Here is a 144,179-nt window from a genome sequence, read left to right as displayed (position 1 = left end):
CTTAGTGTAGAATGAAGCGAAACTGGCATTTGTGCCGTTCCTTTCTTCATTTAATTAGAGATTCGTAACGGGATGGTTTTTGCTGACCCATTTATATAAAATCTCTCCATCATATTTTCTTCATCCGAAGAAACGTTCCGTATTGCATTTTCCCCTCTTTCTTTTCCTTTTTCTAAAAACCCATTTTATCTCCAGCTAAGGTAACGATCAATATCATAACTTTCATTCCAAGCTTTGCTTCAAGGAACCATTTATTTTTCGCTATTTCTGGTATAAACTAAGTAGACGCGACTCTGATTTGACCACTAGTATCCGAAATATTGCAAAGAGCAGCAGGAAGGTCTCAAAAGTTCCTAGAAAACGTAATCTCGTGTAAGACAGGAGGGTGACAAAATGACAGTAATTACTAATTGTCAGATCAGTGGACGGTCAAGGGCTTATTTCTCAACGTCTGTTCATGTATTTGTATTTTAGTTGTTGACATGTCTGAAGTTATTGATCTGGGACTTTCAATCTGTATTTGACTACACGCCACTGAAGAAGTATCAATGACGTGTAGTCAAATACAAACTGAAAGTCCCAGATCAATACCGTCAAACATGTCAACAACTAAAATACATATACAAGAACAGATGCTGAGAAGTAAGCCCTTGACCGTTCCACTGACCTGACAATTAGTAATTACTGTCCTTTTGTCAGCCTCCTGTATCACACGAAAGTACGGTTCCTAGGAACTTTTGAGACCTTCCTGCTACTCTTTGCAATATTTCGGATACTAGTGGTCAAAGCAGAGTCGCGTCTACTTCAACTTACATCAGAAATAGCGAAAAATAAATGGCTCCTGGAATCAAAGCCAGATGGTAAGAAGCTAAAAGATGTCAGAAAACGGGATCCTGTTACACCACACTGAGCCTTCTTACATTTGTTTGGACACTAATATCACCTTACATCCCTCAGTTATACATATGATTCATATTTTTTCTTATATATTGCATTTCTTTCGTTATACACTAACTCGTGTTTAATGATGTTTGTTCTCCTGAGAGGGAGAGAAAGACGCATTATACTGCACTGCCATACACAAGAAACCTTGAAATTTAGAGGAACAAGGATCAGAATATTTTTGATTGACTGACTGATCTGATAAAAGAGAGAGAGAGAGAGAGAGAGAGAGAGAGAGAGAGAGAGAGAGAGAGAGAGAGAGAGAGAGTGGGATAGATCGTCATTTTTAGGACAAAGCAAGGAACCAGCTCCCGCCCAGCCAATTTGCCAGCTATTAGTATTCCCTTCATTTGGTTTGAATGAGAGAGAAGGCCTGGTCGGGAAGCAAAGTTTCCCCCAAGTCTAAATATGTCAGGTTACTACAAAGGGGGGAGTTTAGTCACACAAAAGGCAGCTCAACTCTATTGAGAGCCTTCCCTCCCCCCTCCCACCCCGTCTCTGCTTTTTTTCTTCTACAACCTACCCCCCTCCCCCCTATGCCCTCCACCCCTCCTGCCTCTCTGCCTTTCCCTCCAAGAGAACGACGGTAAGAGGATGGGGTTGGGGGAGGTAGGGAGTCCCATATTGGGGGCACCATGGTGTCCTAGGGGGGTCACGCCTTTTGTCCTTTCGAGAGAGCGTTCGATCCCGATCGGTGGCACTGGGTATGGGGCACAGCCTTCGGTTACGGATAACAACGTTTGAAGGAATCTTAAAAGTAAGATTTGCTGGCAAATCATTTGTACAATAATATTAGAACGATATTATAACAAACTGGTGTCTCATTCCTTCTCAAAAATCGCAGGAAATCAACAACAGAGGCAGGGAAACGTTTCAAGCGTCCGAAACCGAGCGAGTCAGTGTTGTCCCGAGCTTGTTGTTGACAGCTCTCTCTCTCTCTCTCTCTCTCTCTCCCAAAGTCTGCTTCTGCTGCTCAACACACTGGAAGATGTTATCAATCAGTGGGTTTAGGAGGAGATGTAAGGCGGCAGCAGAGGAGGAGGAGGAGGAGGAGGAGGCCATCATCATCATGCTCTCTGTCAGGTGGCCGTTCCTCACCCCTCTCCTCCCTCCCTACCCCAAGTCAACCATGGATTCCCCGGCCCGCCCTATGGAGTGTAGCCCCTACTCCCTCCATTCCCTCCTCCCTCCAACACCACAACGATGGCAAGTAAAATGAGTGAGTACCTTTCACCTCCACCTCTTAATGCACTGCTCCCTTTCATGGCGTCTCTATTGGGCTGGCTTTGGAATCAGGATTTACGAGTCCCTCTTGGAGATGCGGGGCGCAGTTGGCGTGAAGACAGACGCTGATTATGTCTTTTATCATATTCATAATGAAGTTATTTCGGAGCTATTTTGTTTGTTGCCGAACTTGCTGATAGTTTGTAAATTCATGATTATCATCCGTTTGAGACTGATATAAGAAATAATGATGGCTGAACTATGAGACGTCATTTACATGACTGAATATTGTATATTATCAACAAGCATACATCACACTATCAGAAAGCACTATGTTCAAAATTCACCAATAAAAAAAATAAGAATTAAAGGCGAAATCTATTAACGTGAAAACTGTCAATAATAATTAGGCTGCCCTACCGAACACCCAAATTCATAGCCAACTGATAAAACCGAAATTACGATTTATGCATCTCTGCTGTTTAAGTACCTTCATCAGTCTTCTTTCATTTCTATTATTATAGTTAACTTGCCCTGTAATTAGAACACAAAATTACAGTACAGCAGTTTATATGAAGAAAACGGAGTAACAGCATACACACGGACTTACCCACACGAAAGTCAGGTTTCTAGTGGTGAAACTGCTCCGTCTTAAAAAAGGCGAAAGAAATGATGAATACGCAAATAATAGAGGCAGAAGCAGCAGTATGAAACGGTCACGTGTTTTTCTCTTTTGTGGGGGCTGGAGTGTCTACCTAGGTACTGCCACTGGAGGATGCTCGCGGAAGCAACTGTTCTTTTGTATTTCTCTGTACCTAAACTTTCTGCAATGGAATTGTTAATCAATGCAATTAAAAATGAACTGATGTTCAGAGGATACAGTCGTAACTGACTGAGAAAAGGAATACTATGTTCTTTAGCAACAATACATAAAAATTGTGGAAAATTAACTGATACTGCATCGCAGGAAGCCTGGACGGGATATATCATGCCCTAATTACCTAAGACAGGACAGAGAGAGAGAGAGAGAGTCAAGGAAGGAATTCCAAAGCATTGAGGTGGGGGGGAAAAAACGGTGACCTTGAAACAGAATGAAAAAATATGTAAAAACAGGGAAGAGAACGCCGTGCCTAACTTCGATGAAAGCAAGACTCGTCTTCAAAAGAAATGTTACAAGTACTGGTACACCAAGTGTTCACCTTCCAAAGTTAGTGGTGGAGGGAATGAAACATCCACCAGAAAGATCAACATGAGAATTATGGGTCTCTCCACTGAACATGTGTGGGAAGTGGCAGCCTCGCCAGTGTTACGATGTCGCTTGAAAAGAGGAAGGCTTGAACCTCTTCTGAAAGGCCAGTTTTTGTCTCTCTACGCACCATATTCTATTTAATGAGGTTTGCAGACCACCTTTCACCTTCCTTGCTTGGCTTAGTCTGTAATTTTACCCACGTTCATTTTTTTTTATTAGATGCACGCACTCTTATACATCAGGCCTTGTGGGCCACTAACTTGCATAATAACCTTCGTATGATACGAATGCTCGTGCATGCCAAGAGAGAGAAGAATGCAGCTTAAAAATACAAAAAATAAATAATCAAACAAATATGTAAATGAACAGCAGTTGAGAAATTGATAAAAAAAAAAAGCCACCAGTGACTGACTTTTAAAGAAGCATTTAACTGATTCTGAAGTTACCTTCCAATCCAAGCTTTCTTGCTTTGCAGCTCTTTCATACCCACTTGTTGCTGCTGCCTGTATCTACATTAATTTTGGTGTCAATCCCACATGTTTCACACCTTTAGTTCTAAATAAATGGATTATTGATGTCCTTTCTGGAAGTTAGCTCCCTCCCTGAATCCTCATCTTCCAGGTCGCGGATAGTATTCGAAATTTAGAAGCCCGTCGAATGGGATCCAGCAAGACCATCTTGAAAGGCTTTATTTTAACTGAGAACTACCACTACTCCCATAATTATGTGTTGGAGCGATTAGGGGGCGCCATCACTCAAATTAGTGGGTACTACTCGTTTCATAGATTCAGCATCCACGTTCTGTCGAGATACCACAATGTACCACTGTCCAGCACCATCCAGAGGTCTTTCATTTTCTTTACGTTACAAGAGGCCAGCCCTGTGAGAGCTGATAATCAGCTCAGAGGTCTGGGAAAACTATTTTAATAATAATAATAATAATAATAATAATAATAATAATAATAATAATAATAATAATAATAATAATAATAATAATAATAATAATAATAATAAACAGTTTTGTTGCTACTAAGTTAGGAGGAACAGCTTTAATATAACTCCACATTCTACTAGATATTATATTGTTATTGGCGATGTTATCCTTCCTTTTTTTTCTTATATTTAAGGCTTTGACCTTGAATAAATTAGGCAGATTCGAAGAGAGAACACTGAAATTTGAAACCAAATAGGACAGTGATGAGAGAATAAAATTCCAATGTAACTCCAGCATCACTACAACAACTCCTACGGAAGAGGAATCACTCGGTCCCCTCCCACCCCCGCTTCTTTACATGGTTCAGAACAGAAATCCATTAATTTGGTCGTTTTAACACTTTTGTCAGTGTAACTCGATTTGTTTCCTAGCCCCGTTTAGCCTAGGTCTTATTTTATTTTATCAGGATTATTATCGTTATTAACATTAGAATTATGGTTTTGATGATGATGAATATTATGATTATTCTAAATGAAGCACAGAATATGCTTTAATTAATTAGGCTGAGTTCCTATCCAAGTGAAAATCTATTGAAGGTGTCACCGTAGTATCAGAATTGCTCCTAGAAACTTTGGAATTGCCAGGTAGTTTCCTTATTAGGACTCCAATCATTATAAAAACATTATTTTCAAAAGCACAATGAAAACAGACTTCAACATCACAGCAAGTTTCATCGACAGTTCATACTTCTCCAAGCATACATTACTCATTGCCCTCTTAAGTCGCAGGTGTCATGACTTATAAATTACCATGACTTATTGACACCCTGATTCACAGATGGAATGGCTTGCGAAAAGCAATTCTTACATACAATAACTCACGGATGTCCCACAAATCATTTCTTACAAATACCTCGGCTAAAAGATGCCTCGACTTGCATTCTTACTTGCAGACACCATCATTGTTTGCAAACATTACACTTCATATTGTCCATCGACCCCAGATACTATACCACAAAGGTAACTCTAATCTCAGATACCATGACTAATGTATGCCACGCTTTACATATGCAATGATCCCAGATCCCGCGATTGGTATTATTATGACTAGCGTATAAAACTACTTATAGATACCAAGACATGAAAATACTTTGCCAAGTAGACCATTAACCCAGAAGCTTCCATGAATCACAGATAGCGTGCCTATGTATCACCGTACTCAAGGATTCCATGACTTACAGACTCGCATATACCATGAATCACAAATGACGTGTATCGATTAAAAGAAGGAATCTATCTTGTATCTACACAAAAAGTATTCAACAGCTCTCGCGCCAGACCAAGAGAGAATTCTGCTACACACCCAGTTTTTTTTTTTTTTTATATATTCAGTTTCGATTCTCTACGGCTACGACGGCTATCTCCTCCTCGAAGGACGTTATCCACGTCTCGTTACGATTTCATGCGGCTATCACAACTATCTCTTCTTTGGGCGATCGTTGTTATGCACGCCTCTTTGGAGAGGGAAATCTGGTGGGCCGGCATAAAGGCATAGTGATGTGGGGGCGGAAGGCTAGACAGAGGAGGCTACGTAGATCGACTAAGCTACACACAGACAAGGCAGAGGAACCGCTTTGTACATTGGGAAGAAGAGGGTTAAAATCTCGATGACGAGAGAGAGAGAGAGAGAGAGAGAGAGAGAGAGAGAGAGAGGCCCGAAATGTTTATTCAAGAGGGAGCTTTTGTTTCGCTTTCGAGGGCTCAACGAGAACACTGGACATCACTCCAAAGAGATACAAAAAGAGAAAGAGTCCGAAAGTGCCTCTTCGACTAAAGGACGACATTCAGCGGGAGAGGTTTTTCATCATAATAATACTTCCAAAGTTTCATTCTTCGTTGAGAGAATAAATAGTCGTCCCCCCCTAGTCATCGTCAGTGATAGAGGATAAAGAGAGAGAGAGAGAGAGAGAGAGAGAGAGAGAGAGAGAGAGAGAGAGAGGTCTTTCCATTACAACTCCTTTTCATAATACCGGTCGAGATCCTCATTTTTCACTTCATTGTATCACCGCCTCCAGCAGATAAAACTCATCTGCAGAGGTCGACTTCCTTTTGGCCTTTATGTCCCGCGCGTAGGGGCAAATTTCTGAGGCCAAGGGTACTCTCGCATACGTCCCGTGGACGTCCCTGTCCCACTTGAAACAACACGAAACATATTTAAGATGTATTATCTTTGTTTTTGTTCTCATTGCTGTATTGTTTATCGTCCGTGTGATCTGTCGGAGGCAACGACTATAAACATCTGCCGAGTTACTTCCTATTATGCATTCGCCCCTCCCTGGCTGAGAAGCAGTATCCTGTTCTAACTGACAATGAATTTATTTGCCGAGTTTGACACGCGGCTGCAAATGGAATAACTTCAAAATCTTTCAAATAGCGACAAGAAGAGTTAATGATGATGCATAAACAACATTCTGCCAGGAGACTTGGGACAAAATAGTGGTTGCCGTAATAACTGAATCCTGTGTTTTCCTAACAATAACATTGCACCTCTTCGTTCTAAAATTATTATTCTATATATCACTTTGTCTATAAAGAAATCGGAATTATTTAAGATGTTTTGCTCTTCCCATTCTGACGTCTAGCATTTAGTGACGACACTCGTTGGATTTCGTCTTCAACAAATTTTTATCATTAACAATTCATAACGTCACTTCACTTCTCAACCTCATCTGGAGATAGATAGCCAGATAGACTGATAGAGACGCCGATGGATAAATCTCTTGTGTGGGTGTCAGCAGCCTCCCGAGATATCCCTTCAAGACAAAAGTGCTCTGAGTGGTAGCTTCCTTTTTCCCAACAAAGGCAATATGGTTTCAGCCCAGCGCAGGATAATTCCCTGTCTGGCCATCTTCCGTATGTTTTATTTCTTACTCCGAACGTCTGCGCCTCTAAAGTTAGTGCGTCCTGCTCTCTGCGCACAGCATCTGCAACCCCATAGTGCCGAGGTGACATAGAGTCACACCTGCCCAGTCCTAAAGGGCGTTCTTATTAAATTGTGGAACAATCTCTCTGGTGGTGCTGCTTCTGTGGAGGTTGATATTCTGGCGATGTCATACTACCTTGAAGATCAATGCTCTTCGATCTGATTTAGCCGAGTTATTTATTTCCAAACTGACTTTTCTTTTTTCTGTTTACCATTCAGTGGTAAATAGATAAAGAAAAGTCATCTTTTTCTTAATTGGACAATTCCATAGTATCGGAGTTTATTAAACAAGATAATTCCATCTTCAGCTTGTCCCGCTGAATATAACAATAATGATGCTGATAATAATAATAATAATAATAATAATAATAATAATAATAATAATAATAATAATAATAATAATAATAAGAGAGAGAGAGAGAGAGAGAGAGAGAGAGGTAATTCTCCAAACTCTCCACTGTCATAAAATTACTATCGTAAAATGACATCATGGTGGTATACATGAGCGCTGAAATAGAAACTATACACAACTGAACCTTGATATGCATTTAAACGTATAATCCATGGAAACGTTGCTGATGCATACACACCGCCAGGGGAATTATCGTCAGCAAAACCTCCCGGTCTTCAGAATGGACACGGCTAAGGGCACCAGGAGGAAGATTTAATAACTTTATTATTACTCAAAATAACCATACCGGCGTATACGATAAACCACCTCACTACTACTACTACTACTACTACTACTACTAAATAATAATAATAATAATAATAATAATAATAATAATAATAATAATAATAATAATAATAATATTATTATTATTATTATTATTATTATTATTATTATTATTATTATTGTTGTTGTTGTGCTAAAAGATTTTACTTACGTGTGCGCAGTAGTTTCAACGAATTACTGCATAAAACAAGATATTTTTATATCCTTAGAATTTCATTCGAAACCAGGTAAGCTAATCCTATCTATGTTTGTCTCTTTTGGCTCATAATTAAAACTATCAGAAATCAATTCATGAAACAGCGGATATACATGTACTTCCATATAAACAAACTTACAACTTTTAAAAGCATACACAAATGTATGCATACAATATTATTTTGCAGTCATATATAATATATATATATATATATATATATATATATATATATATATATATATATATATATATATATATATATATATATATATATATATATATATATATATATATATATATATATATATTATTGTTACACATATATATATACACTGTATATATATATATATATATATATATATATATATATATATATATATATATATATATATATATATATATATATATATATATATATATATTGTTACATATATATACACTGTATATATATATATACATATATATTGTTATATATATACAGTATGTATAAAATATTATTATTCAAGGATGCGGCTGCTAACTGCATGCCATTCTCCCAGATGGAGACAACCCAACAAGGTCGATAAATTATCAAGTAAACAACCCACTGCTTACCCTACCATAGGCATACCGGTTTTTCTGGAACATAGTAAAACCATTCTGGCTCTCCAGAACAAATCAATAACCGCCATGTTAATCCTGTTACTGTTCAATCAATGATAATTCCCGTGTAAAAAAAAAAAAATAAGGGTCTGCAACATCAGCCACTTCATCTACCTACACATAGGCTTTCCTAGCAGCTCGTCGACCCTCCTGCAAACATTACGCCACTCACCTTTACTTTACAGTAGGCACCCCACTAGCCGCCACTTTCTGTCCCCCTGACTTCCTCCCTCATGAACATCGACATGACCGAACCACCTCAAAACGCACTGATCTACGTTACTTATGTTAACCTACCAACCAAGTATCCGTATCTCTGCATTTCTCACCTTATCAACCTTTCCGATTCTATACACACATTAATGCCAAAAAATTCATCCTTAAAGTTTCTACCCTTTTCTCTTATACGTACTCAGTGTTCACACCACACCTCACTTCTGTATGGGTAAGTTAGTTCAACAATCCCTTCATACAATCCAACTTCTGTTTTCGTAAAAACGTCACTTTCAAGCCTTTTGCAGAAACTCTGCCTCCTGTGTTTTTCCTTATCTTTGACTCACCTCTTCTTCCATCTTACAAGCCTGTTATATTTACTCTAGGACGCCTTTATGTTTCACCCAGCTCTTCTGTTTTTCCTCATTCCTCTTCGTGCTTACCATTTATCAGAATCTTGCAAACATCACTTCTAACTTTCTTCTCCAGCAAAACGTTTCAAACTCTTTAACCAATGTCTGCAGCTTTTCCTCACTCGTCAGTAACCGTTGTGTATCTTTAATGCTGAAAACACACATTAATATATATATATATATATATATATATATATATATATATATATATATATATATATATATATATATATATATATATATTTATAATATATGTATATATATATAACATATAGTATATATATATATATATATATATATATATATATATATATATATATATATATATATATATATATTCCTTTGTTCTACATAACATCATTTTTCCCGGAGAAAATATGACACAACGGTCACTGCCATATTAATAGTTTAATTGCCAAACACTGGATGAACCCCCTGAGCACAACACTTCCACAACATCAGCTGCTTCACACATTTACACAAAGGGCTCAACAGCATGGTACAGAAGCCCCCTACACACACTGAGTCAGTCGCCTTCATCTTGCACATGCTTTTGTGCTTTCTGGATATTATGGCCCTTCCATTCCAATGACGCTTTCATCCTAACCTATTTCCTCAGCCTGTCATCCACCATTCTCCCCACGTAACCTAACCATGTAAAAACACTCTGGTCTATCACTTCACCCACTCTCAGCTTTTTGCCCCGTGAATGTATCCTACGTTTCTCACCCTTTTAATTCCTCCTACGCCACTCATCTACCTCAGACAATTCATCTCAACGGCTTCAACCTTTTTTCCTTTCATTGTCTTTCAACATCCACACGTCACTTTCATACGAATAAATAAATAAAAAAATAAATAAATATATATAATTAAATAAATATATATACATACGTATTTTTAATATAATATATATATATATATATATATATATATATATATATATATATATATATATATATATATATAATGTAGAATCTACTGGTCACTTTTACCAGATACATATGTACTTGTAATAGCCACAATGCCCTCTTAACTTCTCGAATTCTTCGCGCTTTTTTGGATATGCTTGTCACTACAAAGCCGTAAGATCCAAGCGCAAGAAGTTGAAGAGACCGTGATGCCCGGTCGCGGGAAACGAACCCGCGTCACCATAATCACAAGGAGGTCACGTTGCCGACCTGACCACGCAAAGAATTCGAGAAGTTAAGAGGGCATTGTGGCTATTGCAAAGTACATATATATATATATATATATATATATATATATATATATATATATATATATATATATATATATATATATATTTCTGATGTGCTATTTCATACGAAGAAAACAGGTTTCTCTGGCATTGAATTTACTTTATAATGTGCACCAGCAGAAGTGGCAGGCTGATGGTTTCACCCATATCAGTTTGTCCATGCCTCTGTTACTAGATGCGCCACTGATGTAGGGGATGTTTTGAGGACAGGGTGTCATAAACACACGTCGACAACATATCACATACATATCACAAACAGGTTGAAAGCTTACCAGCGACTGTAAGTGGATAACGCATTTTTGGCGAATGCTGGGTAATCGTTTAAAGTACTTGTTAGGACCACCAGTGAGTCTTTGATTGCATTTAACCTGTTCGTAATATGTGTGGGCGGTAAGTGTGTTTTAGTGTTGTTTCTGCAGTGTGGACTTGCCCTTTCGTGCCGAAAAGTGGATTTGGAAAAATTCTGGAATTTCTCAACAGGCCGAATAAGTTTTGCATCTGTAATCGGCGTATATTTAAGGACGCAAGATGTCATGAATGAAGCGTCTGACGCACAATTTTCCCGGCGTATATTTTTAGCAAATATTCCGCGACACTTTAAACAATTTAACAAAATTACGTGACAAAATTAAAGTAACACATGTTCGTCCTATCAAGACAACCCTAACAAATAAGTGAGAATTAGATACATTTAGCAATGTAACACATTTTTACCGAATCAATTAGGAACTGGATGAAAGAAATCTAGTCCGAACATAGACTATATGCCACACTGCATCTTCATCGACAAAAACAAAACTCATCATACATTCATGCAGCCAAGGACGACAAATGAATCGAATGAACTATGGCGACATCTCCGGAAAAAATTGGAATGAAAAGGGTAAGAGAAAGGGGCTGCGGATGTTGGCATATGGGCGAAGAATGGGCAGAATCCAGAGGGATGTAAGTGATGGGTGCCTCCGTGAGAAGGGAAGTTCTACCACACAGGCTCTGCACAGTAAAAGAAAAAATAATCGTGCGACAACTGGGAGTCTTCAGAAACCTTTTCACGATTTGTTTAAACGCCACTCTCCCCCCACCATACCCACCCATCTCTCTCTCTCTCTCTCTCTCTCTCTCTCTCTCTCTCTCTCTCGTTTATACAGCCTGACCCAAAAATTCACTTTATAAAAACTCTAATATTGTTGACAAAGGAACTGGGCCAATGACTCATCCAGCACAAAAATTAATTTAACTTCCATGCATAAATTAAGACTGGAATGATAACTGAAACTGTCAATTTTGCAAACACTTATTTACAAAAGGTCTAAACACTATACATAAAGCGTGCCTTAATACTAATGGTCGGCATTATTTGAAGGTTCCTGTTGAGTCAATCCCAAAGGTAAGTCTTTTAAACAACCCTTCAGTACTTATTATTCCACAGTTGAATCATAAAAGGTTAATTTGTCTAAAGTCAATCAAATACATTACCCTCAGTAACGTACAGCGGTCCTTTCACTCTAGAAAAGAAATAAGTATATACATAAATATATTAGGAACGACTTCCTCAACCCTGGAAATACAAGGGAAAAAGAAATCTCAAAATGGCTAAACAAAGGGTAATAATAATCAGAAAGTCTCTTAAAACTTGAAAATGAATTCTGATAAGTCAGCATTCCTATTTTTATTGACCCTTTAGATGTGATGGTCCGACCTATTGCATTTAAATAACTAATAAATACCTCATCCACAGCTTAGGTTAACGTAAGTGTTATAGGTTTTAAATGAACATAGCTCCCCTCGTCCTTGATGCGAGCTTTATAACCACTAGACTACGAAGCCCAAAATTGTATAAACATACATACACAATATTTGTGTATATATATATATATATATATATATATATATATATATATATATATATATATATATATATATATATATATATATATATATATATATAAAGTAGACAGACAGATGAAAAACTCCTGTGTGCACCTTTGTATCTAAAAACATCTCTTCAAAGGAATAGGGAACCAACCGTTGGTCCACCACAAACATCATTAAGTTTCTCAGCTAAATGTCGATCAATCTCGAACTGTTCGCGGGAAACAAATGTGACTCCTGCTGATTCCAGAACAACGATTTTATCATGATTCCATAATGAAGAGACGAGGGGATGACCTCTTGACCGACGTCTGCGCGGGTCAGTTCGACCGCAACCACGTGACTCACCGTCGCTTCGCGGCTTTGGATGCACCGTTCCCCTGAGAACCGGCCCTGCCCGCCGGAAATGAAAGCGGAAGATGAAAGAAGCAGAGAGAGTGGGAGAATGATAAAACACACGCCGGGGTGTGTGTGAGAGAGAGAGAGAGAGAGAGAGAGAGAGATCGTATTCAGTACTTAGAGAGAGAGAGAGAGAGAGAGAGAGAGAGATCGTATTCAGTACTTAACATTAATCATCTCAACGTTACTGAATTGTCTACGTAGACCACTGATTGCCTTTATAAAGAGGGCACACGACTTCGTTACATAACTTCGACCTTTAAATCCAGTCGAAATCAAGGGCCTACTAATTGATTTTCGTGTAGGCGAACAGTCACTGCTGGGTCCCCGCATGTTTGGTGGGACCGTTCGATGAGCAACGCTCGTAACATTTAACGCTTTTAACCTTTTAGACTTGGATGCGTTCGTTGACGACATAAATTGGTCGGGTGTAACCTTCAGACTAAGGGGTCACGTTTTATTTCCGTTTTATCTTCTCGTCTTGTATTGGTTTTCTTTTGTGTCCATGTTCCAGGCTTATGCTTTATTTTGTTTTGAATGTCTTAAATCAGTTCTTATTTTTTTATAGTCGAATCGAAAGTTACTTTTCCATTTTTAGCTTTTTCTCAACACATGTTTCATGCTTTTGTCACATACAGTTCTACTCCATAAACAAATAATTTCTGTATTCGTCCATTCTTTATTGCCAATGTATAAATTACTTTTTTTTTGCTACTGACATGATTTTTTGTTTGTTATTTCTTCTCATTCTCTTGCAGGGAATAAATAATGATCGTTTATGTTCTACTTAATACTTAGCGTTTACAGTCATACCAATAATCAAAATGAGTGTTTGTCATTCCTGCCATTGATCAATCACTTCGCAAGGGGAAGCAATGTACCCTGACTATCCTCAAACGTATGTCGCTATTCATTCCGTGTTAAAAAGTACGTATGGGTGCATGGAGTTACACATGCACTACTTTCAACATAAATAATACCATGAGAAGTATTTTCCGAAATAACAAACGAGCAAAGAGCGTACACATTCACAATCGCTAAAACAATGAATTTCATATCCAACTGAAGTTATCCTGTCCGTGATAATACTATTAGCGAACATAATACAAAATGAATCTCCATCCTATTCCGGATCTACATTAACATCTACCAAAGTCCTCCTCAACCTAACGTAGCCACCAAGTTCCAAAGAAACTTTCTTTGGACTTTGGTAGCCCTCTCTAGACCTTGTTGATAGCCAAGTCCAATGAAAATGTCACCGTAAACCATCGGTCCTTGTGGATTAATCTCTAAAACAAACAGACTGACAGAAAGACACAAACAAACAGATGGAAAACATTCTATCAGTCCGACTTTGTTAACAGAAGTAATAAAAATGAGTAGCCAGACCATTAAAATTCAAATCTAGATTTAATGCCTCAAAAACTACATCCACTCAACTAACGATTAGAATTTAAGGTTAATTTTTTCTCCACCTTTGACAATCTTCATACTGTAGCAGTGACGACGACTTCCCCTCTCTCCTCTCCGCCTATCCACCCCCCCCCCCACCCCAACAATCCTAACCTTTCTTCAATCTGTTTTCAACCATGGCGTAGTCACAGCAATCACGTCACTAATTTTCTATCAGTGCCATATTGTTTATTACCAGCCTCTACATTTGTCGTCAAAGTTATATTATCATCCCTAAAGTATTCACAATTGGTAATAGCAATTAGCCATCCTAGTCAGAGTAACTACTTTGTAATCATCTTTTCACTTATGCGGGATGCTGGGAAAAGAAACTGAATAGCATCCTTGCCCACTCTGCATGGTGAGTCATCAAACGGCCGAGGGCGTGAGGTTTGCACCCCATACCCTGTATATACATTGCAAAAAAAAAAAATATACATTTCTAAGTCTTAGGGTCTTGAATGTGCCTGGATGATATGTTAAAGAGTAAAGAAATGTATGGTAGCCGATTTCTTTAAGAAGAGTGTTCTAACACTTAGTGAGACAAAGGTGAAGGAGCAGTATGTGTAGGAATGGGAAGGTCACAGACTGACTGTGTCAAAGGTAGCTGAAAAGAGCTTAGCTGAAAAGAGCTAAGCTGAAAAGGGGTGGAAATTATAACGTTATGAAGACTGCTTGGCAAGCGAAAATTTGCAAAGTAATGAAAGGGAAAGAATGAGAGTGAAAGAAAATCTGTTTGCAAAGTTTAAATCTAGTGCTTGGTTGGGTCTGTAGAACATGAAAGGATGGCTGTGTTAGGTGATTTAAATGCATGTGTAGGTGACAAAGATATGAAAATGCTGGTAGGTGTGAAGTTCTTGTAGTAGTGAGAGAAAAGTCTGTATTTGGCATACATGGCCAATAAAGCTTCTGAAAGAATCAACAGGGGCAATGTAAAATGTTAATGAAAATCTTGGGTAGAATGGAAACTACTGAGAGCTATTAAAAGTTTTTATGGCGGAAGCAAAGCACGTGGTAGAATAATATTTAGACGAGAGCATGACTGGTTTGCTGTGAAAATGGGTCTGAGATACAAGTGTGTTATGTCTCCTTGGTGTTTAATTTCTTTATGGATGAACTGACGAGAACTGTCAGAGTAAGAGCATTATACATAATACAAAGTCGTAACAACATTTAATCGGCAATCGAATATTGAATGTGGGGAAGAAGCGAGTGCTGATACGGAGTCGTTATGTTTGATGAAGTTAATTTGGAGACCACTGCAAGAGGAGTCCACCGAAACAACTCTAAAGATGATCAGGGACCTGAAAATCCCTGTAATAAAGAGAACCTTCATGAGTTTTGTGTTCGTTCCTCGACCAATTAAGTTTTTTGTTTTAAAGACATTTGTAAGGATTGCTTATAACTGATTACTTTTGTCTAATAAACATCAAAACTATCTGAGCAGTTCTTAAGATGGCCGTACGGTGGCGCTCCCATCTCACTATTACCCTGTAGTGGGTAATTTAAACCCGGCCAATCGTATGCCCAGTTGACCCTGGTCACGCCCTTAGCCTACAGATGTTTTTCACACCCAACTAATCAGAACGAATCAGAACGGTATGATTCACATGCCAACACATCCGCGCTCTGATCCAGATGTTAACAACAGATTACATAATGACAGGGCGTTATTACTACATATATATATATATATATATATATATATATATATATATATATATATATATATATATATATATATATATATATATATATATATTATATTATTATATATATATATATATATATATATATATATATATATATATATATATATATATATATATATATATATATATATATATATATATATATATATATATGTATGTATGAGTGTATGTGCGCGCGAGCGCTGGTTTACGTTTTTGTGGATATGCATACAGGTGTGAACATAAACTTATAATTACATAATAAGGCAAGAAACTTAAGCCATATCAAATCTCAATTCGAATGCAGGTTTAGAACCTTTAAATTTCCAGCTCCCAGCCTGCACAATGAGCTTCCACTTGAAATCATGAACACTGAAAATATCGAGTTTTTTCAAGAATAAATTAAGGTTTCTTCTGTACGTGTTATGACAGTACGTATTTGACAGTTTATAATCTCAGAAAGTCTCTGCATTAGCGTGTATATTACGAGTAAGTTTGCGGATTTTGTAGAGCGCCTTAGGTGGAGTGGGACCGGAGAAGACGAAAACCGTAAAACGTGAAAGCAGAACGTCAAACAGAGCTGTGCTACCAATGTAATAACAATAAACAACCTCTCCTACGCCGATGATGTGGTTCTAATTCCCCCACAGCGGAGGGTCTTCACCTGCTGCAGGGATTGCAGACCACGTTTGCATCATTTACAACCAAACCTAGACCCAAAGCACGCCACTGCTCCCGAGATCGCTCAAACAAGTTGAAGAGCCACAAATATTCATCGGGAATCACTGCTTGAGATTTGCACATTAAAACTCGTAGGCTATATGGACATATAGAACAAAGGACCTGCGACTGTTTTAAACTTTTTTTTAGCAGCGACCCTGAACACGCAATATTTTGGCCAGGCGATCCTCAGGACAAAAACACAATTTCAATGTTTCTTCATCTATTTTTATCCTTTAAATTATGCTGAATTTTTATTTAATCGTCAATTTTCTAATTAAATAATCATTCAATTTCGATAGTTCTTTTGTTCAGGAAAGAAAATGAAAGGCAAAACTTGGTGGGAGTCTAATCAATTGAAAACGAGGTCAAGAAAGATAAATTTCTGACTGGTAATTAGGATGCTCATTCACCAGTGATGCCTTCTGACCACTGATTCTTTGCTGACCAGTTTGGTAGGCAAAGCTATGATAATCACGATGACGCTTTTCTGTGATCACACATAGTTCAGAAATTGCATAATTTTCTCCTCAAACGGACTTCTTCATTGCAAAATTTTGAACATAAAACATTTGGTATTTGATCAGCTTGGAAACGTGAATATCATCCTCAGACGAGTTTTGTCTAGTAAGGTCTCCAGACCACGAGATAGTTACACCCAGTTACAGCAAAACATGGCAAAAGATTAGTTACGGGAAAGATGGGACAACGGGACATGTGCATCTTAATGAAGGGTCTCTTTTGGTGTTTTTATCTTCACACCATGCATATGGTCATTATATTGTATGGTTTTAGGTGATATCCCACCCGCCAATTTATTCATTTCCACTGAGGGTCTGCGGCTGACGAACCTACCTATCTCCTGATGTGAAAGACCCTGTTTTGTTTCCATAATTATATTTTTACTGTATTATTAATTTTATTTCTTCCAGCGTTTTTTGTTATTTTTAACATTAGTATCGTCATTATTCATCCATTAACTTTCTCATCATTACCATTCTTTTATTTAATTCTCTTGCACAAGCTGCTATCATTAGCGATTTACCGATGTTACTGTCTGGCCTACCGTGACTACCATTCACTTGTGCTAGCTAAACCAATCGCTGACATTGTCATTTCATTTTAATTACGCTCAGAAATGTTACAAGTGTAGCTGTTTGTTTTATACAACTATATTCTGTAGTACCTTCATTTCATCCGCATTCACGCAGGTCATGAAAAGAAGTAGAGTCTATTATCATTGTTGTTTTTAATTAAAGGTCGTTTCTCCCTAAACAGAGCAACGCCAAAACACAACAATTCCGTACTTTACCCTTCTTATCGATACTGATTCCAACAAAACACAAAATAGTGTGGGTACTGCGAAAACGATGTCTCGTTCATAAGAACATTTTTCCCCTCTTGATACTTATCTGACGTCTTCAACCTCCCGACTCTTTAATGCCTTTGCGGACTCCGTAGTCCAACTCCACTTCAGACCTATGATATCAGTGCTTACGAGGCGCCTCTGTCATCGCCTTAAAGCTCGCCTTTCCTCTCGTGTAAAGTCAAGGAAGAGTTGGTCTATTGTTCACCCATGTCTGTTCTCTCCCATTATAAGAGAGAGAGAGAGAGAGAGAGAGAGAGAGAGAGAGAGTAGCTTGGTATCTTGGCATCTGTTAAACATCACATAACTATTTTTGCAAATAAGTTTTTTTCTCAATAATATATCATCCTACCACATGTTTAAAACCTTGGTTTCAGATATCATGGACCAACCAGGCAAGTGTCCCTCCGAAAACGAAAAAGAAGAAGACGAGGGAGAAGTAGACGAAAGAAGTCGTTAGAGCTTTTAGCGGGTTCTCTCTCGCACTCGGTGGCTGTCAGGGGTTGTTTGTATTGGCGGAGGGGAAGACGAAGGGGCGGAGCCATGGGGTTGCTGCTGAGCTGTCAATGGGCGTTAAAGGAAGAGGATCCTTTTGTGTCGTGAAACTCGGAGTCCTTTAGTCATTTCTGGTGGTAACGTCTGACAACCATGTAAGGAAGGATGCCCTCTCTCTCTCTCTCTCTCTCTCTCTCTCTCTCTCTGATGCTACCTGCCGGTACAGGGAGCATCTGCATGAAAAAAAATTTCAATAGCTAAGATGACGTCTTTATCTCACTTGTTGAAAATGAACGTGTATAATCTGTCTGGATATGTTAACGCTAGAACGCATACACTGCCTTACATACACTCGTATATGTTATGTACATTCTGTCTGGATTTTTGCCAGCGCTGATAAAAACTGTAGACGTTGCATCGCAATTTAAATTTGCACGGTTCCTTGAGCTATTTTAGCTATTTTTTTCCTTTTTATAAATTCAAACTTAATAGTTTATGTGCAGATATATGTGCATACATTAATAAATAAATGCATCCATACTTAAATATGCGAAAGAGAGTAACAAAACTATAGCAAAGATCAACACTAACACAAATCAAGCTTCGCTCGATGAATAAGGTCATTTCCCTTAACACCATTACCATAGGTATTATAAATAGCTACCCACACAGAACTGAGTAAACAAGTGACGCTCTGGCCAGATGCCTAGCTCAGGACATGAAGAATACTTCGGCTTTGCTCTACGGCTGGAATGATAGGCTTAATGAAAACCTGAATTCAGAAGCCTTGACAAGGAAGAGGAGGAGGAGCCACCTAGAAATTGCTGTGCATGAAGGCCTGCAAAAGCTGAGACCTAGTCCGATGGTATTGCCAGGCGTTACCTTTCTTATTTTCTGAAAGTATTTACGAGGAAAAGATTTCTATATCCATGCCCTACCTAATGGATGTTCAAGGAACTAAGTGCCCACAACATTTGACTTTTCTTCGAGATCACCTACCGAAATACTGACCAGACCGCTATATTTCAGAGACCAACTCTCTCTCTCTCTCTCTCTCTCTCTCTCTCTCTCTCTCTCTCTCTCTCATCAGGCAAGTAATGAATGAGAGAGTTACAGAAAAGTGGTATTTATACCTGAAGGTCCATATGTCAGCCGTTACGTCACTCCAGTTGACGATTTCTCTATCTTCTTAATCGCTGGTTGGAGCAAGATTTTATCAATAATATGAGTCCCAGGCTCCTTTTGAAACGTTCATCGTATTTCTTTGTTTAATCAAAGCTGATTCCACCATTTGGCTTTTGAACCGACAACTGCTGCTATAAATTATATGTAACAAAAGCCAGATGGTGGAATCAGCTTTCATTAAACAAAGAAATACGATGAACCTTTCAGAAGGAGCCTCCAACCAGCAATTAAGAAGTTTAAAGAGAAATTGTCAACTGGAGTGACGTAATGGCTGACCTATGGACCTTCTGGTGTAAATGCTGCTTTTCTGTAACACTTTCTCATTCATTACTTGCCTGATGAGAGAGACAGTTGGTCTCTGAAATAAGCATTTACTTTATACATTTTGGCCTTCTTAAGGGCTCCTTATATTTGAAGGAATTTTGTTTTAACAGAAAATAGTTCACAGTCATATATATACACACACACACACACACACACACACACACATATATATATATATATATATGTGTGTGTGTGTATATATATATATATATATATATATATATATATATATATATAATATATATATTATATATATATATAAATGTTTTTTCCCTATGATGTTGTTAGTCCAAAGACTTCACCTACCCCAATTATGACCCATCATTAATAAATGAGCTGAATAACAACGTTATAACATTCGTTAAAACGTGCTGCTTCCGATTAGAGGAGATACATAACGTTTGGTCCAGGGATAAGTGACATCCAATGGATGGCATAGAGCCTTGTCAAAACAACCCCTTGCTCTCTCACAAGGGCACGAATTAGGGAGCCTCATCTGTTGTGTACCATCTGCTTAAAAAACAAAAGAGTACCAACTGCTTCGCCTCACTGACAAGGATCTAGAGATTGATTATAGACAGGAGGAAAACGACTTAAGCCTCTTTCCAGAGAAATATGAAAATCCAGAAGCTGCGAAAGGGGTGGAAGATATGGGAAAAGGGTGAATAGAAGCGCTGAAAACATTGCTGATGAGGCTCTGTGCAGAGTACGAAGTGACTGAACTTGTTCAAGTTTTCTGAAGGCAATGTTTAAATGTGACAGAGATAGTTGTGTCATGTTTCCCATAAGCCACCCAATTTTTATAGGAAAAGACAGTATATATAATGTTGAAAAATATACAATATATATATTATATATATATATATATATATATATATATATATATATATATATATATATATATATATATATATATATATATATATATATATATATATATATATACGAATCGTGCATCAACAATAATAAAAGTTGTGTGTAACTATATAGTGTAACTATATATATATATATATATATATATATATATATATATATATATATATATATATATATATATATATATATATATATATATATATATGTATATATCACATATGAGGAACACCGTTCAGGTGTTCGAAAGTCTTTGGTTCTTCTTACATAGTAATATATTTACTATATAATTGTGGATTTTTATTACTCAGATTGTTTTTCACGAAATTGTGAATCTATTATCTATTAGCTATACATATACAGTTACACTCTCACAGTTTTTTTATTGTTGATGCACGATTCGTATATGTATATGTATGTATATATATATATATATATATATATATATATATATATATATATATATATATATATATATATATATATATATATATATATATATATATATATATATATATATATATATATATATATATATATATATATATATATATATATACACACACCAAGGTTCACAGTACTAAACCAACTACGTGATCCCCGTAGCTATAGAGTATGATCCCTACCCCATGACCTACCCTATTCGAACCCAGAATAAAATTTGATATGATGTTATTGATAATGTTCAAACGTTCTTGTGGATTAAGTCGCAGTGGCCATCAACTTGGTAAAGTAGCGTATATGAGCAACCGTCAAGCAAAGGGATCGAACGCCATACTGTGTACGACATTGTCGGTGAGTATCAGGCTGTCCAAACATTCTTTAGATTCAATACACTTTAAAATATAAGAGGGAATGAAGGAGGACGAAAACAATATCAAGAGGTGGGGATGTAATTTACATTCAGATGCAAACAAATTAAGATTTCCACACGCAATTCAATAAGTCTGGTGAACGTCTGATTTACCTGTGCTAGCCTTGAAATTTTCTCGGTTCTGCTATCCGTTTCCTATAACCTTCCTTCACAGAGGCGGATCTGTCACTGCCACTTGTCGAGTAATACTAACAAGTTTGTGCTTCATTTCCGTGGCAGTCCATTTCGTAGAGATTTAGATCTGTTTGTAATGAGCATTGAAATCTCCAAAGCTGAGTATACTGTATTATTTGCTCTTTATTTTTATAACTAGCCTACAGAAGTTAAAAGAACGCACAACCAAATGCCCTTATCTATCAAGGCCCAAGGAGAGCAAATAAATAAAAATAAAAAGAAGTGGGTAGTGGGTTTTAACACATATGGAAGCTTTCTTCGGGAAGGATATTATATTACAATAATAATACAAAACCGTAACAACCCTAATTCTCTGATAAAGAACGCTATATAATGCTGACTTCAAGAAAAACATTCGGTGTTTTTTCGTATCATAAGTAAAGCAGCAATGCAATGAGAATAAGTACAATAGTTTTGTATGCCATTTGTTTTAATACTACTTCTCACTGAGCATGCTTCCAAAACAGGATTTACAAGACCCATAATTTTTCCCGTCATACACATCTTTGAAAAGTGATTACAATTTTTATATATATATATATATATATATATATATATATATATATATATATATATATATATATATATATATATATATTTCGATATTCTTGTCACTACAATGCATTAAGATCCAAATGCAAGAAATATGAAGATATTATGATGTCCAGTAGAGGAAAACGAACCCGGGTCCCATAATCACAACAGGGTCACGCTACCGACCAGACCACGAGAGGGATAAAAGTCTATTGTCTCTAATACATAACTGTGCCTGTCGTTTTCAGATATATTTATTAGAGCTGGAATAGACCCATCCTCACCATAGTAGCCAATTGGGCAATCATTTTTACTGCTTTTTCGGCTGAAATATATATGTAGAATCTACCAGATACATGTGTAATTGTACTAGCCACAATGCCCTCTTTAAGAGGGCATTGTGGCTCTTCTAATAACATATGTATCTCTAGTTCAGTAGATTCTACGTGTATATGTATATATATATATATATATATATATATATATATATATATATATATATATATATATATATATATATATATATATATATATATATATATATATACATACATACACACACACGTAGAATCTACTGGTCACAACAGGCACAATGACCTCTTACCTTCTCAAGTTCTTCACGCTTTTTTTTATGAGCTTTTCACCATAAAGCCTAAGACCTTTATTTGGGTCTCAGACTTTGTAGTGACAAGGTTATCCTAAAAACTGTGAATAAATCGAGAAGAGGTCAATGTGACTTTTTTACAAATATATATATATATATATATATATATATATATATATATATATATATATATATATATATATATATATATATATATATATATATATATATATATATATTTATACACACACACACACACACACACATATATATATATATATATATATATATATATATATATATATATATATATATATATATATATATATATATAATAAAACATGGAATCATGGGGAAATATGTCTGGAAAAAATTCTCCATGGAGCTGACTGCAAAATATGCCAGCTTCAAACAAAAGGGCCTTTTAAACTGATCACTGAGAGATTATTTTTAATAAGTATGACTCCTCAACTTATATTTTGCATTTGGCACTTATATGAAACTTTGCAGTTCGTTGGACTCATGGAATTATGATACGGCTGTATGTAAATAATAAAAAATAATAATAATAATAATAATAATAATAATAATAATAATAATAATAATAATAATAATAATAATAATATAATAATAATAATAATAATAATAATAATAATAAATTGCAACAACCGTGATTACACACCCAATCATTACGTCGCTACAAAAGCGCATAAAACAAAACTGGTCTGCAAATACCTCGTAATACAATGATAGAGGAGACTTCAACTTAATGTCCTTATTTTGCATAAAAAAAGAACGAATAAGGGAAATGGGAGAGGTTTAACAATAAAAGAAGTGACAGAGGGGGTCCTTGAGGCGGATAGCCGTCGAACGGAGAGAGAACAGTTTCGGACAGCCATCAAGGCGTTTCTGCATATTACTACGGATTCAAATTCTGTGTGGTCACACAATTACTGCTCATATTCTTATCCTTATTCTTTTGATCATGAACACATTCGGAAATTTCGAAGACAGAGCTTTGAAATTGGAAGCAAGAGCACTATGATGTAGGAACAAAATTACAAACCATCGCCTATGCCATTTCAGAGCACAGTACTTTACACCTGACCTAAAGTAATTTGTTCTGTTGAATGGACTGCCTTACTTGTTTTAAATATGACTTTTGCTTCCTTGTTAACCTGGATCGGGAGATTTCCTTCGACCCAGTAGCTGAATTATATAAATTTTATTTATAATACCAATGACGCCATCAACATTACCGTTGATTTTACTTCGTTCACGGATAATTTTAAATATCTCTACATATTGAACGGGAGTGCCATACAGACCCAAGTCCTTCCATAATATTGGTTTGCTGACGCCGTCAAATGCCTTCTTCCAATGAACAAAAGCCATCAGAAGAGTCTTAACTCAAAAATCTGATCTGTGGAACGCTGGCCTTTGTAAACCCAGCTTGTTCATCCTACAAGGATATGTTATCTCACCTTTGGTGTTCATTCTCATAGATTTCTTAATGGGAAATAGTAGTCACCGAAACTCCAAAGGTCTTATAATGTTTGCCCAACAGAATACATCCTACATTTTGAGGAAAGGGATTAAAGATAAATCTACAAAAAATATTAGTAATAAGGGCAGGGTGAGCCAAGACGTGCGAAATAACATTGGATAGAGAAAGGCTTAGCCTAATAAGGAAGAACCATTCGCATTTTTAGAAACAATTACATCCAATATGTCTTTTTAGTTGGAAATTATTGAAAAATTAAATAAGCCAAATCCAACCATGGGTAAGGCGAATAAAAACTGTAAATGAAATAGGCTAAAGTTGCATACAAAAGATTATTCATAAGTCTAAGTACGATCTGCATTCCTATAAAAGATTTTCTCGATTTGAAAATACAATTTGTAGAAGAATATTAAGTCAGATGGCAGGAGAGTTAGAAATACCACAAGAGAACCTATGGAAGTACCATTTGTAAAGATAATTATGGAAGGAGATAAAGACGACTTGGACATGCCCTTCGAACATGTGGGGATTTATGACGGATAAAGCATAAGCAGAACATGGGTAGCGAATACTTACAGAGGCCTTATGCGTCAATATGAGCTTAACACGAAGATATATTATATACATAGATACGTACACACAGACACATATACACATATATATATATACAGTATATATATATATATATATATATATATATATATATATATATATATATATATATATATATATATATATATATATATATATATATATATATATATTGTAAGTAAAAAAACTTGAGGCAAATCAGTATGTTATCTTAGAGACGGATGACATTTCCATCTCTGTAGCTTCTGGGTGCACTGTCCCACTTTTTCAGTAAAGACAATGCAGGGCCTCTGGTACAGGAAGCGTAATACGCTGAAATATTAACCCAAGACCTAACAGAAACAAAGTTCCCCAGAGATTACGACAAACAAGTCAGATTCTGCCGTACAGGGTCATTAAAAAATCAGTAAACTTGAGACCTAGAATGTTTATATTATCTAATATTAGTTTAAATCTAGAAACTACGTCTGTCTGAGTTCCCTCCTCTAATCTCCCAGGCGGAACGAAAGCCCCGGCAACAGGTCCCTGAAGGGCCTCTTAGCTTCTGCAGGGAAGGAGAAACTAAGGAGGAGAGGAGGAGGAGAAGAGGGAGGGCGGTTAGAAGAAGAAGAATGGAAAGTAATGGTCGTTTTGTAGGTAAGGGCTACATGGTAGGGAGAGGTAAGGTGTCTGGAACAGGGGAGCTGGAGGGGAAGGAAAGGGACTTGGGAAGGGAGAGAGACCAGTTGGGGAGAAAAATGCCTAAAAGAGCCGTTGTTGAAGGTCGAGACTCGAGAGCCACTTGATGAGACTGAAGGAGTCGCGATATTGTGGCACGGCATTCAAGTCACTTGCAGGTGGGGCGTCGCCTATTACCTCCCCTAGACCTACAACAACGGCTCCCCGCTCTCTCTGTAGCCCCAACACTGAAACCCTCCTTACAAGTACAAGTCTCTCTCTCTCTCTCTCTCTCTCTCTCTCTCTCTCTCTCTCTCTCTCTCTCTCTCTCTCTCATAAGTATTTCCCCTCTTAAACTCTCCCATTTACTTTCAGCTTTTCATAGCTTTTTGCGTTTTCGCATTTCTATCTCGTTGTTGCTTCAGTTATTCTCTCTCTCTCTCTCTCTCTCTCTCTCTCTCTCTCTCTCTCTCTCTCTCTCTCTCTCTTTCCTCCTCCTCCTCCAAACAGGTCCCTCCTTCCCTCTCTCAACAGCCAAAACCAACTTCTCGATCCCTCCAAAACGAGAAGAAGGCTTTTTCACAAGACCGAACCACCTCTTATTTATGATCATTGTTGCCTTTCTTATGATCTTGCTCCCCTTCGCTTTCAGATGCTTTATTTGCGGCTGAGAAAAATCAGTGCGGTGTTTGTAGAAAGCGTATGAGTGTTGATCCGTACGAGTATGTATGTAGGTTAACTGACTGAGAACAAGTGTTTTTGTGTAGCCTATACTAGTATGTGTGTGTGTGTGTGTGTGTGTGTGTGTGTTTAGTTACACTGCTTACTGTTTGTGCTTTCTAATTTACACTTGTAATTGCAGACGTCAACAATATTTGTGTGTGCACCAAGATACATTGCAGAAAATGAGTATATACAAGTGTATAAACGTAATCAAACTGCGTATCAAAATGGTTAACGGCAACATTTATGTAAATTACTCTACTACATTGCGTTCAAAGCTCTTCCATTTGCTTATTCTGGTATTCAGTCGTTACTCTGCGTTAAGGCTCACAACATCGTACTTTTTAAAAAATCTGCATATTTAAAAGAAGACCACATTTACAACATTATATATAATCTATACTCTTTTTGCAATTATAAAACATCACGCCGACTCGAAGAGCATGAAATACCTTGATTTATTCAACTATTTTTCCTACCTAGCCGAAGACAGGACTCTTTGGACTGCACTGCCCAGTGTCTTTCTGTACTTTACTTCAAGGCTTTTAAATTCTATGTTTTGATTCCGTTCTCCCTGACCCCCTAACAGACTGCCATCCTTCCTCTTCTTGTTCCTTGCGGCCTCTGTTTACATAAAGGCTTTAGGATGTCGGTACGACTGACCTCTGAATTCTAAGAAATTGGATAACAAATCTGTGAGAGCTAAACTGACGACTCTTGCATCTGAAGGATTTTTCGCAGTAATGTCAATCTGATTTATCAACGTGAACAGTGATCCTTATCGAAACATCAATAAAATATGTTCCGTACTGGTAAACAACAAAGGGTTACATAAATGAACATCCAAGCTTTGCTACAATACTGAAATTAGACAGTTAAGAAGTTGCATTTTCTCCTGGAAATGTATCGAATGAACGACTGTAATTAGGGCGATGAATTATTCAACATCCCTTACATTTTCAAATTAATTCGGTGAAAACTGACGCTCCATGAATTGGGAAGATGAGAACACCCCTCCTATGGTAAACAAAATGAAAGTAAAACCATGCTTTCAGAAAAGGAATGAGAGCATTTTAGCTAAGAAATATCGGGATTAAGGGAGTAACTATACTCCTGTTTTTCTATTTCAAATGGCAGCCTAAAATACTTTCGGAAAAGGTCAGGGAGCATTATCATTTTAACAAAGGTGGATAACGCGGACTAACCGTATTCGGTGATTCAAATGACAATCTTTGCTATATAACAGCCGAACAATCACAACAGCCACACAATACACTCCCTAGGATAACACTACAAAGCTTATTTCGGATAATTAATGACAGTACTTTGTATGTGAAAAAGGTAGAGTTTCACGGTCAGCTGTGCTTACTTACTGAATGGCATCTCCTAATGTGAAGGGAACAGATTATGCCTATGAATATCATCAGTAATATGCTGTACTTAAACAAAAAGCTAACCTTACAACGCAAACGACAGAATTACACTAACAGTAAAGAAAATATATATAAAAATCAAAACAAAAGGATCAGAGGTACAAATAGTAATGAGCTATGACAAAAATAATGGAATAGAGGCAGTTTGAGCGTTTAATGAGGGGACCCGTAGTTTGATATTTAAAGACTCAAGTATCTGAAGTTTTTGTTGGTTCTGTGCATGGCCAATAACTTTAAAATCATCGTAATTTATATGCGTTTTGCACTTGGGGGCATGATTTCTTATACAGGATAGTTCTGGATTGGATTGTAAGATTAGCGTCTTCTGCTTTTTGTATAAGGTTATTACTGTCTTAGTTTGTTTCTCCATGCTCTGAAAAATTTTTTGTAGTAATAAATTTTTTTATGTAATTTATTTGGAGCGTTTTGTGAGTTTTCTATTTTTAATGTACTCTTGTGTAACCATGTGTGTCCGTATGTGAGGTGATTTTATGATGTGTGTGTGTACTTAACTGTGCTCTAGTGTGTGTAATTTTGAACTGCCTTTATAGATTTTTAATGATTGGTACTTTAGCGTAATTCAGTTTTAGCCGTTCAGTACTTTTATTAAGTTATTCAACTTTCCACAGAATTCCCTGATAATGTTATGTCACGAAACGTAGGAAGCAATAAAGGAGGGAAGTGTGAATCTCTAGCGTATTCCTGCCCTTGATCACAATTTATGTATGTGCACCGAATCTGCCAGATTTGTGTGATGTTTGCCGATTAGGAATTCTATTACTATGGTGCAGAACTTCGTATCCTTCTCCCTTCTCTTCCTTTTTCGACTACGGATCAGAGGTCACAACAACTTTTAACAGTTTGAGAGGACACGTTACGGGCCAGCCCTTCTTCACAAATGTCGCAAGCTCGAGAAATTGTTTCATAAGAAAGAAAAAGTAAGCCTAGATTTAGATTTCCTACAATACTGTCGAATTAATATTATTTCTAATTTCATCAAATTCAAGGTGTATAAGAAGTCTATCATTCACAGTTTTGCATTGATACCACTAATATGTGTGTGTGTATATATATATATATATATATATATATATATATATATATATATATATATATATATATATATATATATATATATATATTATATATTTATATTTATATGTGTGTGTGTGTGTGTGTGTCGGGATCTGTGTACAAAGGGTACGGAACAGGAGTAGAGTTATTTAATCAAAAACTTAGGGACAATATCGAAAGTGTGTAAGACAAACTGATGGAGGCATCTTTATAACAGAGTTGAAGTGTATTCAAGTCGGAAATAAGAGATGGGGCCCTTTCTTGGACAGTTTGCTTTTGACTCTACATTGCCAAGAACAACAGTGCCCAAAGAGCCTTAAAAAAAATCTATAAGTAATATATGCCCTACATAAATCTGAAGGAGTTGCTCAAAGTAGTAAAGGAGCACCTTACACCCAGACCCAAAGTGTGATCCTTCCAAAACACAGAGCTAAAAATTATGAGGCCAATAGGAACAACACTAGTTACAGCAGCTTCAAAATTAATCAAATCTTGTATGTCTCCTCTGAGATACTGCTTATCCACAAAGGATATCACAACTAAATTAATCAACACTGTGAGCAAAGCTTCTGAAAAAGGCAGAGGAAAAATACCACACTATGCTAGGATTACAGCTAGATGCTAATGAAGGAATAAGGGAAGGATATTGAAAGGGGACCATTTATAAAGAAAATATGAAGTGCATGGAATACGACAGGTCCCAGAAAGCCACCATTAAAGATAAAGGAAGGGACGCAAGTGGTATCACTAACGCCAAACAGATATAGGCCAGTCTGAAAAACCTGAATATACAGTAACGCCATAACCAAAAGCCTTCGAAATACACAAACATATATACATACATATACATACATACATGCATACATAATACATGTGTGTGTGTAAAAATAGAAATACATGTTCCCGTTATGGATGTAGTAAAAAAAAAATATAACCATATGCCAATAAATAAGGGCATAATGAATGAAAAGAAACCTATTTTATTTAAATTTCGATGATGTCACAAAGCGCAACTGAAGATGAAACAATCAGCAATAACATTCAGAAAAACACTTGTGGTTCAGTTACCAGCAATATCGAGCTAAACTTCCTCTACCATCACTGTCAGCGTTTTTTGGTCATATGTAGGCTAATACTGTCTTGATAGGTTCCTAAGGACACGAGTGACATTAAGCAGATAAAAAAAAAAAGCTCCCCTGGTCATCAACAATGTCGAGCAGCTGGAAAAGTTGTTTGTTTACTCTACATATCGGCTAGCTGAAACCGTGCTCCTAAGGTTTCAACAACCACCTTGCATTAGAAAAACTCGGATCACATATAATGTCGAGCAAGTGAATAGTTCTGCAGGTCAAGAGCAATACAAAGCTTCTATATAATAATAATCATCTCTGAAAACGCGTCTAAGGCCTCAAACAACAACGGTCACCATTACAGGTGAATCTGGTCTAGAGCAATATCGAGTAGCTGGAGAAGTTTTTACTATCACAAGAAATATCGAGCACCCGATAAAAAATCTAAGACATCAATTAGTGTGAAGCAGCTGAAAAATTCCTCTGGTTACCAGTATGGAAAAGCCGGAAAAGTTTCTCTAGTCCCGAGCATCATTGTATGGCCGAAAAAGTTCCTCGAGTTACAAATATTACTCTAAACAAGCTTCAAAGGTCTCAAGCAACAACTGTCAACAAGAGATTCCTCAGGTCACGAGTGATACTGATCAGCTAGAAAAAATTCTGGTTACAAACAGTACCAGACAGCTGGGAAAGTTTTCAGGTCACAAACAAGAATAATAACTGAGGGGTTCTTAAATACTGGTCTTGTGTTATCAGGTTTTGTCTCGACTCAAGCATTCTCCTTTTTTTTTTTAACTTCGAATGGGGACAATTATTTCTCTGATACAGCACGGAATCCTTTGCAGTTATAATCGTTTCTTGCTTTTGTTTAAATTAAAACCGAATTGACATAAATATGCTTATTAACAATATTCAAACTTTTCCTGAAAAAACACACAAGGCAGTCACCTAAAGACATTAAAATGTCTGAGAAGTCAGTATATTAACAGGGTTAAATAACCTGACAGGATATATACGTACGCTACTTGTAAAATTTTAGGAGTTTTGGCCAGCCCTATGGGAGCTGAAAGTCAGCTCAGTAGTCTGGTAATAATAATAATAATAATAATAATAATAATAATAATAATAATAATAATAATAATAATAATAATAATAATAATAATAATAATAATGAGTTTTGAGACAAAACTTTTTATTTAAGAATCCCTCAAACTACAAAGGAACGTCACATCATGAATCCATATATATATATATATATATATATATATATATATATATATATATATATATATATATATATATATAAATATATATATATAAACAGTGTATATGTGTATCACTTTGTAAGTAATAGCAATAATAATTGTGACATTAAAAAAACTCTAAAGATATTTGCAGCACATATTCTACTTTTTTCCTGAGGCGGATGGGACAGGCAACCAAACGCCTATATTTAGCTCAGAGCCAAAAGGTAACAAGAAGCAGAAAGCAGGAATAAGGGCGGGGATTAACCACGAAGGAACGACAGAATCTCAGTTCCCTGAACAGAAGAAACGCCAGGGAAAGCGAAGCCAAACAATCCGTATGAATGAAAGCTTTTCCAACGTCATCGCGAAAAAGCTCAATTTCGTTATAAGCTTTTTCACGATGACGTCGGAAAAGCTTTCATTCATACGGATCGCAGAAAGAGGTCACGATCCTACAAGGGCACATCTCATAACTTTGGCAAATATGACATGAGGGAAACTGAGTCACTGTGGGGAAAATGGTTCGACTCCAAGGCGCTCTCTTTCAAAATCTTAACGGTTGTTAAGTATGCATAACTTGAGCGGTTAATTATTCACTTTTACATTTATTAATCATAAATCTATTAAAGTTCAAGTCTAAATTGGGTTTGTCCCTTAAGAAGCTTGTATAATAATAATAATAATAATAATAATAATAATAATAATAATAATAATAATAATAATAATACTATTATTATTATTATTATTATTATTATTATTATTATTATTATTATTATTATTATTATTATATTCAGAAGTTTGAGTATTTACAGACACATTCAAGTAGTAACTTGCACACTCAAAACACTTATTCGAGAAGTATTAATTCAAGTAATAATTCGAATACAAGACGAACCACAACCCTACCCCGCTTCTTTGGATCCTACTAACCCGTTTCCTCATTACAAAAAGCCTTTCGGTAAACAGACCCCCTCCTGACCACATCTTGAATGGAGTGGAGTCCCTGGTAGCCTAAAGGTTACAAAATACTGTACTTCTAAAATATTTCTGCAAGTCGAAAATTAAATATGGTCATTATTATTTATGGCCCCAATTTTAATATCAAATTAACTAGTAATACTACTGTTATTTTTTTCATTTCTAGGGTCGAATATGACGGTAACATCTAAAAAGTAAACTCTCAACTATAGAGACGTTACGTACCGTCCCAAGACTTAAACCAAGGTACCTTTCAATGTGCACACCTAAGTCAGCGTGAGAGAGGCTGGCCACACCACAGGAGACGGCAAGTCTATACGTGGGATTCACAACAAGTAGACTTAACTGACATCTTTATTTACCAGCTACATTATTATGATTACTTTTCGCTTGCTATCATACTTTTGTAAATACATTTTTAAAATAATCTCTTAACTTGAATGTTAAGTGTAAAGTACAGGCTAATTTCTGGTGTAGGCATGATGGAGTGTCTTTGTTACTTGACAAACTTTGTTACTTTATCAGACAGCCAGACCTCCTAGGGGTCTGATAAGTTCATGTGTTACTGTATATAGATACACGTGGCGTTTTGTCGCATAGTGATTATCAAATCGTGGTGCTCTTGTAATAATAGCAAAGGCACAATTAAGCCAGTGGCAATATTTAATTATGTTAATACATGAGCACTGAACTGTCGATCAAGCCCTCATTCGTATCAGCTAATATGCTTGGTATATTAACTTTCGATACAACGAGCCACCTTTCTGCCAAAAGATCAAAGCAATTCTAAATTCAATTATATATATATATATATATATATATATATATATATATATATATATATATATATATACATATACACACACACACACACACATACATATATATATATAAAATATATATATATATATATATATATATATATATATATATATATATATATATAAAAAAATTATATATATATATATAAATGATATATTTATATAGTCATCAGTACTTTACTATACTTTCCTCTACTGCTTCCTCCTTTTTCACACTTCGTCAACCGGCTCGGTGGGAGCCTTCTTAGCTAGTTAATGTCCTTCTTGCTTGTTCTAAATGAATAGTTCAGTAGCATAACTCAGTGGACTGACCTTTTTGCCATAATAATAACTATAATGATAAACAGGTCAACAGCCTAACTTAATGGCCTGACCTTGAAACACCACGGAGTAAATCGTGCATAGCTTTAAAGAAAAAAAAAAAACTAAAACTAATACACACTCGGCAAATACTCTCCAACTTCTTCTGTTTTACTCTTCACCTCCTACTCAGTCTTTTTAGAAGACAGCAAGACAGTATATCGAAAATTTGAATAATCCCGAAAACAAACAAAATAAGCCAGAGAGGAACGCTACCTCCCTGCGTGAGAAACGAGAGAACCTGCTTAAGCAAATAAGACCTAGACTTAATCCAACCGCAAATGAGTGTGTGTTTTAATCGTAAAAAGGGTCAAAGCAGTAATTTTCCGGTGTTGGTCCCGCGAAAAGCAACGGGGCCTTTAAACTTCCGTCAAAGAGTGCGGGGAAACTTACATCCAATGGGCACTGACGCTTAAGAAGTTGCAGGAAAGTTTGACATAGGCTACTCGTAGGACTTCGGCCAACTTTACCTAGAATTTCACTATTATTTAGAATAAATTCACTATTAATCCTCCACCAAAAATCATATAATAAAGTAAAAGGCAGATCTCCCCTTCAAAATGATAATATCGACCGCGTATTCGGAGACGCGGCGAAGCCGTATTGTTATAAATACGATCGAAGTCAACAACGGCGTCATGGGGCCTGTGGCGGTTTCAAATCGTCTTAGTGTTGGATTCCGCCATATGGGATCACGGCTTGGGATCGGCCCAAGGGGAAGGTGATTCCACAAGTCGCCATTTGTATGAGGATTAACCCAAGGAAATGCGTAGATTTCCATACGCTGAGCTAACACAAACAGAACTGAGAGAGAGAGAGAGAGAGAGAGAGAGAGAGAGAGAGAGAGAGAGAGAGAGAGAGAGAGAGAGAGAGAATGTGCGTCCAAAAATAAATAATAGAATAAAAGATATGGCCAATATCAATTTAAAAGTACATATAATTAAAAGGCCAATACAAATTTAAAATCACATAAAAGTACAAGAAGAATCACACACACACACACACACACAGAGAGAGAGAGAGAGAGAGAGAGAGAGAGAGAGAGAGAGAGAGAGAGAGAGGTGACGGCAGGGGATAAAGGGACAAATGGTGAGATTATTACCATTGTCCCGAGTTGCTTCGAAAGATAATAACTCCTTTATCCTCCCTTTATAATCTCTCGCTTATCTCGTATTTTTGACCTAGACTCATCCTGTCTCTAAATGAACCACTGCGCACGCCTGGACGCCGTCAAACAGACACAGACAGAAGTTTCTGGAACGGTGGCTTGAATTCAGCATGAAAATTACTATTAGAAATGCAAACTTCTAACAAGCAGTAGTGCGTCTAGGCCTAGGCGATTTATCGTATTTTCTCCTAGATAATGTATCTTGGTCTAGGGACTATGACAAACTATTCACAAGTGAAAGAGCGATGGTCTAATCCCTAGAATGCACAATGATTGAGCCATGTTCCGTTAAATACCATTGGTCGGCTCTCTTGTTTAATTAGGACATTATTACACCTGATAGTTAGAAAATTGTGGTATTCACTGCCTGGGTTGACAGGAACATGGACTAGCAACCTAATTCCAAAATGATTTATTAGCATAATAATGGTAACACCTAATAGAACAACGCCTCTACAGGAAAATGGCGAATATATATACAAAAAATATATTTATATAATATATATATATATATATACACATATATATACATATATATATATATATATATATATATATATATATATATATATATATATATATATATATATATATATATATATATATATATATATATATATATGGCACTCTATTTTTTTAAAAATGTGTAAATAACTTGAAGAGCTTCATCTTTATTACTTTTGCGAAAAATGGTTTCACACCAGTGTGTCTGTAAAGTGTTAACCGTAATCCAGAGGTATAAAATAATTTCGTAATGGGGTTGGCTATTCTCGTGCGATTTTTGGGTTGGATGTGGTTTGCCAGCATTTCTTTCTCTCCGATTATACGTACATGTGTCTGCTTGTGGGAATAAATGCATAAGTATCGATGGATTTTCAAAATAAAATTACTTGAAGGGTTTGCAGTTAATCAAGGATCTTCCCTTTTGATTTTTGTCCTTTTTGTTTTTTATTTGTCTGTTTTCCCAAGAGTGCTTTGGAGAAAATTCACAGATTTTAATGGGAAAAATGGAATGGTAACGTTAAGGATTTTGTCGGAATCCAAAGCCCGTGTTCGGAAATATCTGCTGTTCGAAAGTTTGGCGTCTACATATGCAACAGCCGTCTTTGTACGAGTTACCACCACATCTGTCACACTGTCAACATCTACAGTAGATATATAAGCACAAAATCATTTACTTGTTATTTTCAACTTTAATTTATTATAAATTTTTTTGGTTTGTTCCCTTGTGTTATCTACGTGCTGGCATTTTATTCTATCGATGCTGGAGCAGTAAGTTAAAAGTAATTAGCTTTATTTTACATTAACGAGGGAAAATAACGAGCAATTATAAGTGATAAATTATGTATTCATTGATAAAAATGCACAGTTTGTGTGAAAGCCAACTTCATAACCTCCTTGCCTAAACGATCTGATTCATCATCTCTAAGGTCCTGCGACTCAGGAGTCACTGAGAATGGAATGGAATTAAATGTTATATAAAATTTTGACCGAAGGCCAAGCACCGGGACCTATGAGGTCATACAGAGCCTAAAGGGAGACTAAGAGTAAAAAGGTTTTAAAGGTTTAACAGGAGGAAAACCTCGCACTCGCACTATTAAGAAACTGTATGAATATAATAGAATAGAATACAGAGTTCTGGTCAAGCGCTGGGGCCTATGAGATCATTCAGTGCTGAAAGGGAAATTGATAGAAAGGTTTGAAAGGTGTAACAGGAGAAAAATCTCTCAGTTGCACTATGAGACAATTATTGTTAGGAGAGGGTGGAAAGTAAGATGGGACAAAGAGAATATGAACGGAGGTACAGCAAAAGGAAATAAAAGGTAAGCTGCAAAGTACTTTAAGTAATGCCTACTGTACACCTCGTGAGATGCCACTGACGGCACTACCCCACTACGGTGGGGTGTCACTGTGAAATTCTGCCCCTCGTGTCTTTCCTGTGCTGTCACTTCCATATACCTCCTCTAATATCCAGCCTCCCGTGTCACAGTTCTCTTCCAAGTATGTCTCAGTCTTCCAACATTTATGCCCAGCTGACACTATCATGCACTATTCTCCTAGGGGCCACGTCCAAGCAACCAACATCTTCCCTCCATCATTATCCCGTCTGCATATGGAGCTTTTGTATCATTTCCTGCTCTATCCTGTCATCTTGCTCATAAAATTATTCTTCACGCCTTATCTTTATTTCGGCACACACTTGTATAAATTTACTGTCATGCCATGGTTCATGTTCGCACAGCAATACAAAATCGTACGGTAAAAGTTAATAAGTTGCCCATAAGACTCCAGCCAGCCACTTTTGCAAGAAAAACCTTTTCGGGTTTTTCATGCAAAAATGGCTAGGAATTGTAGAGCACTAAAAGAATCTAAAAAATACCAACCTAACGTAACCTAGGGGTGTTTACTGGATATAATTTTTCCGTATTAGCTATGGAGGGGGGGGGGCGGTATTGTCTTCCTTACAGGCTGTAATTTGATTATTTTTTTATTTATTATTTGCGCACTGTGTTTATGGCGTTCAAAATAACGAGAATGAAAAGCTCTCTTAAAAATGTAAGTTACAATTTCATATGGTGTACTGGGAACTTTTAAAATAATACCGATTGTACTAGGTTAGTAAACTAACGTATAGGCTAATCCACGATTTCCTGTTTAGCCCTACATCTAAACTACAAGAATGAGTCATGCAGAACAGGGTTACTATGTGCAGGTATGGAAGGGAGCGGCAACTTTAAATCATGATCGAATTGGCTGTAGGTAACAGTAAGCATGCGTCCTAACCTAGTGTCCTACATAACAGTTAAGGGGCAATGGCACCCTCTCCCACCCATGACTATCATCACTGAACCTTTAAAATGCTTGTATATTTACTAGAAAACCGATGGTCCTATTCGTGCGACCCGCTAAAACAATTATTATTGATTGATCGTGAAAACAAACACTTAACACTCACCATTCCGGACCCACATTTCAACCAGTGGAATAATTTCCCAGTTTGTTTTCACTTCAAAACAGAGATGCTGCAGCTGTCTTTGTTTGATAAAGTAAGCTACCGACATGGCTATTTTTTGCGCTCAATGAGGCGTCTAGGTCAGTTGAAGGAGGATTTCATAGTCACGGATCATTCTTGGGTTGACTCATCTCTCGACGGATATATTTCAGGTACCGTGAACAACGATCAACTAAATTTCTCACCCTTGTAGCACCTTCATAGCATAGCCTACTGTAGATTCAGCGGCCTAGGCCCCATTGCAATGAGTTCCTCAGCAGTACCGTCGTAGTGTGTTGTAACATCGTATTTTGACTTTCAGTACTTTGCATTATGAAGCAGTCAGTAATAACTAGAATAACCAGCAGCATAGCCTGCATTATGAAGCAGTAATTACTAGAATAACCTGCAACATAGCCTACGGAAAATCGTTTTGCTGGTTTGGTTTTGGCGTAGCCTAATGTAGTTTGGTTAACACAGCTATGACTACGTCCCCCGTCTTAAAAAACGCTGTCGTAAATTAGACTTAACACTATTCACGAACGCAAGCAAGCTTGTTTTAAGAATATAAATTGAGCCATTGTCAAAAACTTCTACCCAAAGTTGTCACAGAGCACACTCCACACAAATCCTATAGGCATACGTGCGGGACGGTTGGCAATTCTGAACACTAAAACATTTAACTGTTTCCCCATACAAACTTTTTTGGTGTGATTTAAAACTTCTTTTAACGTGCTTTTTTCCCATTTGTATATGGTAAGCACGATGCCTTCTTTTGAAGGATTCTTGTCTCTTAAAATGAATTTTATTGCAGTATTTATCATAAAATGGAATTTTGCTCAAAATTCTACCTGAAGGAGTGCCAACTCGTGCACAGATGATGTCAAATTGTATGCAATAATTGCAATTCTTGGAGTAGTATGAATGAACTAAATTTTTGTCGCTCAACCTATGTTATAAATAGAATAGGAACTTCTTGTATGTACCGATAAGTCTGTTTGATAATTTCATATTTATTAAATAGAGGAAAAGTTCCAGAGGACAATGATGAAGTTCGGTGCCACTCGAGTCGTAACATTGTGTCATTCTACGTGCTACCGTGAGCAAAATCCAGTGTTGGCTCACCTATTTAACTTGAAGATCTTTATTACTCTTGGAGAAAGGTTTGGCAATCATCCGTAAAGGAAAAAGTTATGTGAAATTTTACAGTTATTTGCATTAGCATCCCAAAAGTTTAATCCATATTCCATCTCTTCTAAAACCATATCTAACATTTATAATATTTAGGTAATAATTACAGAAAAGCTCCGCGCCGCCATGTTTAATACCAGTCTCTCGGGGATAACGTAAAAATAAACAGGTGACAAATTTCTCAAATTACCTAGGGAAATTTCTCAAATTAACTCACCTCTTCCTTATTATATACACGATTCTCTATATTTTTCAGTCAAGGAATTTTATTAATAAATGATGTCTGCGTGCGGAGCCCTTCTGTATAATTATCGTTGCTCATACCCAGTAAGGCAGTGACCAATCTCTCAACTTGATCTCGAATTATGTGAACAGGTCCATTTCAGAAAATGAGTAGCAAGTCACCAGGAATGCCGCATTTTCTTCTTTTTTTACGTTGCATTTTATTCCGTCCGTCATGAGGCTGTTCTGTCGTGCCTTTTCCTCTCTCTCTCTCTCTCTCTCTCTCTCTCTACACTAGCCAAAGTTGTGATGATATTAGATTTTGCGTTACTTCAGTATTAAAATAAGTAATCATAATTAAAGGTAAATACAAAATTGTCGTCTCCAACCCAGTCATCAAAGTTTGCCTGTTTCCTAGTAATAATAAATTAATGATAAACGACTGATGACGAGCGCCAGGTCACACCATAGTCTCAATAAGGTGCCGATTCCTGATTTGCTCACGGATTAATAGGAAATTAACAACTGCCTCTTAGCCTTAAATGCACTTGAAATGCAAAATTATTTAGTAATTTAGTAGATGCGTTCTAGGAAAAAAGTTACAAATTTTCAATATGGCCGTCCAGTCATGTGATAATGATTATCACATGTGTTGCATAAAGTGCTACCAACTGCTACCATCCTCCAAAGGAGCACTGATTACGTTTATATTATATTTATATATATATATATATATATATATATATATATATATATATATATATATATATATATATATATATATATATATAAACGTAGTTCAGTTTTTTTTTTTTTTTTGAGGAGATAGTAGACCTTATGAAACATAGAAAATCTTAAGAATGCCATATTGGATAGTTTAAATTATTCAATGAGGTGAAGATTGCCTATGGGTTTAAATTCAACGGGATGAGGATTGCCTCGTCGAGGTAATCCTCTCTTTCTCCCTTTTCATCCAAGATGTGACCCAAACAATCATCTAACAGAATATACTTCGTTCACTGCTCAGGTCAATAGAGAAAAAGAGAGAGAGAGGAGTGCGGGGGTGCTCACATGACCAAGTCACGTGATTTGTGCAGATTAATTTAATATTTTTCTACGCGATCTGATTTGTCTCTGCTACGGTAGCCTTATTTGCTCAGACCTTACATCGAAGTATTAGTTTTATCTCCAGAATATGGAGCTGATATATACAAGTTATGAAGTTTTCTGTTAGCAGTTCCAGAGATGATGATTTGTTAGGCTTTCCAGAAATGCAGTATGGCCGGCATGTCACATGACCTACATTATAAAAATGCTCGAAGTGTGAATTTCAGGTATCTATAAATTAAAGAGGGAAATTTCATGAAATTCCATCGAGTCGTCTGCTTCCCTATTTTATTGATAATTAATATAATCTCAAATAATGTACTTATGTTATTTACTTCACAATTAGGTGTTAAACCATTGGCACTATTGCGTGAATCATCGTTTGGTGTTATACAGTGCTTCTTTTGTGATGAGAGACTTCTTATATAAAATTAGCCAAGGAATAAGTGGCAGGTCTGTTGGGTGTACCTTAGCAGCATAGCTCCCTTTTTCTCCTCATTGGATAGTTCAGAAAATACTAAGTACCTAGTGTGAGAGTTTCATCTTTACATCATATTCTCTCTCTCTCTCTCTCTCTCTCTCTCTCTCTCTCTCTCTCTCTCTCTCAGACAGAAAGACGTCGTCCGTCGTCATCTCCTCACGCCCAATTACCCTGGAAGAGATTACGATAAGGCAGAAGATATTAAGCATGGGACTGGACATCCTGGAAGTTCAACCTGTCCTCTTTTCCCTCCCCGAGATTACTTACGGCTTCTGGCGATGTGCGCCGCCTTTCAGACATGATTCCTTTCTGGGCCACATTTGCCCTATTGGAGTTTATCATTCACGGTCCTTCTGGTATCAATCTCTTTATATCATTATCCTTGATGATTTTTTGGATGTCTTCCTATAGGCCAGCATTCCGATTATCAGGCCAGCTTAACCCGCAACCCGCTTCCCCCCCCCCCCCCAACACCTCATTTTTTGTCAGTTAAAGCTTGTGATTTTCTAAAATAGCTCTTCAGGATTATAACTATTTTCGAATACATGTTTTTTTTTATTTCTACGTAAATGTCTCGAAGTTTTCGCTGCTCTTTCATTTTAGCAGTAATCAATTTAATGAATAACCCGGGTATCACGTACACCTCAGAAGTCCGTACACTATACTTAAATAGATATTTTCATCGGAGAGGTCTTAAATATATGTTTTGTGATATTCATTATCACGAATTACGACAAACATATTTTAATTTATTTGATTGTTTTATGTCAACATAAGTTCTTTTCCATATATATATATATATATATATATATATATATATATATATATATATATATATATATATATATATAGATGTATTATTTTTATATATAATTTCATCATTTTAAATTGATTATTATATATCTCCATATGTGTGATAGATATATTATCTTGGATAGCAGCTTTCAAGATTTTAAATTGATTATTTTTCATCTCCTTCTTCTTCTTCTTCTTGGATAGCTTCTTCTTCTTTTTTTCTTCTTCTTCTTAATAGTCTGGCATACTTAACACATTCTGGTTTCAGTAGCCTCTCATAAGTGACGAATCATCCTTGCCGTTCTTCTTAGCATCTATAGGTCATTTTAGGCACCACACTACGCCAGGTCAGACTTGTATAATTAGTGTCCTCGAACTCTGGGGTTGTCATGAACTTCCACAGTCATTATGAGTTCCCTTTGTTCTGTATCCGCCATTTCTTAAGTATTTATATACTTGACTATTTTAACTCTTTGCACTTGAGAGTTTTCCCACATTCGTAAACTGGTTGCCTACTGAGGTGAGAAACTGAGTATTGCCATTCTTCACCATTAAGTTAAGGTAAAGGAAATGTTTTTCTACGCTTGACTCAATGGACAGATTTGCATTGCAATTCCGGCGTGCGATCTTGTACTTCCTGTCGTTTCATAGTGTTACCAAACACGTGATCTAGATCCCTGTCATTGATGAAAGTGGGACGGTGCAACCATGGGACCTCTCTTGATTGTCCTGTGTGTTAATGATGCACGTGGGAATTGTGGCGAAAGAGTATTTCCGAACACGGTATATATGAGTAAGTAATTTGCAGTCTCTGTAATCCATCACACCATCATATTAGTATCCAATAATTTGCCCTGTACTTCTACCTTTATTTTCCGAACTTTTACTTATTTATTAATCTGTTTATTTACTTATTTATTTATTTCTTTTTACAGCAGCCGTAGCTTCTTACGATCGTTTAGCAACGATCTGTCATTTACAAGTATGAAATATACAACCATTCATACTTTCCTCTCTCTCTCTCTCTCTCTCTCTCTCTCTCTCTCTCTCTCTCTCTCTCTCTCTCTCTCTCTCTCTCTCTGTCGATGCTTTACACTACTTAATTAGTCGCAGCTTGTGCCCGGTTAGTCTTCCCATAAACTATCGGGAAAAAGATACAGAGACATTGGTGTCATGAGACAACGATGAAGAACTGCTCTCACATTTGCCAGATGTCGTTCTTCTGTAAACAAATAATAAGAGGGATTCATGTGCGCCCTATCAAGGCCACCTTAGTCCATGCATTCAGCCATCTTATACGTAATCCAACTGTTTCCATCGCTGCAGACAATAATGCGCTCATAGCCCGAAACACAATGGAAAAAACGCTAATAATTGCTGGAAGCAGAAAATCTAATAAGCATAAGTTTCTAGCAATGAACCTGAAGCCTCATAATCATAATAATAATAATCTGTAGAGATTATTTCCAGAATTTTGCAAATCTGTTTGTTCCCTTTTTTGCTTTTCTAATGTAGCACTTTTCCACTTTATCTTGCATTTGTATTTGGTCTAATATCCTCCTTTCTCGTGCTGAAGTCAAATTGACACTGATGCACACACACACACACACACACACACACACACACACACACACATATATATATATATATATATATATATATATATATATATATATATATATGCATGAATGTATGTATATATGAATATCACATATGTATCACTCCTTCGATAATGGTTCAGAAATAAAGCTGAAATTGGTCAGGAATTACACCCAGTCTTTGATTATCCTTGTGGTGATTATGTATATACATACATACATACATACATACATATATATATATATATATATATATATATATACATATATTTATATATACATATACACAGTATACATATATATATATATATATATATATATATATATATATATATATATATATATATATATATATATATATATATATATACATATATATATATATATATATATATATATATATATATATATATATATATATATATATACTGTAAATACATAAAACATATTAGAAATAACACCTACCATCCATTCATAAAAATCACAGATAGCTTTACTAAGATTAATTGCATCCATTTTCCTTCAGGTCGAGGTAATTTAACCTGTGGAGCGGACGAAGCAGATTCTTCGGCGAAAGGGATGGCGAAGAGATACTGAAGGCTTGACTGCATTCCCGCTCAGCGGCGGAGGAAGAAGATACGGAATGATGTTAATCCTCCTCTTCGGCAGATGATCTCTGTGGGAAGGACCGACTTAATACCAAGGTAAATATCTTTAAGCTCAAAGGCTCCGCCGAATGCCTTCTCTATTGTTGGTATTGGTGGACACTGACCAAAAGAAATGAGAGGTTTGTGTGCTTTAACTCTCTCGCTCTAATGAGGCTGGTCGTGGTAAGCGATTTTAGACGTAGTCACAACGTGGTTGATAAAACAGTGCGCATTAAATCCCGCTTGATTATGTTTGAAAAGTTATGCAGATGTCACGGCAAATTAAAGAAAAACCCATTTAGTTTTTAGTAAACATCTACAGGAAAGAAAACCCACTTTTAAAAAAATAAGAAAAATGAGCCATCAAAAGTAAGGCAAAGTACTAGTTTCTATTATCTGTTGGGATTAAGCCAGCCTTCTCTTGCTCCTTAGCAGCCTGTAAAAAGTGTTTGTTAGAGTAAGAGTTAAAAATACTAGAGACATTCACTGATTAGATCAAAATTGTATATCTTGGCTCTGACTGACTGGTGTCCCCTTTTGCATCCAGCGGAACACGTGGAATGACTCAGAATGTCTCGTCCAGGGATCTGATCCCTTACACACAACTGGTTTCGTAAACTCTAGGGCAATATCTCTCCTCTTTTCACTTGTCGAAGGTTGGGATGGTTGATAGCCTCTTGAAAGTACTCTTGCCAAAGGTCCTTCAGATATACTCAGAGTATATTTGAAGGGTCTTGCTCTTGCCCAAAGCCAGTCCGTCAGTGTGGCAAGGTGTTGAAATGAATAAGAGGACTGATTTCCAGCTATGGACCGTCCAACAAACAGAGACGATGTGCAAAACTATAATCCGCATCTGGACCTGTGGTGTTACATGCAATTTTACTTAGAATTCTTAAAAATACAGATTTGATTTGATATCTGAAAGTTTGGGCTGATGACCTGGCACTAATACCCAAAAGATACAGTAAATCAGCCAAGTAATAAGAAAGATTTTATTTTCACCAGCCATTCTCTGTCTATAACTTCTTTCTCGTTATGTTTCAAGGAGACCATCTGCTACATATACTGTATATACTGTATGTATATATACTGTATATGTGTGTGTGTCTATAATATATATATATATATATATATATATATATATATATATATATATATATATATATATATATATATATATATATATATATATATATTTATATATATATATATATATATATATATATATATATATTTTATATATATATATATACATATATATTATATATAAATATATATATATATATATATATATATATATATATATATATATATATATATATATATATATATATATATATATATATAAACATGGAACACCAAAAGTAATAAGTGGAACCCATTTTTCATATCATCGATTTAATTATCATTTTCCTTACAGCTGTTGATGTCATTATCAACAGTAATATTGAAAGAATAATAATAATAAATCAATAATATAATAAGTGTGTTCCAGTTATAACTTTTGGTGTTCCATGTTTGATATATATAGTATATATATATATATATATATATATATATATATATATATATATATATATATATATATATATATATATATATCATTTGTTCGCCTGTTACAGATTATACTTTTCTCGATTAACTCCCATATCATATCTGTTTTTGAAATGATGAGTCTTTAGACTATCGGACATATCTCTAAGTTTTTACGACCCTTTAGTTCTTAGGGCAACATACTGAATAGCTTGGGTGCGTGTATGCGAAAATTCTGTTTTCCTACCTCTTCGTTGCAGCTCAGCTTCATTAATTTGTATTTGTTCTTAATGAAACGCGTAGGAGTTATCCTTTCGGGGGTTTAATTCAGTAGGAGGTTTTTTACATATTTCGCTTTTATTCTTTATTTTAAACTCGATTCTTGCTCTAATAGATATCCAAGGAACTCGGGAAGAATGGTTGTGACTCTACCCCGTGGATATTTATTCTTTATTAGTGTCGCAGCTTCCGTAGAGAATCATTTGGTGGGCGATTATAGAGACTATCACAGTGGTCTCATCTTGTGATTGCTAAGATATTAAAGCCATTCTAAGGTAATCATATGTAGCCGTTTCTTGATATACAGTGAAGTACATTTCCTAGATGGTAGCGTTCCATTTTCACGACATTGAGTATTGGATCTTTTATAATTAAATCTTCATCACCTGGTAACCTTAAGTGCCTTTGTTACCTGTACTTGCGTATTATTAATGTTTTATGTTTTAATATCCAGAATTTTTCGTGTTCTTTTTTAAACCTATCAATAGACATTCTGTTTTATGTTATTTTAGTTTCAGTGTTCTTCTGGTCATCCCACTCTTTGTGTCGTCCTGTATGTTCCCTTTTCTGGTCATAATATTTTCAGTTATCCAAAACCAAATAAATTGGTCTGCGAAAACCGTACAGTTGACTCCGTATTTTTTTCACAACCCATGATTATTTAATATTGCATGTATTAAATAATGCCGGTCTTTGAAATCTACCTTGTGATACATTTCAAGGCAGGTTTTTCGAGGCATGTTTACTGTCAGTTTCGTTTGGCTTGAATTTATATAGTCATATATACATACATACATACACACACATATATATTATATATATATGTGTATATAATTTTCAAATAAACGAAATGATAGTATGTGTATATATATATATATATATATATATATATATATATATATATATATATATATATATATATATATATATATATATAAGTTTTCAACCAAACGAAACTTCCTCGAAAACCTTGCCCTCAGGTATATCACAAGGTAGACTTCAAGGACCGACTTCATTTAGTACATGCAACAACTTGAGTTATGTCCATTCTTATTCAGGCCATCGCCTTAATATTAAAATATAGATTTTTTTCTTCTGTTTTTACGAGCTTTGCGCATTGTCGTCCCCAGTATTTGGATCAATAAATCGAATACATAAGAAAAATAGGGGCGGATTTATTTTATCCTTCACATATACTAGATATTTGTTATAATAAAGCTCACAAAAAGTTTTATAGTGAAAGCAACATGGACTGATTGATTGCTTGATCTATAGGTTTTAGGCATACATGCCAAGCACTGGGGCAACTAAGGCCATGCAGCACTGAAACGGAAATTGACAGTGAAAAGGTTTGAAAGGTGTAACAGGAGGAAACCCTCGCAGTTGCACTATGAATCAATTGTTAGGAGAGGCTGGACAGTAAGATGGAAGAAAGAGAATGTGAACGGAGGTAGAGTAAAGGGAATGAAAGCAGTTACAGCTAGGGGCCAAAGATATACTGCAAAGAACCTTAAGTAATGCCTACATTGCACTGCATGAGGTGCACTGACAGCGATAACCCCCTACGGGGAGGAGAAAGAAACTCCTAAGAACATTCTAGCTTGCATTATTTTAGGGTTTTGAAAACATATGAAAAGCTTATAGGTCGCAAGTATTTTATGGATTACAATACACAGTAGATGTTTGATTAATAAGTGTGGCTAAAGCCCACCCTTTCCAGAGAAGAAGAAGGCTGGGTGTTCCCACTGGATCCCTTCAAAGTCTGGGACTTATGGGCTGAGGAAGTGCTAGCCTGACCTGAAGGCCAGGCTGCAGCGGAACGCGAAGACCCGCAGGTCTTGGCCACTGCCTGGTGAACAAGGTGGTCACTGTCATCGGCCTGACACTTCTCCACTGCAGCATCCACCAACTCTCTAGGGAGGAGAGAGGTAGAACCCAAGCAATGGTCCGTTCCACAGTGTCATTGCCGACTTGGGCTCCACAGACCTGGCGAAGCGAGAAAGAACAGTGTCTCTTCACATAAGGACCAGGTTGGCCCACAAGTTTGCCGCCTGGTGGGCGAGGTAGGAGATGGCTCTACCTCCAGACTGGCACAGTCTCCCGAAAGCAGAGTCCTCCCCTGGTATGATAGCACCCGAGGAAGCGGCCACTTTGGATACTGTGAATGACCACAGATGCAACCAGGAGACTGCCTGGAAAGCTGCCATAGCAGTGGCTTCCAGGGTTGCTGCGAGAGAGAAATACTCTCTGCAGTAAGTTGCTACAACGAGAGACCCAGACCTAGACATAGATCTGGGCCAACCTCTTAGGCGGCAGTGCCCCTTCCGAGGGTGTGTTGAAACGCTTCTGTCAAGGCAGAGGTGGGGGAAGCAGCCTGCCCGAGCGGTTCGATCACAGAGAATTGTCTTGCCCAGACACAAGACCATTCACTTGATCGAGGACCCCCTCGGCAGCCCCAATGAAACCTTGGGTTCCTTTTTTGGTCCCCGAAGGATTCGAGGCGTGAAGGACGATCCACAGACGAGGCCGTGGTCCCTTCCCCCGTCATTGCGCTGACGAACCAGCGCAATTACCTCTGCAAAAGTCCTCTCTCGGGGTGTCCACGTCCTGGGGAAGAGGACCCCCGATTCCTTCCAGGTTGCAGTCCTCCCGATTTACTCTCCCCACAAATGGGAGAACCTCGGCAGACCCCTAAGATCCTTTCTGCACCACGAGTGTACGATCTGATCAATCCAAGAACCGAGCCAGGAACGTAAGCCCCCAAGGTTGAACTCTTGGGAGACGGCTCACCAGAGTTCTTCCTATCCGACTTGCACCTCCTAGGGGGAGCCCAAGAGGTTGAGGGGACAGGCGAGGAGGATCGGGACCCCCCGCCAGTCTTACTGGGGGAACCAGCAGAAGCAGCGGGCCAGAAGCGGTCACCAACCCGCAGTGATGACGGCAACCTGGGTTGAGGAGAACACTTTTGCCTTGGCGAAGCGTTGTCCCGAGGAGAGCAGAGCGGTTCATGCGAGTTGAGCCAGGCTGGCCACGCAAACTGGGTGGAGTCAACACGCGGCTGGCTGGCGAGAACTTGCGATGTCCTCTAGACGGGCCCGACTTCGAGGCTGAAACCTCGCGAGAAAACTGAGCAGGGGACCTCTTCTCCATCACGCCAGATGTCCGGACTCGAGAGACTGGCACACCTTCCCAGGAACCTTGCTTGACACACGTAGAAGTGCTAGCAGGAAGAGTCAGAGCACCTGCTTGTCCAGACTCTTTCTCCCGTCCTGTGACCGAGTCAGTACGGAGAGAGGTCTCTCTGGTATCAGACAGGGGTACCCGGATCTCCTTAGAAACCCGGGTGCTCGGCACAACTTGCAAATGTGTGTCTGACACAGCATTGGCCTTAGAAGCGGACTTCTTCGGCACAGCAGCAGGAGTGCAAACCATGGTCTGCACACCCTCGGCTCCTGAGATGACTAACCTGGGGGTCAATGAATCAGTTCCCTGGCCTGCGGGCCAGGAAGAGCCAATGAGAGATCCCACTGCCTTCCTAAGGGGGGGAGAGGCAGGCTTCTTCTTCTTCAGCTGGCGAGCCTCAGCAGAAGAAGAAGAAGAGGTAGCTGATGATGAAGACGATGACACCTTCCTAGACCTCTTCTTCGACTTCTTTGGATGGCAGTCAGGTTCCCCATCCAATCCAGGAGGGAGCAGCCAGGGGAACCAGGGAAGCGGGCGCAACCTGGGCAGCGGGGACGTCGATGATCTGGCCAGCAACTACCGGGGCAGGTGAAGCAGCGCGGGAGCCAGGGAAGCCAGGAGCCAGTGCATAGGTAGAGGGCATGAGTGGAGCAAGAGCTGGAGCCAGGAAATCCAGGAGCTGGAACCAGGGTCAGAAACAAGTGTGGGTCAGCAACAGCTGGAGCAGGTACCAAGATATAGGGCATCGATGATGTGACCATACTGGAGGGGCCAGGCAGAGATAATGGGGCCAAGAAGCCAGGGGGCAGCAGCATGGCATGGAGCACAGCAGGAGCTGCTGATACCTGGGTGCCCAGGTGCAAGGCCACCTTGATGTGATGGAAGTGGCAGCTGTGTGGGTCATCACAGGAGTGCCAGACAGATAAAGAGATCAGGCCCTCCAATGATGGAAAGCCAGGTATATGTAAGGTCAGAAACCTGCCCACCGAGAGACGCCTCCACTGCCAAACCTGAAGGCAAAGTCAGGTCAAAAGAGGAAGCCTCTACTCACTCTGGGGGAAAAAATTCCCCCCCAGAGCAGGGAGAGGCCCCAGAGAAGATGTCCTGATCGTCTGCTCCCCACAGCCTTCCACACCCAATGAAGCGAGTGAAGAAGGTGAGGGGGAGTCCTCACCCGAAGGAGAGGCAGCAAGAAGGGGAAGCTTGCCGGGTGGGAGAAACAGTCCCAACAGGTTAGCCACCAAGGGAGTCATCTCCTCCCCTCAAAATTCGCCCATTGCTCAGCAGACCAGGAACAACACTCCAAGCAAGGAGAGTTACGAGAACACACATGCCCTCTGCGGGTGGAGCAAAGGGCGTGTGGGTCCATATCAATATGGGAGCAGAAGCTATTGCACTTCTTCCCTCCCACCCCAGGACATATACGCTGGGAAAAGGAGGTCTTACGGGGTTTATCAACATTCATAAGCAATCAAAACAAGAAAGATCCCAACGGGAAAACAGCTCAACATCAGTTAGGCAGAGAACGAGATACACGTCTGCAGTGTGCGATGGCCGAAAGCAAATTGGAATGTTTACATCCGGGCAGGCAGTTCGAAAGTTCAACGGCCGTTTCCAGCTACGCTGGAAGTAATTCCTAATGTAAAGGACCAACGGTTTGTATATTGTGTCAGAACAATTTCTGTTTAAAGTACACTCACATGATATCTTATTAGGTACATACAGCTTTGTTCTTTCTTATATGTAGTGAGCATTTTATCACAGTAATATAATGTTTTATTCCTCTGGTTTTACATTTCATTTTGTATTAGATGTTATAACCATGGGGCTTAGTGTTTTAAGTACTTTAACAGTATCCCATTTGTCAGCCTCTGGAATATTTATTATCATAATCTCTGGGATCTTTTTGCCTTTACCATCAACTGTAAAGTTTATTTCTTCACTTTTTCCCAATACCTTGTTATTTGTATCTTGTAACTTGCATTGTCAGAAAACTCCACCAATAGGTGTTCACTTTTGCTGGCTTCTTACATTTCATTAGAATCTCCTGAATAACTTGCAGTCTTTTTTGTCTGTTTAGCCCTTTTTTTTGAGCATGGTTGGTTGACTTTAACCTAAAATATTCTTTGATTGCGGTGCTAAACTGTCTGCAAAACTCGTTCCTCTGATTTTCGAGTCATATTTCCTGTTTTCATTCATCTTGATAATTTTCTCAGCGAGTCTCAGTCTTGTTGATTTTAGCTGTCATTCTCAAGGGAGATTCTGCAATCACATCACATTCCTCATATGTCATAGGCATGTGGGCCCCTTCTCCTAAATTCATCATGTGCAGATGTTTTTCTTTATTCATTTTAAAAACTATTCCTGCTTATGCCACAGTGCTTGTGGTACCACTGGTTATCAGTTCTGAAGTATTAAAAAATACTGATTGAGAGCAGTTGAGTACTCCATGCATTAATATGAACAGGGATATAAATAAAACACCAAATAACACCATAAAAAATTAAATAATCCAATGTGATTAGGTACAATAATTTTCTAGTCTCAAACGTGGCACGATATTCATGGACTGAAGCTCCTGGAACAAAAGTTTGCAAGCATACGGGATTCGGATGGAAGACACATTTGCAGAGGACCTGCAGTAATGGCACCATCCAGAGTAGCCAAGCAAGCCACATGAGTTACACACATCCACATCAAAAGCATCAGAGGAAATCATCAGACGTTCCAGAAGGAGCATACTATGGGGATAGAGGAAAAAATACATTACACATCATGGAAAGGATAGCAGTTTGTTGTAATGCTTTAAAATACTACTTTCCTGATATAAATCTGATAAACATGGGTTGATGAAGATGTCAAATGAATACAAAACACTTGTTTGCCAATGATTTTCTTTCCAGAATTATTTTTAGATCTTGCACAAGAAATATGCATATTCATGTATGTACCTTGTCTCTTATTATAATGATAAAGTATGGAATATAATCTTCATGCAAATTCTAATGAAATTAAACATGAACTTGTTGTCATGAAAATTAAATCTTTAAGCTACATACAACAGTGAAATATAAATATGTTGTACATACAATTCCATTGTACTGCAAGAGGTGCTTTCACTAAAAAAGCAAATCACATCCCATACATAGGCTGAGTAAACCCCAAAAACAAAACAATTTTGTGTAAGAGGGCACTATCTCATGTCTGTCTGATAAGGATCAGTAATAAAAAAAAATCATTCCTACATGGAAAATTACCGCTATACAAAAGGAAACTCACCTCTCTTCTGATCTGAAAAATGTTACAAAACTACTTCAACAAAAGCAGCTGTACACCAAATTTTCAAGTGGTGACAGATACTGTACAAGAAAAATGATGCTATCAATCTTTCCTTTCCCAGTTACCTTAAACAGTAATTACTCATATCTATCACATATGCATCAGAAATCACAACTTTTTAAAGTAAATAGTATTTTTCCTAACTATACAAACCTGAGGTCCTTTACATTAGGAATTACTTTCAGCATAGCTGGAAACGGCTGTTGAACTTTCGAACAAGGTGGTTAGGCAGTTAACTACCGTCTGGGAGGTGGGGGTACCACCTGCCCGGATGTAAACATTCCAATTTGCCTTTCGACCCAGGTTTCAGACTGAGGGGTGTCATGAGGTGGGGATGAAATATAATGTAAAGGACCTTGGGTTTGTATAGTTAGGAAAAATACTATTTAATTTTAAAAGCTGTGATTTGTTCCGACACTATATATAAATCATCGGTCCTTTACATTAGGAAGACTCACTGGTTGGAAGGAGGAATCTGAGTGAGTTTCTATGAACTGACTGGAGGTCACCATACCTTGTCTTCCCTTCCTGGTCGATAGAGCGAGGAAAGGAAAACTGCCTCTGACAAAATGATCAGGTTGTAAGAAATGTGGGATCAATTGTCAGACTTCTGGGTCCCTTTGCATGAAAGAGGAAGCGTCAGTTAATTCAAAGTAGGCTAGGAAGAACTTGGAGTCGGTGACATTAAGGCAATCACAAGCATTGAATTTGTCTTATTGTCATGGTCTCCTTCCCCCCCTTGCAAGGGGAAGGAGTGGGGTTGCTTCTATAAACCTGAACGGAAATAGAATGGAAGCTCCTATTGAGTGCTTACCTGCATCAACTGCCAGATCCAGCAAGTAACGGAATGTCACCTCCCTGCCCATGGGAAAAGAGCCGAGATGAGGAGAAAGAAGAGAGGCCAGTCATTCCACATTCATTCTTCCAATCACAACCATACATCTTAGGCGAAACGCAACCTGACCTGTCAGAGGAACTGGGTAAGCTACACAACTTGTTGAGCAGCGACCACAAGACCCAAGGAAAAAGGTTCAGGGACTTGTGTGCAACATCCCGAGGGTAGAAGGAAGTGAAGGTGGTCTGTTGGGACCACACACCTGCCTTCGACACCTGAAGAACCGACATGTTCTTCCAGAATGCGAGGGACGGGCCAATGCTACAGACTTCGTGGACTCTCAGACGAAGTGTGCAGTGTCGTCTTCTCTAGCAGCAGAATATGCTCCTTATCGTCCCACGAAGCCAGAATGAGAGCGTCCGACACAGTCCCACTGGCCGCAGAAGCAAGCTTCTTCAGCACAGCACGCCCTCAGCTCCCCATACGATTGACCCAGGGTCAACGCATCAGTTCCCTGGTCCATGGACCGGAAAGAGCCAACGAGAGATCCCACTGCCTTCCCTGTGGAAGGAGGCAGTCCCTTACAAGTCTCGGTGCGAGACTTCTTGGGGGGAGAGGCAGGCTTCTTGTTCTTCGGCTGGCGAGCCTCAGAAGAAGAGGTAGCACACAACAACGACAGCTTCCTCGATCTCTTCTTCAACTTCTTCGTCATTTTCCTCAGGATGGCAATCAGGTCCCCTATTCACGAAGGAGCAGCAGAAGGCACAGGCGCAGCCAGAGGGGCCAGGGAAGCAGGTGCAACCTGGGTAGCGGAGACAGTGCTCGGGCCAGCAGCTATCAAGGCAGGCGCAGTAGCACGGGAGCCAGGAAAGCCAGTAGACGAAGCCTGGGTTGGAGGCACAGGTGGCGCATGGGAAGCCAGGTTAGGCCGAGAGTCAGGGTAGCCAGGAGCCAGAACCGTGGTCAGGAACAAACGTGGGTCAGCAACAGGAGCAGGCATGGAAATGAATGGTACAGAAGTCACCATCTGCAAGGGGCCAGGCAGGGATAATGGGGCCAGGAAACTAGGGGGCAGCGGCACGGAATGGAACGTGGCAGGAGCAGCCGACACCTGGGTGTCCAGGTGCGAGGCCACCGTCACAGGAAGCTTTCTAAACGATGACATGGTGACGGTCATGATGGTGGACGTGGTGGCTGCATGGGTCATCACCGGAGTGCTGGACAAATGGGATACCAGGCCCTCCAGTGACGGAACTCCAGGAAGACCCAGGTGCAGCCAGGCAGAGGCGAGATCTGGTACCTGGCTATCAACAGACGCTTCCAAACCCAAGCCTGGGGTAAAAAACAGAAGCCTCTACTTGCTCTGGGGGAAAAAATTTGCCCCCCGGAGCGAGGAGAAGCCCCAGAGAGAATGTCCTGAACATCCGCTCCCCCACGGCCTTCAACACCCGATGAAACGAATGAGGAAGGGGAGGGGGAATCCTCACCTGAGGGAGAGGCAGCAAGAAGGGGAAGCTTGCCGGGAGGGAGAAACAATCCCAACGGGTCAGCCACCAAGGGAGTCGTCGGGGTGTATAACCCTTGGACGACACCTTGGCGGGCTTCCTACGGTACTGTCTCCTCCCCTTAAACTTCGCCCACTGCTCAGCAGACCAGGAACAACACTGCACAAGGAGAAGTGCATGAACACACACGGCCTCTGCAGGTGGGGCAGAGGGCGTGTGTGTCCATATCCACACTAGAGTGAAAAGTGTTACATTTCTTTCCTCCCACCCCAGGACACACAAGCTGGGGGAGGGAGGGCTTATGAGGTTTATCCACATTCATGATTAGGAACAAAACAAGAAAGATCCCACCAGGAAAAACAGCTCAAAGGCAGTCAGGGCAGAGAGCGAAAGAAAACACATCTGCAGCGCACAACAGCTGAAAGCAAATTGGAAAGTTTACATCCGGGCAGGCGGTAACCCTGCCTCCCGGACGGTACTCAACTGCCTAACCACCTTGTTCGAAAGTTCAACAGCCATTTCCAGCTTTGCTGAAGGTAATTCCTAATGTGAAGGACCGATGGTTTGTATATCGTGTTGGAACAAATAAAAAAAAATGCCATAACTTCCTAGGGAGACTTATCTATTAAATTACAAGACCTCTTACAGAGATAGAGTTCATTTCTGAAGGAAATCCCAGGTCCCCCTTCTTTCTTCAAGAATACTGAAAATACAACTAATTAAATATCTTGACTTTAGATTCACTCAACCACTCGTGTCATGCTAGTCACACTGTTTTCTAAATTTATTCATTTCTAGTCTCAATAATTTCAGGAACCTGATCCCTATTCATACAAACTAGTTTCAAACAACAAAGCTTGTAACTGCTGAAAAGTAAAATGAGAGCCACAATTTTATTTATTTTCAGTTTTTTACTGGAGAAAAACCTGAAATTACAGCTCAAAGGTAAAAATTTATTATTCAATAGCTATAACACTTCCCTAGTTATTTGTGTGCTAGTACTCTTGATTTACTTTGACTGAAAAGAAACTCCTGCAGATTTAAAAGCCATCACAGTAATTCACAAATATTCAAGTTGCATGCTTTAAAAGCAAATAATATTTTCGAATAAAATAATGTTAAAAAGGAATCAGTGAGAAGATTACCAAGTAAAATTACAAAAACAAACGTAGTCATACCTTGCACCATGTCCTATCAAACAATCTCTTTCCATTTCTCCCAGTCGAAGTCCTCCATCACGAGCACGCCCCTCTGTGGGCTGACGGGTTAAAACTGCTCGTGGGCCTCGTGACCGAGCATGCATTTTATCCATGACCATATGTTTCAGTTTCTGGTAATATACAGGTCCAAAGAAAATGTAACCCTGAAGAGCTTCACCAGTAGTTCCACTGTAGAGAATGTCCTTTCCCTACAGGTGATAAATGGATAATAATCATACAAGAAATGTCTTCTCAATATTTGCAATCTTTCAGTATTACTCATACATCTTACATTTTCTGCACTAAAAATAGGTGGAATGAAAAATAGGAGACTATTATCTACATATACCAGTAAATGTATTACAAATTTGGAATTTTTACTGCCACGGTTTATGCTGAAATATTTTACATAAACTATGCAGCACTCTCTTAAGGTGAACTCAAATTATTTACAACAGAAATACACTTATCCCAGCAAAAATTTATTGCTTGACATTTATTACTGTACATTACGAAACTGTGATAACAAATGAAACAAGGAAAAATTCCAATACTCAACAGAATTCAACTTAAGCCTTCCATACACTGTACCAATCTGCAATAACTTCCATAAAACATCTTTGCTTTCAATGATCACAGTAAAGGCAGTTATAAAATAAGAAAAAAAATAATACCTTACCTGATAATTAAAGCCATATCTAACTAGCTCTTCCATAATATCTTTCACTGAAGTTCCACCAAAGGCTGTTCCATACTTAAGATTGCCTCCTAGTGCAGCAGCTTTACTACCCAAAAGTTCCATAAGTTTTCCAACAGTCATCCTAGAAGGAAAACCATGGGGGTTCATGATCATGTCAGGATATATCCCTTGGTCTGAGAAAGGGAGGTCCTCCTGCTGCACAATCAGTCCAGTTACACCTTTCTGACCATGACGGGAAGAAAATTTGTCGCCAATTTCAGGACGACGGGTCTGTCTCAGGAGAATCTTGATCAGATTGAAAGCATCTGGATCTGTTGAAAGCATGACTTTCTCTACATAAACAGTTCCTGGTCCTTTGTGCACAACAGGTGTGTCCCTAAATTCTACTTTTCTTGAGGGCTGTTCATCAGTATAACTCAACTGTGTAACTGTTGGCATCTGTTTGTTGATGAGAACCTGCCGAGGCAAAACAGGGGTGCCAACAGCTGCTATTCCATCACTATCCAGAGTTTCATGTTTCCAAACTGCTTTTTGTTTTCCATTATCCAACACTTGCATAAGAGGCCCTTGCACTCTATCAGATGTCTGATTAGCATACCGTTTGACTGAACATTTTGCATTTCTATATACTATGCAGCGGCCATAGCCTCTATCTAGAGATGCTTTATTTATAACGATGGCATCTTCAATATCATAGCCTGAATAGCTCATAACTGCAACCATTGCATTGTGTCCTGCTGGGAGATGTTCAAAATTGATAAGTTCAATTGTTCTAGTTTTAACTAATGGGCGATGTGGATAAACAAGATTGTATAAAAGAGTATCAATTCTATTTCTCTGGTTGTAACCTATGGTTCCCATAGCTTGCTTACCCATAGCACACTGATAAGTGTTACGAGGACTTTGATTATGGTGGGGGTATGGGATAAGACCTGCACAAACACCTAAAATTGTAAATGGCTCTATCTCCATATGTGTTGTCTTGGCTATGATTTCGTGCTCATACATGGCAATGTTAGAATCATTTTCTTCATTTACATCCAAATATTCCACAAGTCCTTCATGAAGAAAATCATCAAAAGACATTAATCCTCGATTTAACTTCCTGATGTGATCGTCAGTTACTGATGACCTACAATTCTCTACTATAATATAAGGACGGCACAAACGGCCTCCATCTGAACTTATGTAAACACAGCGGTGCTTATTGTGGGGATAAATGGACACAAAACCACTTATAACTCCATTCCTTCTCATTGCACGAAAAACTCTAACCACTCTGCGATGCTCTCTTGTCACGCCAATGATATTGCCATTAAGAAATACTAAAAATACATCTCTGTTTGACAATTCTTCTCCAGATAGGAGGTTAATATCCTCTACCCCACAATTAAAGGCTAATTCAATAATAGGTTCAGGATCCACTTCTGTTGTAATATGGGTCATGAGAGCAAGATTCTTAACTAAACCACAAGATTCTCCTTCTGGTGTATCTGATGGGCAAACCATACCCCACTGGGAGGGCTGTAAAGACCTGGGACCACTAACTTTGCGGGTCTTTTCAAATTGAGAGTTAACTCTGGTCATCATGCCAAGAGCTGATATATAAGACAGCCTAGACAGAACCTGAGTGACACCCTGACGTTCCATTTTGAAGCGCTTGATGGTCCAGTTGCCTGTTGATATTGCTACTTCTAAACCATTTGTGATGGAGTCCTGTCTAGACTGCATATAGGATACGGCATCAAACTGAGACACTTTTCCTTTTTTAGACAGCATGCTATCTGATTTCTTCTTAATTTCTGCATTAAATTTCTTGAACAAATCTTCAAAAAGCAACGAGATGAGTGACCCAGCTAACTCTAACCTCTTATTACCATAGTAATCTCGATCGTCTACGATCCTTGTGTCTCCCTGGGCCTCTATGACTCTCCGTGCCATAAGTGCCAAATATATTGATTTCATTTTGAAATTGAATTTCTCAACAGGAACATGGGCCAAAATTGTAGTGGCCAACAAATCACGAGCCTCATCAACTGGGCTCTTCTTTATGCCTCGGTCAAAAAATCTTTTTTGACGAACCTTATTGCCGATAAATTTCAAAGCCTGTGTCTGAGTGTAAACATTCAATCTAGCACATTCTTCTAATGATGCTGCAAAGGTAGTCATGATCCTGTCTTCTGTGCCTATCATTTGTACAATCTCCTGGTCACTAGTAACTCCCATGGCTTTAAAAACAATACAAACAGGAACATCATCTGTCAGAGTATTATGCTTTAAATAATACTTCCCATTCTTTATTATGACATTTGTGCGAGACTTCTTTTCATGTGTGGAAGAAGTTACCTGACATGTCAAACCTCCTTTTTTGTCTTCTTCTACAATCATTCTGTTCTTAGAGAGCTGCTCTTGGATAAGGATAACCTGAAAATTTGAAAAATAGGTGAGATGTCTCAAACAGCTGTACTGAAAATGTCCAATGCCTTGTTAAGAACTGAATAAAATATAATTTTTTCAACCACAAACTCTATAACTGGAGGATTGGCTCCAATGTATAATAAGCTTACAATTCTAGGTTAAAGAATTAGAATAAAGACACCTTACTTTACAGTATCCAACAAAAAATTATATATACAGTATATATATAGTATTTGCCTCAATAAAACTTACTTTTTCTTGACCTTTAATAATAAAGTATCCACCTGGATCATGAGGGCACTCATTGTGTTTAGCAAGTTCAGATGGAGTTCGACACTGGGAAAGGACACAATTGGAGGAACGAAGCATGATTGGCATGCGGCCTACGGAACAAGAGAAAGTCTTAGAATTATTCATGAACATAATAGACTAACCACAATAATATCATTGAAGACTATCACTTACATAGCTAATTATTCTAGAAACTGCTTCAAAATTGTTTAAGGAGTTTCACATGATTTCTAATTTGATAGTCATACAGGTATATACATATATATAAAAGAACTTGGGCTTTGAGTGTGAGAAAAAATACAATATTTTCCAGCAAGTAAGTCATATTTTAAAAAAGGGGCCAAGGAAATCCACAATGTTCTCATAAGGTGAAGGGCAATTATGCTTAAAATTATAGGACCAATAATCTAACTGATAGAAAAAGAGAGAATAAGTTTTCTTCAGGCTAGCAGTTACATTATCAGAAATGATTGCCTAATATGGAGAGAGAAGACAAGAGACAACAGGTTAGTCTTATGCTAGTCACTAAGTTAAGCAAAGATCATTACTATAACTGAGAGAAATGCAGATTTCGTGATGGGCAAACCCATTATATGACTAAAAATACAGGTTTTTTCATTCAGAGTAGGCAACCAAAATTGTTATGCAAATATAGTACTTCTTTACCTTGAGGGTGAAAATGACATTTTTATGATAAAACAATATTTTATATATACTTACCAAGTAATTACAATGCTATAGTTTCTATTAATCGGCAGCTAAAAATTTTGAAATTCATGGGTCGTGCTATTTTGTTTGGCTAGGTGATTAACCCTGCCCACTTTCTGGGTAAGAGAGGAACAACTAGCAAGAGGATTCAATTGTTGATGCCATAATGTTCATATGAGGGGAGGATGCAGGGCTCCAATCATGTAATTACTTGGTAAGTAAATGTAAAACTTTATCATAAAAATGTCATTTTTATTTAAGTAACTTACCAAGTAATTACATTGCTGATTCTCTCATTGACAGGAGATGGGATGCATGAACAAATCTACCCCAAAACATTAGTAATGGTAATGAATTTGAGAATGGAAAAGAATGCTAGCATTAAAAATGCCTGTTTCCTTACCTGATGAGGAGCTGCAGGAAGGTACTGCCTCCATTGGCGCTCTCCTTATCATATAGTGGCGCAGCGGTATAGCCGAGGGTCGCCTACTATATTAGTGGGTACCTTGTAGCAAGGATGATTCCAATTGCTGACAAAGGTAATAATGTTGCCCCTGTCCATGGCGCAGTACAGCAAATACGACAATGAAATAAACATCACCTAATACCATAAACTAGGCTCCCTTAAAAAATTCAACAACCTCAAATCAAGGTGAAGAAAGGAAGGAAGGACTGCTTCCTACGCTTCTTCCCCTAACACTAAGCCAGCCATCGAAAATGGACCCAAAGTACTGCAATTATCGTAAACTGTTTCCATTTCCTTCAAATAACATGCTGCAAAGACTGACTTACATTTCCAAAAAGTCGCTTGCAATATAGAGGAGAGAGACAAATTGAGCTTGAATGCCAACGAAGTGGCTACAGCTCTAATTTCATGAGCCTTCACTTTACACAATGGAAAAACCTCATCTTCAACAGAAGAATGGGCTTCCGAGATGAGATCTCTAAGGAAGAATGCCAGGGTATTCTTTTAAAGTGGCTGAGAAGGATTTTTAACAGAACACCATAAGGCATTTGAAGGACCACACATCTTCTTTGTTCTACTGTATGAAGATAAAAACTTAGAGCCCTTACAGTACACAATACTCTCTCTTCCTCATTTGGGCCTACAATCTCAGACAAACTTTTAATTGCAAAGGAACAAAGCCACAGATTGGAAATGGATGCGTTCTTGGCTAGAAATCCTTAAAAGAAGGAACAGACGGCATTCCCCTGGGAAAACCCACTCTTTTGTCTATTGCACGGACCTAACTGATTCGTTTTGCAGTTGCTAAAGTGACTAGAAAAAGGGTCTTTCTAGTTAGATCTCTTAAGGAAATAAAATGCATAGGCTCAAATCATGGCCAGACAACCATTTAAGGACCATGTCCATGTTCCATGGCACTACTGCTACCTCTTTATGTCTTGTGGTTTCAAACGATCTAATTAGATCAGATAAATCCCGATTAGAGGAACGTTCCATTCCCGTGTCTGAAGACAGAGCTAACATGGCCCTATAACCCTTGATCGTCGAGGATGATAAGCTTCTATCTGTCTCAAGATATACCAGAAAGTCTGCTATTTCAGCTATAGATGTCTGCGAAGATGACACTCTGTGCTTTCTGCACCATTCTCTAAAAATTGTCCACTTAGCCTGATATACTCTAGCAAAGGACTGCAGCCTGCTTTTGGCAATAGCTTGCAAAGCTGATCTTGAAAACCCCTTCTTTCTAAGAAGTTCCCTGAAAGTTTGTAGCCTGTCAAGGTCAGAATGGTCAACCCCCGATGAAAGTGCCAGAAGTGGGGTTGTTTTAGTAGCTGAGGTTTTCAAGGTAGCAGTCTTGTAAAATATGCAAGGAGGTCAAGAAGTCCGGGAACCATTCCTTTGTTGGCCACAAGGGGGCCACTAGGATCATTGACAGATTTTGGTGAGTCTGAAATTTGTTGATCACCTGTCATATCACACTGAAAGGGGGGAAAAGCATAAAGGTGACTGTTTGACCAGTCCTGAAGCATGGCATTGGTTGCCCAAGCTAAAGGATCCGGAACTGGTCAGCAAAACAGGGGGAGACAATGGTTTCTGTAAGTTGCGAACAGGTCTATGACCAGAGTCCCCCATAACTTCCAAAGATCTGAGCAAACCTGAGGGTTCAGAGTCCCCTCTGTGGGTAACACTTGTTTCCGGCGACTTAATTCATCCGCCAGAATGTTGAGCTTCCCTGGAATGAAGCACATGAGAAGCTTGACTTGAAATTGCTCTGCCCAAAGCAGAAGACCCTTGCCGTCTTGTAAAGGGAGAAATCGTGTCCCCCCTTGGTTTTTGATATATGACAGGGCAGTCGTACTGTCAGAGTGCACTGTGATCATCTTGTTGCACACTTATTCTCTGAAAAATTGTAACCCCAGATAAACTGCCTTCAATTCCTTGACATTTATGTGCCCATCTCTTTGTTCCAGGGACTAGGTCCCTGAATTTCCTTACTCCCCAACCTTGGTTCAAAGCATCTGAGAGGAAGTGCAGGTTGGGGTTCAACTGAAGGAAGGATTTTCCTTGTGACAACCTTCCTTCTAAGCTCCACCAATGCATATCCTCCTTTACCTCTGGAGTCACTCGGAACATGAAAGTCTGGGTATTTTTTCCTGTTCTTCCTCCCAGGTTTAGGGGAGTATGACATTGATCTCTGCCTAGGAGAAATGGCGGAACAGGCAGCCACCTCCTCCACCAACACATCACTAACACTAGGCACAATCGAGCACTCCACCGACACTGCACTGGCACTAGCCGCAACAGGACGCTCCACATCACTCTTATTATCCATAAGGACCTTAACTGATGAGGCTAATTGTGCAATAGATTCTACAATCAATTCGAACTTTTTATCAATTTTACACTCGAGGTTGGCAATGGTGTTGGGTTGCACAGCGGGAGAACTGGGTACAGGATCAACAGAAATAATAGGAACGTCAATCTCGACGTTAACATTTTATCAATATCATGATCAACAGGAGATCCCTGACTAGCTAAAGACTTACTAATCCGTCTGGTCATCGCTTTTCTCTTTTTATCTCTGGCAAGTTTATTTAAATGAGATCTTAAAGTCTTCCACTTCTTACTGTCCCAGTCTATACAATCATTATATCGTAAGTCTACTGAACAAATTTTTCCCATACAATCCATGCAGATAGAATGGGAATCTTAAGATTCCTTAGTCAAACACGTATTGCAGCCTTTGCTGCAATGCCTAAAGCTAGTCGAACTTGAGTCTGACATTTGGCAAACAAGTCAACTAAAGTCACAATTGGTAAATAAGGTAATTAATGAAATTCACAATTAAGGGCAAAAAACAGAGTCTAACTCTATCTAATAATGCCAAAAGGCTATCAAAGCAAGAATACTTCACCAAACACGATGAGAAAACAATAGGAAAGACGAATTCCAAAGTCAGAGCTGCTTCTAAAAGCTGGTGTACAGCCATTACCCAGCAGAAACAAATTGAATCCTTTTGCTAGTTGTTCCTCTCTTACCCCGAAAGTGGGCGGGGTTAGTCACCTAGCCAAACAAAATAGCGCGACCAGCAAATTTCAAAATTTTTAGCTGCCGATTAATAGAAACTATAGCAATGTAATTACTTGATAAGTTACTTACAGGTTGACCATCACTAATCCGGCAATCAGTAGTCCGGAACAATCAGTAATCCGGCACAAATTTCGGCTACAGTAATTTCTGTTTTTGCACTAATTTTCAAATTTCCCGGGTCGCTGTGCTAACTTGCTCGCTGGCCGCTTCGATTTTGTGGCGCAGTGTGCTGCCTCAACAAACTGGAGGTGTTTGTAAACACAGGCATGCTTTTGCTGTTCCATTTTTTACTTTTATTATTGTCTTTTGGCCTACGCTATGGTATATCGTATAGGCTACATATACGGTGGCCTAGCCTACATTACTAAACTCTATTCACATATTAACAGTATTATACAAACATCAACATAACGAATGTGCATCTTTTTCATGGATCTTTTAAAAAGTTATGCTTTACTACATCGTATCCAATTGCGTATATTCTCATAATGCTTTTTTATTATAAATTGCGATCAATGTTTTGTTTTTGGAATCGATAACGCAGTGTTTATTTCGCCGCATTTAACTCGGTTCAGAGAGCTTTTCTTGCTTCTAGTAAGCATATATGAGTAGATACTTTTTTTATTTGGGACAAGGATATTTTTCGTTATACAAAATGTTTTTAAATTGAAATATAACTTAAATAGGTTTCGTTGTGAAATTAATTTAGCTATTTTTTTTGTTAATATGTGACGTTGGCGGGAATCGCGGCTGGCCGTTTTGGGGGCATGTTTGTTTTGTGTAAGAAAAAGATCAAGATTCCGTTTGCTATTTTCTCTTGATTTCATCATAATACGAGCTTTACGTATTTATCTTTTATCGGCGTGAAAACAGCAGTAATTTGTATTCTTTCATGCCCAGTAGTTTTGATTAAAATACATTCTCTCCAATTTTATTTACGGTCAAGTTTCATCCATCTATAGTCACTAGCAGCTTGAACATTGCTTCCTCAGCTTCAGCTACAAATTGCAGCATAAAGTTACTGCAGCAGTATATTTCCTTGCCGATCTTTTCTCCAAAGTGAATGAGGGTATAGTGTAAAAAATATATCAGTCCTATTGTACTGTACTTAACGTCATTTGTAACATAACTACAGTAATTGTTTAACCGTACGATGGTTGAAATACAAGCATAACAGCTGTTATCCAGGATGATTATTAGCAAAACAACAGTTTCCCGTTTGGTTGTTTATGGCGGTACGCATTTACGCAAGAGTATAACGTTACTAACGATACTTTTATCATTCTCTTTTACCTTTTTAACTAGCAGATGGAATAAAGAGATGGAGGAAAAGAAGTTGGTCTCTCTCGCTGCCTGCGCCTGCGCAAAATCTAAAAATATTTCCTAAATATTTTCGTATCGGTATTAATTGCTAACCCCATCGTAAACTCGAAATATCGTAAGTCGAGCACTACCTGTACTGTATTTGATAACTGTCTTTTCTTTATTAACCAACTTGTACTGATTTATGGGATATTTTAATTCTAGGATGAGGTGCTTAGCTACTGGGTTTCGTGTATTCTACCCTAATAAATGGTTAATCCGGCAAAATGGCTAATCCGGCACCCTCTAGGTCCCAATGATGCCAGATTAGTGATGGCCAACCTGTATATATATAAAAATGTACAACAATAATCAAAACTGAGATGAGCAAAAAGTTGAGCAGTTTTTCTTCCATAACATTCCTGTTGGAAAGATCATGAAACTGACACAGTAACAAAAGGCAGCAAATGGGGGTGACTTCATGCCCTGACTTATTCCTGGTTTTAAAATCCTGTTTACTCAGTTAACAAGCAATACACTATTTCATAGTGTATTTTTGTTCTCGCAGATTTTTAAAGGCTTTTCCAACATATTCCTTTCTGAAATTTTGGATCCCTATTATGAAACCACTCTGGCTCTGGGTGCCATGGTTCACAAAACTACTTGATTCATACGAGGCAGGTTTGTAAATTCTCATTTCTGGTCCAGTAATGCTAGAGATGATTTTTAAAGATGCACATTGTTTTTACTAATTCTTGATAATCTCCACTCTGAAGGAGGCATGGACCCCCATTTGAACACAACTGAATCCCATTTACCTAAGGATTTTTGTGGTAAGTTAGGTAAAGCTGATCCTGTGATTTAAAAGAAGTAAAAAACGTTATAAGTTATATACAGTATACATACAGGCAGGCAGACACACAAGACACTCAACAATCTTCAATGAGAAGACCTCACTCCAGTTTTCAAATCGTGAAATAAAAAAAAAGTGAATGAAATACCACCTTACAGAGAAACAGTATGAAGTAACACTCTATGATTTAATGAAATGTACACAATACTGTACAAAACTCAATAAATTTGTAAACTTATTTGAGTAAATTGGCATGTAAACTGCATAGCAACAGCATTACACAAGTAAATTTAATTTAGGTACCTGGGAATTGCATTCCTGTTAATCTTTCTCAACACTGATGAGGCAATGAATTTGCTATTCATGCCAAAAGAAAAAATTCTAACCTATTGGGATATCCTTCCTAAATATTCGATGATCTCCTCTCATGTACTCTACATCAACCATAATGGGAGCAGAGTATGTTATGTCCCGGAGTCGGCATTCATGTGGAGATGTTTTATCCGATATATTAATCCCTTCTTCAATATTAGGGTTTTCAACTCTGACATTCTTGTATCTAAAAAGAAAAACACTGGTTACTTCAACTAAACTCATTAATTTCAGTGAAACTAAATTTCATAAAGTACAATACTGTATAACATATTTAAGTATTACACAAAAAATGCTATGTAAAATTCCTCAGCTTACTTGACATAGAAAAGTGGCTCCACATCACTCGTTATCTTACTGTTGGCTTTGACAATGTTTTTGATGTCAACATTTATGAAGTAATTGAAAGAGTCAATATGTTGCTTCACTAAGCCCTTGACACGCAAAAAGGCAGGAACCAACTTCCACTTGTCCTGAAAAATATTTAATCATTTATACATAAACATTTACAATATAAAATACCGTATGCACCATAAAGTGAACATAGCCAGTTTTGCTATGCAACTACGAGACACAACACGGAAAACAAAACATCCTGGCAGCAATAAACACACACTGAATTTAAATACAAACTTTCAAATTGGAAGAGAGGTCTCTAGATTTACCCCTAGACCTTTTCCATGTGACACTTGGGTTGTAAAATGACGTATCAGTACAACCCAATCAGAGGGAGGGAAGATGGACCACTGATGTGAGGTACACTTTTTTATCCATGAAAAAAATAATATTTTTTTAACAAATCTTCAAGCAATCATACAATAAAAACAACAGTGCCTTAACCACAGCCAATTATTTACTTAAGCTGGATGGTAACTGGAATAGAACATAGACCTCCAGCTGAGATGAAACCATTAAATAAGAGAGCACTGTTCCAAAGTTGGTCACTTCTGTATTACCATTAACCTACTCACAGATCTAAGATCTCTCAAGGTTCAGGCTGTGAGTCAGAAATTGTTAGTTCGGTTTGGTCCAACCTGAAAGCTATTTAACTTGCCCAAGCTATAAGGGATTTCCATCTTGTTAGGGAGGGTAGGAGTTGGTCAAGTGATCAGGCTGAAAAATTCTGAGTCTAGAATTCATGGACACTAACTTAAATATGTGTGAAGTCTCCTTACACTGAGCAATATGGCTTTATATAAGCCTGTATCTACTGAATTCAAGGAGCATCAATAAAGCATTAACAGTATTCTTGGATGCTTGGTGACATGGGAGGTATATTCAAAGCTATAGTGCATCCTTTCTGTTGAATCCTTCCTTAGTTCAGTACAAAAGGATGACAATTGATTATAAAGAATTAACTGGTCAAACTGACAACTGAAATGTTTGTGAACAAAATACTTATGCAGTGTGGAAGCTAAGTCTTATATACTAAGAAGCCTTTTGGGGGCTCACAAGGTGGGTTTTGTGAGACTGCACTGGGGCTTGGTTAGGTCACATTTAGGAGACCTATGAGGAAAGATGTCATTGCCAAAAAGTTATAAAAGAGGAGCTTCAGTTCAGGGGTTTGCTGACCTACTTCCTAAGAGAAAAGTACTGGTGAAACGAATGCCGCAGTTGTGGACACTGACATATGTTGTGTCTCTAACAGACATTAAGGAAGAACTTCACAAAGAGGGAAGAGTGGCAGGGTGAAGGAAGTTTTCAGTTTGAATGACTAGTTATTACTTGATGACACATATCAAACACACCAATGTTATTATTGGTGTGTGGCATTCCAAACATTTGAGCAAATTATTATCTCTATGTGTGATGCTTCAACAAGAACACAAAGTAACATTAAAAAATACCAATGAAATTTCAAATTGCAGGTATTAAGAAAAACTTCAGAAGATCATTTATGGCTAGCTGCGATCAATCATTACAGTTTTGATATGCTGGAATTTAGGAGAAAGCATATACTGTACAGTAATCACCTGCAGAGCCAAAATTATGTGCTTTTTGTCAATTTAACTAACCATGAGCATCCCATGCCAATTTGAAAGATCTCAAGGGAATTAAATTTTCCTGTAGAGTACTATGGATTTTTATGTCAAGTTATTAAAATGTTAGCTACTGGTAAACAATTTTTTTTGGAATAGCCACTCTCACATTCACTTCCACAATGAATCTTCCCAATTTACCGAAAGGCAATGGGTACCTGATAAAGGAAAGCAGTCTAATGATGATAGGTCAACCATGAGACAAATATGAACTTAAGTGAAGGATCTGTAGGAGGATAGGTTAAGACTACAGACAAATCATGCTCAGAAAAAAAAAATATACCTGTACCTAAGAATGATAATTAATGTACAAGAGAATCATTAACTTTACCAACTGCCTAAAATCACAATTTTTTAAAGTAAGTTGTATTTTTCCTAACTATACAAACCTGAGTCCTTTACATTATGAATTACTTTCGGCGTAGGCTGGAAACGGCCGTTAAAATACTGAGCAAGGTGGTTAGGCGGGAATACCTGCTTGCCCGGATGTAAACATTCCAGTTTGCCAGTAAGACCAGCAGGAGAGGCGGACCATGAGCGATAATCAACCGAAGGAGCTTACTGCCACACGGTGGAAGAAGAGCACTTGTGCCGTGGCAAAGCGCTTTCCTGGGAAGAGCAGAAAGTTCACTCAGCCGAGAACCCGATTCAAAAAAAACCGAGTGGGGCCGAGCCGAGCTGCACCGAACCAAGCTGATCATGTGAATGCAATCCAGACTGGGAGGTATGCGGTGGACTGGGAGGCAGGCAGGGCGAGCCGAGCCGAGCCAAGCCTAGCCAGTCTCGCAAGTGCAACCAGGGGCTGGGCGGGGCGAGCAAGCAGAGCCAGTCTCGCAAACACGACCAGGGGCCGAGCTGAGCCGATCGCTCAAACACAATCGGGACTGGACAGGGCGGAACTCGTCTGCTAGTTTCCTGAACTCTAAACTCCTTCGAGGCTGAGGCCCCTCGAGAAGAAGGTTCAAAGGGGAATTCTGTGTCTGCTATGCTGCATGCTTGAACCCTAATGTTCAAGACACGAGGATGAAACCCGGCCAAGCAACCGAAGCAGGTGGCAGGCAGTATCGAGACAGGAGCCTCGGCACCCAGACACCTGGCATCTCGGCACCCAGACACCTGGGTGTCTCGGCACTTTCTCTTGTCCTGTGCCTCTTGTCAGGTGAGTGCTCATGATTCATAGAATTCGAGCGACCCAAGAGACTCCCAAAAATCGGGAGCGGCTGCTTTCGGTTTCCTAAGAAATCGAAAAGAGCCAGGCACAGAACCAGTCTTGGATGCAGACTTCCGAGACTGGCAACGAGGGCGTGGCCTCGACAGGCTGCGCTCTTGCTGCCCCCCCAAAATGCCAGACCCCACAGGAGAATGCAAATCAGTTCCAGCCCAAGGGTGGGACAAGCTAACAAGAGATCTTGTTTCCCAGAAGAGCGTCAGTCCCTTAGAAGTCCCGCAGGACTCCCGAAGGAAATCTCTTCCCTGCTTCTTCTGGTGTTCGAACCGATCGGATCCAGACACCAGACTGGGAACACAACCAAGCACTGGTAAGCACTTGGGGAGTGCTTGTGGTGCTGGCAGGAAGAGCTGAGACACCTGGGTGCCTTGGCCCTTTCTCTCGCACTGCTCCCGAACTGGGCCGAGGAGAGTACTCTTCAGACCATACTGGGATACTTGATATTCCATAGAATGTCGAGCACTTGGAGCGGCTCGCGAATGAGCTCCCGAAGCAGCCCCCATCTTAGAGGCGGAACCTCTAGGACTGGGAACGGGATTGCAAACAGAGGTCTGTGTGCCCACGGCTCCTGAAACGAAAAACCCAGGGGTATGCGAATCGGTTTCCTAACCGGAAGGTCAGGAAGAGCCAACGAGAGACCCACTGCCTCCTCGGAAGGAGGCAGTCCCTAGACGTCCAAGGGCATCAAGGGTAAAGAAGTAGCCTTCCTCTCCTTCGGCCGACGGAGGTCTGTCCAGATTTTGGGACCCCTTGGACCTCGGGAGAGGAAGGGAAGAGGCAGCAGAAGACGAAATCGAAGATAAGTTGAAGAAGACGGTGGCTACTTCCACAGGATGGATTCCTTCACCTTCACTCTGACATCTTCTACAGGCTGGTGGACACGAAACATCGTAACCCCCAGGCCAGCTAGGTAGGAACACAACGGAAGCGGCCCAGGACATGACCACCAGGAGAAGCAGCAGACACAATCAGGACAGCCGATGCAGGAGCTACGGAAGCGGTTCGGAAGGCAGGAGCTACCGCAATGGCCAGGAACATCATTTCCACAGGCAACTTCCTTCACCTTCATGCCGACAACTTCTACAGGATGGCAGACATTGTAACCTCCAGGGTAGCTAGGCAGGAACACAACAGAAGCGGCCCCGGGCGACCATCAGGAGAAGCAGCAGGCTGATGCAGGAGCTGATGCAGGAGCTACGGAAGTGGTTCACAAGGCAGGAGCTGCAGCAACGGCCAGGAACGTCACATGAAAGTCACCAGCAGTGACAGGAACAATCAGGATGGCTGTGGTAGGAAACCAGGAAGAGCTGCCCAGAGACTGTTGTCGAGTTAACAGGAGCATAACACAGGAAACAGCAGGAGAAGATGGACCACAGATATGAAAGGCAGTGCCACAGCATACATGAAGACCAGCAATGACAGCGATTGATCCACATATGCAGGAACAGAGTCGTAACAATCCCGACGTGGAACTATGTCATCTAACCAGATATTGTGGCCGATCCCGAAGCAACACTGAATGAACGTTGGGACTCCTCCATGCAAGATATCCCCTGAGATATCCAGCCAACTACTGTTGTGTCTGTGATGCTCACTGTCAACCTGAAAGAAAAAGCAAAGATGATTAGAGAGGGAGACTCCTCTCGCTTCGTGGGTAACTGCCTTACGCAGCGAGAGGAGGTATACACTAGAAGAGGTCACACGCCCAACCCCTCGCGGTCTTCTCCCGACGAGTGAGGGAAGAGGGAGAAGGAGAGATAAGGAAGAACCTATGGGGAGAGAGAAGGACGGAGGGGAGGCCACCAATGGTGCCGCGGAAGCGGAATTTACAGATGACGCCTGTTACCTCCCACCTGCCCCACAACCCTCTGAGCGCAGGTGGCAAAAACAACACTCAGCACAAGTAGGAAGGAAGAAGTCATGCCCTTGTACACGGAGGGTAGGAGCCCAAGAAGTGAAGCGAACTCTTATGTCCCGATCAATGTAGGGGAGCAAAGATATTACGTCCCGATCTAATATCTCTGAACGTACAGGGGAATGCCTTCAGTATCTAAATAAAGGGCTACTGAAAGAGAAGCATTACCACTCGGTTAAACTTCTCTAAATACACCCTTGGCCATCAAAACCAAGACACAGCGCAGGGGAATGACGGCTTATGCAAGGTTATCACAAATTGTGGGTTTGTATTAATAAATATCAAACACACGTAATATATACACAAAATGCATTAAGATCCCACAGGGATAACAAGAGCTCAACAACAATCAGGCAGAGAGACCCGAAACCACGTCTGCTACGCATGTTGGCCGAAAGCAAACTGGAATGTTTACATCTGGGCAGGTGGGTATTCCTGCCTACCTGGCGGTAGTTACGGCCTAACCACCTTGCTCAAGAGTTTAACGCCCGTGTCCAGCTTCGCCGTGAGTAATTCCTAATGTAAAGGACCGACGGTTTGTATATTGTGTAGGAACAATTTGAATTTTTAGGCTGCTGTAGGTTACGGAACCAATAGCTATGTAAAAAAGTATATCTTAGTTTAACCAGACCACTGAGCTGATTAACAGCTCTCCTAGGGCTGGCCCGAAGGATTAGATTTATTTTTACGTGGCTAGGAACCAGTTGGTTAACAACGGACCTACAGCTTATTGTGGGATCCGAACCACATTACAGCGAGAAATAATATCACCAGAAACAAATTCCTCTTGTTGTTAGGTTACTTATATAGCGGAGAAAATGGAGCTATGTAATTACTTGATAGGTTACTTATATAAAATGGAACGTTTACATCCGGGCAGGCGAGTATTCCCGCCTACCTGATGGTAGTTACTGCCTAACCACCTTGTTCAAGAGTTTAACAGCCGTGTCCAGCTTCACCAGTAATTCCTAATGTAAAGGACTGATGGTTTGTATATCGTGTCGGAACGAGTGAAAATTCAGGCCCCCGTGTGTCTCGTGCCCGATCATTTACCCTAGTATTCAGTACACTGTTAAATGTGCACCATTCAAGGTGTATCAGTATTAGGGGGATGCCATATTGGATTCAAAATTGCCTTGAACACTTATTTTCCGAAGACTTCACTTGCTTATTTCAGTTCATATGGCAGTTTCCTATAGCTCATTTTGTTAAATAAAACTTCAATCTTTTGAAAGGCTTTCTTAAAGGTTTCATTTTTTTGTTGTTTCACCAATTAAATATCGAGTGAAAAGTGAAAATTCAGTGACCGATGTGAGTCATCCCCAATCATTTACCCTACACCTGGGCAGGCTGGATTCCCGCCTCCCAGATGGTAGTTAACTGCCTAACCACCTTGTTCCAAAGTTCAACGGCTGTTTCCAGCTTCGCTGAAAGTAATTCCTAATGTATAGGACCGACGGTTTGTATATCGTGTCAGAACAACTAGCACACTCAGCCTAGCCACTTCAAGTAAATTAGGCTAGCCTATGACTAAGACTATAAATGCTTCTTTAAGCTACTCATATTAACACTATTGGATAATTATTTCACTCAGAACCTACTAGGTTAGGCCTAGTCTTGGCCTATGAATTTTTGCTTTTTAAAAAATACCTTACCTCGATGGCTTTCACGGGTTCGCCAATAACACTCGGGTCCACACTAGCCCATTCTGGAATAACATTTCCGGGAACTGTCTCACCCATTATTCCATAATATCCTTCCGGGATCTTCTGGCAGTGTTGGTATATAAGGCAATCTTGATGGATTGTAGAAGCTAAGATTGATATAATTTCATGCCACAACGCAATGTAATACCAATCCGCTTTTGTAGTAGTAGTAGTAATGTTAGAAACGTTCCGCTGTAACGGCTACCCGTCTCTGCCACTTCTTTTTTCCTCGTGTTAGCTAAAAGTTAAGTATACCTTAGTTTAACACTTGTATATGGTTAATTTCCTTATGACGCCATATTCTTTCGAATTCTTTCATAGCTTCACTATTCTCTGCACAGATCAGTAAACTGAAAAGTATTAGCACTTAATCCAGCGGTATTTACTTGCCAAGACTGCTGCATATGAAACTAAATTTACTTTTTAGTATATTATTTCCTCTTTTAAACGTTTGGTTTGTTCACCTTTCAGTCTTTCTGTGTTCCTTAACTCTGATATGTTTAATGTAGCTTTACTTATTAACAGTGTCTGATAAGTTTTGTCATACAAAATTCTTCAATAAAGTTATTGTCCCCTTGGCTATTTCCATTCCCTACTGCTATTTGTCCTAGCTCTTCATGATTTCTTTTGTTTCCATCTGCTTGGCTGCTCAGTCATAAATAGTTCTCGTTATTTCTGTATTATGTTCAGAAAACTAACACACGCACATTATATATATATATATATATATATATATATATATATATATATATATATATATATATATGAATATATAGTATATTACAGGAAAAGACATTCATATATATATATATATATATATATATATATATATATATATATATAAAATATATATATATATATATATATATATATATATATATGTGTGTATGTATGTGTGTGTGTGTATGTGTGTGTGTGTGTGTGTGTGTGTATATAAAGTCCCCGCTCAACGTGTTCTGTGTGGAGAACATCCTGTTTTCTGCGGTGCCTTTTCATCGACCTAAGGTCAATCGGAATATATATTTATCATTATAATTGTAAACTGTGCATATGTTGTCTTTCTAAACAATCATGTATTATGTACAAGTAACGAGTTATTTATGTTATGTGTCAGACATTGTTGATCACTATGTTCTCTGTATGAACCTGTCCTGTTTTTTAAGGAATTAGTTTGACTTCAGGTCACCTGTAAATCTTTGTACCAGTGGTCTCTGCAAACTACGCAGACATCTGCATCCCACTTTATAAGCAGCTAGTTTTCATCAATAAACGTTACGGGCTGCTTTAGGAGCAAGAGCCCGTGCTGGCACAAGGCCAGCAAAATCTGAAACAACAACAACAACATCAATAAACGAGCAGTACTTGTCTTCCTGCTCATTATTTCACACCTCTCTCACAGCGGTGACCCCCGGAGTGGTTCCTGGAAGCCATTAACGGACCCAAACAGCGACTGAGTCTTGGCCCAATGAACCTAATCCACGCCCCTAACAGACTAACTACGGTGCTCTAACAAAGCGTTCAGACATTAACCGACCCCCGTTGGTACACTCCCCTAGCATGTTTTGGCGTGAGTGTTCCCACACACTCCAAGTGAGAGAGCGAAAAGAGCATGGACAGAGACATTCCCAACCATGTACAAGTTACCACGAACCTCTCAGAGGCAGACACCTCCATCTCAAACCCCACGTGCACCTCCATACCGGTGCCGCAGCCCCACGCAATGGCCCCCCCCTGACAGACCAACCAAAGACAGCCCTTAACATAAGGCTGCCGCCATTCACCAGGGAGAACGCAGCATCTTGGTTCTACAGGGTCGAGGGGCAATTCAGAATAGCAGGCCTGACCGACGAGGTGTTGAAGGCGGACATTGCCATTAACACCCTCCCGGAGGAGATTTATAAGATTGCCCCTTGGTTGATGACAACGTCGGTCCCCACCACCTTCCAAGAACTGAAATCCACTCTTACTCCTTCCTAATGAACACCATATTCTTAGGAAGCTTGAATTTCAAGTCAGTGGCCCCTGCAGGCTTGTTCCATATCAATAGGGTTTATCTATTGCGTAATAATAATAATACAGTAGTTAAAAAGTTAAAGTCCTCCTGGGCCTCTGTAGGCTCACAGGACAGGCGCTGATCATTGCATTGCTTTTTATATTTTGTTTATCCAGCCAGCCAACAATCCTGAGACATTATTAAACTAGTTGCAATGGCTAAATTACTTAACTGTTTTTTATATGGTAGTGGAATTGTTCTTGGATCAGTGGCTGTTCCTGTCGATACGCCCGTCCCCACTACATAACCAGAATAAACTGTCTAGTATTCTAGTTTTGCGTCACATAGCTTATTGTCCAGTAACTTTTCCAGTTGATTACACAGCTTGGAGTGAATTCAAGACGCTAAATAAAGAATTAACCTTTTAATCGTCGTGAAGGTTTTTTTTAAATTAACTATTGTGCCTGTAGTATCAAACTAGATTAACATGAAAATCTTCCTTATTTGTGTCCTTGCTGGTGTCGATTTTACGAAATTACAATGTTTATCAGTCAATGAAAAATCAAATATAGTTGGAAAATACTAAGCACATAATTTACAAAAAGATTGGGATAAATTAACTTTCTCGAACATTGTGTGCTGAGAGTGTATCCCTTTAAGACTTTGCGCTCTGATCAGAAGGCTTAACAATCTCTTGTCAAAAATTGTGTAGGCTACATTCTGTCAAGTTTTTGCCACCTGGTTAGTTTCATCTTACGGAGTGGCTTGTGCTGTTCCATGGTAATGTATGCTTACAGAATTAGGATAGTAGTTGTCAGGTTCAGAATGAATTTTTTGATCAGGTACTTTGAAGGTTTCATATCCTTTTTTTTTTTTCTCTCTTTGTGATTGTGTACCCACTATCTAGTCATGCATGAGTCTCTAGCACTTCGTTAAATCAGCAACAACAACAACAATAACTATTTTCGAAGTTATTGAACATAAGGGAATCTCTCAATTCTATTAAATAAAAAATGTAAAAGCACTCCAACAAAATCCTGTTTTCATAAAAACTTGTAAAAGCAAGCCTATTTTTTCATAGTATCTCTATTCAATACTTTTTTCACAGATCTGTTAAAATCAACATAAACATGGCATCGTTCCAAAAAATGTATATCTGTGCTCCCTATTACAGTACATTGTAATAGAAGACTTTTTTGCACGTCATGAAAAGATTATAAAAGTTGTATGATATATTTTGAAATTATTTTTAAAAGGTTTTAAGATATAATTGATTACATATGATAGTATAAGTAGCTAATTTATAATGAAAATGCCAACTTATTTCTAAAGAAACGCACTCAATAGCTTTGTAAGTGTGGTTGAATGTCAAACATTTACTCTAGCGGCTAGCCCGATCAGTGGGACCATCCGGGCCAGTTTGACTCTTATATAGTAACGTATGGATGGTCGAATCGCATTTGTATTGTTGCATCTCAGTATACTGTATGATAATTAGAAAAGAACAATAGTGTGTCGAAAAGAGACGCCCTTTTTCCATATTATAAACTAAGTGTTTGGTGTCGGGAAAGAGATATGTAGTGCACCACCCCAATCTACTTGCGATAAGGTAGGTGAAGTACAGTAATTTGATAATTAGCCGACCGGCTGTAGGGCAGGCGTAGTCTAGCAAGTAGCCTAACAGTGATTAAAATTTAAGATAGGCTCGCCATTAACACTGAGTTTGTTTCAGTGGGTATGATGCACTTCTAACAAGACTCATTTTAGTTGCACAGTGTTATTGAGTTGCCTTATGCATCCCAAAATGCCCGTCATTCTAGGCTAGGGTAGTGTAGGATATTGAAAATTGCAGTAATTCTATATATTAGCTCTGCACCTGTTTTTACATTTTCAGCTGGTTTTTTCTACACTTTTAGGGGTTCTGGTACTGGCTGTGCATTTGTTTGTTGTCGGCCAAATGGAATGTCCCTTCGCCGTGTTTAGTACTAGCCCGGGGGGGGGGTTGGTTGGGTACCCATACATTAACAAGTTATTGCACTTGCCAGACGGGATGTGAACCGTCCGAAACAGACGTACCCGTGCTCTGTCTTGTGAAGGTTGCGTTTGGAAACCCCTTGTTGGATGGACTTCACGGGTTGATTGCACTTGAGCGCCAAAAATTAAAGGTAAATTCATAATTAGCATCCAAAAAACTGTAGAAAAAGTTAAGTTAGAAGGCAGTCGCTGACTTGGAGCTACTATATAGTTCTACCAAAATTGCTTGAAAGAGCCTGATTGTCCATTAAGAAACTGGTGAAATTAAAGAAATCTCTGAAGCCATTTCAAGGATTATCTGTGGCAGACAGGGGCAGGTTTGTTAGGACTGATAAGCTTAGCTAGTCTGGTTTTCAGGTCAAAGAGTGCATGAGGTAAAGGTAGATCTAAGTAGTAGCTCCACGGCGGTGATTTCCTTCTAACTTGACTTTTTTTACAGTCTTTTGGTTGCTAATTATGGATTTACCTTCAATTATTGTTGCATGAATGTAATTAACCTGTAATTAACCCCTGAAGCCCGTCCAGCAAGGGGTTTCCATACACGATCTTCACAAGACAGAGCACAGGTACGTCTGTTTGGAATGGTTCATATCCCGTCCGGCAAGTGCAATAACTTGTTAAAGTATGGGTACCCCTCCCGGGCCATTACTAAACTTGGCGAAGGGACATTCCATCCCCCCGATGGCTCCCTCTCGTTTTTCCCCTCCAGAGGGCGCCTCCTCAACGTAAACATGTCCGCTCCATTTCTGTGGTCTCCCCCACCCAAAACCCCGAATTTCCACAGTCCCCCTTTACTGTTGAGTAGAGTTAGGGGGCAAATAACAGTTGGCTGACAACAAACAAACTCACCGCCAGTATCAGAGCCCCAACAGTGTAGAAAAAACCAGTTTCCACGGTAAAAACAGGCACAGAGCTAATACTTAGAATTACCTTAGGTTAAGAGTGATGGAAAAATTGCTACACAATAAGATGTGTACATCTCCATACAAATATTAACAGAGATTTAGGTAACGTTGTGATACTTCAATTTCTCACCACATACATGAACCCTGTATTTTTAAGAGATTTCTAAGTATATCTCAAGTTTTATTCATTTTTAACCATTTTAATTAATGATGGTGAAAGCCACTTGTTTCTGTGCTTCTCAAACCCCTGCAGGCTATATCCGTATGATAATTATGGTGCAGCCTTAGGCTAGTGGGAGACAAGGGGTTTCCTGTGGGGAAAACAGACAGTGAGTGAATTGCACAAACAAGAATGATATGAAATGCATAAAACACATTCATGTTTGCGATGGTGTCAGTCACAAACACAAATAAAGAAAAAAAAATTGTTAAATAGGCTAGTTAAAGGGATGCATCCTAACCTTGACTTCTATAACCTGTTGTAAGTTGTGTTGTTGGGCCTTACCTGCCCTAGTGCTTGGGTCCCTTTGTGGACCCACCTGCCTAACCTGACCTGGGGTGCTGTAAATGATAAAGTAAATTACAAGGTAAATCTTAATGTAAACTGGGTCTCTGGGTTCTGCCAGGAATCCTTCCTCATCCTGAAATGACCTAGAGCATCCTAAATTATAAAAATGAAATGGAGAAATTCATCTGAACTTAACATTACACTATGGATCTTAACTAGTTTCTTCCCCTGAGTATTGTACATAGTATATTCCTTATTTTAAGGCTAGGTACAGCTAGTGGGCACGCTTTTGTTCCTCTTGTCTCAAAGAGATGTATTCATTAGTGGAAGGGATGTTGGTACTTCCAAATAGATGAATAGTTGTTTGTTCTGACACGATATACAAACAGTTGGTCCTTTACATTAGGAATTACTTACAGCAAAGCTGGACACGGCCGTTAAACTCTTGAACAAGGTGGTTAGGCAGTAACTACCACCAGGTAGGCAGGAATAATCGCCTGCCTGGATGTAAACATTCCAGTTTGCTTTCGGCCGTCATGCGTTGCAGACGTGTTTTTGGATCTCTTGCCTGGCTGTTGTTAAGCTCTTCATTATCCCGGTGGGCTCAGTATATGCGTTGCACGACGTTTGTTTTGGATCTCTTCCCCTGCGCTGTCTTGTTAAGAGCCTATTTCGAGTGGTTCATTATCTCGGTGAAATCACATATTTCACTATCCCTTGCCTTGATACAGGTTGTTGAGTTTTTGTACTGTATACCTGGAGTACCCACCTCGATGTGTTTTAATGGATTTGGTTATTTTATTTCATGTGATGTGTAGGTAACAGAACTGCAAACAAGGGCAATTTTTTTATATTGTAATGATTTGGTAGCCATTGGAGTACTCCTTGGTTGCAAAGCTCCCACAGAAGTAGAGGCACCCCATGGCTTTACCGCCATGCCACTATAGGTTGAGATGAGCACCGACCAGAGGCAGTATCTTCCTGCTATACATCTCTCACCAGGTAAGGCTGCAACAAGATTTCACCAATGCTAGCTACCTTTCTATTTCAAATTCATCTCCATTACGGAGTGCTTTAACTTCCCCAACAAGGAAAGGTAAGAACAAGATGATTGTTTCTCATTACTCAAAGACCAGAAACTGAATAGACGGAGTACTGATCTAAGACAAACACAGACCTTAGGGATGAAAGTTAAGGGCCTGAGTCTGGTTCCAACAAAACACATATTTCACATATCTTCAAAAACTATGTGAAGAGTGCCTTAACTGCAGGTTGTTGATCCCTTGACTGATTTTAGGAAAACAGTAATAACAGGACCAATATCAGTTTCCTCCTAAACTGTAAAATTCACAAAGACCACAAAGCCAGGGCACCAGAACTTTGAGGAGGCCTGACGAGGCTGAGTTTTACCAGTCGTGGCAGCTTGATACCTGCTGAATTGGGTTGCAAACAGACCCCGAGGTCCAGGAAAAGATCACAGGACTACCTGAATGTGTTTTAATGGATGGGGAAGGCCCTGATAGGTTATTTTATTTGCCTGTTGGTGGAGAAGAATGAACCATAACCTGAATGATGTAACGAGTTTGAACCCACTTGATTGCTGTTTTGTTCAGAACCACCCTAAAATGGATTCTTGGGAGGAAGAAGATCCCCAAGGCAGGAAGACTGCCACAGCCCTCCAGGGCCGGAACGGGAACTAAGTTCCATTCATGGGGCCAAAAATATCCACCCCACCCGCCCAGAGAGGTTGGAATACTGAGGCCGAGGGGAAAGAGAAACTGACCGATAAGCACCTGACAGCCGTTCAAGGCCGGAGGCCATTATTCAAACAGGAGGAACCAGGAGACACGCCCCTGACTCCTAGACTGGCTGCCACTGAAGCTGGAGAGAGCCCAAGACCTTTTCTTGGGCACAGAATGCTTGTGTTGATGAATTGTTGGGTTGCCTTGCACCCCACTGGTATTCACAACTACTGAATGCCACTCAGGTGGGGGTTGACTCTAGAAAAGATGACCGGTACCCTCAGGCAATTCCCGACGCTGGGTGCCCAAATGAGCCAGAGGCAGCATCTTCTAATACTGGAGCTGTTGAACATTGTTCAAACCAGGTAGGAGGCTGCTCGAGTCTGAATCCCAAGAATTTCAACCAAGATGTGAAAGGAACCTTTCTATTTACGGCTCCACGGAGCAAGGATTCAACCCACAAGACTGTAAGCAACCGAGACTTGCCGCATTGAATGAGGTAAACGGGACTTTTCCAGTGGTGGCAGACTGAAAAAGCCTGACAGGCCATTCCAAAGTCCTCCACCTCTTGGCTAGAAATCAATGGTATATAGCCATGTATCCCACCTCCTGTCAATGTGGGATTCAGCTATGTACGGTAGTTACTTGGTAAGTTACTGATATAGAAATGACATTTTTATAATAAAATAAAGTTTTATTTATACTTATCATGTAACTACATGATCGGAGCCCTCCTTCCTCCCCTCTCATGGACATAGGGCACAAATGAATTGAGCTCTTCAGCTGTGGTGTATCTATTCTTCCCCAAAAGTAGGCAGGGTGAGTTACCTACACCAAAACAATAGAAGTGCTACTGTGAATTTCAGAATTTCAGCAGCTGCAATAGTTAGAAACTAATAACTATGTAGTTACTTGGTGTTAGCATCTGAAGGTTAGTACTGTCAGGCACAAGGAGGTGTCATGACTAGAGTTGTCTTTCTCTTTGGTTTCATGAGACAATCAAGCAGACACAAGGGTTGTCCAGTTTTGGGGTCCAACCTTCTAATCTAGGTGAGAGTTCGCAAAGTCAGGACCTTTTACCTAGTGCTTGTATCAGGAGGAACTTCTTGTTTCCACAGGTAATGAGGGCAGGGGTCTGGCATCGACAGACAGCCTTATCCATGTTCTGTTTAAGGGACATTACCCGCAAATCCTCAGACACTTTCTCTTTAGGACATGTTGTTGCTCAGCTTGTTGTATTTGGGTTTTGTTGTTATTGCTCAGCTTGTTATATTTGAGTTTTATTTTTAGAGTTGCTGTAACAGATACTGAATTAACAGTTTATTGTGATTAGTCATCTGCCATTACTAACACTGATTGTTTCTTCTTATGATATGGTTTTATAATTATGATTTAATCTAATAATGTATTTTTTCTTACGTAAGCTTCAAATGCCAAAAACCTCATAACCATCTCTATTTTTGAATGTAAAAGAACCTTAAGGGAAGAAAAATCTCTTTGAATAACATCCCTTACACTTTTTAAGTTGTACTTCATCTCTCAGTTTACCACTTTTTATCAGATGTAATGTCATTAATACAAGGATAGTCTTAGATCTGTGAAACATGGAGACTATCGCATGTTTGATGTTATCATTCGATCATTTTAATTCTGGGATGTTAGGTTTTAAGTTTATATGGATTATACTACAGTACATGAACAAGATGCAGAGGAATGTAATGGATAATCATAATTTTCTTTACAGGATCAGAACAATTAAAAAATGAGGCTGACAGGATTGTCCCACCTTTTAGTGGAACAACTTGCCATTATTGCAGCCTTGTTAGCATACCTCACAGGTATTGTCAGTGTCCGACCACATCCTATACCTCCAGAAGATCCTTTCCCTACTCAGGAGCAAGGAAGGTTAGTATTTTTGATAAATTAATTATTATTTTCATATAAGTAACTTACCAAGTAATTATACAGCTATATTTTCCACTTGCGCGGCAGCTTAAAATTTTCAAAATTGCTTTGTTTTTTTGTGTAGGTGACTACCCCACCCACCATCGGGGAACAAGAGGAACAACAAAGCAGAAAAACTCACTTCTTTTCTGCCGGCCTTCGACGTAACATCAAATGTTTGCAGCAGCTTTTGTTGATTTATTTCATTGGTATTTTGGGTCTATCCTTCCAGGATTCAGTGAAGTATTCACTTATTTGTGTAGCCTTCAAGCTTGTTAGTTTAGCTTAGATTGTTTTATACTTAATTTTGTGGTTTACCATGTCAGACTCAAGTTCCTCCAGCATTAGGCATTGTCAGGAAGGTTGTAAGACCAGGTTAACAAAAGCCACTTATGATTCTCACACAATTTGTTCAAACTGTAGGGGACAGATATGCTCAAAAGAGCTGACTTTTCGTAGTCCCCAAGTCTTCGGGGGTTGGAGACCTGTCCTCGATGTCAGCGCTCTGAACTTCTTTGTCCAGAAGACGAAGTTCAAAATGGAGACGAATCTGTCAGTACTATCATCCATTCAGCAGGGCTATTGGATGATTACTCTTACTATGCAAGGTACTTATTTCCATGTCCCTGTTCATCCTGACTCCAGGAAGTATGTCAGGTTCATCTTTGAGGACAGAGTCTTTCAATTTTGGGCCCTGTGTTTGGGCCCCTCTACAGCTCCTCAAGTTTTTACGTGAGTGGTAGCCCCTCTCATAAAGTGCTACATATTCTTGGCATCAACATATGCCTGTACCTGGAAGACTGGCTCCTCTGATCACCATCACAGGGGAAGTGCACAAAGGACCTACAGAGGACCCTTCTCCTCACCCAAGAGCTAGGAATTCTGATCAGTCTGCAGAAGTCCCAGCTGACTCCAACTCAGGAGGTTCTTTATTTGGGGATGAGGATCAACTCTCTAAATTTTCGGGATTCTCTGTTCCCCAAGAGAAACGATTCATCAATTCCTGTCTACTGACAGTCCACAGTTCTCTCACTGTCTCCCATCTTGTTCGGCAAATCGGTGGATGAGTCTTTTAGGAACATGTCTTTATCGAACAGTTTGTAAAGTTAGGCAGACTACATATGAGAGTCCTTCAGTTCTTCGTAAGAGCAATTGGAACAGGAAATGCAACCAGACTCTGGTGTTCCCCATAACAACGGAGATCAAGTCGGACCTGCAATGGTGGACGTCCGAAGAAAGACGTTTAGAGGGAAAGTCGCTGCGCCCTGTGAGCCCCAACCTGGACTTCTTTTCAGATGCCTCAGATCTAAGTTGGGAAGCCCTTCTGGGGAACATGGAAGCTTCTAGGACGTGTCTCTGGAACAACGGAACCTGCACATTAATATCAAGGTAGTGACAGCCATTTATTTAGGCCTCATGTCTTTTTTGTAAACGGTCGCCGACAAAACAGTAGTGGTGCACTCAGACAACACCACTGCTCTTTCCTACATCAGGAAACAAGGTGAGACCTATTCCATCTCCTTCTGTGAAGCGACAAAATAATTTCTCATTTGGGTGGACCAGAATCGAGTGAAACTGGTCACACATTTCATTCAAGGGAAGATGGATGTGTTGGCAGATGAACCGAGTCATCACAAACAGGTCATCCCCAAAGAGTGTACCTGGACTCCATGGTCTGCAACAACCTTTGGAAACTGTAGGACAGACCAACATTGGACCTATTCGGCACATCAAGGAATCATCGCCTTCCTCTCTTTTGTTTTCCGGTCCTGGACCCTCTGGCATGAGCGACAGATGCCATGCTTCTAAATTGGTCAGATCTAGACCTATACGCATTCCTGCCATTCAGCATGGTAAGGGAAGTACTGTATCAACAAATTTCAGTCTCATCACAATGTGACAGTGACCCTGGTAGCTCTGTTTCGCCCTCTCAGAGTGATTCCTGGGCCTCCTGAGACTTAGTGGACTTCCCAAGACTGCTTCTGCAAATGACTTAGTGGACTTCCCAGGACTGCTTCTGCAAACTCCGCATCTACTCAGACCGCCCCACTTCTGCTGGTTCCACCAAGGACTATCCATTCTAGCTGTGACAGGCTTCAGACTGTCTGGAGACTCGTCAGTTGCGGAGGTTATTGCAAGATGCAGATGTTAGTCTTCTTGCCAAGTCTACCAATCTAAGTGGGCAGTCTTCCGAAGATGGTGTAGCAGACATAATATCTTGCCTTCTGAAACCTCTGTCGCTCAGTTAATGGACTTCCTCCTCTACCTGAGGACCACCAAGGGGTTCTCTTCTTCCACCATTAAAGGGTATAGATCAATGCTGAGTTCGGTTTTTAAACACGGAGACCTAGATCTTTCTTCTAACAAGATTTAAGCCATCTGATTAAATCCTCTGAGACTTCCAAGCAAACGAAAGTTGACTCAGTATCATGGAATCTAGATGTGTTACTCAAGTGATTAATGGGCCCCTCTTTTGAGCCTCTCCGTTCCACGTCTGTCAAGAACCTAACTTGAAAGACTGTTTCTTGTGATATGAAGCAAGTTAGTGAACTTCAGGCCTCATTTGGGAGACAGTCTGCACTTTCACTCTAGGTTTCCTGGCCAAGAACGAGACACCATCCAACCCCTGGCCATGCTCATTCACTATTAAGAACCTTATGGATATCCTTGGGCTAGAAGAAGAGGAAAGGGTCCTTTGCCTTGTTAGGGCCCCATGGTATTATCTAGACAGAACCAAGAAAATCAGAGGCCCTTCCAGCAGTCTCTGGTGCTTCGTCAAGAATCCCTCTCGACCCTTATCTAAGAATGCAGTCGTTCATCCTTAGGGATCTGATTACTGAGGCACATTCACAGATCCAGGAGGACGTCCTGCCTACCTTCAAGGTGAAAGCACATGACATTAGAGCAGTCGCCACCTCGTTTACTTTCAGACATAATATGGCACTCTTTGCAATTCTTCATTCTACTTACTGGAAGTGTAAGTCCATATTCACGACATGCTATTTAAAAGGGATAGAAACAGTGTTGGAAAACTGAAGTGCCCTAGGTCTTTTCTCAATGGCTGGCATGGTATTGGGGGAAGAAGCATAGGAAGCATTCCTTTTATCCTTGATCTCTTCGCCTTGAAGTAGGGTGTCAAATCATGGGAGAGCTTGGGGGTTACTTTGCACCTGGTGTGCCCACCAGTTTTTTAGTGGATGGGTGTTTTTTTTTTATTTTTCAGTGTAGGTGACAACATTGTCTGGTAATTGTTTTCTTTTGGTACTGTGCCAAGGGCAAGGGCATCTGTTTTTTATGCTTTGTGAGCAATCTGAATTTTCCTTCTCTCCAAAGCTCCCACTTAAAAAAGTAGAGGCACCTCGCGGCTACTCCGCCATGTCACTACAGGTCAAGATGAGCACTGACCAGAAGCAGTAATTACCTGCAGTAGTTCTCTTACCAGGTAAGGAAACAACAAGCATTGTATCAATGCCATCAAATTGTCTGTTTCAGATTAATTTTCATGACTGAATGTTTTGGAGTGGAATATGTCCATGGATCCCACCTCCCCTCATTGTGGGATTCAGCTGTGTAATTACTTGGTAAATTACTTATATGAAAATGTTATTTTCATGATAAAATTAAGTTTCATATACACTGTATACTTTCCAGGTAATTACAGATCGGAGACTTCCCTTCTCCCCTCTCATGAACATAAGAGACAAAAGAAGTGAGTTTTACTGCTTTGTTGTTCCTTTTGTTCCCCGATAGTGGGCGGGGTAGTCACCTACACCAAAACAATAGAAATGCTACCGCAGTAATTAAAATTTTAAGCTGCCGCATGAGAGGAAAATATAGCTGTAGAATTACTTGGTAAGTATATATGAAACAATTTTATCATGAAAATAAAATTTTTTTTTAAATACGTTTGAAAGCATGTGTATGGAAGGTGTGAAATTTTGCTTGATACTGCAATCTTGTATTTGCCTGAGTATAGGATGTATCTTTTTTTTCTCAGTAAAAGAAAATTCCCATGCATTTTATATGAGAAAGGTCAGTCAAATTTAGCATACAGGCTATGAACAGCTGGTTTTGGTAATGCTGGAAAACTGGTTTCCAAACACCTTGTTGACAAAACTTGTTCCCATAATGCTTTAGAGTTATATTTTAGTATGTAGTATACAGTTATCAGTAACTTCTCAAAGATAACATTACATACCAGTATTCCTCATACAGCATTCATGCAAATTATGATGACAGCGAAGATCAGTAAATATCACCTTCAGAAGTAAACACAAACTGCAGTACCATAGCCTAATGGTCACTTATACACCAAATTAGGCTTGACTGACATTAAAGCCATGTAACAAAATACCGTCAGTAAGATATTTCTTAGCTTTTTCAAATCCTTCATTCTACATTGCTGTTCCCGTGTCCACAAACATACTGTATTGTAATCTCCAATGAAATTCTTTGCAAGTTTTAGTGTCCACTAATCTTTATAATTTACTTTACGTATAATAATGTTGTACAATATCATTTATGTGCTTAGAATTAGTGTAAAAGTGTCAGTTTCACTTGACATGTTTGAAAGAGTATATATTGGTAACAAGAGTTTTGTTGTGTTGGCAAACAAGGGGATTAATTTGTTACCATTGCCTTGAGACACTTGTTTAGTACATTTACATGCTCAAGTAGACTAACAAGTTTAGTATAGGGTCAGGTTGAATTGATGCATACCATACCACATTAATAGAAATGTTGTTGCAAAATGTCTTTAATCTGTGAAGTGTGCAGCAAGTCCCAAAAATGCTCTGTTTTTTCTCATGGAATATTACTTCAGAGGATAGCAGTTCCTCCATATGCTTGCTTCTTTCTTTGAAGCAAGCATAGTTTTATTACAGTATATAGAAAACAGTAAAAACTAAGATTCATTAAATGATTCCTATTCTGTGGTGATAAAAAACCCATGTAGATGATATTCCAAAATTAGGACAACATGAACTTTGCTTACATTTCTTCAGGGGCAGGATGTCAAGTCTTTAGAATCCTATGGCTCACTCCTTGAGTGTGGAGAAACCTTTTCAATTGTCTCGGGGGCTAGACACACCCACAGCTATTACTTGATCATTGTTTCTATAGCTTCCATTAGAATCTTAAGAGGGTTCTCATTTCAAGGAATTGTCACTTGAATCTGAGAAGATTAGACATGTAAAGCAGGCTTCTACTATTGGAAACTATTCCCCCATACTCTCTCTCTCTCTCTCTCTCTCTCTCTCTCTCTCTCTCTCTCTCTCTCTCTCTCTCTCTCTCTCTCTCTGAACTGCTCCTTGTGGCGTTAGAGTGAAAGGTTTGCCAACAGTAACTTTCCTTTCTACTGCATACTGTATAATAAAAAATATAAATGTATATATCTTTTTCATGTCCTACCAATGGGAAAATATCAATAATAACTGAAATACTACAAAAACATAGGTTACAGAAATATACACATTACGTAATCTGCCATTTTGGAGCAGATTCCACAGGGATTGGAAGGCACATATGATTGGAGATTGAAGGACAAGGGAAATATGTTGTCAGAAGTTATTGTGCAAACAGTAAAAGAATTGCCGTTGGAGTTTTTACAATTTTGCTAATACTGAATTGGTCTTCGTGACGGCAAATAGTTCTGTGCCACAATTATACAAATGGTCTTATTATGGCTTAGAGAAATTATATTTAGCTCAGATTCCGCAGTTTTATTCTGTATATAACTGGGATAAAGTGAAGGTGGATAGATGGCTTTCAGTAGTTGAATCTGGAAGTCTTCTCAAGCTGTGGAATTCTTTTTAGGGTGCCAGAAACCCAGCTTTCATATATGAAATAAGTGTTCACTTGGATATAAACTAATTTATCCAAAAGTTTCCTCATGAACAGTTGTGTATTATTATTCATTTTATAAAAGGTTTTATTTTAGGAAAAAATGTTAAGTTAAAAAATAAAAAAAAGTAACAGTTAATTGGGTTTTCTTTGATCACGAATTGTCAGTATCCACCTCATCAAAACTTTTATGCTATAATATTGTATAGTTATTTCAGGAACTGCATTGGAGGAAGAGCACATTGTTCTCTGTTTAGGGGAAATTGTTGAGATGTGAAGAATTTAGTCCACCTTGATGTTTATGTGGTATATGTATATTTTTTTAGTGCCAAATTCTCAGATTAAAAAGTATTTAAATTTTTTGCAGAGGCCCTGGGACAGCTGACAAACCTATTGAAAAGGTTGTGTTGGTCATCATAGATGCTTGGAGGACAGATCACTTGGTACTGACAGATCAGCCACTCATGCCTCATATGTATGACTTGTTGACACGTGGGAAGGCATATGGATTTGTTCTCCATACTGCCACACCAACAGTTACTCTGCCTAGAATTAAGGTATATTGTTTAAGATCGTTGTTCATTGTTTTACTGTCTAACTAAACACAGCTTCATATACTGTATATGAACTCTTCTTGTCTATATGTGAATTTCTGTGTTATCATCTTTAAAATTGAACCTGAATAGCTGTATTAAGAAATATTGGGACTAAAGCCAAAAGTAGTATACTAATACAATATATTGCTCAGAAGACTTTGCTTGAAAAGGAAAGTTGTTTTCAAATACATAGGTGGTTTTATTTCTGAAAATGAGCAGATTTCCAACTAGAATACTGTACTAGGCATGATTGTGAATTAGTGTTTGTAGCAGTACTGTTCAGATAAGATTGCCTGTTCTTGATATTCACCTAATCAGTTACTACTTTCTCAGTCACTTGTGACTGGAAGCATTCCAGGTTTCATGGACATAATAACCAATTTTGGAGCAGGTGAACTGGTTGATGATAACCTCATCCAGCGGTGGGTTGATGCTGGCAAGCGCATTCATTTTTATGGTGATAATACATGGCTGAGCCTCTTTCCGAAGCAGTTTACAAAATATGATGGCGTCACATCATTTTTTGTTTCAGATTACACTGAGGTAAAGTTTTTGTAAATGTATAATTATAGTGTGTATCCATTTTCACGTAAAAACATTTAAAACTCCAATCAAAGTAACCATGTACATTATTAAGAATTTTTCTCATAAAAACTATCACTGTAATTAAGTATTTTTTCTTTGCTAAAGTGAATGATTTCTGAAGTTACTTTTTAAGTGAATTTGTATTGTTTCACTCACCGTAATTGTACAGAAAGCTACTAATACATACTGTACTTTTGTGAAGTGGTAGCTAAGCCATCATTTGGCACAAATCATGCTTGAAGTGTTTTATTACTGTATTTACCTGCATAGTGTAGATATCTATCCAGTACATGACTCCTGCCTGTGAACATTTATCACCCACTCACAGACAGTTTTTTAGAACACACTGTTGTTCTTTCTTGAACGCCAGTTCCCGATTGAGCACCTGGCTCTGGTTTTTTCAAGTGACCGGCACCAGTTCCTGATAACCTGGCACCAATTCTTCAGTATCAGTCTCCCGCTTCAGGGTGCCATACAGAGAGCATTAGTCTGCATATAGAGAGGTCCCCTTTTCAGAGGACATTTATGTCCAGTATTTTTGAGCTTCATGAAGAAAGCTCCCTCCTCTTATACAGCAGAAGCTCTGGTTAAGAAGTTAGAGGACTTCCAGTTTTTAGTTGAGAGACATTACCTCGGTTGGCCTCTGAGTCCTGTCCTGCTGTGGGTAAGGATGATTGAGATGTCTTTTAGAGATCTCCACTCTTTACTTTGAAACCTCAAGAAAAGAAAACTTGGGTGCTCTTTTACTGCTGAGGGAGTCACACAGTCACATTCAGCCCTGTTATTTTTGCCTCCGGGCCTACATTTCCTCTTCCCTCAGGACACAGTTGAAAGAACTGTCTGTTCTGCAGAAGGGTTTGAATCAGTTTGTCAAATGCACAATTCTGCCTGTGCTAGATTCTGTGTTTTCTGCATATGTCTTTGGCCTGTGTGTAGTGTTATTGGATTCGTTATAATCGAGTCCGCTTGAGTGTCCAAGTGTCCGCCGACTGTCAAAGAGTCCGCAGGGTCAGCAGCTAGTCCGCATGGTGGTCTGCGGATCAAGACGAGGATCTGCAAGTTCCCTCGATTGTCTGTGAGACCGCATAGTAGTCAGCGAATCTGCACGGCCCAAAACGCCCCTTTTTTTTCTTAGAGTAGAAGATGAAATTCAGGATAAAGATGAACCAGACAATCCTGTCATCCACTCTCCAAGGGCGTTTGAATGAAGACCTGAGTTATGCAGGAAGTATCCTTCTATGTCCCTGCCGGACTCTGGGGTATCTCAAGTCTGTCTGGCAAGACAGAGTCCTCTAATGCGAGGATCTGTGTTTCGGCCTCTCTATGGCAAGCCTACTCTTGAGTCCTCACTCCTCTAGTGTTTGACTTCATGTTCTAGAACATCATTCTTTACCTAGATGACTGACTTCTTTGATTACCTTCGAAGGAAAGTGCGAGGAGGTCTTCTAACATTTGGGGCAGGGAAACGCAGCTGGACACTTTTGTTTTTTTTTTTTTCCCTTAGGCCTGAATTAGGTCAGACCTACAGTACTGGCTGTCCAAACATAAAGCATTGGACAGGAGGTGCGTTCCTACTCCAAACTCAGACCTAGTTTTCTGTTCAAACGCCTAGGATCTGGGTTGGGAAGCCTGCTTGGGGAACCGGGTAGTTTCCGAGGCTCGGCCCTCTGAGGAACAGAGTCTTCTCGGATAGCTGAAGGCTTTTCACTGACAACTTCAACGCTTATCAACCCTATTTCACTCCTAGACTGGTAATCTTGTCACAAGACCACGTTCCGAAGTATATTCGCATCTCTGTTAGGTAGCTGAAAGCTTTGCACTCATGGTTTCAATTCTTCTCGACCCATTTTCACACCTAGACTGAGGTAATCTTGGTTCAAGACCACAGTCCTTAAGCATATGAAAAAGTAGGAAGCAAGGAGACTCTCTCTCTCTCTCTCTCTCTCTCTCTCTCTCTCTCTCTCTCTCTCTCTCTCTCTCTCTCTCTCTCTCTCTCTCTCTCACCAGTCAGCAGAGAACTCGTACTATGGCCATGTCAAATCAAGTTTTCTAGTCCCTTGACTTTTTCAGGGCACACAAATTAGTTATGGTGGATGCACTGAACTGTCAGAAGCTTGTCCTTCCTGCCAAGTGGACCTTGGATCCCCTGGTCTGGCAGAATCTGTGGAATCTATGGGACAGATCGATTGTGGCCCGGATTGCTACCTCAAGGAACCGTTGCCTTTCTCATTTCGTTCTTCGGTCCTAGACCCTCTTGCACGGGCAACTAATGCCATGCTGCAAATTAGGTCCAACCTGGACCTTTAACGCCCTTCCACTTTCCAATTTGGTCAAGGAAGGGCTGAACAAGTTTTCAAGTTCACCGCAATGTAATGATGAGACACTTAGCCCCGTCCTAGACCATGATATGGGTTCCTGAACCAGATATGGTTGTTGATGGACTCTTCACGACTCCTTCCACATTCCATATCTACTCAGACAACCTAACCTCACTTCAACAGCTACAACTAAAGGGTGGACGACTTTTTTCTCGGACAGATTTACAGACTGTCCGGGAGCTTGCCTGGAAGAAGTGAACTTTTCAAGACTGACTGCAGAGACTTGCAAGATGCAGACAGCAATCTTCTTGCCAAGTACTCCAATCTAAGTGTGCAGTCTTCCGTCGATGGTGTAACAGCTATAACATCTTGTCTGGGAATTCCTCTAGCTCAGATAGCAGGACTCCTCCTACCTGAGGACCGCCAAGGGGACTCTCTTCATCCACCTTCAAGGGGCATAGAGCAATGCCAGGCTTAGTATGTAAACACAAAGGTCTAGTTTTATCTTCTAACCAAGATCTTAGCAACCCATGAAGTCTTTCAAGACTTCCAAGGCAGAGAGGAGTCTACCCCGTATATTGGAGTTTGGAAGTAACTTTCGAGTGGTTAACTGGCCCCGCTGTTGAGCCTCTCCGTTCCACGACTCTTAACTTAACTAGAAAACTATGTTCCTTGTAGCCCTAGCAAATGCCAAACGAGTTAGTGAGCTTCAGAATATAGACAAGCAAGCAGATTCTGCTCAGGGAGAGACAGTCTGTGAACAGGGTCTGTGCATTTTCCCTTAAGTGATTGTTGGACATCCCTGGCTCTGGGAGAGTGAGTGAAATATCTAGTTTGAGTTTTCAGGTTTTACCTAAAAAAGCTTTTTAATCAGAGGTCCATCCATACCTAGACTGTCCGGACAAGATCCTGTCTTGCCCTCAGTTTATGAATGCATTGTCCTTCATCTCCAATGAACTTTATTTTTGAGATGCACTCACAGATTCAGGACAACAATTTGCCTACCTGTTGAAGGAAATCTAAGATGCCAGAATTGCCTCTATCTCATTAGCTTTCAGGCTCAACATGCCACTCATTTCCATTTGGCAATCAGCCCACTGGAAGTGTAATAGTTCTTCACTTCTAAATTATCCTTGAAGTCAAAACAGTGTTTGAAAATTTTTGCAGTATCTTGAGACCCATATTAGTAATTGGCATGGCACTGAGGGAGGAAACAGAGGATTTTCTCCTCCTATCTCTTCACTTTATAGTGAGGTGCAGAATTTTTTTTGGGAGCCAGGTGGTGGGTAGTTGTTTTATTTCAGTGTAGATGACAAAGTTAACTGGTTGTTTTTTTATTTTTTGGTACTGTGCCCAGGGCAAGGGCACCTAATTATGCTTTGCCAGCTAGCAGAATATTCATTGGCTGCAAAGCTCCCACTTAAGTAGAGGTGATCCTCGGCTATACTGCCATGCCACTACAAGTTAAGATAGGCACCAACCAGAGGCAGTATTCTCCTGCAATGGCTCTCTTAACTGATACGGAAACGACAAGCATTGTTTTCCAATGCTAGCAGCTTTTTCTGTTTTGAATTCATTACTTATCTTAATGTTTTGGGATGGAATTTGTCCATGTATCCCACCTCCTGTCAATGTGGGAATCAATTACTTGTAATTACTTATATGAAAATGTTATTACTTATATGAAAATGTCATAATAAAATTAAGTTTCATATATACTTACCAAGCAATCACAGGGTCGGAGCCCACCCTCCTCCCCTCCGATGGACATAAGGGCAGAAACAGAATGAGGTTGTTCTGCTAAGCCGTTCCTAGTATTCCTGTTAATGGGCTGGACTGGTCACCTGCACTAAACAATCGGAGCGCTACTGCGAATTTTAAAATTTAAGCTGTCGCATGAGTGGAAAGTATAGCAATATAATTACTCGATAAGTACATAATAACATTTTTATATTTTACAACTTGCATAAGAAATTATTAGATTTAGATATCAGTGTTTGCTAAATACAGTGATTACTAGTGATGATAAAATGTAAAGCATTAAGTGGTCAGCAAATATAAAGCTAGTAATGGTTGTTTTGACAGGTTGACAGGAATGTAACTCGACATATTCCTAATGAGATGAAGTCAGATGATTGGGATGTCCTCATCTTGCACTACTTGGGTCTTGATCATATAGGTCATTTGGAAGGTCCCATGAGTTCCTTGATTGGTCCTAAATTACTAGAGATGGATCGTGTACTTCATGATATCCAACAAGGACTGCAAAAAAAGGTAAAATTTGTTAGTATTTTGAAATAATGAGGCTAGTACTAAGTGCAGAGTTTGAAGTGTCTTGTTATGTAAGGGAAAAATCAGCAAATGAATGCTTGGAAATATGCTGGAAATTTGGCCGTCTCAGGCTCCACAGGCTTACTGCATTTGTTTATCTATTTGTTTTCATATTTTTATACTTGATCAATATATGCTGTGTATGGTTTTACAGACTATAAAATACAGCTCTAATGGTACTAAAGGGTCATTTCAGTGTCCCTTCATGCCCAATTACATTGTTTTTTGACTTTCAGGGTCTCTCTTCTTAGGTGTCCAACCTCTTTGATTTTACTGTCCTCAGAATTTCTCCACTTGAATAAATCCTTAAGACAAGTACTGGGAAAGTCTAAATGTTACTCAATAGTCTAATATAATAAAAATGATAGATAGTAATAATAATAATAATAATAATAATAATAATAATAATAATAATAATAATAACTGACATGTCCTTTGATAGCATATTGTTGTTAGTGTTTACTATTTTAACCAAAAATAATATCTTAAAGTGGACTTTTAGAATTGAAACTAATGAAAGTATTGTTCTTTTCAAGACTGAATAGCTATGTAAAATTACTTACAGGCACAGTTGCAGTGCAGTATAATTAATTGCAAAGCTTATGGTGCCTGCAATGTTTATAATACAGTATAGGAACTGAGTTCAATCCTGAAAAACCTTTGATGTTTAACTTGTTTTGAAAAATCCAGAGGTTATTTTTGAAAAGCACTGTGTACCTTGTCAGGGAAGTTATGCTTAAAGGTGCACTTCCAAGCTTTGGTTACATTCTTGCTTTATAACTGACAGCATTAAAAAGAAATTATATGGTAAACTGACGTAAGTACTTATAGAGTTAAGGTTCACCTGTTGTATAATGATACTGATAAAGTGAGGCCACATTTTGGGGAGCTAGTCTTTCTGGGCTTTGAGCTTTCAAAGCACTAGTATAACATACCACTTGCATCCACTTTAGGATATACTGTATATCCAATATTCAGCATTAGATATCTAGCCAAAAAATAGCACCTCAAATCATCAAACACTGCCCATCCATATACCAACTCATTTTTCTATCCTAACGTAACCTGAGCCATTCAGTTGGAGAACTATGCATTCCCCAAGCAGTGAGAGAATCCTATCTGACAGGTTAACCTTTACACTTGCCTTAAGAGTTCTGTATGTTAAGCATTTGGTTCGTTCTTACTTTGATTGTTAAACTATGTCACTGTTAATAGCTCAACAAAATGTAGTGGGAGCCTAGCCTGTCTGCCCTGAACCATCTTGTTAAGAAGGCTGACTTCTGCATTATGAGGCATGTTGCCAGTTTCATTAAAACCAACAAGTGATCAGCTAATTACAACTAATCATATATGATCTGCTAAGATCAGATAAATTCTTCACAAGGCAATGAACACTGATGTGGCCGTGAGACATAGGATCAGTCAGAGAGCCAAGCACATAGCTAAAGATGTCGACACTACCTCTGGAAAGTTGAAGGCCCTAATTGCAGCCATACCCTATTTTCATTGTTATTTTTATCATCTTCCTATATTTTTCTCCCTTAATCTGTCTGTCTTGTCAATTATTTTCATTTCCTCTTCCTTCCTTTATGAGTCATTTTCAAGCCTCCATGCTCATCATTTAGTCGTATATACATTTTATCCCCATCTTGCAGCATTTTGCTGTGGGTCTGTTATTCCCATAGCATCTTCCTAAAATGAATTCTGGGGAGGCTCTTCACATACAAACGTTAATATCAAAAGTTGAATGGAAAGCTTTCCATCTAACGAGTGACCCAGTTTATAATTTCACCATGAAGTCATTTAAACTCTAGTGTAAAGTTGCTGGAGATTATAATATTGTGCATATATTGCTTTAGGAATAGTTCTTAAGAATCTCTAAAAGCATAATTAAAGTTAGGGATAAAATTTGTAAGCATCAGCTGGTGTAGCAGTGAGATAGAAGAAAAGGTAATGAAAAGTTTATGATGAAAACAATGCTTGAGGAGAAAACAAAAAGGTAGGCAAAATGACAAGGTGCTTACACTTTGCCAGACATACATAGAGACAGGTAACCATCATTAAGGGTTCTTTTCTATCTACTTGTATCACTGGACAGATGAAGATCATTCTTTTTGAGTGTGTTTGAAGGAGCTTACTACAGGAAAGAAATGTAAACTTATGGAGCTATATTAAAATAAGTTTTTTGTACAGTGTCATGACTCATATAATGAGTGCCCTCCTGCCAGCCCCATGAATCTTTTTGCCTCACATACAGTTTTCACCAAAAGTGAAGTTATTGGTTAACACATAATTGAGGAGCCAGAGAATGTGTTTTTTGTATTCTGTGGGACTGCCTTCATCTTCCTGAATGACAAAGGACTAATGGTCCTGGGGAAGTCATGGATCACGACAAGGGGCATATATTTGATTATTGGGTTTGCATGAAAAACTTCAGTATCATAAAAAGTTATGGTATTATAAAATACTTAAATTGGACATAGGTTAAGTTTGTGTGTATTTTAACGTCATTAGAGGATCAGAAGTTTAATTCAGTAATCATTCATATCAGAAAAGTTTACAGAATTCCAGAGTTTGAGTTATTTAAAAAATTTAGCTACTTCAAGGCACAGTGTTATGTAGGAATACATGTGTTGTGTATGGCTAGAAGTAGTTGATTCATACTTCAGTATTCAAGACTGATAGATTTAGCATCAGTAATACAAGGTTTTATATAAGTGACCCACCAAGCAATTACATAGCTACTAGCTTTCCACACGGCAGTCCTAAGAATTCAAATTTTCGCGGTGGCATTACCATCACTAGTGTAGGTGACAGTGTACTGCCCACTTTCGAAACTGATGGGTACAACTCGGCAAAGAGCTTCAATTTGTTTTCTGCCAGCTGCCGACCAACATCGGTGGTTTTGTGCAGTTTCATCATTATTTTTTGGATATATTTGTCCAGCTCTTTGGTGAAGTATTCAAGTTTTCCTTGTTTTCGGTGTGCGCCGAATATTTTTCTCAGCTATTTAGCAATTTTGTTAGCTGTGGTCAACTTTATTCTAATTAGCCAGGATGTGTTGTAGAACGAGATTAGTTAAGTTCTCTTTTCATTCTCATGCTAAATGTGTGAAATGTAGTGGGGCAAGACAGTAATATATATATCTTACTTGTTCAAAATATCAGGATTGGGACAAGCAAAAGTGACTTTGATATCGCATTTAGTGAGTTTGGATAGGAATAGAAATAGGAAGTGTGGCCCTTAGAGCCGAGAATAAGGCTAGTGTAGGTCCTGTTCCATCTCCTCTTGTGTAAGAGATAGTGCTATTTCTTTTCCTCAAATCCATGCTTTGTCTCCAATCCTTAGCCCTCCTACTTTGTTACCACATACTCCTTTATTAGGTTCCCGTGCTGCCAATCTCGACACCATTGCCAGTCTCAAATCTAGGTTCAATAAGAAATTTGAATTTTTAGCCAGTACAGTTACAGGATTCAGTGTCCCAGTGTCAGTAGTGCAGTGCAAAGTGACAGTGTTGTGCATAATGAGGAGGTGGCTACCTATCCCACCAGTGCTCTTAGACGAAGGTCCCTGTCCCACCCCCCTGCACTGGGGAGTAGACGTACCAGAGGTCCAAGGGAGGCTGATGGAGTTTGCCCACAGGTAGTTGCCCCTTCCACCAAGCCTGTTGTGTATTCCCAGGCTGCAGCTGAGTGCCACTGGAAAGGTGTCTTGGTTAGTGCTGATCATCTGTCATCAAGCGCCACTGGAAAGGAGTCTCGGTTAGTGCTGATCATCTGTCATCGGACTCGGGTGACTTGTCGCCTGACAGGACGCTCCAGCGGCTCTGAGTTGTCACCTCTAGGCCTTTGAAGAGGCATTCCGCCGTTGCGGACAGTTCTCTTTCTCCTGCTAAGAGGTATAAGGAGACAAATGCCAGTCCACAACTTCGTGCAGTTTCACCATTCCACCGTTCCACCTTCAGACAGCCAGAAGTTGATGAGGTTTTCGCGTGACCAGTGCTTGTGCCTAGACGTTCTGATCTTCCTCATAAGCGTCCATCACCCTCTTCTCCTCGGTCTTGCACTTCCAAGTGCCCATCTCCTTTCAGTCGCGTGTCGCTCACTTCAGCGACACACTCTGCTTCTCCAGCCTGAGTGGCACTAACTTCAGTCCGCTCAGCTCCAACCTCGCCGCTTCCACACCTGTCTTCTCAGGAGGATTCTTCCTTGGCCCCACTTCATCGTAAGCTGGAGGATATTATGGGTTTTTTGAAGAAAGATCTTTCTTCAAACAGCAAGGATCCATCTTTTCTCCTATTTCATCGGATGAGGAGGAAGCAGAGCACGATTCCACCCCTTCATCGGCTTACTCCAGTTTGCTGAAGTTCTTCCTGGCAAAATTTCCTGACTTTTTCAAGTCTACTTCTTCTGCTTCACCAGCGCCTACCTTCCTCATGAGGAAACGCTCTTTGAACGCTGCTTTTCTCCCCAAGTTAGTTTTCCTCCTCTTTGAAGAAATTCCTTCAAGAGGTGTATGAGTGGTTGACCTACAAGAGGAAGCAAGGTAAAGCTACCTTTGCTTTCCCTCCCTCTAAGCTTCTGAAGGAGAAATACCGCTTCTATGCCACGGGAGAGGTGCCTTCATTGGGAGTCATTGCCTTCTCCCAAGGGGACTTCTCCGGTCTGGTTGATGCTACGCACCGAGCTGCGTTCGCCTTGGCCAAGATTGTTTTCCTCTCTCGATCTTGTCCATCTCGTCATGCTTGTAAAGAAAACAACAGCGTGATCCGTGAACTCCCAGCATCCCTCAAGGCGCGTGATTTAAAATTTTGTAGTCGACGTATTTTACGTCCACTTGGCACCCGACAGACAATTTTTGTCGACGTAAAATACGTCCAGTCGGCGTTAAAGGGTTAAGGAAGTATTATTAGCCCTGCAGAAGAAATCCACTATGGATCTTTTAGCTCAGTCTGCCAAGCACCCGAAGGAAACTCCCTCTGTTTCCAAATATTTCTTGCCCTTGCAACCCAGACCTCGAGCTAACCTGCATCCTCCCTCGAGGTCTATCAAGAAGTTTACTTTCAAGCCCACCGCTAAGAAATGAAGCTTTTGTCCTTCATGCAACCGTTGGAGGTGAGCTTTGTCTCTTTTGGGAGGAATGGAGTCGCATAGGAGCGGACCCCTGGGTGGTCCAAGCACTGAGAAGTGGCTACTTCATTCCTCTCAGAGACAGGTCTCCCTTGTCCAGGTCTTTGATCATCTTGACGACCTACTCAGTAGGGTCCAAAAAGGTTTTGGCTCTTGCTCAAGAGATAGAGTCCCTGATTCACAAAGGGGCAATAGAGGAGGTACTGGATCATTCGTCGGAGAGGTTTTACAACCGACTCTTGGTAGTCCCCAAATCATCAGGGGGCTGGAGGCCTGTCCTGGACATCAGCGCCCTGAACTTATTTGTAGTAAAGATGAAATTTTGCATGGAGACTCTGCTCTGTCATGTCCTCCCTCCATCATGGCAACTGGATGGTCTCCCTGGACATGAAGGATGCATACTTCCTTGTTCCCATCCATCCAGCCTCCAGCAAATTTCTGAGATTCGTGTTTAGAAGCAAAGTCTTCCAATTTCGGGCCCTTTGTTTCAGTCTGTCCACAGACCCTCAAGTTTTCACCAGGACCCTTGCTTCTCTTGAGAAAGGCTTCATCCTCTCGGGATCAGTGTATCCCTCTACTTGGACGATTGCCTTCGTCTCTCCAAGTCGAAAGTGCAGTGTGCAGAGGACTTGAAGAAGACTCTTCGCCTAACGCAGGAGTTAGGCATTTTGATAAACCTGCAGAAGTCACAGTTGACTACAACACAGAAGATTCCCTATTTAGGGATGATTCTGGACTCTCGAACTTTTTGGGTTTTTTTTCTATTCCCCAAAAGGATAGAGTCTTGCCTACAGACTGTTCGGGAGTTCCTCTCTCTCTCCTGGTATGCCCAGCAGTCCAGTGGATGAGTCTCCTAGGTATGTTGGCCTCAATAGAGCAATTTGTGAAGTTGGATAGGCTTTGCATGAGGCCCCTGCCATTTTACTTGAAAGCAAGCTGGTGAAGAAAGACCCTGCCAGACTCCTTTGTCGTCCCCATCTCGTCATAGATCAAGGAGGATCTTCAATGCTGTTTGTTAGAAGAAAAGATTCAAGGCGGAATATCTCTTCTGCTGCTGTACCCCAGCCTAGAGTTTTATTCCAATGCCTCCGATCTAGGTTAGGGAGCCCTTTTAGGGAGTCAAAGGGTCTCGGGAACATGGACTTCGATTTGGAGGTCCTTACATATTAACTTCAAAGAGCTAAAGGCTATTCATCTGGGCCTTCATTCTTTCGCTCCTCTGATAGCAGGGAAGATTGTAGCAGTGTATGCGGACAACACCACAGCCTTGTCTTATGTCCACAAACAAGGGACCACCCACTCCTTCTCTCTCTGTGAGACTGTGAAAGAACCCCTTCCTCTGGGCAAATCAGTACTAGGTGAAGATTGTTACTCGCTTTGTTTGGGGGAAAATGAATGTCCTTGCGGATGGATTGTATCACTGCAATTAGGTTTTTCCAATGAAGTGGACTCTGGACTCTCTTGTATGCAACGATTTCTGAAAACTATGAGACAAACCAGCTGTGGGCCTCTTTGCAACATCGAGAAATTATCATATACCTCTCTGTGGCTCCCAGTCCCAGACCAGCTCGCATGGACAATGGATGCCATGTTGTTGGATTGGACGGGGCTGGTTGTCTATGCCTTCCTACCTTCTGAATTGATCAGCGATACATTCTGGCCCAGGAAAGAATGGTTTCTGGATCTGCTGTGCCTGTTAGTGGACTTCCCAAGACTTCTGCCACAAAGACAGTCGCTGCTCAAACAACCACACTTGCTCAGGTCCCATCAGGGATTGTCCACTCGGGCCCTAACAGGTTCAGACTGTCTGGAGCATCATCAGAGTGTAAAGGCTTTTCGAAGCAAACTACAGAGGCTTTTGCTAGGTGCAAAAGATCTTCTGCTAGCAGGCTCTACCAATCCAAGTGGTCAGTTTTCAGAGGGTGGTATCGACAAATAATATCTAGTCTTCCGAAACCTCTATAAGCCAGTTAGCTGACTTTTTGCCTTTCCTGAGAACCGATAGGAAGTTGTCTCCCTCTACCTTAAAGGGGTATAGGTCATTGTTCTAAAACCTCAGAGATTTTATCAGATCCTTCAAAACCCCTATTAGAAAGCTTTGATTTTCTCTCTTGGAATTTGGACATTGTTCTGAAGTGGCTTATGAGCTCATCCTTCGAACATCCCAGATCGACCTCTTTTAAGAATCTCACTGGGTAGACACTCTTTCTCGTGGCATTAGCAATCGCAAACTTGTTAGCAAGCAGTTAGCCTTCAACATGAGAGTAGGTTTTGCAAGTGAAATTGCAGTATATGCTCTCTCTCTCTCTCTCTCTCTCTCTCTCTCTCTCTCTCTCTCTCTCTCTCTCTCTCTCTCTCTCTCTCTCCAAGAATGAGGACTTTCCAAGCCTCAGCCTTGCTCATTCATTATTAGGAGCTTAACGGACATCCTCGGGGCAGAGGAGAGAGAGACTTCTTTGTCCTGTGGGAACCTTGAATTTCTATCTTCGGTGGACAGAAAAGGTCAGAGGACCTTCCGACAAGCTTCACTGTTCAGTGAAGATCCCTTCACGCCCTCTGTCAAAGAAAATGCCTTCTTTCTTCCTTAGAATTTCGATTACAGAAGTGCATTCTCAAGTTCATGAAGATGTTTTATCTTCCCTTACAGTCAAAGCTCATGAGGTTCGAGCTGTTGCTCTCAGCCAGGAGCGTCCCTCTTTTTCGACTCGCTTGGCGCCCACCTCGTCATTCTTACACGCTCGACCATTTGGCGCCAACTGTGGAGAGTTCAGAGCCAGTACTTGGGTGCTAGGTGTCAACAGTGGGGCTCTCGGCGCCAAATTCCAGGTGTTCGGCGCCAGCTTCCGGGATCCGTGGCTGGCATAGTTGACAAAGGAAGCATAGAGTGCTCTCTGTCCCTCTTCTGTCCCTTCACCTTGTTGTAAGGCCTTAGGGCAAGGGCGCTATTTTTTTGTCTTTGTCAGCAATCAGTGAACTTCCATGGCTGCAAAGTACCCACTAAAGTAGAGGCGACTCTTGGCCAATACTGCCACATCCTCTACAGGTTAAGATGAATGCCGACAAGAGGCGGTACCCACCTAAAGCAGCTTTCTTATCAGTTAAGGTACAGCAGGCATTGACCCAATGCTAGCAAACTCTCTAGTTCAGTCATTATCTTTATTAATGTTTTGGATTAGAACATGTCCATGATTCCCACCTCCTCTCAATGTGGAGTCAGCTATGTAATTGCTTGGTAATTCACTTATATAAAAATGACATTTTTATGATAAAATAAAGTTTTATATATACTTACCGAGCAATTACATTATCGGAGCCCACCCTCCTCCCCGCATTGGACATTTAGGCATCAAACGAATTGAAGCTCTTTGCTGAGTTGTACTTATCAGTCCTGAAAGTGGGCGGAATCCTGTCACCTATACTAGCGATGGTAACGCCACCATGAAAATTTGAATTCTTAAGACTGCCGTGTGGAAAGCTAGTAGCTATGTAATTGCATGGTAAGTATATATAAAACTTTATTTTATCATAAAAATGTCATTTTCTTGAACTATTCAATTTTACTGCTTTCAGGAAAAACCTTACTTAGTTCTGGTGTGTGGAGACCATGGCATGAGTGATGCCGGTGGGCATGGAGGTTCATCTCACTCAGAAGTCACTACTTCAGCAATGCTGTTTTCTAATACTTTTGGAAAGGCTATGTAAGAAAACATTAATTGTTCATATGAGGAACAAACCTAGGTCTTAATGTGAGGATAAATCTTCTAGCGCCAGCTGGAAACTGGTAAAAAACATATGAAATTGTAGAACAAGATATTGGTGGCAATGGGGTTCGGCCAGTTGGATGAGAGAGAAGGCATCAGCTGACCTCCCTTAACCCGAGAGCATGTGATCCATCCAGTTTCTTCCTTACTGTCTTGCTAGGACATGCTGCTGCCCTTCCTTCCAGAAGCCAGTGTTTTCCTGCCCGCTTACCTTCTTTGGTTTACCCTTTGTTTCGTGAATTAGTGCTAATCTGTGTGCTTGTGCATTAGTGCTTATTTGTGTGGTATTTGTTTTGTGTTTGATCATGCAGACCCAAAACTTATTTCAGCTTCCCAGTACTAAGCCTCAGAGAGAATTTCCTGGGGTTGGTATGGCTTCCTTTGAGACTGATCCACATTCTACTTGCAGCAGATGCAGATCTAATGTTTATAATATTACTTATCCCTGTTCTGAATGTCGTTCTTGGCCTCCTGAGCAGTGGAGGATTTTTGCCAAGAAGAGGCAGCATAGGAGGAAGTTGAAGGTGCCATCTTAAAAGGGGTTTTCTCCTCCTTTGATGGCTGCCTCTCAGACTCCTCCTTGTTCCTCTTCATTGCCCAATCTTCCTCCAGTTGCTTCTTCCTTGGAAGATTTTACTCCTTCCCATTTTTCCATAGCTTCGTCTTTGGAAATTTCGGGATAGGGGTCGGGGGATATTATCTCTTTTGCTGCCCCCACTCTCTTGGGGGGTGAAGTTCCCCCCATGGGAAGGAGGAGGCAGCACTATCCCTTTCTACTGTTTCAGGTTCAGAAGCTCAGAAGATGGCTGACACCTGGGCTTTGCTAGGCCTGCCAGGAGTACCAACCTTGGATGGCCTTTTATCCCATTTCATGCCATCTTGCATTCCTGTGTCATCCGTGATGACAGTTGCCAGCCCTGCTGTTCTCCCTTTTGTGGTGCCCAGAGCTTCAGTTCCTGTGTTGCCACATCGGTGATCAGTGTACTCTGCCCATTGTTTTCAGTTGGCGCCTGCAGTAACAACTGCTCAAGTCCCAAGCTCATCTGCCATGACAGTTCCCAGTTCAGCAGCTCTCCTCACTCCTCATAGGCCTATGATCCCTGTGTCTTCTCATCTAGTCTCACTCGAGCCCCATATGAACCGTTATGATGGTCATCTGACAGAGACTTGACCCTTAAAATGGTCTTCTTACTGGCTTTAGTTTCATCGAAGAGTGGGCAAACTCCATTGTCTCTCTTCTAATGTTAAAAACTCAAGGGGTTGGGGTCCGTAGCCTTCAAATTTGTCCCAGAATTTGTAGCTAAGACTTAGAAGCCATTGGTTCATGATGACAGGTTTGAATCCTTTTCCATCCCTACCTTGGGAGATTTTTTTATAACAACCCAGACAAATTGTTCTTATCCTGTCAGGGCACTGCAGGTTACCCGAAAAAGCCCTTGTCACCTCAGGCCGGGGTGTCAAAGACTTTTTGTAAGCACAGGCCAGATCAAGAAAGAAGTGCCCAAAAATACCATCTCCTTCTGGCTCTGTGAGGTTATTAGACATGCTTATAGCTCTTCTACAACCTCAGATTCTAACAGTGCATGCAAGAGCACATGATGTTAGGGGTTTAGGCCCTCCATTAGCATTTAAGAACCTATCTGTTCATAGGATTTTGAAGGCTGGTACTTGGCTTCATCAAACCATCTTCACATCTTTCTATCTTCGGGACGTTGCCCACAGGTCCTTGGACACTTTTTCCTTGGGTCCGGTGGCTGATCAACAAGTTGTGTAGCTCATTTCATGCCCCTAGCAGGACAGTTTGTATCTTGCTTAAGATGATGGTATGAAAGTGAGAATGATTGAGATGGCTGGTCTTTTTCCTTTTCCCTTTCCCTTTTCTTCTCTACCTACGGGCGGTAAGAAGATTGATCAGTCATACACTGGAGGAACTGGTTAGCTACAGGTGAGTCAAGTAGCCTTACTGTTAGAGTATTTAATATTCTGCACGAATATACTTTTCAGCAGCAAGCCCTTCCTCTCTCTAGCAAGGAGAGAGAGGAACAATAATAAACACATTTAGGTGGCTACTGTACTCTAGTTTGTTATCTGAACAGATATAGATCTTTAACTTCCTCCTATGCAATGAATCTCTGCAGTGTATTTTAGCCCAGTAGTCTGACTGTTAGATACCCATCTATCTAACAAGTCAGAGGCTTGGGTCTCCTTCTTTTGAATTCTCTTCTCCTTCCTTTGAATTCTCTTATCCAGGAAGTGTGATCAAGTGTGCTGAACCTCCATTTGGTTCAAGATTCTCTTACCTCCCACCAAAGGTGAATCTATCCTAATGTTAAGACCCAGGCTTGTTCTGCATATGAACAAATGACGAAGTTAATAAATTAATTTTATTTTTCCTAACAAACCAACCTGCGGTCATAACATTTACTGCCCACTTCTAGCCACCCCTCTTTTAGTTAACCCTGGGCTGGAAGAAAATTAAATACATATGCTTCCTCCCTCATCCCCGTGACTGATGCCAGATGCCACCAGTTCTGTGCATAAACAATTCCTATTGTTTTTTACCAGATTCCAGCTGGTGCCAGAAGATTTATCCTAATGTTAAGACCTTAGTTTGATAGCTGTGAAAAATACAAATTAATTTAAAAATTTGTCATGCCATTGTTAAAGGGGCATTTTGTATAATAAGCATCAGTAACAAAATTGTCTAATATTATTACCTTATAATAATGGTACTCTGGATAAAGCTAGTAACAAAGTGGGTAACAAAGTGGGAGCTCGCTCATCCTAACATCATTATGGTAAATTACAGTATCAATAGTTATGTCGCTAGCGATTCACTTGAATTACGTACGGTTTTTACCATTATGTATCACAGTTGTTTTGGTTACAGTGTTGATAGTTGTGACGGTAGTTATCTGTTGACACAACTATTGACACTTCAGGGGCTAGCGTATCATTAAAAATCTCAGCAAGATTTAAGGTTTGCTTTTTTATATTTGGCATATAAGACGACCCCCTACTTTGGGGGAGATTTTTCAAGGTTAAAAGGTCGCCTTATATGCTGGCATATACAGTACAGTAGTTTTGAATTATTAGACAAGCCATAAGTTTAGTAAGCTTTGTTGAATGTATGGTATGACTCACATTTAGCTTGTTGAACGTATGCTTTTAGGCCATTAAACATAGTGTAATCTACCAAAAAATGCAACTTGCACAATACACTAGATATGTGATGAAATCATGTGTTAAGGACAAAATTTTAAGGATCACACAATACACGACATCGAATGATACTCAAGTAAATAAGGCAGTACTGATAACCAAAACCCTTAGGCCTACCCAAACCGACCCAGTTGGGTGTTAAATGCAAGATGATTTTTGAAGGAATTTTTTTTAGGAAAAAAGTACATCTTATATGGCTGGAAATATGGTAATATCCACTGATGCTTTCATATCTTTCAACATACATTTTCAAATTGAAAGTTGTTCATTATCAGTGTCTTTACATTATGACCTAGTAACTAGAATTTAGTAAAATTCCAAGAAAGTGACTTAAACTAAAAGATCTGACCAAAGAAATGTCTGCAAATGACGATTCTCTATCAGTAACCATGGGGACTAGAGTTCCTTCAAAACTAAGAACTCCTTCCCAATATTTTTCTGCATAAAGTATGGTCTTATACTTGTCTTAACTGGCATTGGTATGTCATCTTTAGCTTATTGATATTTACCTCATATTTTTGTGTACATATGTTTGTCATCTATGTACAGTCATACCCTGAACTTACACGAGGTTAGATGCCAGAACCCCTAGCACAAGGCAAATTTTTGCGTAAGTTTGACACGGTCTCGAAAAATGCTAATAAATGCTTATTTCTAAAGTTTAAACACTAAATATGACCCTAATTATGCTCCCAAATTATTAAGGTAACTTTTAAATGAAATTAAAGTTACTGTAATTTCATTTAAAAGTTAGTGTAATACATTACCCATAAAAAAGAAGTAAATGGTTGACATAAAAATAGAGTTGGAAGAGAATTTCTCTCTCTCTCCCCTTCCAACCGATCTATTTTTAGAAGTCTTCTCAACCTCTTTTTAATAACTTCTTTATTCTATGTCTCTTTCTCTTTGTTCTGAAATGCTTTTTCATGAACAGTGTTTTTTATTTGGACTAATACAACTCCTAGTTATTATGTCTCTATGTTTTAGAACGTATTTGCCACACTTGCCCATTTACAGTTTGTAGACAATCCAGATAAAATGAGATCAATTTAAACTATCTACTGTACAGGTAAGAACATGCAGAGAAATAATAAGTTGTGAAAATGGGAGAGCGCTAAGAGAGAGAGAGAGAGAGAGAGAGAGAGAGAGAGAGAGAGAGAGAGAGAGAGAGAGAGAGAGAGATAAGGGTTGTCCTTAAGAGAGTGAAATTATTTATTAGTTATTATGGAGACATAAGATGAGAGAGAGAGAGAGAGAGAGAGAGAGAGAGAGAGAGGTCCTTACTTGAAATATCAAGTTAAATTATTTATGAATTATTACGGAAACAGAGAATAACATGAGAGAGAGAGAGAGAGAAAGAGAGAGAGAAGTTATTCTTACGTTAGATATCAAAAGATGGAAATTCATGATTTATGAAGGAAAAATGCAAATAAAGAAGAAAGAGAGAGAGAGAGAGTACCAGAAATCCTTTGACATGCTGTGAGCGACGATTGACATGTTTGACAACTTTGCCCTCATCCCCCCTCTTCAAAGGTTTCAAGAAAGATTGGGAAATGATATTAGTTTGTTTAAAATGTCACATAATTTACTATAGAAATGTATAAATTTTTTAATTACAGTTATTATTATTATTATTATTATTATTATTATTTGAAAATTAGTATTTCTTATTAGGTAAATCATTTGTTCATCAACATAACAAATAAACATATACATGTAACCATAAAAATTCTCTCATCTCTTACTGAGATGAGAGAATTTTTATGGTTACATGTATGTTTATTTGTTTTGTATGATAAATAAATGATTTACCTAATAATAAGTATTAATTTTCAAATAATAATAATAATAAATAATTAATAATAATAATAATAATAATAATAATAATAATAATAATAATAATAATAATAATAATAATAATAATAAAGCTACCAGATGGGAATAGTATCAAACACATAGATGAGACACTACGCAAATACCTGGGAATAATAGAAGGAGAGGATATAAAGCACCAAGAGATGAAGGACACAATCAGGAAATAATATATGCAGACACTTAAGGCGATACTCAAGTCAAAACTCAATGCCAGAAACATAACAAAAGCCATAAACACATGGGCAGTACCAGTAATCAGATACAGCTCAGGAGTAGTGGCGTGGACGAAGGCTGAACTCTGCAGCATAGACCAGAAAACTAGAAAACACATGACAATACACAAAGCACTACCCTCAAGAGTAAATACAGGTAGACTATACATAACACGAAAGGAAGCAGTGAGAGGGCTACTAAGCATAGAGGACTGTGTCAACATCGAGAGCAGATCACTGGGGAAATATCTGAAAACCAGTCAAGATGAGTGGCTAAGGAGTGCATGGGAAGTAGGACTGATAAAAGTAGATGAAGACCCAGAAATATACACAGACAGGAGAATGAAAAATAGAACAGAGGAATGACACAAGAAACCAATGCATGGACAGTACATGAGACAGACAAAAGAACATGGCAATGGCTACAGAGGGGAGAACTCAAGAAGAAAACAGAAGAAATGCTAACAGCGGCACAAGATCAAGCCCTAAGAAACAGATATGTCCAAAGAACAGTAAATGGAAATAACATCTCACCCATATGCAGGAGGTGCGATATGAAAGATGAGACCATAAACCACATAGCAAGTGAATGTCCAGCGCTTGCACAGAACCAGTACAAAAAGAGGCATGATTCAGTAGCAAAAGCCTTTCACTGGAGCCTGTGCAAGAAACACCAGCTAGCTTGCAGTAATAAGTGGTATGAACACCAACCTCAGGGAGTGATAGAAAACGATCAGGCAAAGATCCTCTGGGATTGTGGTATCAGAACAGATAGGGTGATACGTGTCAATAGACGAGACATGACGTTGATTGACAAAATCAAGAAGAAAGTATCACTCATTGATGTCACAATACCATGGGACACCAGAGTAGATGAGAAAGAAAGAGAAAAAATTGATAAGTATGAAGACCTGAAAATCAAAATAAGAAGGATATGGAATATGACAGTAGAAATTGTACCCATAATCATAGGAACACTAGGCACAATCCCAATATCCCTGAAAAGGAATCTGGGAAAACTAGATGCCGAAGTAGCTCCAGGACTCATGCAGAAAAGTGTACTACTAGAAACAGTGCACATAGTGAGAAAAGTGATGGACTCCTAAGGAGGCAAGATGCAACCCGGAACCCCACACTATAAAAACCACCCAGTCAAATAGGATGACTGAGATAGACAATAATAATAATAATAATAATAATAATAAAACTGTAATTACAAAATTTATACATTTCTATAGTAAATTATGTGATATTTTAAACAAACAATTATCATTTCCCAATCTTTCATGAAACCTTTGAAGAGAGGGGTGAGGGCAAAGCTGTCAAATGAGTCAATTGTTGCCCACAACGTGTCAAAGGATTTCTCTTTCTCTCTCTCTCTCTCTCTCTCTCTCTCTCTCTCTCTTTATTTTTCCTTTTTCCTTCATAGATCATGAATTTCCATCTTTTGATATCTAACGTAAGAATAACTCTCTCTCTCTCTCTCTCTCTCTCTGTCTCTCTCTCTCTTTCTCTCTCTCTCTCTGTAATAATTGATAAATAATTTCACTCTCTTAAGCAAGGACAACCCTTATCTCTCTCACACTTTCTCTCTCTCCTCTCTCAAGGATTCGCAAATGTCGCATGTCTGTGAAAAAATCGCATATGACAATTAGTTAGGTTCCAATGAAAAGTTCGTATGTCTGTGAATTTGCGCAACTCGAATCGTGCAAGATCGAGGTATTACTGTGTGTGTATGTATGTATATATATATATATATATATATATATATATATATATATATATATATATATATATATATATATATATATATATATTTATATATATATATATATATATATATATATATATATATATATATATATATATATATATGAATATAAGAAGGCCCCTAAAACATTATTTAAACATTGAAACCATATATTTTGGGCACTAGCTTCTGTGCCCCTGTTCACTAGTTAGAATATGGACAGGTGGAAAGTTACAATGGTATATATACAAAAACATAAAGGTGTGGCCCTAGGCCTCCGATGTTATGGAGGTGGCGTTTCTTAAGAAGGAGGAGAATGACCAAATTCCCTAGTGGTTTTTGGCCTCAGGAGCTAATGAGGCCAAAAACCACTAGGGAATTTGGTCATTCTCCTCCTTCTTAAGAAACGCCACCTCCATAACATCGGAGGCATAGGGCCACACCTTTATGTTTTTGTATATATACCACTGTAACTTTCCACCTGTCCATATTCTACCAGTGAACAGGGGCACAGAAGCTAGTGCCTGAAATATATGGTTTCAACGTTTAAATAGTGTTTTATGGGCCTTCTTATATTCATATTACACTGTAGTATTACAGGAAAAAAGACATTCATATATATATATATATATATATATATATATATATATATATATATATATATATATATATATATATATATATATATATATAAAATTTTATTTGCTCAGCATGTTAATTGATTTTTTTATTCTAGATGAAAGTGCACAGTTTTAACTATAAAGAATGGTGTTATTTACTTAACTTATCAGTACTCCAACTTTTTAGTATAATGTTACTCGTAATGCTCAATTCCACATACAGTATTTCTAAATGAAATTTGGTTCTAGGGGCGGCAAACCACGAGAAGTGAAGCAGGTTGATGTTGCTTCTACTCTTGCTTTTCTGACAAATGTTGAAGTTCCTGAAGGCAATGTTGGACGTCCTATAACTGAAGTTGTGTCTCATCTTGATATAAAGAAAAGAATGCTGCTTCATCATAATGCTGCAAAACAACTGCTTGGTGTTGCTCGTGGGTCTGGTCTTAGTGTTAATCATGGTAAGATTTTTTCACAGTGTTTTACTTCACGTGTACAGGAATCCTTTTGAGGTACTTTTCCATTAGTACTGCCCTATAACGCACAAGAATACCCTGTGTGGGCTGTTGGCAGGGTTTTTGGGTGAAGGTGAATGTTCTTGGGTTGGAGCACTCTGTTGATGACACACTTCTGAGCAAGATGAGCTTATTGTGTGAGGAGCTGAATGGTGTGGATGGGTGGTTGAATGATTTCCTGAGGCTGGGGTGGAGAGAGAGAGAGAGATGTCAGAGTACAATGAGTAGTTTATCATACATAAGTCTGTAAGTATTGTTTACATTTACTATTGAATTATTTCCTTGGGTACCATATCAAAAGCCATATGAATGGGAGTTACAGGGAATTACATGGACAAAGGTGCCTTAGTGACTTTTTAGTCTATCCAAAGGGACACCTGTAAAGGCAGTAAGAATAATTTTAAAAAATCACTTTAGGGTGTCAGTTGTGTTATCTAATCTGTTCTTGATATATCTGGCTGTATTACTATTCACAACTTCAGTGGTAGTTTACTCCAAAATTAGGCTGTCTTATAATGAGGAAGTTCCCACCTTGGCTGGTGTTGAACCTTTTTAGAGCCAGTTTCCATCCTTTGGCTGTAGTTTTGTTACTGTGTAAGGTAGTTTCCTACAATCCATGTTATTATGCTTATGACATGCAAGGTGCCTGATAATGATGTAAGGTTGGTTGCTCTTATTTGTTATACTGTATCTCTAATCTTTCTTTGTCCTTCCTCTGGGCTGGTAACCAAAATGGGACAACATACTTTGAAAATTTATTCTAACTATTGTATAAGGTTATTATTCTTCTTCATAGTAGTAAATTGACATTTAATGTAACCTAGTGTTTTCTGGGTTTTCATTTCAGCTTGTATACACTGCTTAGAAGGTTGTAAGTCACTAATGATAATGACTCATAGGACACTTATTTTTGTATCATATGTGTGTGATTGTAGTTATCAAAGTTGAATGGCATCAGAAGCCCATTTTGTGTTATCAACAGTTGCTTATTTAGCTAGTCAGTCCTAAGTCTGGGTCATTTATGGAGATAATAAAGAGTGAAGGACCAATCATTGAATCCCAAGGCATAGCACCTGTGACATTTTGCCTATGAGTGGATGTCTCATTGATGACAACTCTTTTGATTTGTGTTACTTAGCCAGCCTTCTTTCTAATCTCTTACTTCGTCTGTGTTACCTTGAATTCTTACTTTTCCCATTAATCTTTTATGTGACACCTTGTTAGATGTCTTCTGGAATTGTAGATGGAATATATTTACTGTTTTACTTTTACCATAAGTACTAAACATGTATTGGAAGAAGTCTAAAAGGTTGGATAAATATGATCTATTAGGAAATCCATGTTGAATCACCAGAACTAGACTGTTTTAAATCACATTATCTTGTCTGATGATAAATTCAAGTATCTTCCCAGAAACTGAAGTCAGGTTAATAGACCTTAGTTCCTTGGGCCATCCCTAGAAACTTTCTTAAACATTGGTGCACCATTGTAAAAACAATTTTTTCTTCTTTGATCACCCTTGGATAATATCTATATGGAATTAGGGATGAAATCAAAAGAAGATAGCAAAAATCACCAGAACCTTCAAGACCATTGTTAAATGACTTAGTTAATTCTAATATTTTGTCATTATTTTTAATAATTCAGTTATTATATTTATATGTAAAGTTTATCCAAAATTAAATAAAGCCTAATATGAAGGTCATTATTAATGCAATTTACTGATCTTATTGTAGATCTAAATTTAGTAGGACTTTAATAAAATTTTGGTACTGTATTGTACACATGAAAGGTAAATTATATGAAAAAGGTAACACTTTTTTTATAACTTATGTATGTCTACCAACTTTTTAACAATATTTTTTATCAGTATGAAAATACATGGACAATTAGTTCACTTGCAGTACATTTTTAAGTAACTGCTTCTCTTTTGTTTTTTCTGGGCAAAAGTAGGGTGTTTCTGGGACTTCCACAGACCTTGGAATTGGTCTATCAATAATGGTTAGTCTTAATTTTTGTATTTTGAATGGGCTAATTTGATAACAGATTTTGCAATTGGAGATATACTTTTACAGATAATGCTGATTTGCTTTTTGAAGAAGCTACAAAACTTCACAAAGAAGTATTGGAAAAATTGAATAAAGATCCTCCAGATGAGGACTATAAAGAATCAGAGGCAAAGAGAGTGCTGAAGTTTTATCAGGAGTGTGAACAAATGGCTTCAGATGCTTTAACTTCAAAATTGCAGAGTTACGACCTTCCTACAATTTTTTCTTCTACAATTATTGTTATTATGGTAAGTATGACAAGTTAATTAGAAAGAATATACATTTGTTTCATACAAGCCCATCAACCACATAGCACCCACATTTTCAGTCTTCAGTGTTCCCAAACTCTCAGTCCTTTTTCTTCTAGACAGAAGAAGAGCAGTTGTGTACACTCCACCTGGCTGAAGGAACCAACCATATATTCCATTGTTTGCAGTGCTTTAATTGTTTTTTGCTCAGTAAACTTGGCATCTTCCAGCCAGTTAAAATCATTGGTTATTCTTTTTCTGTCTTTTTCATTACTAATTCACCTCATTATTCAACCTTTTCATTTTTCTTTGTTAATTAGTGTAAATTGCAATATTAACTGTTTGCATGTATTGTCTGTACCAGTTCTATCTAGAAGTAACAATCATTTATTATTTGCTCATTATCCATTGTAAGTTTTTCTTGTATAATTTTGGCATTTCTTAGTGTTTTTCTTTTGCTAATTTTTACTTCTGATATTGTTTTGTTTGTGTCTTAATAGTTATTGTTAAGTTACCACTAAAAGGAAGGTTTTGTTGCACTACATCCTTTGTTTGTTGTGTATGAAGTACATGATTGGTTTTCTACCACTTAGCTTTAGTTCATTTTATTGGTGTTGGTTATTGGTTGTTATATAAATTTTTGTTTATTGATGCTTCCGAATTTTCCTCCCTAATATTATCTTTCACTTGGTAATTCTAAAATGAGTTTGCATTGTTTTTGTCTTTTGTAATCCAATATTGATTTTTTATAGCCAGTTATGTCTGCATTTCTGCCGATAAATATCATTTATGTTTTTCTTTGCCGGGTGTCTTGTACATACACCGGAAAAAGAACTCCCACTCACTTTGCCAAGTGTCTCTCAGTGTAGCTCTCCTTGGGGCATTTGTAGTAGTCAGATCACTTATATTGTGTCCCTCAAGCAAGCAGCATTTTGCTGTCTCTGCTTCTATATATATTTGCATATTTTTTGTAATTTTTCATGCTTTGTTCATATTTCTGCAGGGATTTCAGTGTTTATCCCGTGTTAATGACTTGTGTTATATTTTCCCAGATTCCTTAAATGTTGATGTATATTTTTCTCTGGCAAATGTAAGTGTTGTCTTCTTACTGCCATTCTGGCCCTTTTAGGTAACCTGTTTCCTACAAATGACTGTTGTGCATCATTGCCTACTACTGTTGGAGTAGGTAAATATTTCATTTTTTGTTTTACTTGAACTGATACATATTCTTTTGTTGTGGGGTATAAAGTGCAATGTCAAGGCTATAGGTAATGCACTTTCATGACAATTTCGGTTAGTGTCAGTATTTGGCATGAAGTTCGGTTACCTTGTTTCATTTCACCATGGTATTTACAGTATATAGATTTTAGGCACTATAGAACTCTAATATATAAGTTGTTTCACTCTTGCTGAGTTGTATGATGTTCACCATTTATCTTGAGTGCCTGACAGGGTCTCCTTGTCATCTCTGTGCATGTTACGGTCACCTTGGATTACATCAGTATGCATGACATGTCTCATAGTGCACTTACACCTGTCCCTGATGCAGTGCTACGTGAGCCATGTTCTACGACAAACTAATAAGATTCAGTTGTCTTACTTAAACATGACATGGTTATCCCTCCTCACACGGTGCACCACACGCCTTTTTATCTTGTAATATGCAGCACACAGTGTGCCAAATACCATGTCTCACTTTTGACCACATGGTTCCTTCTGGTTACCTGTCTGACAAGTAATAGGTAAAGCCTAGCATGTACTGTAGCATCCAGCCTGCAGTGTTTTATATAAGTAACATGCAGTATGCCATGAATCTCCCTCTCCTGTAATAAACAAAGTGAAGAGAACCAAGCACTGGGGCTCATTGTTGATTATGTAGTTCCAGAGGCTTATTTACCTCACCTCAGATAATTAAAGTGACATATTATTACTGTATATCAAACATCAAGTAAATATTCTTTTTACAAGAAAATTAAAGATGAAATATGGAGCAGATGATAAGATTAACATTTGATAATGCATTATCAGTTCAAGTTTATATATTTTCTGCTGTTGTAATTACAAAGTACCGTTCCTGACAAATGAGTTTCTAGAGCTTTTTGCTTGTGCATTTGCCTTATACAGATCTTTTACAGTGGTGGAAAGTGTCTGACCTTTTGTTCCACTGGCAGTATTTTAGTTGGCACCGTTTTCCTATTTAGGGAAAAATCTGTTCATTATCAGTATTGCTTTCACTACTACTTACTGCATTACTATTTTTGAATGTTTGCTTAAGTTCCTTAGTTAACGTTTGAAGGAAATTACAACAGTAGAGTTTCAGACCTATACATCTCTATAAACAATTTATGTCTTCTATATCTAGTACAGTATATTATAAAACACCTGGATTGACCATCTTTTTTGAAGGTGCTATAGTGTTGTATAACAGAGCCTTTTGATCTAGTATACATATCAATTTTGTATTTAAAAAAATTATAGGAACTTACAGTTCTTGGAGTTTTCTTTGCATCATTTCTAATTTCTGTAGTCCTGTGAATGGTACTAATTATGAGCACATTTTTGTTTGGCTTGCATTGATGTACCAGCTGAGTGCTTCGATTGTATTTTAATATTTTTGTGCTATATTGCCTGTCATGGGAATTTTTTTTTGTTTAAATCTCTTTTTAAGTACAATTTATCATCTTCACAAGAGTTGGGCAATTTTTCATCCAGTTCTAGTGATATGAAAAAATTTTCAGATGTCACTTTTCTTCCCTTTTTCCTTGTATAGCTCTATCACAGTAGAAGATAGCTCATTTCTTTTGGTTTGGTTTCTCAGGTGGCCTAAGTAGCTATTGATCTCATCTGTAAGGATATAGATCTCTGTGAAAGAGGTTTCTTGTGAAGCCCCAAAGTTAAGGTGTGATCTTCTGCCATTTCTAGGTGACTGATTAATTCTATTCCAGCTTTAGTAAAGCTTCTTTGGCTGTACCACTACAGTACTGAAAATTGTTTCTTCTGTCCTTCTGATTTCCCCTATTGCTGCTCTTCAAGGAATGGAAATCTGTAAGAGAGATTTTCTAGCTTACCAGGTCAAGAATCCTTTTGAGGGATTTATTAAGGAGCAGTTTACCAAGAACTCTGTCATGTTTTGGTTCAGAAACTTTTTTTAAGGGCTTGGAGAGTATGACTGATGGTAAGGCAGCACAAGTTACCTTTTTTTCATTAGTGAGCTTATTCTTAGGGATGTAATACCTGGATGCTTAATCTACTGGTTGGATCCTGTTGTTGGAATGAGACAGGTGGTTCCTACTTTGGGTGTAATTCTTGACTGTAAATTGTCTTCATCACTTGACCATTCTTTCTTTTATCCAGTACTGTGTAACATTTCCCATGATGTAAACTATCAGGAATTATTTGCCTCTGTGTCACAATTAATGTACAAGTGCTTTCCTCTGCTACTTCTGTCATTCCTGGGACTTGAGAGGAAGGTTGACAAATTACTCAGAGTACATAATGTGGATCTCTTTGGATTATTTTCACTTACCTTGGTTTCTGTATGATGAGTGCAAGTTCCTTTATATCTTTGAGTGACATATGTTCTGATGAGGTTCAATCTTAAATAGCTTTTGTGTGGATCTTACTGATCTTAGTTAACCAATTCTAGACTATTTTGCGGCTTGATTCTTCCTACCTAAATTGGGTTTTGGGCAAAGCTTAAGAAATGGGTTTTTAGTAAAACGGATATAATTTTTTAAAACAACATTGGGTTTTCCATACATACCCATTACCCACCATGTAAGTTCCTTTCTTCCATTCATCATGGATTTGATGAAATGAAGAATGATTTTGATTGCTGCTGGAGACCTTGAGATCCACCAATACATGCACAGTACTGGCCATCTACCATTCTCTTTCTCTCTTACTGGGACAGAGGCTTTCAGGGCTATTTGTAGCACATGAAAAGGACTGTTTATAAGTAATGTTTGTATGAAAAAATTAATTTTTATTAAAAATTGTTTTTTTGTATTTTCTAATTCATATATCCCATTTAATTTTATGAAACACTGTTATAGTTGTATCTGTTATATGCAGCATCTTAGCATGCTAGTTGAACATTAAGTAATGGAAGATTGGGCAAAAGACTTAGAGAGAGAGAGAGAGAGAGAGAGAGAGAGAGAGAGAGAGAGAGAGAGAGAGAGAGAGAGAATTTTACCACCTCATTCATTAACACATTAACATTAGTACATCCCATTATTCTCTCTCTCTCTCTCTCTCTCTCTCTCTCTCTCTCTCGTAGAAGAATGAAATGTGCAGAAACTTTGCATTCACCTCTCTTTGTCAGGTTTTGACTGTGTCTGTGTGGAGGATGTGTACTGGTGCTCTATTCACAGACAACATTAGCGGAATAAGTATAATTTGCTGCGCAGGATGCACCCTGTTGTTATGGCTTTTGTCCTGTGCAGCAACCACGAATTCTCACATTTGCCACCTCTTGCGACCAACACCTTGGCTGCTGACGGTTGCCATTATTTATATAATGGTGATGGTGTCTCAGGTGTTTCATGCTAGGTTACCAGAGCCTAATCAGGTAAGATTTCTTATTTACTGCTAGAACCACTTGTAATTATCATGTTTGCTTTTAGTTTTGAAAAAAAATTGAGATGTATTTTTACTACAAAGTACAGTAGTACAACCAAACCACTGGAGGGTTTTATTTTTAATTTCTCATTATTTGGAGATGTGATAAAAATACTTTCACCCCCTCTGATCAAAACAAATCAACTATACAGTATTGCTTTTAGTAATGTATGGTAAGAAAATCAAAGAGATTGAATTAGACATTTGAATAATATTAAACCCAAGAAGTAACCACAGTTCTTAACAATATACAGTATGTATTACAATCATGGCACAGCCACAAGGAAAACAACTTTTCTTGTTAAAACCATGAAATAGAAAACTTAATTTAAAAAAACAAAAAAATTTGTTTGACAGCTAAGGTTGTCTTGCTGATATCTGAGAGTCTGATTTGTTTGCATAGATTCCATATAAACAAAAGTAAGTCAGGGTAAACCACATTTATATTTTGGATATTGCAGGTGACTATACAAGATTGTGTAGTAAACCCCCGGATTCGTGTTCTCACAATTCCCAGACTCAGCAATTCACAGGAGTTTCTGTGGAACCTATCTATGAATTATTCATGGGAAAACTCACCCATTCACGGATTTTTTCATAGAGCAGTATTCTGTATTTTCATATTATTTTCGTGACTAAATACTGTACTGTATGTACACATATATTTTATGATCAAATAATGATTTACAGTATTAATTTTCAGATATTAATATGAAGTTTAATAAGGTTAAATAATAACATTAAATAATAAAAATAATAATTCTCTCTCTCTCTCTCTCTCTCTCTCTCTCTCTCTCTCTCTCTCTCTCTCTCTCTCTCTCTCTCTCTCTCTCTCTCTCTCTCTGAGATGAGAGAATTTTATGCTTATGTAATATGTATGTTAATTTGTTTAGGATGATAAATGAATGATTTACTAATTTTCAAATATTAATATTACTGTAAATACAGCAAAATATCAATTCATTAAAGAAAATATAGTGAATTAGTAAGATTTTAGTTCAATCCCAGATCTTTTTCTGCATCCGACTTAGGGGGAGGGATGAAGGCAAACTGTTATCATAAAAAAAAAGGTTTAGCACCTGGCCGAAGAGTCTCTCTCTCTCTCTGAGATAGATTTTTTAATGCGTATGTGACATACAGTCAACCCCTAGTATTTGCAGGGGATGCGTACCACAACCCCCACAAATAGTTAAAATCCACGAATAGTTTACACCCCCCCCTCTAAAAATGCTTATAACTGCCTATCTTGAAAGTTCAAAAGTATCATTCTACATCAAATATACCTTAAATTATTATCCCATTACTGTACTGTATTAATCTTTGAAATTAATTAATGTCATTTCAAAGTCATCTTAAACATTATTACTCTTAAAAATATATACAAATGTGCTTCTAACCCTTCCAGCCAAAGCAGAGAGAGAGAGAGAGAGAGAGAGAGAGAGAGAGAGAGAGTTACCACTGCGACTTATATTCGGCAAGCCTTGTGCTGGCACGGGCAAGAGAGAGAGTTTATATCTGTAATCTCTCGAGGAATGTTAATCCATTTCTCTCTACTACCTGCTGGTCACACCCTATACTTATACTCTATGCAACTGACAACAAAAAATTTATATGTTTGTTTTTTGTCTTCCAAAGATGTATTATCTTTACTACACATTTTTAAAACTCTATGAACACACACACACACACACACACACACACACACACAAACTGTGCATATGTGTTAATACCAATTGGTTAAAGAGACTCAGATTAGCAGTATCTTTTTCTGAGAGAGAGCACCAAATGGCAACATTCATTTGACCACCCTTGCTGTCAAGTTATTTGACACATTTGACAGGTACACCCTCCCCCTTCATTCCAAAGCTTTCAGGAAAAGATTGGGAAATAGATTAGTTAAAAGAATTTATATTGAACCTTTCTTTAATGAAATGACATTTTGCTGTTTACATTAATATTAATATTTGAAAATTAGTAAATCATTTATTTATCATACAAAACAAATAAATATATGTAAATATTACATATGCATAAAAATTCACTTATCTCAGTAAGAGAAAGAGAGAAACTGAGAAAAGAAGGGAGAGAGAGAGAGAAGGGCTGAACTAAGTATCTATTTATCTATGTATTTATCTATCCATTTCTTACATTCTACCCTTTGGCAAGTGAGAGAGAGAGAGAGAGAGGAAGGGAGAAACTGATTTGACCACAAGTGGCAACGTCTTCTATCCTTTCAGTCAGAAATGTCAAGTAATTTGACATATTTGATAGGTTCACCCCCGCCTCGCTCCAAACCTTTCAGGAGAAGACGAGGGAAAGAATTTATTTATATTGAAATAAAATCTTACAAATTCAATATAATTTATTTACCTTAATATTAATATTTGAAAATTATTAATATTAACACTAATATCTGAAAATTAGTAATATTAATATTAACATTATTTGAAAGTTAGCAAATCATTTATCATACAAAACAATTGAAGATATGTATGCATAAAAATTTTCTCTTCACAGTAAGAGAGAGAGAAAGAAAGAGAGAGAGAGAGAGAGAAAGGAAGGGGGAAAGAGAGAGAGAGAGAATTATTTTCATTTAATGTTATTATTTAATCTTATTAATATTAATATTTGAAAATTAGTACTGTACAGTACAGTAAATCATTATTTTATCATGAAATGTATATATAGGTACAGTACAATACAGTATTTAGTCACAAAAATAATATGAAAAGACAGAATATTGCTCTAAGAAAAAATCTGCGAATGGGTGAATTTTCCCTGAATAATTTATACAGTAGATAGGTTCCACAGAAAATCCTGCAAATCGTGAGAAAGCAAATACGGGGGTTTTCTGTATATGTTTATTTTTTTTGTATACTGTAGTTTTATAGATAAATGTGATGTTACTTTGTTATTAATTTTTTAATATTTTCCATGCTATAATTACAACATTTATGCATTTCTATAGTAAATTATGTAAAATTTTAAAAGAAAACACATCAATTCCCAGTCTTTTCTGAAAGCATGGAGTAAGGTGGGGGTGTAATCTAACTCAATTATCTTGACATATTGACCACGAAGGGGAGGAAATGTTGCCCAGTCACGGTCAAATATGTAGCCTACTGGGTGGTCAAAATACTGCTATGAAGGATACTGAAAAATCTCTCTCTCTCTCTCTCTCTCTCTCTCTCTCTCTCTCTCTCTCTCTCTCTCTCTCTCTCTCTCTCTCTCTCTCTCTCTCTCTCTCTCTCTCTTCAAGGATACTCAGAATGTGAGAGATGGCTAGATACTCAGAAGTGGTTGATAGAAAGAGATGGCAGTACTCTCTCTCTCTCTCTCTCTCTCTCTCTCTCTCTCTCTCTCTCTCTCTCTCAAAGGCTCAGAATAGATAGATAGAAGGAGAGTGGTTGATAGAAAGATATGCAGTACTCTCTCTCTCTCTCTCTCTCTCTCTCTCTCTCTCTCTCTCTCTCTCTCTCTCTCTCTCTCTCTCTCTCTCTCTCTGATTGACTGGAAAGGTTAGAAGTATGTACATTTATATTTTAAAGGGTAAAATGTTTAAGATGACTTTGAAATGATATTAATAATATCATTTCAAAGATTAATACAGTAATAGGATAATAGTTTAAGGTGTATTTGATGTAGGATGCTAGTTTAAGGTATACTTTTGGTATCTGAACTTTGAAGATAGGCAGTTATAAGTGTTTTTAGAGTGGATGTTAACTATTCATGGGTTTTAACTATTCATGGGGGGTTGTAGTACTCATCACCTGTGAATATGGGGGGTTTCCTGGAGTAGTACTACCAGAATATACAGTGTACATATGTTTTTTATGTTAGTTTTGTTTTTTGGATCCCTGCATTCTTATTAGATATTCTTTTGTATAAAGCAGTTTATAGGTTATTTTAGGGCTTTTCAGGAGTATTTTTCATATATTAGGTGAAAAATTGTAGCAAGGTGAAGTTAAGGAAGCTAGACAACCACTTTAGAAGAAAACAAAGGAATAGATGAAGAGTAAGAGGGAACCAAAAGAACCCTGCAAAGAACCTGTAGTATTGTTTACAGCATCCCTTCCAAGGCATACTACAAGTAGTAAACCCCTGTGGGGTCACAGATGTGTTTTTATACCTATGGGTATGTGTGAAGTAATATTAGAAATTTTCTGTGCAAAGTACTTTATGTTGGCAAAGTTGCAACAAATAGTCTTGTCACCTCAGTATCTCTTAGTAAGCCAACTTGTCCTTACTAAAAATCTAGCTACACTCTCGAATTTTGATTCATTGTTCTAAATACAGTACCATATAATTATAAGAAAAGGAAAAAGTAAATTAGAGATGTATTTCATAAAAACAACACTAGCCTTGCATATTCATTTTGTAGCAAAGAACATATGTGTTGCCCTCTAAGGAATACCTTATGTTACCATTTACATTAATTTATGTTATTGATTTTACCTCTATCAGAGGGTCTTCCCCAGTTAAAATAATTTTTCCACGTGTGTTGGAATTGATTTGGAAATAATTAGCACAATATTTTAATTAAACTGTGTCAGTGGAGTAAAAACATAATTATTCTGATGTTTACTTTAGCATTTATTTATATACTTAAAGTTTTCAATATTCTGGAAGCTTCAAGGCTTTGATGGCTGGGTTTCTTTGTGATGAAGTCAAGATATCATAGTAATTTTATTTTTAAACATTAAAAAGAAAATTAAGTGTATATAAAATAACCTCTAAGCAAATGTTAAGATTTAGACGTCCCCTAAAGTGAATTGTTTGTTATATACAGTACTGTATAAAGAAAAAAAAGGGTATTTATAATTTTTATATATTTATGAGTTTTATATGCCTTTTAAAGGTTCTTTTCAAGGTTATGACAGTCTCTCTAGTAAAGTAAGAAACATCGGTGATGGCTGGCTGCCTTCTTTCTAAAACAAACAAGAATGAAGAAAAGTTAAAATTTTCACTTACCATAAAACCAAATCATTCCTGTGCATTGGTCATGAACTGGGGATAACCTGTACTTTGAAGTTTAAGGTAAAGTGTCCTGTGATGGTGTGGATAACCTGTTATTGAAAAAAAAGTTAGGTTTTGTGTTTCATTATGCTGACAAGTATTTTCTTGTGGTTTTAAAATCACTTGTTGGGGGGGTGGGATGCTGAGCACTAATTAAAAGAGATACACCATAGACCTCATTTAGATTTAACTATAAATCCTTTTGCACTCACTTTAATCCCTTGATCTTTTATATTAGGTATTTAAAGACTTATTGCTTGCAGGGATGGAAGAAAATTTTATTAAGCACATTATTTGACTGAATTATTGAATTATTTGTTTTAATTTTTAATTTATAAATCATTAAGCACCTTTACACTCAGTGTCTTGTTCACCTATATTAGTGGTTGGTGCTATAATGTAATTTCATAATTTTTTTCAGAGAAATGGTGGATTGGAAAATGTCTCCTATTTCCTTCTGATTGGAACAGGATTTCACATTATTAGTCTTTTAGGCACCAGCTTAGTTGAGGAGGAACATCAGACACTGTACTTCCTAACAACCAGCCTTCATTTTTCCTTTATTTTAAAACTTTTAATTCAGGGAATGAGACCATTGCAAATGTACCATAGTAAAGCCCAAGGAAAGGAACGGTTACCTTATGAGGCAGATGTGGACACTAGTGAGGGAGAATTACCAACAAGTGTCGGAAAAAAAGGTAAACGGGAATCTATGGTACAGAAACTCAGAAAATCACCTCTCAAGATAGTAGTGTTGTTGATCATAAGTGTCACATTAAGCCGACTCATGAGATCATGGAATTCAACCGGGGACAAATGGAAGCATCTAGAGGATTTAGGAGATGGTATCCGTGCCTCAGGATCTTCTGTGCTAGCACTTGTTGTGCTCAGTGGCTTAGTAGTGGCAATCTTTCTGTTTTCTCAAACTTGTTTGCCGCTTGTCCTTGTTACGTGTGGATGTATATTTGGTCGTCATTTTCAGTGGAGTGGTAAAAGTTCTGAACTTGGTATAATAGAGGCTCAAATATCTTACTTAGTGCTTTTTATATTATTTGTATATGGTCTGTTGAAAGCTGGACTAATAACATGTAAAGCTCATGACAGTAAATCGCAGAAATTACCTGATGTGTATGACCCTGAAGAGGAGAAAATCAGCATAGTGTTGAAATATACTTATGCAACAGTTTGCCTTTTGTGTTTGCTCCTCCAAAGAGCAGACAATGTGGGACTCATTTCCCTAGTGTTTCTACAGAATCATATTGTCAGTGCAGTCTTGTGTAAACTTGTAACACATGGCATAATCTCAAAGAAGATGGCAGCACTAGCTATCAATTGGCTGGCTTTTGCACATTTCTTTTACCAGGTAAGCATTTTAGTATTTTTGTATTAGCAGTGTTTGGATTATCACCCCAGTAAGTTTAAAAATTACTTCAGGAAAAGCTGGTAAATTCTGTATAACAAAGTAAGCTGGCCTAAACTCACTTGTTCTCTTTCATCCTATTCTCATTATCTGATTGTTTCTATTTTTTTTTAGTTTGTATATGTTGAGTAATGATTTCAGTAGAGTAAAAGTCATTTTTAAACATTTAGGAATAAAACTTTGCCTTTTGATAGTAGTAGCTTAGTATATTTTGCTACAATTTTATGTAATGGGACCTTCCACTGGGCATGTCAGAATTACTGTATTTTTTACTGAAGTACAATAAATAAATTTTCTCTCTCTTAACTGCACAAAAGGTCCAAAGGGTTTGGAAACCTAAAAAGTGCAGTTAAGAGAATATTCTTATGCTTAGCCTATGCTAAGGCCTCCCAGTCAGTAACATAACATTGTATCTTACTTAACCTGCCATGCACACATGTTGGTGTCAAAAATTCACAGCTTTGGCAACAGTAAAAGGTTTCATGGCCTATACTAGCAAACTTTGCCTTCATGATACATGTTTACTATAATTCTGTGATGACTTACAATAATGAAATACTGTTTAGTATATTGCTGACATATTCTCAAAACAATTTTTCGCTAGAGAATTTTGCTCGCAAATAAATAGGTTAACCAAAAATGATACTTTTAATTTTTGGCGAGTTCAAGTTTTTTCCTGCGTGGATACAAACTTTTGTCTTTTATATGGATATATCTTTAGCAAAAACTTGTTCAGTCATTGAAGCTTGGTAACAAGATAGTTAATTAAAGGTAAGGAAGTAAGGGGCTGGTGAGCCATGCACTCACTTGGCTGTCAGTGTCACTCTAACAGCACTGCTAATCAGATGTCTTCACTGATGCTGGGCCTCCTACATGGCTGTTGTTGTTGAAGCTGTTTTCTTAACTTCTTTTGACCCTGTGTTGGTGACTATCTTTTATTTTGGTAATGTGCAAACATTCATGCCTGGTTCTCTTTCTGTGTGGGAATTTGATCAGTGAAGGTGGGCAAGTGTGTGGGCACTATATGTCACCTATGATCATTGACAATCATCGTAGGTTATTTTAGTTGAAGACAGTATTTTGAGCCATTGCTGAACTGAATAGTGTGTCTATCATCTGTCGCCTGCTCAGTAGAAGCAGTATAGGTCCAAGAGGAAGAAGTCGAAGAAGACTCCTTTGGTGTCTTCTGAGGACAATACACTTTTGTTATCTTTTACTGACCCTCATTGACGACATATTGCAATGACCCGTGCTTCTGTTAGTGGGATGCTTTGGCTTGCTTTTGAGGAAGAATGTTCCTTACATAGGCACTATAATCTTTACACTGGACTATAATCTTGGATTTCATAGAATATTCTTTTTACATATCCACAGTGAGTTATTCTTTAATTGTATTCTTTTGCTCCCTGTACTAGGTCTTAAGAGGATACACTGACCTTGAAATTTTCAGGATGGGACACTGGATGCTCTTATGGCTGTTCCAGTTACTTATGTTGACCCTTCTTTTCCTGCCTCTCCTGCTTCTGTTGTACCAACTACTCTGTGTAAGACAAAGGAGTTGCTGAAGGTACTATGGCCTTCTTTTGGGTTAACACGTGAACTGTCTTTTGTTACCTCCTTGGAGCACTTGGCTTTGGCCAAGCACTTGATACCTAAGTTAGTCTCAGTAGACACTTCTGCTTCTGCAGTAACCTCTCCAAGAGACCACCATTGCTTATGTTCCTGTTGTTCCACTTATTCCTGTTGATGCTTTGTCAGCTCTGACCCTTTGAAAAGCATGAGCTTTCAAATGATATATAAATTTCTGTCCTCAGATCAGTTCTAAGCATATGATCAGTAACATATATCAGTGTTTACTATCGTGGGTGGATTTTATGTGCATTATCTCTACTGCTGCTGATTATAAGTACTAGGCATGAAGGTTTAGGAACCAACCTTTCCTCTTGTCTGTTTTGTCAGGTAATTGATCAGTGCATTGATCTTATCTTCCTCCAAAACTGGACTGCTCTTCCCCAAGGGACCCAAGCTGCTTATCAAAGAACCCAGCTGCTTTGCTTCCAAGGATACAAACTACTGTAGTGTTGAAGGTCAATCATCTTCAGGAACTCAGGCCATTGTGTGTATGGGGATCCAGTTTACTCGTCAATGGATGCTAGTCACTTTTACTTCAAAGGAGCCAAGTTTTTTTTTTTGCTGAGCTGAACCATACTAAATAAAAAGAACCAAGCTGCTCCCCTATGAAGTACCAAAGTTGCTTGATTGTTGTGGATATGAATCACTGTTTTGCTTTGGATCTGAGGCATGTTGCTTGTAAGGGCTTCAGCTGTTATATGTCCAAAGACCTGAGGTGCTATGTTTGTAAAGATTTTAGGTAATCTCCCACTTCAGAGTTGCTCTATTGATGTTATGGATTCAAGCTGCTGGATCACTTGGGATCCAGGTGGGTCATTGTCCAGTGTTCAGTCCATCACCAAGGCTTTAAACAGCCACTTGCAAAATAGGCATGGTTGAGGATTAGTTGAAGTATCAGAGCCACTCCAATAATTTGAGTACAGCTTGATTTTGTACTTCAAAGAATGGTCATGGCTGTGTGCTGAATTGTCATTCCATGTAGAATGATTACAGCTGAGAGATTGAAAGCATGGACAATCACAGTCGTGCATTTGGCTGTTGTGACATGAAGGATGGCCACAACCATGTGAGCAAGAGCACTGCTCACTATCCCTCCTGGGAGAACGTGAACTTGAAGGAGAGTGAGGAAGGAGTCTGTCCTGAGAAAGTTGCTTCACAATTGACTTCTTAACTGGAGCATTAACATCCTTCCTACAGACTTGTCAGACAATCGATTCCTGTTCCATGTACTGAGTAGGCCAAGGATCTGGTTCTAAGGCAGGAGAGACACAGACATGCGCTACTCTGATGGAACAGCCGTGCGAAGAAGAAGGAACGGGAACAACACATACATGCTTAGACGGCTGAGTATCAGTAAAAGGAGAAGAAGAGCGATGGCCTGAAGACTGCCTGCGAAACTTCTTCTTAGGAGAGACAATGAAAGCCTTCTTCCTCCAACATCTGACAGGGATGGGCAAAACGGAAGACAAAGAAGAGGCAGGAGAAGATGAGGATGAAGATGAAGACGAGGATGAGGAAGGCAATCTGCGATGTCTCTCCTGGTAAAACTAAGCTATACTTACTTACTTGGGTATCTGAAGCTCAACACAACCGTACTTCTTGAGAAACACACCTTCAACTCTGTCAAAAAGAGCCTGGACAAGAGAGTCAGAGGGAGCAGGTGTAGGAGACTTGAGGGAGGACATCAGCGGACCCTGCCTGGAAGGAGATGGCATGGAGATAGGTGTTGGGAGAGCCATTGACAGATGGGATGACGTCATGGAAGCTGTAGCATCGGAAACAGTCCCAGGGAGAGCTGTTGTGGCAGAAGTCGCTGGGGTACAAGATGACATGCAGTTAGACAAGAGGCCAAAAGGGTTGGTAACCCTGTTAGGCCTAGCAATGCCCAACACTCAGACATTTTCAGTGCATCTCCTCCTGAAAAACTGAACTAGAGGGAGCTGCCACCTCCCTCAAGGACAAGGACAGCAACATTACAAACAAGACCTCCCAGACCACTTCCCACAAATCTTCTAAGGACGAAACCAAAGAAGAATGAGAGGGAGAATAATCTTCGTGAGAAGAAGTAGCAGCGAGAGGAGACTTTGGTAAGGAAGGGCTGAACAAGAAGGAAAAGGAAGGGCTGAACAAGAAGGAATTAGAATGCCTGCCATCAAAGGAGACGAGAAGCTTCTTAAGATTGTGCTTTTGATTTCCTCTTATACTTCCTTTTATCAGCAAATCTCTTCCATTGCTCAGGAGACCAAAGACAACACACAGAACAAGGGTTACTTACACTGCAAACATTAGATCTGCACCTACTACAAGGTAGACAAAGAAGACAAGTATCGGGAACAGGGGTTGCTACCACCTCCAGGACATTGTCTCTGAAGTCTGGGAGGCTTAGCTGAAACAGTGGCTTGTATTCTGAGAAATGCAAATGAAACACAGACAACACAGAATCACACAAAATACACACAACAAAAAAATTTTTAAAAACCAGAATACTGTAGGCGTAACAAAAAAAATTATAAAACCCAGAATGCTGTAGGCGTATGCGGGAAGGAAGTCCGAAAAATTGGCTTGTTGCAAAAGATGGGCACTGAACCATCTAGCTACAAAGACGGTTAGAGAGACACTGATAAGGTGATGCATAGCGGGGCTAAAGCAGGTTGCGTAGCTTCCTCCTACTCCCGTATTGGCTGACCCCTGTTGCCATCAATTCCTTGTGTTATTTTTAACTGTACTCCAGCTAGCACCAGAGAATTTATCCTTACATTTAAGACGAAGGTTTTTCCGTATATGAACAAAATTCTATTTCTAAACAATTATGTTTTGTACTTACAGTTTGGCATTCTTTATAAACAGGTGCACTTAATCCATAGCTGAGAATACTTGGTGATCTTGGGTTCTGTTTATTTCTCCATCTTTGTAGTTAGGTATACAGTACAACATATGATTTTTAAATGAAGAAATTACTTTCCAAGGGGAATTTTCTGTATCAGGAATGTGTCAATCTGCACTGATAAGGGAATATACTTTACTGTATATGATTTTGAAGATAAAATTTTGCAGACTCTTAAATGTAAGTTTGTGTTTCTCTGGAATGCATCTTATAAGCCTATATAATTTTTCTTTTATTCTAAAGTTAGTTTTAAGCTGTATACTGTACAAAATTTCAGGAATTTAATTGTATATAGTGTTGTTATAAAGAGAAGTGCATTACTGTATAAGAATATTATGTATTGTAATGGAAGAATGGTCAAGTATTTTGTGATAGGTTTATATAATTGAATTTTGAAATTGTACTCTACATTATTCTTACTAATTTTCACAATTTTTTTAATTCAGGGAAATAGCAACAGCTTAACCACAATCGACATAAGTGCTGGGTTTGTTGGAGTTACTTCTTACCGTCCGGTACTCCATGGTATTCTCATTGCAACACAGACGTTTGGTGGAAGTTTCCTAACTTACCTTAGCTACTTAACTCACATCATCTCAAAGGATGGCCAGAAGGAAAGGTAAAAGTATTTCATCATTCCCTCTAACTCTTCTGGTGACACTATCACCTGTTTTTCTCCAATAGGTTGACACTATCACCAACTATTCTCCTGTGGGTTGTACAAAGGTTAAACCCAAGCCATCTCCATCTCCCTGTCACCATTATCTCATCTACATATATAACTTCTGCAGTTTCCCTTTTAGTACCATTTCTAACTCTATCCCACTATCTGACTTCTAATATTCTTCTTAAAGCTTTATTCTCAAATTCACAAAATCTTGTAGAGATACTGATTTATGTCTGTATAGTAATACAGATTGTACTAGATTTAAGTATACTGTACTGTAATTCTACTTTCATAGGCAGTTATTATTTAGTTGATTCCAGGTCTTATCAAATGTCTATTGTTTGATTGGCATTTTTTTTAGTCTTTCCCTAAGTTCCAACCTAAGGGTGGATACACATGGTCAAGCAGTGTTCGTTGGACAAACACTGTTACCATATCGTACTACGTAGTACGGTGATGCCATAAGTGAATATTTGAGGAGAACTGACCTGGCAACAAATGGTGCTACCAGATGTTGATGTATACCATAGTTTCTACTCCATTCGCAGGTCAGAGTCCGGCAAACAAAGTTCGGAACTGATGCCATTGGTCAAGATTGGGTGTTTTAACTCTGAGCCCAACATTAGGCTGCGTCCACACGATCGAGCTTTGTTCGACAAACTTTGTCCAGTGTGACGTCAGTAGCGGGCAAACTTCTGACTTTGCCCGCTGTTTCTCCGCTTCTGATATCACATCAGACAAAGTTCGTCGAACAAAGCTTGATCGTGTTGACGCAGCCTTAGTGTTGTGGTCTTCCACAAACACAGGCAATGCCTGTTAGTCCATGGTGATTGCTTCTGATGTCATCAGCACACCTTTACTTTTCCTATTGTTATCTGGTAACAGTGTTTGTCCTACGAACACTGTTCGACTGTGTGTACACACCCCAAGAGAAGCTGTAATGGATGCCATTGTTCCTCAATATTTGAAAAATTTAACCTTACATATCCTATTTCATCTTTTTGTGCATGCTCTTTTTGCATTATTTTTTTTATTTACCTTATTTGATAGCATATAAGAAGTATTTTTTCCAAAAAGATGGCTCAACAAATCACCCCCAGGCCATATATATGAAGATGAGGCTTCCCGTATGCTAATGCTATCCCTGATGCTCACTGCTGTAGCCTAATTTTACCATACAGGGTCAGTATCAAATAGCCCCATTCCATAATACTGTACTGTATTATTTACTTAAACAGTGTTTTTATTATTATTATTATTATTATTATTATTATTATTATTATTATTATTACAGGCAGTCCCCAGGTTACAGCTGTCTTGGTTTACAGTGTTTTGACTTAACAGCCCCGTTAACCCGATTTTCTGGTGCCATAAGCAGTTTTATGGCTCCATTACCAGTTTGTGGCACCATAACCCTGTTTTACGGTGCTTACGGTGCCATAAGCACTATTTATTCCCATTATAATTATGATGTTCCAGTTTACGACAATTTTCAGCTTAAAGCACGCTGTTGGGTATGGAACCCCTGCCACAAACCGGGGACCACCTGTATTAGCTGTATTGTTATTATTATTGGTACTGTATTATAACAGAAATTATCATAAACCAAGTACCAGTGATGTTCATCAGTACCAGCTGGTCCATCATACCTGAATAGACCTCAGCACACTCAGTTTTGGTACTTTCTGCTAGTAATGCATATTGCATCTAAGTTAGCTTTTGACTAATTAATAGGCGTAGAATCCAGCATTCGATAAGTTTAATGGGATCATCATACATTCAACCAGGCTTATCAAACTTATGGCCTGTCTAGTAATTCATTACTATTTCTTATAATTAACAACCACTTACTGGTCAGTGAAAATATTGGCATAAATAACAGCCAGTACTGACAACTTCCAAATTGGGAAACAGACATTTGCCATGTTAGTTATTGTAACATATGTGAACTTGTTAAAAACTTGGTAATTCCTCAATGGTGACTTCCATAAGTATACAGTACTTCTATTAGTATACTGTGCCACTAAATTTAAGTTGGACGTTGTAACTGCAGCTGAAGATACTTATAATATGCAGGCTGCAGAACATTTTGGAACTGGTGAGATCACACCTTCGCTTTATTTAAAATTTACAGCATTTATAAATAAAAACTGCATTTTTTTAACCACGCTTCAACTAACAAAAATGTAACTGAATTATATTTTATATAGCAACTAATTGCAATGAGGACATTAGCCCTGTTCCTACAGAAGGAAAGCCAGGGAAAAGTAAGGAAAATTATCGGAGAACCCTGCAATCCCTTATCAGGTCATTCAGGGCAGAAAGCAGCTACTTTTGATCATACCCAAGTAGCTTTACCCAACTCCTTCTCCAGGGAGACACATCTAAGACACTATTCTATGATTGGGTTCTCAAAGTGAAGGTACCTATATTTGGCCCAAACCAGTTCATACTTGGGCTTAGATGCTGATCCATAATGGAGTTAGGGAAGAGAGTCTAGTCATTGTATTCATCCTCCCAGGCTTACATTAAGCTGAAGTACTTGGGCGAGATACTTCACTAGTCCAGAAGGAGCTGGGTGCCTACACAACCTGTGAGCAATTGCTGCAGGTCCAAAAAATTATCTGTGAGTCTGTGGGCGATGTCCCTCTGGTAGAATCAGGAAAGGAACCTAAACTTAGACACCTGCTGTGAATGCCCAGTAAAACTGCAAAGTTCTTCCTATGCTCTGAAATCATGCATCCTAAAATGAATAAAATGGGTGACATCCTCCTCAGAGGAGTCACAACTTGTTAGGTGCCTCAATAGTCAGAGAAGGAAGGATGTTCCTGGAAACTACCTCTAGTGCTAGTCTGAGACAAAGAAAAGGAGACAGTACTCCAAACTAAGAGCTCAGGTCCTTCATGAAGTATCTTATGATTCACAATGGGCAAAAGAAAACATCCTGTCCAGAATCCCAAGTGAAGTCCTGGTGGAGGGGGTTGGAGAACACTCTCCAATCTCCCATCTGGAGCTGATGAGTCCTGAGACTATGCTCCACACTCAAGACAGGAGAGGAAAAGAGATTAGAGACCCCACCCCTCTGAGACCTGGACAGGATGCCAGAAAGAACTCTTCAGTACTTTTCCTCAAGACTATGCTCGTTAAACAGACTGTCTTGAAAGAGAAACCTCTTGAACAAGGCTTTGCCCAAGGGCTAACAAGGCACTTGCACTAGGCTGTGAAGGATGGATTTACCTCCCAACTGTTAGAAAAAAATCTGTCAAATCTGATTGTTCCTCCCAGGAAAGGAATTGGCACTAATACCTCCCTGAGTTTACTATGCTTATAGGCAAGCTTAGGTACTTTAGTCTTCTAAATGGGCACATTCTATCCTTTTTTCCTAACTGAAAAGAAGTATGAAAAGGAAGCAGAAGGACTTCACCCTGAAGCAGAAGCCAGAGAAAACCCATGTACCAGGTAACACTCATAATGGATATCTAGCAAAAGTCTAAGATGACGTTCAGGTGGGAACCTAGTAACCAAGTGGAGGGCATCTCAGTTTGAAATAGAGCTTTGAAATCAATGGATCTGCAGATGACAAGAAGTAAAACATATAATTCTGATGGCCAGGTACACGAAAGTAAGTGTCTCTCAACATTGTCTTCGCATGAAATCTTTCCCTATGATGGACTAATGCACTCCTTATGCCATTCTGTTTAAAAAGAGTAAGCAAATACTACTAAATGGTTAGGGATTGCACACTGGCTCCCATCCCAGTCAACCTCTCACATACTGGTCCCACAACTTCTAGTGCATCTCTCAGTCATTACTTTAAACCTTGCTTGTAAGGCTAGAGATTTTGGAGACTCGGAAGGGGAATATGAGACAGATTGGTGAGAGAAGGAAGGGCAGTAGTTTTGGTCAGCCTATGGCATTTGCCCTGGGAGGCCTGAAGTATCAAGGCCTCTGTTCCTTGTCTCTATATTATTGCCAAGGAGTGACAAGCAACTCCTAAATGTGTCACCCAAAATAATGTTAGTTATCTGATAACCATCCTCCTATTCTTTGCCCTTCCTTCCTACTTAACCATTAGCCGGAGGAGGATGGAAGGGCTTGAAAAAATCTCCCTTCACTTTGTACAAAGAAAAAACAGGGCTGGGACACCTGTCTGAATTTAGGAGTTGCTACTTTCCAAGCAAGAACCAGAAGACCTAGCCACACCCAGAGGTTTGTTTACAAATCACTTTGCTGCCACTAAGTATTGATAATATTTGCTGCCACTAAGGATTGATAATATTCAGTTGGTGGAGAAGAGATCTCAGGGTTCCCACTCACCTCTCCACCACTGACTCCATGTTATCTCTGAACAGGATAATGTAGTCTAACACTGATCTGAGAGGAAGTTTCTCATCCTTTCCGTTAGGAAGGAGGGATAGGATGGAAGTGTTCAGCTGCAACAAAGTGGAGTAGTAAGGAAAACTACGTTTCCTACCCCTGGTTCAAGTTTTACATCCCCTTCATGTGAGAACCAGCAGGCTGTGATAGTCATTTTTGCTGTGGAAGGAGCCATGATTGATACTACTAAGGCATCCTACATGATTATAAGGAAGTTGCCTGTTTTATTGCTCGATAACAGGAACTCTCCGATCCACATATCAGACGTTAACCTGATTAAAAACACCACAAGCAGAATGCAACCAGTGTCAAAACAAATGCTCTGCCTCCTGAGTGGCCCTTCAAGAATTCCATTCAGTAAGGGTCACGAGTGGATGGCAATGGTTACCTCCTTAGATCATCAGGCTAACCAACACTGATACGGGGTAATGAAAGAAAGCAAGACCCCTGCCCCTCTCCACCCAGTACAAATTCCTTAAGGCAAGATTTAAACCACCTACAAGGAGGATGGCATCAATAGCCTCGAGTTCTCTTCAGGAATAAACATACACAAATGCAAAGTTAATGCTGATCACTAAAAAAACAATTACAAAGCTGCAGCCTCTTGAAATTGTGGTTCACCAACTCCTATATAACCTCATATGTAACCTCTTGAAATACTTCCACATGATCAGTCAAAACCAACTTACTGAAGCAATGTGTTTGTGTATGTTAACACCCAAGTCTCAGTCAATGGCCTAGACTGTCTCGAGCATAAAATCACAGGGAATCATAGTGCAAACATCGTGTGTCCGCTCATGAAAGAGCCTGCTGATACACTGACAGAGTGGGGACAACAGCTACCTGATCTTCAAGAAAAAAGCTGTTCTAGCGAGCTTTAGGAGTGCTGTTGCATGAAAGACCATCCCAATCAGAATGTTACACAAGTACATTTGAATAGAACCTGCCAGCACTAAAGTACTAAAAAAAAAAAAGTATGGCACAAACCACCAACAACGCTGTATCCATTTAGTCTGATGACTGCATGCTTACTGAAGGAAGAAGGCAGTGTTAACCCAACCACACTTGCCCAGAAGGCAAGGGAGAAGAGTTAGTTTACATTTGTGAAGCAGTTCAAGTTAATAAACTCTCCCTTCACGTGGGAGAGACAAAGATCTGTAAACATCATCAGCTTCTGTAGTCAATGGATGGTTGCATTCCAACTGAACACTAGCAAGCACACACACACACCACTACCCAATCTCAAGCTGGTTTATCCCACTAAAGATGTATCTTGAACCTGTCTACCATTGGAGTGTGCCCGATCCTAAGGCTGAGACTGCGTTTAGCAGATAGGTTGGAACATTGTGCTTCACAGAAGCATAGGAGGAAGGACTACCTGTACACCAGTCCATAGACCAGATATGAACAGGATTTTATTTCCCCCAACAGCTGAGGTACGTGCATGGTCCGAGGACCAAGCACTCACACAGGTGTGTAACTGAGTAATCTTCTATAACAGGTTGTATAAAGTTGTCTCTGAAGAGACAGAAGGCAGAGCTCAAAAGAGATGTTCCCCGAAGAGAATACTCAGCCCCACACACACTCTTAAGAGTATGTACATGCCTAGCAAGCAGGTAATGCTTGGTTCACTCTCTATACCCCCAAGGGGGATAAGGGGGGAGGGAGCCCACCCCATTTTATAAGCATAGCTGGTGCGAACACCTTGCACCATGCCTAACAAATTGGTTGTGTGTAACCCCCGTCCCCTCAGAGACAAGGAAAGGGGATGTCCCAAACTCCTGAGTGCTTAGCCCTTAGAGCAAGCACCTGTCAGGAGAGCAGGGCAAGAAGACTTCTCTACGTTAAAATCTCAGGATTACACAAGGGAAAGCTTTGTTTATATGGGTAGGTATGAGGTGCCCAAACCTGCCCTCCCAGAGGCCACAAAAATCACTCGCAGGTGACCAAAAGCCTCCACCTTCCTTAAAAAATGAAGACACTTGCAGGAAACCTGAATGACTTTTTGCAAGAGGTCCTAGACTCCTGCTTTTTCTCCTCACATAAGGAAGGAGAGAAGAGGTGCAGGAGAGAACTTGATGACGAGGGAGAGGTAATGGAAGGACAAAGCTTCCCCTCCTCACTCAGGTCTAGCTTCCTCCCTTAAGAAGTTATAGTGGCCCTAAACTCCTAGTGGCTACAACAACAGCAAGTGATGTCATGAAACTCCTACTGGCTACTGGCTACAGCAACAGCAGATGTCATAAGTTGCAGAAACAGCAGATGACATCATATGGGCAGCAGCAGGCTATGCAGGTGACACATAGTAGACAAGAGAAAAAGGTAAGCTGACACTTAACTGTTGCCTCTTCTACCTATTGCCTCCCAACAGCAGTAGAGTATATTATCTCCCTTTACGACTCAACACTGCTGAAATTGCGAGGAAGTTAAATAGGGATTCCCCGGTTAACGGCTAATGACGATGTTAACCATATTTTCGGCCCTAGTATGCAGTTTATTGGTGCCCATGAACCGCTTAATGGCGCTGTTAACTGGTTAACGGCTAATGGCACCGTTAAGCGGATCATAGGCACTTTCAGCTTTGTACACTTGGCAAGGAAAGTCAGGATACAGTTTTTTTAAATCTTTGGATATATATTGCCCAATAATGCGACATCTGGCAACTTTAGAAAGGGGAGGAGCTTCAGTCTTATTGTGTTTGTTTTTTGCTTGACCTCCTATAACTTTCAATCATATTCTACAGTTCTAAAATCATTGATATTCAAATGCAGTAGTAGGCTTTACAGTATTCGTTCAAGCTGTAATTTGCAGCGACAGTTCTGAGCAAAATAAACGTTTTTCGACATAACCCATCAAGTAACCTTACACAAATGAATTTATGACACCACAGTGAACGGAAGGCTTGCATATCTCCCATAATGAAATCAAGAGTTAAATTTATCAATGTAACCTTACGAACAAATGAATTTATGACACCACAGTGATTATTTTTTTTAGGAAGGCTATATTTGCATAGTGTGTTTTAGCAAAAGCGAAATCTCAAATAATGAAATCAAGTTAGTTAAATTTTGAGCAATGTCAACGAAAAATGGATTTAAATAGGGAACAATAAAGAACTGCCATTAAATGCAATGTTATGATGATGATGAGTAAAAAGAGAAATTATCATTGCTGATGATGTAATAAGCCTGTTCACATTGGAAAACCTATTGGCCTGATAAATGGAGGGCTATTCATTTCATTCTTTTTTCTTTTAGAGATTGAAAGCGATACTATATTTGTATAGTGTGTTTTAGCAATGGAGCATTGTAGAGAGAGAGTAAATTTATGGCAACGTAAAAGAAAAAATTAAAAACATCCAGTTACTTTTGATTTCGAGTGTACATCCCATTGATTCGGTTAACAGCAATTTTCTCCTCACATCATACCAGAACACTCTTATGGATTTAAATAGATTTGGTCAACCTCAAAACCCTAGTTTGTCAGTAAAACAACATTTATTTTGCCATTAATTCCAGCTGACTTTTAACACATTTTGAAATTTCAAATATGAATGTGTAATAAATTAAAGAAAAAAATTATCACATTTCCTCATTATGATGATGCAATAACAAAGCCTGTTATATTGAATTAACATTGGAAAACTAATAAATATTGCCGTTCTGATAAACAGTACTACAAAGATATGTGAGAGATATCCACACACTATCTTTTTAGAACATCGAAAATCAAAATGAATCACTGAGTAGTAATTTAAAATAAATATAGAAATTAAACATTCTGATTACTATCATGATAAAGACATGCATGGTAAAGTATTTTAAGTATCTGAACGTTTTTGTTTTGCAAGATTTAACATATATGATATACTGTAATTTGCATTGTATTTTCATATTCCTAGCACCAGTAAAAACCTTTCTTTTTAGTGGTAACTGGGGAGATTATGTGTTTTCTGTAAGAAAAAAAAATTAAAATTCGATGAACTGGGGTCCAGGGCTCCGGAAATCTAATGAAAACTGTATCCTCACGGAAATAATTTTTTTTTTTTTTTTTTTTTTTTTTTTTTGTAGAAATTAGTGTACATCCCATTGATTTGGTTAACAGCAATTTTCGGTTACAGGCACTCGATAATGGAAAATAACCAAACCCCACCATTAACTGGGGACTGCCTACTTATACAAAACAGTAGGGAATCATAATGAAAAAAAATTGGAGAGAAAGAAGGAATTAACCATAAAAACCTCCACATTACATGAAGAAAACAAAAATCAACAAAATCAGGTTCAACTTTGCCGTCAGGAGGAGCACAGAAATATATCCTCAAATGGTGGCAGCAGTGGAAGAAGTGGCTAGTGTCACTTGGTGAGCGAGGGTTATTCCCCCACTCACCACCCCTTAACCACAATTTAAATACCTTGTTGCCTAGTTCAAGAACTGATTCCAGTTGGCAATAAAGGAAACCCCTATAGTATAAATACAATTATTTGCATTTCCTGAGGAACAAGAAGGGACTTTTGTTTAATAATAATAATAAATATTATTATTATTATTAAATAATAATCATAATAATATTTAATAATAATAATAATAATATGTAAACACAAAGCAGTGTTTACGTTGGTGGTCTGGTTAAGCTACTTACTGATATGTAAAAATGTAATATTTGCTTACACTATCTGTTGTATGGAAGTAATTAAATGCATTAAGAGCATGCATTGCAGCTGTAGTATGTACACTGCTGTACTGTACAGAAAATATTTGGGACACAACAGGTTACAACAGACTTTGCAAACATATAAGATGTCAGACTGCATTTTGATGATATTGATGAAAAGCTCTTCTCATTAAATGAGCCAGAAAATTACTTCATTGGCTAAAGATTACCAAAGGTGAAACCTGTGGAAGGTAGCTAGACGAGCAAATGCATTTCTGCTGAGAGTGAAACAAAGTTCAGGTTTGACAGGTTAGATAGGAGACACTCCATAAGGAGGGTGGGGAGATACTTGAATATTTACGTACTTATTAAAGTAGCTGTTCTTGACATGGCTGTCTGTGTCAAGGTATTTGTAAACAGACCTTAATTTGTATGAATACGTGATTTATTACATCCTTGACTTTTACCCACAGATGGCAACAGCCTTTGTATGTTTGGTGGGCTGTACGTCTTGCTACAATCAGCTTGTACCTGATTAATGTGACCTTCCAGCGCCATCACTTGTTTATCTGGTCTGTCTTCACACCAAAACTTCTGTATGAAGGTGCCCATTTGTTGGTACTTTGTATTCTCACTTTTTTTATGTGGGCAGTTGAAAAAATATGTACGATCTTGGAAGTTAGCTATAGATTTGAGTAATTCATGAATACCTATTTTTATTTTTAATTTTTTTTTTTATGAAAATAAGAGATCCTTGGTCTTTAATGTTATATGTTATTGCTCATGTGTCAAGGTTACAGAATTTTTTTATATCTTTAATACAAGTATGTAAGATATCTTTAATAAAAGTACTGTACTATGTAAGAGTTATGTCAGCATTACTTGAGAACTATTCAACAATTTATGTAAATGTCTGAATGTTAATATATTTGTCATAAGTACAGTCATAGGTACCTGACTCACCCTGCAAAGGGGTTACCATTTTTCAGTGTGCCTTGTGTTACACACTGTAGATGGTACTAAATGTTCTTTGCAGCATTCTTTCAGCCCTCAGCTGCAGTGCTTTCTGCCTTCCCATTTTCACACAATTCCTCCATTGGTCTCTTCTGGACTAGGCGACCAACTTCTTATCTTACATAGTTTTCAGTTTTAATTTAAGAAAAGCCCTTTGAGTGTTTTGAAATGTTGCTTGATGGTTTTTTTTAATTATAGTACAATAATGAAAATACTTACACGAATCAGATTAAGAATCCATCACTCTGAAATTTTATCCAATAGTTATAGTAATATATCCTCCTCCTAACTTTGTATATACAGGCAGTCCTCACTTATCGGCAGCATCAGTTAACATTTTGGTTTTATGACGCTTCGATAACGATGTCATTGCCCAAATTTTTGGTGATGGTAAGCGATTTTCAGCGTCGGTAAGAGTTTATCGGCTTCGGTAAGCGATTAATGGCACTGATAAGGGGTTTATTTGTGCTTACAATGCTGTAAACGCCATTTATTGCCATAATTATCGGCGATTTTCGGTTATCAGTGCTCAGCTGGGAATGGAACCCCCGCCATTAACCAGGGACTGCCTGTATGTGTGCAAGCTCTGCTAAAAGTTCAGCTTGAAGTACATTATATTGTAATACATTTGTAATGGAATTTTAAATGTTAGGGAAATGAAACTTTCAGGCAAACATCCAGTTTTCATTCAACAAAAAAAACTAATTACCAATGTAATACAATAGGTAAAACATTCGATTCGCTTTTTAAAAAGTTTTGTTATTGTTGAAGTTTTTCTTCCTCTGCACGAAGCTGGTCCAGCGACAGACCCAGGCCTAGACAAACCAGGTCCGGGTCAATCAGTTTGGTTGGCAGTGGCCTCTCCGAGGGCGCATAGAAACGCTTCTGATGGAGAGGGGGAAATATCTTTTATGAGTGGCTAGAAAGAAGTGAGTTCAGCCCAGATATCAGAGAACTCACTTGGTCTAGAACCCCTTCGGCAAGATCAGACCACGGCAGGCTCAACGAAGCTTTGGGTGCCTTCTGCAGTCTCCAGAAAGCTTCAAGGGCAGAAGAAAGATCCACGGGAGTGGCCGTGGTCTCTTTCCTGAGATCATTATACTGACGAATCAGTTTAACGATCTCAACATAGGTCCTCCGGAAAGGACCCCTGAGCCCTTGCAGGTCATGGTTTGGGCTACTCTCTCAGCAGGGGAGAGACCCTCATCAGAACCTCCCGATACCCGCTGCATCACTCGAGCATACGACTGTTCCACTCCTAGGACCGAACGGGGGGCGTTAGCTCTCGTGGGCAGGCTGGGATGGGAAGGCAAACGATCCATATTTCTAACCCTAGGCCTGTCCAATTCATGTCTCCCAGTACAGGCAGTCCCCAGTTTACGACGGGGGTTCCATTTTTACGCCGCGTGGTAAACTGAAAATCATTGTAAACCGAAAAATCGTTGAAAATCGTCAAAAATCCTAAGAAAACCTTACTTTTAATGCTTTGGGTGTATTGAAAACGATGTAAACTGCATTTTTATTGAGTTTTTCATAAAAAAAACTCCAAACTTTGATTAATCTGCCATTTTGGAGCCATATTTCTTCCGTCGGATCGGCATAACGTGTCGTAACCCTGGAGCACGCGTCGTAAACCGGTAAATAACTTCTGATGAATATAATTGAAAAGCGTCGTAACCTCAGAACGTCGTAAGCCGGACCCGTTGTAAACCGGGGACTGCCTGTACAAGCCCAGGAGGTTGAAGGGACAGGTGAGAAGGGCATAGCACTCTTCACAGACCTACTGGAGGCCGAAGCCCCGACAGGAGAGGAAGGCTGTGAGCAGTCATCAACCCGCAGTAAGGATGTCTGCAGGAGTCTGGGAGAGCGGACCTGTTCACACTAACGTTCACGGATGTGCTACAGTTGTCTTCAAGGCCGTGGCCTCTACAAGTGAAGGAGACGGGGTGGGGGACCTCCTTGTTGCTTCCCCAGGTGAGCACACCCGTGGGCCAGCTTCACCCTTTCGGGACCCTGGCACTGTTTCCTTGTGGAAACATATAGGGGGTGAGATAGCGCCTGCATGCTGTGTGCACACTCTCTCTTGCTGGGATGTGCCACAGCGGACTGCTTGCACTCACCGGTGTCACGGGAGTCTATGGGACCCCATGCAGCAGTTGATGAACCTTTACAAGTCCATGAAGAGGACTTTCCGGAACTGGTATTGGTGACATTAGGTTTCGTAGAAACCCATGCATCTTTGGTGAAGCGGGTCTCCGTGGAGACCCGTGTACACACAGCAAGCACAAGTTGAATGAAATAGGACATAAGTCGTAAGAATTAAGTATGGCAAGTGTATATGACGAGGTAGGCCTATGCTTTACAATCCATGATACCCAAAAAAATGTATATACAGTATGAACGCAAGGAAAACTCAGCAATACCCGAGGACAAAATGTTACTTACGCTATACATCTCTAAAGGAGAGTGAAGAACCTTATGTATAATGAAACCAGTAACTTCCAAAGGTAACTGTAAAACAAAATAGATAAGGATTATTGAGTCAGTACAGTAAGCAAAACAAGGATGGCAAAATTACAAGAAATATTCAGAGCATACGAAAAGAATCGGGTGTTACTTTACAAGAGGCTTAAAAACAAACATGGATTGCAATATACATGACAATCTTTTAATTAATAAGTAGATTAGCTTTTTAAATCTGTTTTATGCATAGACTGCTACGGTTGAATGATTTTGAATTGAAAAATGGTTCTCAGATCCACTGTATTAGTTTTGAAACATTATTGTACACAAATATGCCAGATTCGATGAGCAGGAAAGAATATTGATATCATTGGTAGTACCTCTTCTAGCCTGTCTTTGATGTACTTAGCAGCAGCTTGGACACTTAAGACTGACATTTCTGTATCAGAAGGGTCTAGAGGATATTTCCACAAAGTTTCATCAATGCACGCATAGTGTTATTTAAATGTGATTTGGTCCCCCTTTGGGGCCATAAACCCTCTTTACAGGAGAGTTGCAACTTAATACATACCTGCAATGACTTGTCGCTAAATGAACTCTTTTTCAGTAGTCTGATTGATGTATGTCAAAATGTAATTTAAACTGATTTTGAAGGGTACTTTGACTAGAGACCCCTGTCTAATGCAGCACTTCCAAAACTTAAGACTTGTCATTCCCAGATTTTAAGTGTAAGCTTTCAAATCTTTGCTAGTTCCCAGACTATGGCTGTAGTCATGGTTACACAAGCAGTAGTCACTGAGGCAATGACGTGTTAGATCAAGCCCTGGGCTGAAAGCTCCCCCGAGGGACCTAGGGAGGGCCAAAGCTCCCTAAGTTCCCCTAACATATGTTGGATCTCCCCCAAACCTAAACAAAGTGGAGTTAGTTGAGGCTGTCTCCTGTCACCCTGAAGGTAATTCCTCCCCCCCCTTAATGAACTGGGACTGCCTGCGAGTTGTTGTCCTGGTCCATCATCCCCCCCCTCCCCCGAACTCTCTATTGACAGAGCAATAGGAGAGCACGAAGGAGTAACCTCTCCCTGAGTGAGGAGAAATAGCAATGAGAGGCAGTTTCACCAGAGGAAGGAAGGAACTAGATGGATTGGCAACCTTCAGTGTCACCCTCCAATGAAGTGCAGGAAGCCTTCCTCTTGTATTTCCTCTTCCGTGCAAAAAACCAGGATTGTAGGCAAAATGAAGAAAACCAGCTGGCGGGCAGAGCAGAAGGGGATGCATGCAGCTTGGTAGGTTGGGACTCCCCACCTTACCACCAGTATTTAACTACCCAACCACCTTGCTAAGAATTGAATGGCTGTGGTTTCCAGCTGTGCTGAAGGTATTTCCATATGTAAAGACCAAGGGTTTGTATTCATGTAGGAACAGAGACTAATTACCAGTGTAGTATAATAGTTAAGACATTTGATTCACTTTTTAAAAAGTTTTGTTATTGTTGAAATTTTTCCTTAAGTTTCAATTTTTTCCCTAAGTTTCAATACACAAATATACCCTCATTAGTGTCAAGTCTTCAGTGGCATAAGACTATTCATTTATGTGGTCACTGTGAATTTTGTGTTTGTGGCTATATTAAAAGTTTTACCAAGTAAAAAAATGTTCCATAAAGGAAAAGAACTTTAAGAAATGGATTTAAGAAGTGGAAACCTGGGGTGTGGGATAATTTCATTATCCAAGAGTACACTACATTCATGATTTTAAATTGCGAAAAGTTTTAGGGAAAGCCTAAACTTCATAACAGTAAAGCATGATGTACACACAATCTGCAGTAATGTGAAGTTGACAATTTATCATTTGGCCAATGTTGAAATGAACAACAACCTCACAAGGCAAAACTACAGTAATATAACAATGGCAGAGAAGTACTTACCAAACGAAGACTACCTCAAGCAAGCGACCTAGAACAGTATACATATCTCAGGTCTTAATCCTTGCAGCATTGTAAAGGGAGCAGTGGTGAAAATGACTAGTCCCAGGCTGGATGACAGCAAATATAAATGTGGGGCATATTACTTGTATTATCATGCATAATACATTGCTTTTTTATAGGCTTATGTACCCAACTGTACTGTCAAAAATTACAGTAATATATGAGTTAAGAGAGTGAAGTTCAAATCCTAAGAATGTTAGATACTACCCCAAAGTTGGGCCAAGGTGCCTTCATTCTGCCCTCATATTAGGGCCAGTGGTGTTTGGAGGGTGGTTCAGGGCTTGACAACAGCAAGTCTAAATG

At 38.9% G+C, this 144,179-nt stretch overlaps 2 protein-coding genes and 1 long non-coding RNA gene across 3 annotated transcripts in view; 1 reads left to right on the top strand and 2 right to left on the bottom strand.

The window, feature by feature from the left end:
* Window positions 1–38,672, bottom strand: part of LOC136828652 (uncharacterized) — a 170,116-nt gene extending 131,444 nt beyond the window's left edge. Inside the window, exon 1 of the long non-coding RNA XR_010850165.1 lies at window positions 37,938–38,672. This is a non-coding gene — a long non-coding RNA (uncharacterized lncRNA). The remainder of the gene's footprint in view (window positions 1–37,937) is intronic.
* Window positions 38,673–51,497: 12,825 nt separating this feature from the next.
* Window positions 51,498–73,575, bottom strand: RpIII128 (RNA polymerase III subunit RpIII128). Its single transcript, XM_067086668.1, has 7 exons — window positions 72,925–73,575; window positions 66,406–66,560; window positions 66,102–66,274; window positions 59,258–59,388; window positions 56,567–59,011; window positions 55,867–56,096; window positions 51,498–51,750 (listed from the first exon to the last, which is right to left on the bottom strand). Exons 1-7 carry the CDS (start codon window positions 73,009–73,011, stop codon window positions 51,531–51,533), a joined length of 3,441 nt encoding a protein of 1,146 aa, XP_066942769.1. The 5' UTR covers window positions 73,012–73,575; the 3' UTR covers window positions 51,498–51,530.
* A 2,750-nt stretch (window positions 73,576–76,325) lies between these two features.
* On the top strand, window positions 76,326–139,366 carry LOC136828628 (GPI ethanolamine phosphate transferase 2-like). The gene is made up of 12 exons (XM_067086658.1): window positions 76,326–76,577; window positions 81,902–82,062; window positions 88,310–88,499; window positions 88,872–89,081; window positions 93,527–93,715; window positions 102,472–102,599; window positions 110,591–110,799; window positions 112,929–113,149; window positions 117,474–117,719; window positions 123,207–124,148; window positions 129,168–129,340; window positions 138,893–139,366. Exons 2-12 carry the CDS (start codon window positions 81,920–81,922, stop codon window positions 139,116–139,118), a joined length of 2,877 nt encoding a protein of 958 aa, XP_066942759.1. The 5' UTR covers window positions 76,326–76,577; window positions 81,902–81,919; the 3' UTR covers window positions 139,119–139,366.
* The last annotated feature ends 4,813 nt before the right edge of the window (window positions 139,367–144,179 follow it).

Source organism: Macrobrachium rosenbergii, chromosome 43, assembly GCF_040412425.1.
Source record: "Macrobrachium rosenbergii isolate ZJJX-2024 chromosome 43, ASM4041242v1, whole genome shotgun sequence".
Taxonomy (NCBI): domain Eukaryota; kingdom Metazoa; phylum Arthropoda; class Malacostraca; order Decapoda; family Palaemonidae; genus Macrobrachium; species Macrobrachium rosenbergii.
Note: the sequence above shows the minus strand (reverse complement) of the source record. Positions and strands in the feature narration are given on the sequence as shown.

Bases quoted from the DNA above. Each gene is read 5' to 3' on its own strand.
- RpIII128 (XM_067086668.1), bottom strand. From the start codon at position 73,011: ATGGGTGAGACAGTTCCCGGAAATGTTATTCCAGAATGGGCTAGTGTG. The intron at 59,012-59,257 runs GTAAGTTTTATT...TCAAATTTTCAG, and splicing joins TTATTAAAGGTCAAGAAAAA to GTTATCCTTATCCAAGAGCA. The intron at 56,097-56,566 runs GTAAGGTATTAT...TATCACCTGTAG, and splicing joins GATATGGCTTTAATTATCAG to GGAAAGGACATTCTCTACAG.
- LOC136828628 (XM_067086658.1), top strand. From the start codon at position 81,920: ATGAGGCTGACAGGATTGTCCCACCTTTTAGTGGAACAACTTGCCATT. The intron at 89,082-93,526 runs GTAAAGTTTTTG...TTGTTTTGACAG, and splicing joins TTGTTTCAGATTACACTGAG to GTTGACAGGAATGTAACTCG. The intron at 93,716-102,471 runs GTAAAATTTGTT...TACTGCTTTCAG, and splicing joins AACAAGGACTGCAAAAAAAG to GAAAAACCTTACTTAGTTCT.